The following is a 130,889-nucleotide window of genomic DNA, read 5'->3' as shown; positions in this document are numbered from 1 at the left end:
TCATAATGAGTCAGTCACCAGAGACATTCATGCGTGCATACACCACTCACTCCTCACACCGCAGGGGACATGGCTTGAGATTCCCCGTGCAGTGATGGGAACTCGACGCCTAACACTGTAGTAACTCATTTTTTCAGTGTTGTCATTTTTGTGCCGTCTTTTGATGTCGATATTGATCATTTTTCATCCTCTGCAGCATTTTTCCCCCTCATCGCTGCCGTTTCCTGATTTATAACTGCAGTTATTGATGTTTTTAGAGAAACTCTTTGAAAATTCAGATTCTGTGCTTTTCTGCTGTTGTGGAGTCGTGAACTAACACTGCAGATCTCCTAACACCATTAGTGTCTGTATACAGAGCTCAGACACTGCGCTCACTGACTTTCTTCACAGGAATCATCTTCTGTGAGGTAATTTTACCTCATGGCATCCCTAAAACATATTCTACCTAACGCCATTTACAGCAAGGAGTGCTGTCTGCTGTCTTTCTTGGCTTTGCTGTGTAATGGCGTCACAGACAGGTTTACTGCCCTCTCTGAGTCCTCACTATATCGCAAATGTGGCCAAAATAGCGCCGTCGCCTTCACATCGCTCCTTTTATACTAACAGTGGACAGAGCGTCACCGCATAGATATTCAGCGACACCTTGTGGTGACAGGATGAATTGGAAGACATTTTTCTCCCTGTACTACAGGACCTTCCATGACGTCAAGTCCATGTGACCAGGGTAGAGGCTAACTCCAATCGGCTAAAGGTCCTCTGCTGACGTCATGCCCATGTGACCAGAAGGGACGGGGCCTCTTTCTCCGAGTCCATCCATAGAGCAGCGCAGACAGGAGCAAGCTGTGAGTGTCATGGCGGGAATTGGAGTGTTTGGGGTCACAGATCAGGTAAGTGGATGTTCATGCACGAGCTGGGAGTCTGCCTGGGGAGACGGGGTTGATGTTGGTTGCATGGGGCTGCATGTGCATGCTGGAGGGGTATCTGCCTGGGGAGAAGGGGGTGATGATGCTTGCATGGGGCTGCATGTGCGTGTTGGAAGGGGGGTTCTGCCTGGGCAGAAGGGGGTGATCGGGCTGCATGTGCATGCTGGAGGGGGGGTCTGCCTGGGGAGAAGGGGTGATGGGGCTGCATGTGCATGGTGGAGGGGAGATCTGCCTAGGGACAAGGGGGTTATGTTGCTTGCATGGGGCTGCATGTGCATGCTGGAGGGGGAGGTTCTACCTGGGGAGAAGGGGGTGATGCTTGCATGGGGCTGCATGTGCATGTTGGAGGGGGGGTCTGCCTGGGGACAAGGGGGTGATGTTGCTTGCATGGGGCTGCATGTGCCTGCTTGGGTCTGCCTAGGGACAAGGGGGTGATGTTGCTTGCATGGGGATGCATGTGCATGCTGGAGGGGGGGTCTGCCTGGGGACAAGGGGTGATGTTGCTTGCATGGGGCTGCATGTGCATGCTGGGGGGTCTGCCTGGGATCAAGGGGGTGATGCTTGCATCGGTCTATATGTGCCTGCTGGGGGGGTCTGCCTTGGGACAAGGGTGTGATGTTGCTTGCATGGTGCTGGATTCTGGATGGGGGGGTCTGCCTGGGGAGAAGGGGGTGATGTTGCTTGCATGGGGCTGCATGTACATGCTGGAGGGGGGGGGTCTGCCTGGGGAGAAGGAGGTGATGTTGCTTGCATGGGGCTGGATGCTGGAGTGCGGTCTGCCTAGGGAGAAGGGGTGATGTTGCTTACATGTGCCTGCTGGAGCGGGGGTCTGCCAGGGGAGAAGGGTGTGATGTTGCTTGCATGGGGCTGGATTCTGGAGGGGAGGTCTGCCTGGGGAGAAGGTTGATGTTGCTTGCATGGGGCTGCATGTGCATGCTGGAGGGGGGGTCTGCCTAGAGAGAAGCCGGTGATGTTGCTTGCATGGGGCTGCATGTGCATGGTGGAGGGGCGATCTGCCTGGGGAGAATGGGGTGATGTTGCTTGCATGGGGCTGCATGTGCATGCTGGAGGGGGGCTGCCTGGGGGAGAAGGGGGTGATGTTGCTTGCATGGGGCTGCATGTGCATGCAGGAGGGGGGATCTGCCTGGGGAGAAGGGGTGATGTTCCTTGCATGGGGCTGCATGTGCATGCTGGGGGGTCTGCCTGGGAACAAGGGGGTGATGCTTGCATCGGGCTATATGTGTCTGCTGGGGGGGGTCTGCCTTGGGACAAGGGTGTGATGTTGCTTGCATGTGGCTGCCTGTGCATGCAGGAGGGGGGTCTGCCTGGGGAGAAGGGGGTAATGGGGCTGCATGTGCATGCTGGAGGGGGGTCTGCCTGGGGTGAAGGGGGTAATGGGGCTGCATGTGCATGCTGGAGGGGGGTCTGCCTGGGGAGAAGAGGTGATGTTGCTTGCATTGGGCTGCATGCTGGGAGTCTGCCTGGGGAAAAGAGGGTGATGTTGCACACGTCGGCTTGCGTGCTGGGAGTCTGCATGGGAAAGTGGGTGTAGGATGCATGGGACTGCGTGGTAGGGGTCTGCCTAGAGAACGAAGTGCGCTGCCGGGTGCGCTGCCGCTCGCCCTGCCGGGTGCGCTGCCGCTGTAACCAAGGTCGCACCTTTAAAGGGATTCTGTAATGCTGTACATAAGCCCCCGATGTATCCTGAAAGATAAGAAAACCAAGTTAGATTATACTCACCAGGGGGTGCGGTGGGTGTCGCAGTCCGGTCCGGGTCCACCCATCTTCATGCGATGACGTCCCCTTTCTTACTTCTGCTGCGGCTCCTGCGCAGGCGTACTGCTCTGCCCTGTTGAGGGCAGAGTAAAATACTGCAGGGCGCTGGGTAAGGTCAGAGAGGTCCGGCGCCTGCGCACTGCAGTACTTTACTCTGCCCTCAACAGGACTGATCAGTACGCCTGCGCAGGAGCCACAGCAGAAGTAAGAAGGGGGACGTCATCGCATGAAGATGGGAGGACCCGGACCGCACCACCCATCAGACCGGACTGAATCCGGGGTGAGTATAATCTGACTCGTTTTTCTTATCTTTCAGGTAACATCGGGGGCTTATCTACAGCATTACAGAATGCTGTAGATAAGCCCCTGATGGCAGTGGCCACAGCTTATAGGCCAAAAATGGGATGACAGATTCCCTTTAAGGCTAGGGACCCCCTGTTTTGGTCAATGTGACGTGGTAGTGGGCTTCATACAGTCTGGTCAGAATGTAAAGTACCATATTTTCTGGCGTATAAGACGACTTTTTAACCCCTGAAAATCTGCTTAAAAGTCGGGGGTCGTCTTATACGCCGGGTGTCGTCTTATACGACGAGTGCATATGGGGGGAGTGGTCCCGATGAACATGGGAGGGTATAAATGGTGTTATCATCCCCCTTTTACCTCATTGGTGGCAGCGGTGCGGCGGCTCCTCCTTCAGCAGTGTGGTGGCTCTGCTGGGGGTCAGCGGCGGCTCCTCTTTGTTCAGCATGGGGGCGCTGTGCTGGGGGGCGGCTGCGGCGGCTCTCTGTCCATCGTCGGGGCTCCTCCGGCATTTCCCCAAAGCCCGGAGGCCCAGGCAGCTCCATTGCTGCGATGTGGTGGCCTCCGGGAAAATGGCCGCCGGAGCCCACGCATGCTCAGATTCAGATCTCGTCCCTAGAAGAGATCTGAATCTGAGCTCGCACGGGCTCCGGCGGCCATTTTCAGGGAGGCCACCGCATCGCAGCAATGGAGCTGCCTGGGCCTCCAGGCTTTGGGGAAATGTCGGAGGAGCCCCGACGCTGGACAGAGAGCCTCCGCAGCCGCCCCCAGCACAGCGCCCCCACGCTGGACAAAGAGGAGCCGCCAATCCCCAGGACAGAGCCGCCACAGTGCAGATGGAGTCGCCGCCGATTCCCAGCACAGAGACCCGCAGATAGCACTGCTGCCACCAATGAGGTAAAAGGGAGATAACTCCACGTACACCCTCCCTTTGTCATCGGGACCACTCCCCCCGCATCCGGCATATAAGATGGCACATGGCATATAAGAAGAACCCCGACAATTATCTCTTCATGTTACAGAAAGAGAAGAAATTTGAAGTGCACCTGAAGAAACAGAGGAATGGAGACATGTGACCCAGAGAAGCAGGAGGATCAGGAGGCAGTCAGCACCCATACTGCTCAGAAACCAGTACCAGGCTCTCACGCAGGAAAACAATGAAGAAATACATCAGGATAAGACTTTGCCAACAAACAGCAACCTTGTACGCCTTCAGAGTCCTCCTGGATGGAGAAAGAAAAATGTTGTGAAGAAGAAACGGAGAGTGGTGGTCATGGGGGATTCCCTGTTGAGAGGAACAGAGGCCGCTATCTGCAGACCGGATATAACTTCAAGAGAAATGTGCTGTCTTCCAGGTGCAAAAATTAAAGATGTGTCTGACAGGATATCAGGACTCTTCAGACCTACAGATGACTTCCCATTCCTGCTACTACATGTGGGGACAAATGACACCGCAAGAAACGACCTGGAAACCATCTGCAGAGACTTTGAAGACTTAGGCAAGAAAGTGAAAGAACTGGGAGCGCAGGTGGTCTTCTCTTCCATCCTCCCAGTGGATGGCCATGGAACAAGGAGGTGGAATAAGATTCTGCAAGTGAACAACTGGCTACGTCGATGGTGCCGTCAGCAACGATTTGGATTTCTGGATCACGGAGTGAACTACTTATACGATGGACTACTTGCTAGAGATGGGGTGCACCTTACGAAGACTGGAAAGCATGTATTTGGAAGTCGCCTTGCTACACTTGTAAGGAGAGCTTTAAACTAGAACAACATGGGAAGGGAAGCAAAAGACCAGAAAAAGCCATACACCTGACAAATGCTATTGAGAACTCTGCTATTAGAAGTGGAAAGGAAGAACAAAGACGAAAGAATCTAATTAATAAAAATATTGGAGAAAGAGAAACCAATCACAAACTAAAATGTTTCTATACTAATGCACAAAGCATGGGCAACAAACAAGGAGAATTGGAACTACTAACACAGGAAAAGAAATATGATGTCATTGGAATCACTGAAACTTGGTGGGACAATACACATGATTGGAATACAAGACTAGAAGGATACAACTTATTTGCAAGAAACAGACTTGATAAACAAGGAGGGGGTGTTGCATTGTATGTTAGAAACGCGTATATCTGCACAGAGATTGAAGCTTCAGAGACTGGGAGTTCTGTGGAAACTGTTTGGGTAAGAATACAAGGACAGAACAATGGAAAGGACACCATTGTAGGCATTTACTACAGGCCGCCTGTGCAAGCTGAAGATATGGATGAACTCTTTATGCATCAAATGGCCAAGTTCTCCAAAAAATATGACATAGTTGTCATGGGAGATTTCAACTATCCAGACATTTGTTGGGAATCTCTCTCAGGCAAAACTAACAGGTCAAGGAAATTCTTATCCTCTCTTGCTGACAACTTTATCTTCCAAAAGGTAGGGGAGAAAACAAGGGGAACTGCTACCTTGGATCTAATCCTTATAAACAGGGAGGAAATGGTTGAGGAGGTAAAAGTGGCTGGAACCCTAGGAAGGAGCGACCATGCTATTTTAGAATTTTGGATAACTAGAGGAGGAAGACCTGTGAAGACTCAGACGTCAAGGTTAGATTTCAGAAAGGCAGATTTTAAGGGATTCAGAAAGATAATTGGAGGGATCCAATGGCTGGATATCCTTAAAGACAAAAATGTCCAGGAAGGATGGGAAATCTTGAAAAATGAAATTCTCAAAGCACAGTTGTTAACAATTCCGAAAAGAGGGAAAAATAGGAAGCATTTAAGGAAACCAGGATGGGTGAACACAGAACTTAAGCACATGCTAAAAAGGAAGAAAAAAATGTTTATAAAATGGAAAGAGGGAGGCATATCTAAAGAAGAATATAATGCTGTCTGCAGAACCTGCAGGGCACAAATCAGATTATCTAAAGCTGACAATGAATTGAGGCTTGCAAGAGATGTCAAAAGCAATAATAAAGGATTTTGGGGATATGTCAAAAGTAAAAGAAAAGTCAAAGATGCTATAGGATTTTTACAGGATGAAAATGATGAAATGGTAAGACAGGATGTTGAGAAGGCTGAACTTTTAAATTCCTATTTTGCATCTGTTTTCTCTCAGAAAGGAAATGTAACACCAACTGTTATTCACTGTCCTATTAAGGGAATAGAAGAATCCAGGATATCTATAAACAGAAAGATAGTGAGGAAACACTTAGCTAACCTAAATGAATTCAAGTCTCCAGGTCCAGATGAATTACACCCCAGAGTACTGAAGGAGATAGCAGAAGAAATTTTTGAACCCCTCTCCATAATCTTTGAAAATTCTTGGAGAACAGGAGAAGTGCCAGAAGACTGGAGAAGAGCAAATGTTGTTCCTATCTTCAAAAAGGGGAAGAAGGTGAACCCAGGCAACTATAGGCCAGTGAGTCTGACTTCTATACCAGGAAAGATCTTTGAACAAATTATTAAACAACATGTATGTCAATACCTGGATAAGAATGAAGTGATTAAACAGAGTCAGCATGGGTTTGTAACTAATAAGTCATGTCAGACTAACTTAATTTCCTTCTATGACGGTATCACTGATTGGGTGGATCAAGGAAATGCTGTAGATATAGTATATCTTGACTTCAGCAAAGCATTTGACAAAGTCTCTCATACAATCCTTATTGAAAAAATGACTAAGTATGGAATGGACAAGGCAACTGTTAGGTGGATTCATAACTGGCTTAGTGATCGGACCCAAAGAGTGGTCGTAAATGGCTGCACATCCAGTTGGAAGAATGTCTCAAGTGGGGTACCACAGGGCTCTGTCCTGGGCCCTGTATTGTTCAACATCTTTATCAACGATTTAGATGAAGGAATTGAGGGTAAACTGATTAAATTTGCTGATGACACAAAGCTAGGAGGGATAGCTAATACTAGAGAAGAGAGAGAGAGGATTCAAAAAGATTTAAATAAACTGGAGAAGTGGGCAGCAACTAACAGAATGGTTTTTAACAGGGAGAAATGCAAAGTACTACATCTGGGCAATAAAAATGAAAAAAACATATATAGAATGGGAGGAATAGGGCTAAGTGACAGCACATGTGAAAAAGACTTGGGTATACTAATAGATCACAGACTGAATATGAGTCAACAGTGTGATGCAGCAGCAAAAAAGGCAAATGCAATTCTAGGATGTATTAACAGAAGCATACAGTCTAGATCACGTGAAGTCATTATTTCCCTCTACTCCTCTTTGGTCAGACCTCATCTGGAATATTGTGTCCAGTTTTGGGCACCACATTTTAAAAAAGACATCAACAAACTGGAGCAAGTTCAGAAAAGAGCGACCAGAATGGTGACCGGTCTGCAAACCCTGTCTTATGAGGAAAGGTTGCAGGATTTGGGAATGTTTAGTTTGCAAAAGAGAAGACTGAGAGGAGACTTAATAGCTGTCTACAAATATCTAAAGGGCTGTCACATTGTAGAAGGATCAACTTTATTCTCATTTGCACAAGGAAAGACTAGAAGCAATGGGATGAAACTGAATGGGAGGAGACACAGATTAGATATTAGAAAAAACTTTTTGACAGTTAGAGTGATCAATGAGTGGAACAGGCTGCCACGAGAAGTTGTGAGTTCTCCTTCAATGGAAGTCTTCAAACAGAGGCTGGACAGACATCTGACTGGGATGATTTAGCGAATCCTGCTTTGAGCAGGGGGTTGGACCAGATGGCCCAGGAGGTCCCTTCCAACTCTACAATTCTATGATTCTATGACTTTTAAGAAAATTTTCTATTTTAGCTGGAAAAGTTGGGGGGTCGTCTTATACGCCGGAAAATACGGTAATAACCTTATGTTCAGTTTGTACATTTTTGCTGATGGGCATTAGATCACGGTGTGAATATTGGGAGGTGTGGCCATGGCTTTTTGGACAACTTAGGCAGGATTTTTCTTAAATAAATGTCTTTGTTTTCTTTTAGGTGTTGTGGATTTCCTCCATCTTCTTTCACTGTGCCCTCCACAGTAGTGACCTCTTTGGATGCCAATTCATCATGTACCCTCTCTCCACCAAGTGGAGTGCTGGTGCCTCCACCATCTGTGTTCTGCCAAAATAGGTGTGACCCAGCGCACCTCCGATGTCTGATGGATGAGTCTAAGATCTGATATTCCCCTGCCCTCTTTCCACTTCTCATGGCTTGCTAGGGTTGGTCCTGTGGGGGTCTGCCACCTTTTCATTTCCTTTGTCCAATATTTATTTCTCACCTTTACCATGTTTGCCTTAGATCCTCACTGTACTGTCATGCTTCTCTGGCTTTTTTTCGGGGCTTTGTTTTTTTTTTTTGGGTCATCCTAGGACGTGTTATCTATGGCACAGGGCCCACCTAGGTCCCCTTCCCTTTACCCACGCTCATGTCCTATAGTGGATTCAATGAGAGGAATTTTGTGTTAAGTACCGCAATACAATCTTTGCAGCTAAAGAACAGGAGACTTTGGTACAAAATTGTTTTGTGTTTTTTTTTTTGTCATTAATCTCTAATGTGCCTTAACCCCTTTCCTACATTAGACGTACTATTCCGTCCATGTGACCTGGGACCTAAGTCCCAAGGACGGAATAGTACATCTAACGCGATCAGCGGCGCTCACGGGGGGAGCGCCGCTGATCGCGGCCGGGTGTCAGCTGATTATCACAGCTGACACCCGGCACTATGTGTCAGGGTCGGTCACGGACCGCCCCCGGCACATTAACCCCTGGCACACTGCGATCAAACATGATCGCAGTGTACCGGGGGCATAGGAGAGAAGTGTGCATGAAGAGGGCTCCCTCCATGCTTCCCTGAGACCCCCGGAGCGACGCGATGTGCTGAGTCGCTCCGAGGGTCCTCCTCCCTGCAGGCCCACGGATCAAATAAAGCCGAGGGGGCCTTCGGAGTCCTGCAGGGAGACAGCTTCCTCAGTGTCTGCAGAGTGCAGGCACGGAGGAAGCCTGCAGAAGTGCTGTGCAACTTGTCAGATCAGCAATCTGACACATGACAGTGATGTCCCCCCTGGGACAATGTAATAAAGTTAAAAAAAAAAGTGTAAAAATAATTTATAAAAAAAATTTCCCTAATAAATTCATTTCTCAGAAATAAAAAAAAAAAAACAATAAAAGTACACATATTTAGTATCGCGGCATCCGTAACGACCCGCCCTATAAAACTGACCCACTAGTTAACCCTTTTAGTAAACCCCTTAAAAAAAAAAACAATGCTTTATCATCATACCGCCGAACAAAAAGTGCAATAATGCGCGATAAAAACGGATATGAATAAATATGGTACCGCTGAAAACGTCATCTTGTCCCGCAAAAAACGAGCCGCCACACAGCGTCATCAGCGAAAAAATAAAAAAGCTCGCAGAATAAAGCGATGCAAAAATAATTATTTTTTATATAAAATTTGTTTTATTACATAAAAGCGCCAAAACATTAAAAGACATAAATGAGGTATCACTGTAACCGTACTGACCCGAAGAATAAAACCGCTTTATCAATTTTACCGCACGAGGAATGGTGTAATCGCACCCCCCCCAAAGAAATTCATGAAATGCTGTTTTTTATCATTCTGCGTCCCAAAAATCGGAATAAAAAGCGATCAAAAAATGTCACGTGCCCGAAAACGGTACCAATAAAAGCGTCAACTCTTCCCGCAAGAACTAAGACCTCACATGACTCGGTGGGTCAAAATATGGAAAAATTATAGCTCTCAAAATGTGGTGATGCAAAAACTATTTTTACAATAAAAAGCGTCTTTAGCGTGTGACAGCTGCCAAAAATAAAAACCCGCCATAAATAGTAAATTAAACCCCCCCCCTTTATCACACCCCGATAAAGTGCTCACCACACATATAGATAAGTTCCTTAGGGGGTCTAGTTTCCAAAATGGTTTCATTTGTGGGGGTTTTCCACTGTTTAGGCACAAAAGAGGCTCTCCAAATGGAACATGGCGTCCAATCTCAATGCCAGCCAAAAAACGTCAAATGGCGCTGCTTCCATTCTGAGCTCTGCCATGCACCCAAATAGTGGTTTACACATGTGGGGTATCAGCATACTCAGGGCAAATTGCACAATAACTTTTGGGGTCCTGTTTCCCTTGGGAAAATAAAAATTGGGGGGTGAAAAGATAATTTTTATGGAAAAAATATGATTTTTTTTTTTTTTCATTTTACGGCTGTACATTATAAACTTATGTGAAGCCCATGGGGGTTCAAAGTTCTCACCACACACATAGATACGTTCCTTGGGGGGTCTAGTTTCCAAAATGGGGTCACTTGTGGGGGGTTTCCACTGTTTAGGTACATCAGGGGCTCTCCAAATGTGACATGGTGCCCGATCTCAATTCCAGCCAATTTTTGAAAAAGTCAAACGGCGCTCCTTCCCTTCTGAGCTCTGCCATGCGCCGAAATAGTGGTTCCCCCCCACATATCAGGTATCAGTGTACTCAGGACAAATTGCACAATAACTTTTGCAGTTCCATTTCTCCTGTTACCCTTGGTAAAATAAAAAAATTGGACCTGAACTAATTTTTTTTGTGGAAAAAAGTTAAATGTTCATTTTTTTTTTTTTTTTTTTTTTTTAAACATTCAAAAAATTCCTGTGAAGCACCTGAAGGGTTAATAAACCTCTTGAATGTGGTTTTAAGCACCTTGAGGGGTGCAATTTTTAGAATGGTGTCACTTTTGGGTATTTTCTATCATAAAGACCCCACAAAGTGACTTCAAATGTGATGTGGTCCGTAAAAATAAAATGGTGTTGTAAAAATAAGAAATCGCTGGTCAACTTTTAACCCTTATAACTTCCTAACAAAAAAAACTTGGTTCCAAAATTGTGCTGATGTAAAGTAAACATGTGGGAAATGTTACTTATTAAGTTTTTTGTGTGCCATATCTCTGTGATTTAAGGGCATAAAAATTCAAAGTTGGAAAATTGCAAAATTTTCAAAATTTTCGCCAAATTTCTGTTTTTTTCACAAATAAACACAAGTTATATGAATGAAATTTTACCACTAACATGAAGTACAATATGTCACGAGAAAACATTGTCAGAATCACCGGGATCCATGGAAGCGTTCCAGAGTTATTACCTCTTAAAGGGACAGTGGTCAGAATTGTAAAAATTGGCCCGGGCATTAACGTGCAAACCACCCTTGGGGGTAAAGTGGTTAATTCATTGTTTTGATTTCTAAAACTCATTATCATTCATTTGTATGTATGCATATATTTATATATTTTAGTTCTAACTATTTGACTTATCTTTCAAACTATTTTATTACAAGTTGAATTTTCATTTCTAGAATGATAAAGTTTGGTTTGACATTAGTGGAGTACTGTATTTTTCGCTTTGTAAGACGCACTTTTTTTCCCCCAAATTTGGGGGGAAAATGGGGGTGCATCTTACAAAGCGTACATGCCTTACCGATACTGTGGGTATAGGCTGCAGGCAGGGATGAGAGGGGGTGTCCGGGTGACTGGCGGTTGCTGGCTGCTGCTGCGGGTGTCTCCGGTGCCTAGCTGTGCTGCGTGGGTGTCCAGCGCTGCCCGAGGCTCTGCCGACATTTTGCGACATGCCAGAGCCCCAGTACTTCCATGGTTCCGTGTGCATGTGCTGTGGACTCCGGGAATATGGCCGGCGGCGGCGCATGCGCAGACGGTGATCTCGGGACCAAGATTTCGAGAGATGAGATCTCAGCGCTGAAATCTCATCTCTCGAGATATTGGTTCTGAGATCATCGTCTGTGCATGCGCCGCCACTGCGGCGGACAGATTATGTGAGTCCACTGCACACGCACAGGGAAACGTGGAAGTATCGGGGCTCTGGCATGTCGTAAACTGTCGGCAGAGCTCCGGGCAGCGCCGGACACCCACGCAACACCACTGGGTACTGGAGACACCCGCAGCAGCGGCCAGCAACCACCGGAGACCCCCGCACCAGCGGCGACGTACATCGGAGCACCCCCTCATCCCTGCCTGCGACCTGCAGAATCACCCCACTCCTGCCTCCAGCAGCAACCCTGGGACACCGCTTCACCGCAGCCACCAAACCCGGTAAGCAATAAGACGCATGGATTATAAGAAGCACCACCATTTTATTACATTTTTTTTTTTCTTATTTTTTCTCAAAATTTGGGGTACGTCTTATAATCCGATAAATACGGTAACTGCAATTGGATCTGTATCGAGCTGTGTCCACACATTGCGGTTTATTGGGGGAACTATCTGCAGGGAAGTCCTCACCAGTAGACCTGACCCGCACTTCCATGGAGCCCGTACAGCTGGACTAGCTGTATGGGGGGTTTTTTGTCCATAATTGTTTTATCTTAAAATTACATAAGCTGCGTTTCTCTGAGGGTTGACTGCTGCTGTCACCACTGATGGGACAGGCTATGGCATATTTTCCACAGGAAAAATATCTTTGTAATGGTAGGCAATATTCACATTTTATTTTTTGGATACCAATGGTTTACAAAATTCTGATGACCTGTGACAGAGCTGGAATGAATGTGTCGCATGGATTTATGTCTTGCTACATCAATGAAGGAATGTGATCCTCAGACCTCCTGGAGACCACAACCCTGGATCAGACCTAAAATCACATAGTCCATGAGCCGGGCCAGATATCGGTACCACCCGGAGTGACTAATTCTCTTTGGTGTTTTTAGGTAGATGCATGTCTGTAGTTTATGTTTTGATATGATAGTCCTTGCACATCAGTAGCTTAACCCCTTCAGGCCTATTTGTACCCAAATGCCTAGGCCATTTTTTGTAAATCTGACCTGTCACTTCATGCGGTAATAACTTTGGGACGCTATCACCTACCCACGCCATTCTGAGATTGTTTTCTCGTGACATATTGTACTTCATGGTAGTGCTAATTGTGAGTCAATAGATTTTACCTTTCTGCATAAAAAATTACAAAATACACGAAAATTTGTGAAAAATTCGCTATTTTTGAACTTTGAAATTCTCTACTTTTTACAAAAATGCTGATACCCCCCATAACAGTTATTAGTTTACATTCTCCACATGTCTACTTCACATTGGCATCATTTTGGAAATGAAATTTTATATTTTTCGGATGTGATAAGGCTCATAGTTTTATACGCAATTTTTAAAGTTTACGACTAAATTTCCAAAACCCATTTTTCCAAGGACCAAGTCACTTCGGACATCACTTTATGGGTCTTGTATAACAGAAGCCACCCATACATTACCCCATTTTGCAAACTACACCCCTCAAGGTGTCCAAAACGGATTTTCAAAACTTTGTTAACCCCTTAGGTGTTGCACAGGAATTCAAGCAAAATGACAGTGAAATATCAAAATTTCAATTTTTTGGCAGATAGTCCATTGTAATCCAATTTTACCTGCAACCCAGCAAGAGTTAACAGCAAACCCAAACCCAAAATTGGTTACCCCAATTCCGCAGTTTATAGAAACACCCCACATGTACACGTAACTAAATTATGGGCGCGCAAGAGGGCTCAGCACAGAAGGAGAGCTAGGCTGTTTTTGGGATAATAGATTACACTGGAAGAAATCCAGTGGGCCATGTCGTATTGGAGAGACCCTGAAGTACCCCCAGAGTGGAAACCCCCAAAAGGTTACCGCATTTTGGAAAGTACACCCTCTAAGGAATGTTTTAGGGGGTATAGTAACCACTTTGACCCAACAAGCGCTCCATTGGAGTTTCATGCACTTGGTTGAGGAAATTGAAAAGTACGTTTTTTACCGAAAAATGTCGCTTTAGGCCCACATTTTTCATTTTGAAAAGGGGGACCAGGAAAAAGTACACCCCACTTTTTATTCCCCATTGTCTCCCGAACACGGCAATACCACAAGTGTTGTCTAAAACCACAGTATTGGCGCACGCCAGGCTTCGTAAGCGAAGCTGCGGCAAAATTCACTGTAAGAAATCTATGGGGCCATGTCACATTTGGAGACACCCTGAGGTCCCGCACAGTGGAAACCCCAAAAAAGTGACCCCATTTTTGAAGCTACACCCCCTAAGGAATGTTTTAGGAGGTACAGTAACCACTTTGCACCGGGAACTGGCTCCCGACCCGCGGCGATCGCCCGGCATATGATCCGGGTACGATTCGCCGTACCGCTACGGCGGCCGGCGCGAAGGGGTTAATGGTATTTTTCACCTTTTGAATAGATCCTACCTATATTTCCAAAAAATAATGATTAAAGGTCGATTTAGGGGAAATGCCAAAATGTCAATACAATGCATGTAGTATTTGTAACAAAATGTAATCCAATTTATGTAAATACACACTGAACATGTCATGGGCTTGTCCATACTAATGTGTGTATGTATGTATGTGTGTGTGTGTGTATATGTATGTATATATATATATATATATATATATATATATATATATATATATATTATATTGTGTGTGTATGTATAATTATATAACGTTACTCCATAATATCTTCAACATCAGACTCTGAATCTGACTGTTGTTCTACTGGCTCGTCTTCAATACCCTTGTTCTGGCATGTCTGTAACCTGCACATGTCCGTGCACTTCAGGCCATTGCTGAGGCAAGTACACTGAGGACGTTCGCATGACCGCACACACTTGCAGGACAGTAGCTGGATAATAGCTTCTGTTGCTGGTGCCCCTCGCATCCACTTGACAACAAGCTTTCCGTCATTATCTATCATCCAACCGCAGTCCGTTGGGTTTGCAACAAATGGCTGGCTCTGCAGACTTCTCCTCCAGATCGCAGCCTGGTAGTTTGCACGCAGTGCATGCATGAAAAGGCAGTCTTGGCAAGGAGGGAGTTGACTTGACTCTACCACTCCACGTTTGGCACAGAACAGCTGATACCGGAGCCTGTTTACCTCAGTTGTTTGGGTAGTTGGCAGGTACATGTGGCAGGTGATTTCCTGTAACTTCTCAAAGAGTTCGGGAGACACTTCCCATGAACGACCAACTTCCTGAAAGGCATCCTGGTATGTCTTGTTCATCTTCAACTGCTTGAGTGTTATCATCTTCCCACGGCCAGCGAATGCACTGACTGTGTCACAGCCTGTAAATGCATGCATACCAATCAATGAATCACACACGCTGCCTCCCAATGTTCTGCTCAGAGTGGTGATATCCAGGAATCTTGTCCGGTTCTGTGTACCGCATTTCTGGAACAGGTGGGATGGGATTTTGTGGCACATGCCTAGACACAGGACCATGACATCAGTATCCTCTGAAGTGATGATGACAGACTTGTAACCAGATTCTGCTGCATGAAGAGCATGGAGAAAGAGGCGTGTGTCTGCTTCTTCTTGACTTGACTTGAGGTCAGCAGCCTCTTCCCACTGTTCTTTGGTGATCTTAAAGCAGAGCTGCTCACATGTGACATACATCTCCTTCTCAATCTTCTCCCTGTGGTGTTTCGCCTTCCATTCTTCTACCAGAAACTTTGAGACTTGCCTTGGAGGAATTACTTAGTAGCTTTCTCCACTGCTGGATGTTGTGCCCATGTTGAATGTTCTTGAAATGGATCCCTGTGCCTTCATATCTGTTGACTCTTTCTGTATCTTTGATGGATGTCTCCTTGTAGACGTCAAAGACAATATCAATGCGCTTGCTCTTAGCACCCTGATGGATAGCGTGACTCATTGCTGTGCCTGCTAGCTGGGCAAATGTTGCATCGTTTCCCTTCAGTTTCTGAACCAGGCTCATCCCATCAATGATGGTTGCAGAGGGCTCAGGGATCACCTCTGCAGGAGGAGCATTCCTCTCCAACTCCCTTGCTAGGGCAGCCTTGTTGGTCTTGCGGATAGACCCATCACCGTTGGCAAGTGCCCATGGCAATGGCCCCAGGGGATGAGTCAAGACATCACTCGTTTGTAGCTTTCTGTTCTCAGCTACAAGTATCATCTGGCCAAATAGGTTCCTGTCAGCCTTCAAAATTACCTCCTTGCCAAGGCCTTGTCTGTGTGTCTTCATTCTGATGTTAGAGAACGTTTTAAGATTGTTCTTCGTCATCTTGTCATGAAACAGTGTAGTTGGCGTATCTGTACCCAAACGCTCATCCTTGAATGTGTGATATGCATTCTCTCCTATACTGTATGCCCCTAGAAGGTCTTTGGCTACATCTGGTGGTGCTGCAGTCGCTGTTGATAAACTGATAAGTTCACCATTATGCTCTTTGTTGAAGGGGTTCAACCAACCAGTCTCCAGCAGTTCAACAAAAGATCGGACATCGGCTTAATCTCTTCTAATCCTGGACACCTTTAGGTCTGAATGACTGAAGTCAGTATATTGTTGGCCTACTAGGGCCCTCAGCTGCCTCAAGTACATGCTGCAGTACTCCGATGTCAGGTAGAATCTGGCGACAGCTCCAACTTTGAAGCTGAAGCCTTTTGTGCCCCCTGGTGTCTGGGTGTCTTTGTTGATTGTTTCTTCGATGGTCTGGTCCACAGGAATCCGTCCAAAAGGATTCTTGCTACCGATCTGGACCGAAAAGCCACCTTTCATGAAGTATTCATGGACCTCTGGGTGGTCTATGGGCAGCCGAGACATCGTAGCATAGTAATAGGTTAGGTATCGGGCATAGTTGACCTTGTCATAGGCAAAACACCACGGTATCATCTGTCGGATTGCTCCTAGGTGAAGCATCCAATTGCCTTCTCTTGAAGCTCGAACCAGGGCCAGCATGGTCTCGACCATGTCCAAGTATGACATCCAGAATGCTGAGAGTTGTTCATTTCTGAAGGTCTCAAGATAAACTTGAAAGAGCTTCAGGGTAAGTGTGCAAGATTCATTATCCAAGAACTTTTCGAAGGATCCCTGCGACACACTGATGCGAAAGTTTGTGATGTTCTTCAGTGTTTCATCCAGATGGTGAAGGTCCCTTGCATGGTTTTCTTCTAGCCATGGAAGGAAGTTTTTCCATGCAAGCCTCATAAGTGCTTCATAGACCAGCTTGTGTAGTCTCACTGCTCTGTTGTACCTCCGGCCGTCCATCACTCCAGACACTGATCCTTCAGCGATGACACTGGATTCAACACACAGATCTCTAAGGCCTGCATCCTGAAATCTCTTACCAATGATGGAGAGGAGATTACAGATTGTGTGGAAGACACCCATTCTAATTATAATGTTCTTGAACTTCTCCTGTTTCCAGATAACCTCGGCAGCTTTGGCATAGAGTGCTTGATCAAACACGCACACAATTCTGTTAAGCTTCAGGGTCTGCATGATGGCATGTGTTTGCTCCAAGACTTCATTCACAGTGGACATGGCTGTTGCAGGAGCATTGATAGTGGGCAGGTAGCTTACAGTGTCCTGGGCCACTACAATGTCGCTGCTGATTTGGATGTTGAACCCAGTCCAACTGCTAATGGTCTGATCCTCATTGTCTGACATTCTAGCCAGAAGCCAGATATGGTTCTTGGTTTTTGAATCCTGGACCTCCTCGGTAGTGTTAACATTCGCAGTCTCAATCCTGGGTGGCCCTCCCCGCCGCCCAACATTGTATATTGGTAGCATTAATTCTGTCGGAATTATGCTTCTTTTCTTCGACTTGGTTACATCTGGCAGGACTTTTGTCACAGAGCATGCAACATTGGACTGAACAGCGATGCCATTGACTCTGAGATGTACCTGCTCCACTTAGTGTCTCCTCAAGTCTGTCAATGTTATCCCAGGCCAAGGTTGTGAACACACCAGGGTAGATATTTGCTGGCATTGGGATGTAATCCATTGAACATTCCAACTTCTGGATAGAAAGGGCTGTATCGATCTCCTCAGCCGTTGAATATGACACACAGTGGCCAAGACGATTCAGAGTTCGAACCAGTTCTGTATTGCCGGTCAAAGACTTAATTGCAAAGGACAGCAGTACGTGCTTGGGTGGCTTTGTCTTTCCATTGGTAACAGCAAAAACCAAGTCACTGCCGAAGGATGTGGCAAGACGTTGAGCTCTTTCAGAAGGAGTTTGGCACTCACAATCTCCTGTAAGCAGGGTTTGCAGGAATTGAGTGACTAATGCAGGAACAACATTCTGATCTGTATCGGGAGGCCATGGCTGACTCACATCTTGCTTCTTGATCTCATTCCTCACCTGCATTGCTGCTTTGGTTACGACATCTCCAGAGATGCCCCATGTTATATTCTGTGCCAGCAATGGATGCCCCATGTTATAGTCTGTGCCAGCAGTGGATGCCCCATGTTATGGCCTGTGCCAGCAGTGGATGCCCCATGTTATAGCCTGTGCCAGCAATGGATGCCCCATGTTATAGGCTGTGCCAGCAATGGATGCCCCATGTTATAGCCTGCCAGTCTTAGATTACCCATGTTACAGCCTGTGCCAAATACTTGATATTTCAGTGATAGCCAGAAGTCTCCAGGACCAAAATCTCCATCGCTACCCCTTCAGTCACGGGCGCTTTATATAAAGCCGGTGTTCCTCAATTTCTCAATCTGCGGCTCCTCCGTCACGTATCCCCGGCACATGGCAAGTTCTTGAGATAGGACAGGAATGTGTATAAGTGGTTCCGGATACAAGAGAGAAGACGAACGTTGTGACCTTCAGACATTGGAACAGGTAGACGCCAAGAACAGGGACAAGACGGGGTTAATACTCGCAACCCGATTACGCCCAGGTATATATAGAAGAGAGGGCACTGCCGGACCCCCTGATTGACGTCTGCCCCCGATCTCACCCCATTCGCATACATGTGATGACTCTAATGGATACGATGTAATCCCAGTACTAACAGCAATGTTCTTCATTACAGATTATGGAGTCGGATTTTATCAAGATGGCAGCACGACCTCCGCTGATGTCAACGCCAATAAAGGGGAAATGTACGTGTCCTGGTGACGGGGTAAAGCGATGACTTGTCTGATAAACTGTACTACTTTCTCCTTATATGCACATGTGAAGGGGTTAATTCTAATTTATACCCCGTACGCTGGTGGGCGCCCTGTGCAGTCATCTCTATACATATAGGATGGTGCCAAATAACACGTCACTGTGCCGTACAGTGCCACCGCCATTATTATAGCATACTGTACCTATGTTGCTGCACCATACAGTGCTTAAAGGGGTTGTTCAGAACTGAGATATTAGGACTGATAATCAATATCAGATTCCTGGGGGTCCAATACCTGACACCCCCCCAATGATCAGCTGAATACCTGGCCTGAAAGGTACACAGAGCTCAGAGCCAGAAGAGCACAGCTCCATACACCGCATAGTGGACGTTGTCTGGTACTGCAGCTCACTTCATTAGTAGCTGAGTTGCCGTACCCAAGAATGGCCACTATAGCGCATACGGAGCACATATATTTACGCCAAATTTTACATGTAATGGGTCTAAACGCGAGCGCATTGTCCTGCAGAGAACGGCCTCTGTCTGATAAGATGGAGAAACAGTACATGAGCAGCACAAACATTTACAACGCAAACTCAAAATTGACTGTTTCCCTTTAAGAGTTTTAATATTCTACAGTATTATGACATCATGGCTGCAGTGACAAGTGCATCACACAGCCTTGGAATGGAGAGCTGCCCGACCATCGGAGTGACGCAGATCCCAGTATAAATCCAGTGTGGTGGTCCGATGTGGAGACTATGGAAGTGACCGGGTTATATAATGTATCACAGGCGGTGAGGGCTACAAGACTGGGGTCCGGGACAGCAGAGAAATGTGCATTGTTACTGTGATTAGCTCACATTGCTTTGCCTGCACTGATACACTGTAACAGACGCTCAGCTCCATGTAGGAAGTCATGTTCAAGGGGTATATGCACATTTTTGTTTTTTTTTTATCTCATTGATATGCTATAAATTTAAAGTTTTACAGCTACCATCAATCACACCCAGTCCTAGATTTCAGGACCCCTTTAAGATTAAGAACTGTCGGTCGGTGGTGGGTAATCCTTCCCATCTTGTTAAGCCTTGCCCGCTTTTTTGCATTTATTTTCTTTTATTGTGTAGGAATATGTGCACACAATGTTTTGTTTTTCTCCGGGGGAATTTTTCTCCGAAACCCACATTACTTAAAAAAAAAAACGCCAGCAGTCAAAAAAATGGAAAAAGCACCAAGTAAGAAAAGAACACAACTCTTAAAAAGAACTTCTACTCCTGAATTATTACAGATACCAGTGATTGTCTTTCCGCCATCTCTAACATCATGTCCTCCCTCCATCGGAAACTGAATCTTTCTAAATCTGAACTCCTTGTGTTTCCTCCCTCTACTAACCGACCTATGCCCGACATTGCCATTTCCATGTGTGATTCTACCATTACTACCCAGGAGCACGCTCGTTGTCTTGAGGTTATATTTATCTCAGATCTTTCCTTCACCCCCACATCCAATCACTCGCCCATGTCACCTGCACCTCAAAAATATCTTGACAATTTGCCCTTTTCTTAACTTCTGCTCTTCAAAAACTTACTGTCGCTCTTATTCTTTCTTGTCTGGGGTACTGTAACTCTCTACTAATCAGTCTCCTCTTGCTAAACTTTTCCCCTCTCCAATCCATCCTGAATGCTGCAGCCAGGATCATATTTCTATCCAGCAGCTACACCAATGCCTACACCCTGTGCTAGTCATTGCACTGGTTGCCAATCCTCTGCAGAATGCACCCACAAAGCTCTTTTTTTACTCAACCCTTGCTCTCCGTTCTCCTAATGACCCAAGACAAACATCCTCAATAATCTGACTCCTCCCCCCCCCCCCCCACACTTTTGCTTCCAAAACTTCTCTCATGCTGCACGAGTTTTCTGGACTGAACTACTCCGGAAAATCCAGTTAATTTCCAGTATCCACAGACATATCGCCTCACCTTATTAATACAATTATACCCTCTTTTCCCTTTCTAACTTTTTCTAAGAATCTGCTCGTTTATTTCCACGCCCTCCACACACTCAGTAGCCCTATCTATCTGTACATGTACAAATACTGGTTGTGCAGCTTTATTTGAATACCCCTGCACTTTTAAGGCCCCTTTACATTTAGCGATGCACCAGCGATCCCGACCACGATACGACCCGGTCAGGATCACTGGTGCATCGCTAAATGGTCGCTAGAGAGCTGCCACACAGGCAGATCTCACCAGCGATGTAGCGATGCTTGGCGGTCGTACTTACCTGTCAGATGAAGCGATGACCGCCGTCTTCCGCTCGTGTCCATAGCTCGCTCATCGGCGCCAGCAGGAAGCCGACGACGAGCAATGGACGTGGACGATCTCGCGCGATCAGCGATAGCCGGCGGGGGAGCCGGTCGGAGGTAAGTATCACAGGTAGCGATATTGCAAGCAATATCGCTGCTGCGTCACAAAATCGGTGACGCTTTAGCGATATCGCTATGTGTAAAGCCCCCATTAGTTTTACCTTTTGTCTCCCCCCTATTTCCTCACAGATTGTCAGCTCTTGTGCTCAGGACCCTCGCTCCTCTTGGAATTTGTTGAATTATAAGTTACTCTGTCTTTATTGTCTGTACATCTCCCCTGTGAATTGTAAAGTGTGGAAAATGTTTGGTGCTACAGAAATAAAATTATTATTATGCACCAGATTCGGCACTGGTGCGATCGTTTATTAAGTTCTCTTAAAATATATAAGAAAGGTGAAGAACATTTGCTAAATTTCCCGAGGACCCAATGATACTATGGAGGAGTATACGGATCCTGGCAGAATTATATGTGTTCTCTTGGTGTAATTGTTAATTAATCTGATCTTTCTCTTTCAGATTCGTCCCTCTTCCAGGAGATTGCGCTTCTGCCATACAAGCTCTTTGGACGTTGCCCGCGGTAAATACGGTATTCGCTCTGCAGGGGTCACAGGACTTTGTGGTATACACCTCAACAGTTCTGAAAAGTATAAAGAGAGAGAGGTGTTACTTATATCCGTCATAAAATAACTCGTGCAATTGATGTAGGTGCAGACAGAATTTGTAGAAAGGAAATGTGTCTAATATACCCAGCACCATTAGAAATAGTTTTTATTTTTTTATATATACGGTGACTTGCGAGAGTATTCGGCCCCCTGGAACTTTTCAACCTATGCCACATATCAGGCTTCAAACATGAAGATACCAAATGTAAATTTTTGGTGAAGAATCAGCAACAAGTGGGACACAATTGTGAAGTTGAACGAAATGTATTGGTTATTTTATATTTTTGTGGAAATTCAAAAACTGAAAAGTGGGGCGTGCAATATTATTCGGCCACTTTAACTTAATACTTTGTTGCGCCACCTTTTGCTGCGATTACAGCTGCAGTCGCTTGGGGTATGTCTCTATCAGTTTTGTACATCGAGAGACTGAAATTCTCGCCCATTCTTCCTTGGCAAACAGCTCGAGCTCAGTGAGGTTGGATGGAGATCGTTTGTGAACAGCAGTTTTCAGCTCTTTCCACAGATTCTCGATTGGATTCAGGTCTGGACTGTGACTTGGCCATTCTAACACCTGGATACGTTTATTTGTGAACCATTCCATTGTAGATTTTGCTTTATGTTTGGGATCATTGTCTTGTTGGAAGACAAATCTCCGTCCCAGTCTCAGGTCTTCTGCAGACTCCAACAGGTTTTCTTCAAGAATGGTCCTGTATTTGACTCCATCCATCTTCCCATCAATTTTATCCATCTTCCCTGTCCCTGCTGAAGAAAAGCAGGCCCAAACCATGATACTGCCACCACCATGTTTGACAGTGGGGATGGTGTGTTCAGGGCGATGAGCTGTGTTGCCTCTACGCCAAACATATCGTTTGGCATTGTTGCCAAAAAGTTCGATTTTGGTTTCATCTGACCAGAGCACCTTCTTCCACATGTTTGGTGTGTCTCCCAGGTGGCTTGTTGCAAACTTTAAGCAACACTTTTTATGGATATCTTTGAGAAATGGCTTTCTTCTTGCCATTCTTCCATAAAGGCCAGATTTGTGCAGTGTACGACTGATTGTTGTCCTATGGACAGACTGTCCCACCTCAGCTGTAGATCTCTGCAGTTCATCCAGAGTGATCATGGGCCTCTTGGCTGCATCTCTGATCAGTCTTCTCCTTGTTTGAGATGAAAGTTTAGAGGGACGTCTGGGTCTTGGTAGATTTGTAGTGGTATGATACTCCTTCCATTTCAATATGATCGCTTGCACAGTGCTCCTTGAGATGTCTAAAGTTTTGGAAATCATTTTGTATCCAAATCCAGCTTTAAACTTCTCCACAACAGTATCACGGACCTGCCTGTTGTGTTCCTTGGTCTTCATGATGCTCTCTGTGCATCAAACAGAACCCTGAGACTATCACAGAGCAGGTGCATTTTCAGGGGGAAAATTTTGTTTCTGACCAAATACTTATTTTCCACCATAATATGCAAATAAAATGAAAAAAAAAACAGACAATGTGATTTTCTGGATTTTTTTTTTCTCAGTTTGTCTCCCATAGTTGAGGTCTACCTATGATGTAAATTACAGACGCCTCTCATCTTTTTAAGTGGTGGAGCTTGCACTATTGCTGACTGACTAAATACTTTTTTGCCCCACTGTATATATCGTTCAGGATGTAAAAACTGCATTGACGGGGATGTCTATGGCGAAAGCCCTACATAGTGCCACAGTGAACCTGCAGGGGTATATAACTAGCATATGACCCACGTACATTTCTGCATTGTGTGAATTGAGGCTTTAAAATGAGAATTATGTTTAGAGTTCATTTTTCAGTCTACGTCAGTGAGGGTCATCTGGAAGTTAGATAGCAGAGACCCCCATAACAGAAGCGGATGGTGGTGATGACTCTATACGTATAGAATACAACATTCACCTTCTTTTTCTTACAGAGAGAATTCTGTGCTGCTGAAGATGGACTCCCCCAAGAGCGCCTCCTCAATCCCACCCGGCATTAATACGAGTCCTTGCCGCCACAGCCTCCGCCTTCTCTCCAATGGCTACTACATATGTGATGAAGACAGTTTCTGTTGGGATGATCTGGGCAACGTATTGTTCAGTCCAACACAATGTACCATGTCTTACAAGGAGAACATGGTCAGGCGAGCTTAGTCCTAAGGGTGCCGCACATCGCTGGAATCAGGGTCTCTGCCCCTACATCATGTTTAGTAAAAACCTGTTGACAAAGATATTTGCTCCCGTTTTCTGCCGGAAAAAAAGTAACACATTTTGTTAGAAACACTTTTTGCTAATTTTTTTGTACTTTTATTCCACTTTTTTGGAATAAAAAATAGAATTAATGTATTTTTGATATGGAGACTCCACCTTCCCACCGTTCCTTATTATTGTGCATAGGGAGAAAGCTGTCCGTCATCAGTACGAGCACACTGGACCCCTGCGCTCACGGAGGGCTCCTTGTACAGTTACGTCATTTATCAGCTCCATGTTTTTGAACCGGGCTCAGAAGCTGAATCTGCATCTTTGCCAGCAGGTGATGGCTGAGTCATTCAGCCATCATGTGCCTCTAGCAGCCATTGGGTTGCCATAATGACCATGGGTCTGGTGGAGTCATGACAGTACTCCAACTTCTGGATGGGGTTCATAAGAGACTGTGATGTTTCCTATATACAGTATTATTACGGTATCGTAGTATCTAGTGATCAGTGACCAGATGATTGCAGGTTCAAGTCCCCAGGGGACTAATAAAGAGTGACAAGTCACAAAAATAAAGGTTTGTAGATATATAAAATAAATAGTAAATATATTAAAAAAATACATAAAAGTTTGAATCCCACCTCTTTTTTCATTAAAAAATGAAGAAATGAAAAAATACACACATACAGTATCTCCGCATACGTCAAAGCGCGATATATCAAAATATAAAATGAATGAACAGTATAATGACAAAAAAAAAAATGATTACCCCAGAATTGCTTTTTTTTTTTTTTACAGCCGGCACTACGCAACAATAAAAATGCAATAAAAGGCGATCAAAACATATCTACTCAAACTGGTATCAATAGAAATATCATCTCAGGGCACAAAAAACAAGTCATCACCCGACCCCAGACCCTGAAAACGGAAACTTACAAATCTCAGAAAATAGAAACACACGCAAAAAATATTTTTCTCCAAATTTCCCAATTTTTTTTTTACAGCCATGACCAATCGTTGGTGGAGCTGCGCCCATGATGATTAACCTGTTAAATGCCGCTGTCAAACTCTTAACAGCGACGTATAACACGCGCCGTTATGGGGGAGCGTTATTCAGCCGTGATCGCGGGTCGTCGATGGGTTGCTATAAAAGCTGGAGGTCTACTGAAGACCCCCCCGTGCTTGTCATTACCGAAATCTTCAAAACCCGTCCAGTGGCCTGGCTTTACATTTTTACTATATTACTATATTATATGAGACAAGTGATCAGATGATCGCAGCTGTAAGTCCCCTAAGGGGACTTGCAAGTACAGTCAAAAGTAAAAAAAAAAAAATGTTTAAAAAAATATTTAAAATACTTTAAAAATCAAGATATTAAATAAATCCGCCTAAATGGTATCTCTGTGTTAGGAAAAGTCCAATCTATTAAAATATGTAAACAATTAACCTAATCGGTTAAAAAAAAATCAAGAATGCAAAAATTAGGATTATATTTGTCTCTTCAATTTCACAAAAAATGATGTAACAAGCAACTAAAAGGTCACAGCCATCCCAAGGTGGTATCAATAAAGACAGTGTCTTGTCCCTCAAAAAAGTAACCTATCACACAGCTCCATCAACTAAAAAATAAAAACGTTCCGGGTCTTGTAAAATGGCGACACAACCCAAATAATTTATTTATTTTTTTTAAACTTTTAATTTTTTTTTTAATCATTAAAATAATTAAGGAAAAAAAAAACCTGGACATCTTAGGTATCTCCGTAATCGCACTGATAAGCAGATTCATACTACAAGATCATTTTTACCATAAAATGTTCACCGCAAAAGCAATTCCCAAAAAACAATTTTGTGCACAAGCTGTGGAAAAATCTACACGGAAAGGCAGCGGTTTATTTTCCGCAGCATGTCAATTTTCTGTGAGGAATCTGCATCTTTTGGCAGAATCCGCAGGTCAAAATCTGTGCGTTTTTTGTGCGGATTTGGCCTGCGATTTTATACCTGTGGATTCCCATAATGGAATGGGTGTAAAAATGCTGCAGAATCTGCACAAACAATTGACATGCTGCGGAAAATAAACCGCTGCCTTTCCGTGTAGATTTTTCCACAGCTTGTGCACAGAGGTTTTTTTTCTCCATAGAATAACATTGTACTGTAAATCACTTGCGGATCCGTAGCAAATCCGCAACGTGTGCACATACCCTAAAACCTCACACTCCTTAGCTATGAACTGCCCCAATATTCATGGCCACAGCTGTTTCCCCCCTCCCATTTTGATAGTTCTGCTTCACTTGTCTAATTTACTTCCTGTTCTGTATAAGGCCGGTTTCACATTTGCGCTTTATAGCGCAGAGACGGCCTGCGCACGGCCGCCGCTAAGCCCCGCCCCATCCGGTCATCGCCGCCTACTAGCGCACATGGGTGCTTGCGATCTGCGCACCCTATCTTTAGCATAGGGTGCGCAGATCATGCGCTAGCAGGATTTTGCCATGCGCTGCGCACTTTTGAAGGTGCGCCCGTGTGCGCCGAACGCAGCATGTTGCATTCCGGCGTGCACGGCGCACCTTCAAAAGTGTGCAGCGCACGGCAAAATCCTGCCCGGCATTGACAAATTACCGCAGGAGCCCACACATTTATTAACAACGAATCAACCCCTTAAATTAACACCTACACCTCCCAAATTTTACACATCAGCCCTCATCTAATTACTAATGAAAGACATACAAAAAAATGAAATGGTTTACTGTATGTAAACCATGTGGCATTTCATGTCTGGTTGGGGAATGATTTGACAAAAGCCGGCAATTGAATTAGCGGCTATTCTGCTATGAAGAACTCTGTGAAATATAAATATATATATGTGTCTCAATGACGTGTGTGTGTGTGTGTATATATATATATATATATATATATATATATATAATGTATTCTATGTGTCTATATCTATTCTTTCATTTGTGTTATAAAACCTGTCATTGGGCTCCATTATATGTCCATTTTGCAAGCCGGCGAGAAAATCTCAGCATACGGATTACATACGGATGCTTACATGTGCAAAATACGCAACCACACCTTGCTTATGGATGACATACGGAGCACTGTTTAGGGGTCATTCATCCGTATTACGCCTGTAAACTACGGACTGTATTTTGCGTCGGTTAGTGTGACCCCGGCCTTACCCCTAAATACACCCATTTTATAGCACGAAAGTTCAAGACCACGTTGACCTCTAATGGCTGTGATCTGGTCTCATTATGCTGGGAATGGCCCAATAAGCATTAACCTTTTCAGCCTTTCAATCAGTCAACAGCTGTCTGCTTTTTATTTGCTGGTTATTAAAAAATGAATGGGCTCACTCCCCAAAAACATTAATTAGGGTCCCCTCCATTTTTAATAAACAACTAAGGCAAAACAGACAGCTACGGGCTGATAGTAAAATGCTGTGACGGGCTATGGATATTGGCCCCTTCCCATACTAATAAAACTAGTCCTCAGCTGCACAATCAATGGATCATCTATTAGATGTGCTGATTCTTGCGCTTTACCTCAGCTCTTTCTGATAGCTTTTGTGCAGTGGCAATTGGGGTAATCTAAAAGTATAATTCCAGCTTTTATTTGTAAAAAATCATGGCGATTTGGTGGGCGGGGCCCCTCAGGGTCCGATTTGGTGGGCGGGGCCCCTCAGGGTCCGATTTGGTGGGCGGGGCCACTCTGGGTCTGATTTGGTGGGCGGGGCCACTCTGGGTCCGATTTGGTGGGCGGGGCCACTCTGGGTCCGATTTGGTGGGCGGGGCCACTCTGGGTCCGATTTGGTGGGCGGGGCCACTCTGGGTCCGATTTGGTGGGCGGGGCCACTCTGGGTCCGATTTGGTGGGCGGGGCCACTCTGGGTCTGATTTGGTGGGCGGAGCCCCTCTGGGTCCGATTTGGAGGCCAGGGTGGCTCAGCCTCCGATTTGGAGACTGGGGTGGCTCAGCCTCCAATTTGGAGCGTGGGGTCACTCAGCTTTCAATTTGGTGCGCCGGCCCTTTAAGATTCACTTTGGCGCGTCGGCCCTTTAAGAGCCAGTTTGGCTCACTGGGCTTCTAAATCCACTTTGGCGCACATTCTCAGGGGCATGCGTCATGTGATGAAGCTAGATTTGCATTTGTGCTGTGGGTTTTGCTTTAAGAGCTGATATTATCTACCAGAAACTCTGTCCTGGAGAGGTCATGTATAGTTCGTAGGCGTTGGCATAGTAACTGGGTGTGCCTGCGCATATCAATGAGCTTAACTGCCATTTGAATCGCCTCAGGGCATATTTTCCCATTGAAATGCATTGAGGAAAATGTTTTTTCAAACGCAAATTGCGCAAAAACTACAAATCCGATCGACACGAAAAATACTTAGCACACCACTCGTGGACGCTGGCTTTGAAACGACACCTCAACGGGGTTTGTGCGTGTAGCAGTTCGGGCCGCAATAATTGCGGAAAATCAACTGAATAATAAGAAGCAGAAAACTAGATGTGTATTTCCTGAAGGAAGTACAGATAGTGCTTTGAAATGGTGCCCGGGCTTCCCCTTTAAGAGACTTGCCTGCTGCCCCTGCAAAACTTTCAACTCAGGATCCGTTTCAAGTGTGGGTGCCTCTCAGGGGCCACTTTGGCCTCAGGGTCTGATTTGGTGGGTGGGGCCCCTCAGGATCCGATTCGGTGGCCTGGGCTCCTCAGATCTTGAATTAGTGGCTGGGATCCCTCAGGGTCCAATTTTGTGGGTGTGGCCCCTCAGGGTCCGATTTTGTGGGTGCGGCCCCTCATGGTCCGATTTTGTGGGTGGGGCCCATCACGATTTGATTTTGTGGGTGGGGCCCATCAGGATTTGATTTTGTGGGTGGGGCTTCTCAAGATCTGATTTTGTGGCAGGGGCCCCTCAGGGTCTGATTTTGTGGGTGGGGCCATTCAGGGTCCGATTTTGTGGGTGGGGTCCCTCGGTCCGATTTTGTGGTTGGGTCCCCTCAGGGTTTGATTTTGTGGGCGGAGCCCCTCTGGGTCCGATTTTGTGGCCGGGCCACTCTGGGTCTGATTTGGTGGGCGAGGCCCCTCAGGGTCCGATTTGGTGTCCGGGTCCCCTCAGGGTCCAATTTGGTGGGCGGGTCCCCTCAGGGTCCAATTTGGTGGGCGGGTCCCCTCAGGGTCCGATTCGGTGGGTGGGTCCCCTCAGGGTCCGATTTGGTGGGCGAGGCCCCTCAGGGTCCGATTTGGTGTCCGGGTCCCCTCAGGGTCCGATTTGGTGTCCGGGTCCCCTCAGGGTCCAATTTGGTGGGCGGGTCCCCTCAGGGTCCGATTCGGTGGGTGGGTCCCCTCAGGGTCCGATTTGGTGGGTGGGGCCCCCTCAGGGTCTGATTTGGTGGGCGGGGTCCCTCAGGGTCTGATTTGGTGGGCGGGGTCCCTCAGGGTCTGATTTGGTGGGCAGGGTCCCTCAGGGTCTGTTTTGGTGGGCGGGGCCCCTCTGGGTCCGATTTGGTGGGCGGGGTCCCTCTGGGTCTGATTTGGTGGGCGGGGCCACTCTGGGTCCAATTTGGTGGGCGGGGCCACTCTGGGTCCGATTTGGTGGCCGGGGCCACTCTGGGTCCGATTTGGTGGACGGGGCCCTTCAGGGTCCCATTTGGTGGGTGGGGCCACTCTGGGTCTGATTTGGTGGGCGGGGCCACTCTGGGTCCGATTTGTAAGCCAGGGTCGATCAGCCTCCGATTTGGAGCCTGGGGTCACTCAGCTTTCAATTTGGCGCGCCGGCCCTTTAAGACTCACTTTGGTGCGCCGGCCCTTTAAGAATCACTTAGGCGCGGCGGCCCTTTAAGAGCTAGTGTGGCTCACTGGGCTTCTAAATCCACTTTGGCGCACATTCTCTCTCAGGGGCATGCGTCATGTGATGAAGCTAGATTTGCATTTGTGCTGTGGGTTTCGCTTTAAGAGCTGATATTATCTGCCAAAAACTGTGTCCTGGGGGCGTCATGTGACGTTCGTAGGCGTTGGCATAGTAACTGGGTCTGCCTGCGCATATCAATGAGCTTAACTGCCATTTGAATCGCCTCAGGGCATGTTTTACCTTCCCATTGAAAAGAATTGAGACAGTACATTCCAATGACGGGAAAAAAAAATTTCAAACGCAAATTGCACAAAAACTACAAATCCGATTGACACGAAAAATACTTAGCACACCACTCGTGGACGCTGGCTTCGAAACGACACCTCAACAGAGTCTGCATGTAGCAGTTCTGGCCGCATTAATTGCGGAAATCAACTGAATAACTAGATGTGTATTTCCTGAAGGAAGTACAGATAGTGGTTTGAAATGGTACCTGGCTGCCCATTTAAGAGAGACTTGCCTGATGCCCCTGCAAGACTTTCAACTCAGGATCCATTTTAACTGTGGGTGCCTCTCAGGGGCCACTTTGGCCTCAGGGTCTGATTTGGTGGGTGGGGCTCCTCAGGATCTGATTCCTTGGCCTGGGCTCCTCAGGGCTTGAATTGTTGGCCGGGATCCCTCAGGCTCCTATTTTGTGGGTGTGGCCCCTCAGGGTCAGATTTTGTGGGTGTGGCCCCTCAGGGTCCGATTTTGTGGTTGGGGCCCCTCAGGGTCCGATTTTGTGGTTGGGGCCCCTCAGGGTCCGATTTTATGGTTGGGGCCCCTCAGGGTCCGATTTTGTGGGTTGGGCCCCTCAGGGTCCGATTTTGTGGCCGGGGCCCCACAGGGTCCTTTTTTGTGTCCGGGGCCCCTCAGAGTCCGATTTTGTGGTTGGGACCTCTCAGGGTCTGATTTTGTGGTTGGGGCCCCTCAAGGTCCGATTTTGTGGCCGGGGCGCCTCAGGGTCCGATTTTGTGGTTCGGGCCCCTCAGGGTCTGATTTTGTGAGTGGGGCCACTCTGGGTCCGATTTGGTGGGCAGGTCCCCTCAGGGTCCGATTTGGTGGGCGGGGCCCCTCAGGGTCCGATTTGGTGGGCGGGGCCTCTCAGGGTCCAATTTGGTGGGCGGGCCCCTCAGGGTCCGATTTTCTAGCCGGGGCCCCTCAGTGTCCGATTTTCTGGCCGGGGCCCCTCAGGGTCCGATTTTGTGGGTTGGGCCCCTCAGGGTCCGATTTTCTGGCCGGGGCCCCTCAGGGTCCGATTTGGTGGGCGGGGCCCCTCAGGGTCCGATTTTCTGGCCGGGGCCCCTCGGTCCCGATTTTGTGGGTTGGGCCCCTCAGGGTCCGATTTTGTGTCCGGGGCCCCTCAGGGTCTGATTTTGTGGCAGGGGTCAATCAGCCTTCGATTTGGAGGCCGGGATCGATCAGCCTTCGATTTGGAGGCCGGGGTCGATCAGCCTTCGATTTGGAGGCCGTGGTCGATCAGCCTTCGATTTGGAGGCCGGGGTCGATCAGCCTCCGATTCTGGAGGCCGGGGTGGCTCAGCCTCCGATTCTGGAGGCCGGGGTGGCTCAGCCTCCGATTCTGGAGGCCGGGGTGGCTCAGCCTCCGATTCTGGAGGCCGGGGTGGCTCAGCCTCCGATTCTGGAGGCCGGGGTGGCTCAGCCTCCGATTCTGGAGGCCGGGGTGGCTCAGCCTCCGATTCTGGAGGCCGGGGTGGCTCAGCCTCCGATTCTGGAGGCCGGGGTGGCTCAGCCTCCGATTCTGGAGGCCGGGGTGGCTCAGCCTCCGATTCTGGAGGCCGGGGTGGCTCAGCCTCCGATTCTGGAGGCCGGGGTGGCTCAGCCTCCGATTCTGAAGGCCGGGGTGGCTCAGCCTCCGATTCTGGAGGCCGGGGTGGCTCAGCCTCCGATTCTGGAGGCCGGGGTGGCTCAGCCTCCGATTCTGGAGGCCGGGGCGGCTCAGCCTCCGATTTTGGAGGCCGGGGCGGCTCAGCCTCCGATTTTGGAGGCCGGGGCGGCTCAGCCTCCGATTTTGGAGGCCGGGGCGGCTCAGCCTCCGATTTTGGAGGCCGGGGCGGCTCAGCCTCCGATTTTGGAGGCCGGGGCGGCTCAGCCTCCGATTTTGGAGGCCGGGGCGGCTCAGCCTCCGATTTTGGAGGCCGGGGCGGCTCAGCCTCCGATTTTGGAGGCCGGGGCGGCTCAGCCTCCGATTTTGGCGCGTCGGCCCTTTAACAATCACTTTGGCGCGTCGGCCCTTTAACAATCACTTTGGCGCGTCGGCCCTTTAACAATCACTTTGGCGCGTCGGCCCTTTAAGAGCTAGTTTGGCTCACTGGGCTTCTTCTAAATCAACTTTTGCGGACATTCTCTCTCAGGGGCATGTGTCATGTGATGAAGCTAGATTTGCATTAGTGCTGTGGGTTTCGCTTAAAGAGCTGATATTATGTGGCAGAAGTTCTGTCCTTGGGGCATCATGTGATGTTCCTAGGCGTTGGCATAGTAACTGGGTCTGCCTTCGCATATCAATGAGCTCAACTGCCATTTCAATCGCCTCAGGGCACGTTTTGCCATTTCCCATTGAAAAGCATTGGAGACAGTGCATTCCAATGACGGGAAAAAAAAATTTCAAACGCAAATTGCGCAAAAACTACAAATCCGATCGACACGAAAAATACTTAGCACACCTCTCGTGGACGCTGGCTTCGAAACGACACCTCAACGGAGTCTGTGCGTGTAGCGGTTCGTGCTGTATTAATTGCGGAAATCAACTTAAGAAGAAGAAGAAGTTAGCAGCGTTCGGATTACAATATAGTGGTTTTATCAAACCACTATAATAATAAAATATAAGAAATCGGATTACAATATGTTGCTTGAATCTAGAGGTTCAAGCACCATAAAAAAAAAGTAAATACACCCCACTTTTATCACCCCCATAGGCAGGCACAAATAATAAAATAAAAAAAAAAAATATTTTTCCATTAGGGTTAGGGTTGTAATTAGGATTAGAGATAGGGTGAGGGTTGGAATTAGGGTTAAGGTTGGAATTAGGGTTAGGGGTGGGTTGGGGTTGGGATTAGGGTTAGGCATGGGGTTAGGGGTGTGTTGGGGTTAGGGTTATGATTAGGGTTGGGATTAGGGTTAGGGGGTGTGTTGGGGCTATAGTTGGAGTTAGAATTGAGGGGTTTACACTGTTTAGACACATCACGGGGTCTCCAAACTCGACATTGTGCCACCATTTATTCCAGCCAATTTTGCGTTCAAAAAGTCAAACAGCGCTCCCTCCATTCCAAGCCCCGACGTGTGCCCAAACAGTGGTTTACCCCCACATATGGGGTATCAGCGTACTCAGGAAAAATTGCACAACAACTTTGGGGGTCTAATTTCTCCTGTTACCCTTGAGAAAATAAAAAAAATATTTATGTGGAAAAAAAATGATTTTTAATTTTCACGGGTCTGAGTTGTAAACTTCTCTGAAGCACTTGGGGGTTCAAAGTGCTCACCACTAGCTAAGTTCCTTGGGGGGTCTAGTTTCCAAAATGGGGTCACTTGGGGGGGGTTTCCACTGTTTAGGCACATCAGGGGCTCTGCAAACTTAACACGACGCTCGCAGACCATTCCCTTAAGTCGGTATTTCAAAACGTCAGTACTTCCCTTCCGAGCCCCGACGTGTGCCCAAACAGTGGTCCCCCCCCACACATGGGGTACCAGCGTATTCAGGACAAACTGGACAACAACTTTTGGGGTCCAATTTATCCTGTTAACCTTGTGAAAATAAAAAAATTGTGGGCTAAAAATCATTTTTGAGGAAAAAAAAATGATTTTTTATTTTCATGGCTCTGCGTTTATAAACTTCTGTGAAGTACTTGGGGGTTCAAAGTGCTCACTACACATCTAGATAAGTTCCTTGGGGGGTCTAGTTTTCAAAATGGGGTCACTTGGGGGGGAGCTCCAATGTTTAGGTACACGGGCTCTCCAACCGCGACATGGTGTTCGCTAACGATTGGAGCTAATTTTCCATTCAAAAAGTCAAATCGTGCTCCTTCCCTTCCGGGCCCTGCCATGCGTCCAAACCAGGGCTGTGGAGTCGGAGTCGTGGAGTTTGAGTCGGTACTCATTTTGGTGGAGTTGGAGTCGGTATAAAATGGACCGACTCCGACTCCTAAAATGTATAATAAATTGGGTACAGTAGTTCAATGCAGAATGTGCTGAATATTTTTTCATAGGAGTTTGGGAAAGTTATGAAATGTCCTATAAATGGCTGTTCTATTCCTGATCTAAGGCTACATTCACACACAGCGTTTTTCCTGTGTTTTTTGAGGATACGTTTTTCAGCTGCAAAAGCAGATCAGATTTTTAAAAAACCGCATCACCTGAAAGGTTTTTGAGCTCATAGATAATGTTTTCAATATCAAAAGCAGATTAGAAATCTGCTCTATCTATCCATTTATCCTTATCTGTCTATCCATATCTTATCTGTACCAAAAAGAATGAAAGCCGGGTAGTACACAGACTAAAGGGCATGTCACACTAAGAGATATCGCTAGCAATATCGCTATAACTAGTGACGTTATAGCGATATTGCTAGCGATATCTCTGTGTCTGATACTTACCAGCGACCCGCTCCCCCGCTGGTTATCGCTGATCGCGCGAGAACGTCCAGGACTGTTTCTCGTCGTCAGCTTCCTGTGGCGCTTCCTGCTGTGAGGACGAGCGACGCGTGGAGCCGGACGGGAGGACGCAGGATCGCCTGGTGTGACAGGTAAGTAGCGATCCCCGTCCCCAGCGATGTCGCTGGTGAGATCTGCCTGTGTGGCAGCTCACTAGCGACCACTTAGCGATGTACCAGCGATCCTGATCGCGTCATATCACTGGTCGGGATCGCTGGTACATCGCTAAGTGTGACAGTACCTTAACACTTCCTGCCAGGCAAAGGAGGAGGAAAGAGCGTCTCAAACATCATTAACAAGATATTTTGTAAGTGACAAAGTTACTGTAACAATGACAGCAGATATGTCTAACAGCTTATACAGCTTGTTGTGAAGGACGGTGTACCATTATCATTATTTGCACGACCAGCTGTTACAGCTCTTAATGGAGAAATGGCCCCCAAACTTGGTGTTTCTCTGGAAAGAGAAAGTATTAGAAAATTAGTGATTGAAGAAGCCCTTAAACAAAAGGAAGATCTTAAAAAGACTCTCAAAAGACGCTTCATGTTTCTTAAAATGGACGCCTGCACACGTCACAGAGTGAACTATTTTGCCATCAACGTTCGATATGTTTGTGACAACAAAAATTGTTACCAACACGCTGGCAGTAAAAGATACTAAAGCTCATCACAGCAGCCAGTTTCTCCAGGCCTTAGTGGAAAAAGTTCTGCAAGATTACGAACTCAAAAAAGAACAGGTTCTTGCTGTTGTAACGGACAATGCTTCAAATATAAGTACAATTACACTGATGAATGAGAGTAATGAACAACAGCTAGAGGAACATTTAGGATTCAGTATGTTTGAGATGGAAGGCCACAGTGCTGTTCATGTAACTGAGGGACAAACATATATTACTACAGAAGAACATCAAAATTATACTGTAGAAATAGATGATCTTGTTGAAGCTGCTTCAAAACACTTTCCTATTCATCACATGCGCTGTGTTGTGCACACGCTGCAGTTGGCAATAAGAGAGAGTCTGCAAGAGGGACATGCTGGAAATCTGATTAGCAACGTGAGGAAATTGGTTATTGCCACCAGAACCCCTAAAATTGATTCCATCTTGAAGAGATGTGCTGGAAAAGGGCAATTGTTGATTAAGCCACTTGGTGGGGCAGCACTTACTTAACCCCTTCATGACCCAGCCTATTTTGACCTTAATGACCTGGCCATTTTTTTGCAATTCTGACCAGTGTCCCTTTATGAGGTAATAACTCTGGAACGCTTCAACGCATCCTAGCGATTCTGAGATTGTTTTTTCGTGACATATTGGGCTTCATGTTAGTGGTAAATTTAGGTTAATAATTTTTGCGTTTATTTGTGAAAAAATCAGAAATTTGGCGAAAATTTTGAAAACTTTGCAATTTTCAAATTTTGAATTTTTATTCTGTTAAACTAGAGAGTTATGTGACACAAAATAGTTACTAAATAACATTTCCCACATGTCTACTTTACATCAGCACAATTTTGGAAGCAAAATATTTTTTTGTTAGGAAGTTATAAGGGTTAAAAGTTGACCAGTGATTTCTCATTTTTACAACAAAATTTACATTCACATTTGAAGTCACTTTGAGGGGTCTATATGGCAGAAAATACCCAAAAGTGACACCATTCTAAAAACTACACCCCTCAAGCTACTCAAAACCACATTCAAGAAGATTATTAACCCTTCAGGTGTTTCACAGCAGCTAAAGCAATGTGGAAGGAAAAAATGGACATTTTAATTTTTCTAACACAAATTTTATTTCAGCATCAATTTTTTCATTTTCACATGGGCAACAGGATAAAATGGATCCAAAAATTTGTTGGGCAATTTCCCCTGAGTACACCGATACCTCATATGTGGTCATAAACCACTGTTTGGGCGCACGGCAGGGCTCAGAAGGGAAGGAGCGCCATTTGACTTTTTGAATGGAAAATATGCTGGAATATTTAGCGCTTGCCACGTCGCGTTTGGAGAGTCGCTGTGTGCCTAAACACTGGAGCTCCCCCACAATTGACCCCATTTTGGAAACTAGACCCCCCAAGGAACTTATCTAGATGCATAGTGATCACTTTGAACCCCCAGGTGCTTCTCAAATTGATTCGTAAAAAAAAAAAGTACTTTTTTTTCACAAAAATTATCTTTTAGCCTCAGTTTTTTCATTTTCACATGGGCAACAGGATAAAATGGATCCTAAAATTTGTTGGGCAATTTCTCCTGAGTACACCGATACCTCATATGTGGTCATAAACCACTGTTTAGGTGCACGGCAGGGCCCGGAAGGGAAGGAGCGCCATTTAACTTTTTGAATGGAAAATTAGCTCCAATCGTTATCGGACACCATGTTGTGTTTGGAGAGCCACTGTGTGCCTTTGGAGCTCCCCCACAAGCGACACCATTTTGGAAACTAGACCCCTTAAGGAACTTATCTAGATGTGTGGTGAGCACTTTGAACCCCCAAGTGCTTCACAAAAGTTTATAACATAGAGCAGTGAAAATAAAAAATCATTTGTTTTTCCTCAAAAATGATTTTTTAGCATGCTATTTTTTATTTTCACAAGGGTAACAGGATAAATTGGACCACAAATGTTGTTGTCCAGATTGTCCTGAGTACGCTGGTACCTCATATGTGGGGGGGGCCACTGTTTGGGTGCACGGCAGGGCGCAGAAGGGAATGAGCGCCATTTGACTTTTTGAAATGAAAATTAGCTCCAATCGTTAGCGGACACCATGTCATGTTTGGAGAGCCCCTGTGTGCTTAAACTTTGGAGCTCCCCCACAAATGACCCCATTTTGGAAACTAGACCCCCTAGGAACTTATCTAGATGCATAGTGAGCACTTTGAACCCCCAGGTGATTCACAGAAGTTTATAATGCAGAGCAGTGAAAATAAAAAATCTTTTTTTTTCCTAAAAAAAAATTTTTTTAGTTGGCAATTTTTTATTTTCACAAGGGTACCAGGATAAATTGGACCCCATAAGTTGTTGTCCAGTTTGTCCTGAGTACGCTGGTACCCCATATGTGGGGGGGAACCACTGTTTGGGCACACGTTGGGGCTCAGCAGGGAAGTAGTGACATTTTGAAATGCTGACTTTGATGGAATGGTCTGCGGGCGTCATGTTACATTTGCTGAGCCCCTGTGTGCCTAAACAGTAGAAACCCCCCACAAGTGACCCCATTTTGGAAACTAGACCCCCCATGGAACTTATCTAGATGTGAGATGTGCACCTTGAACCCCCAAGTCCTTCACAGAAGTTTATAACGCAGAGCCGTGAAAATAAAAAATCATTTTTTTCCCTCAAAAAAAATTATTTTTAGCACGCAATTTTTTTTTTCACAAGGGTAACGGGATAAATTGGACCCCAAAAGTTGTTGCCCAGTTTGTCCTGAGTACGCTGATACCCCATATGTGGGGGATGACCACTGTATGGGCACACGTCAGGGCTCGGAAGGGAAGTAGCAACGTTTTGGTATGCAGACTTTGATGGAATGGTCTGCGGGCATCATGTTACATTTGCAGAGCCCTTGATGTACCTAAACTGTGGAAACCCCCCACAAGTGACCCTATTTTGGAAACTAGACTACATAAGGAACTTGCCTAGATGTGTGGTGAGCACCTTGAACCCCGAAGTGCTTCACAGAAGATTGTAATGCAGAGCCATGAAAATGAAAAATCTTTTTTTTTTCCTCAAAAAATGAATTTTTAGCTCGCAATTTTTTCACAAGGGTAACAGGAGAAATTGGACCCCAAAAGTTGTTGTCCAGTTTGTCCTGAGTACGCTGATACCCCATATGTGGGGAGGAACCACTGTTTGGGCACACGTCGGGGCTCGGAAGGGAAGTAGTGACGTTTTGAAATACCGACTTGATCGAATGGTCTGCGGGCATCATGTTACATTTGCAGAGCCTCTGATGTGCCTAAACAGTGGAAACCCCCCACAAGTGACCCCATTTTGGAAACTAGACCACCCAAGAAACTTATCTAGATGTGTGGTGTGCACTTTGAACCCCCAAGTGCTTCACAGAAGTTTATAACGCAGAACCGTGAAAATAAAAATTCTTTTTTTTCCTCAAAAAATGATTTTTTAGCCCGCAATTTTTTATTTTCACAATGGTAACAGGAGAAATTGGACCCCAAAAGTTGTTGTCCATCTTGTCCTGAGTACGCTGGTACCCAATATGTGGGGAGGGATCACTGTTTGTGCACACGTCAGGGCTCGGAATGGAAGTAGTGACGTTTTGAAATGCAGACTTTGATGGAAAAGTCTGCGGTCGTCATTACGTTTGCAGAGCCCCTGATGTGCCTAAACAGTGGAAACCCCCACAAATGACCCCATTTTGGAAACTAGACCTTCCAAGGAACTTATGTAGATGTGTGGTGAGCACTTTCAACCCCCAAGTGCTTCACAGAAGTTTATAATGCAGAGACGTGAAAATGAAAAAAACATTTTTTTCCACAAAAATAATTTTTTAGCCCCCAATTTTTTTTTTTCCCAAGGGTAACAGGAGAAATTAGTCCCCAAAAGTTGTTGTGCAATTTTTCCTGAGTACGCTGATACCCCATATGTGGGGGTAAACCACTGTTTGGGCACACGTCGGGGCTTGGAAGGGAGGGAGCACCATTTGACTTTTTGAACGCAAAATTGGCTGGAATCAATGGTTGCACCATATCGCGTTTGGAGACCACCTGATGTGCCTAAACAGTGGAAACCCCTCAATTCTAACTCCAACCCTAACCCCAACACATCCCTAACCCTAATCCCAACCCTATCCATAACCCTAACCCCAACAGACCCCTAACCCCAACACTAACCATAACACTAACCACAAGCCTAACCCTAACCCTAATTCCAACCCTAACCCTAATTCCACTCTAACCCTAATTCCAACCCTAACCCTCTTTCCAACCCTAACCCTCTTTCCAACCCTAACCCTCTTTCCAACCCTAACCCTAATGGAAAAATAAAAATATTTTCTTTATTTTATTAGTTATGCCTACCTATGGGGGTGATAATCGTGGGGTTTATTTACTTTTTATTTCATTTTGATCACTGTGAGAGTGATCAAAATGAAATAATGGAATCTGCAGTCGGCAGATTCGGGCGGGCGCACTGCGCATGTGCCCGCCATTTTCTAAGATGGTGGCGCCCATGAACCGGACCCGCCGGACACCGGGAGCGACGGGGGGACTTAGAAGGTGCCGGGGGCGGTGAGAGTGGGTGAGGGGGGGATCGGAAGCTGGCGGGGAGCGGAGGGAATGGGAGGGGGGGCAGTTGATGACAGCGGCGGCAGATCGCCGCTGTCATTCAGTGGCGGGGGGGCGATCGCAGGTGGGGGGGTCGAATCGGTGTCTCCAGCCATGTCCGATGCTACTGCAGCATCGGCCATGGCTGGATTGTAATATTTCATCAATTTTCATTGATGAAATATTACTATCGCTCTGATTGGCTGTTAAAAGTGAAACAGCCAATCAGAGCGATCGTAGCCACGTGGGGGCGAAGCCACGCCCCCTGTGGTGAATTACAAAGCCCCCTGTATCTGCGGGTCAGGTGACCTTTCAGTGACCCCGGTCACCCGACCCGCAGGGGGGCTTTGAATTCATGACACAGGGTATGCGTCATAGGTCAGATTGGCACCGACTTTCATGACGCATACGCTGTGTCACAGGTCGGGAACCGGTTAATGATTGAGCGATTGCTTGAACTAAAACCGTTTCTTATAGATATGGCGAACCCTCAGGTAACCCTAAATGAAGGTCAATGGACACAGGTGGCTGAATTGAAGGAATTGCTTAATCACCCATTTACCGTGGCTAAAAAATTACAAGCTAAGGATTAAACTCCTGGCATTTTCATGAGGGAGTGGAAGAACTTGCTATTTTGCTGTTAAATCGCAGATGGCATTTCTGCTTCAATGAAACGGAGAGAGACACAGCTATTGGAAAATAAAATTTTTCTGGCAGCTGTTTATGTGGACCCGAGTCATCTTATACTGCTTAAAAATCAACAGCTTACTAAAGGAAAAGAAGCTCTGACTGAGGTAGCAGTTAGGTAAAGTGGCCTACAGGAGGACAGCCAGGCGCAAGAGGACTCGGGTCCTGACAGTGCTACTGCTGCCATATCTTCAGCCTCATCAGATGAGGAGTTTGACTTTGACAAGTATTTGGATGACATGGAACAGGCAAAGCGTTGCTGCAAGGAAAAAGATTTCACTCCGTCTCCTATAGCAGCAGATTGACCATATTTCAGCAAAATGTTTCACTTGCTCTCAAAGAAATTAGAAAAATTCAACGGTTCATCAAAACTGACTGTGCATGAGGCAATTCCTTTATACCCAGAAATTGTTAGAGATGTTCCCATGTGGTTACGTAAGGCTTTGCCTCCAACCCAAGTTACTGTAGAGAGGTTGTTCTCTAGCCTTAAAATTATTAGGTCAGATTTAAGGTCATCTATAAAGGAGGATCTGATGGAGGCAATTCTATTTCTTAGAACAAATTCATAGACTGCACAAATGATATTTAGTATGTTTTTGTTGAAAACTGTTTTTTGCCACTTATAGTTTATTACATAGTGATATATATATATATATATATATATATATATATATATATATATATATATTAGTGTGTGTGTGTATATATGTATATATATATGTGTATATATATATATATATATCTGTGTGATCGATATTACATAGTGTATTACACATTTACAATTTATTACAGTTTTTTGTGTTCTAAAGTTGTATTCAAATAAATATTATGTTCTATCTAAATATCTTGATTATTGTATCATAAAAATGATTTAATGTCTGATGTTCACATTGTACTACAATAAATTTTTCACTTAAATATAAACAATATATGTGGGAGTCGGAGTTTGAGTCGGAGTCGGAGTAAGGGAAATTGAGGAATCGGAGTCGCAGGTTTGGCTTACCAACTCCATAGCCCTGGTCCAAACAGTTATTTATAACCACATATGAGGTATCTGTGCACTCAGGAGAAATTGCCCAACAAATTTTAGGATCCATTTTATCCTGTTGCCCATGTTAAAATGAAAAAACTGAGGCTAAAAGAAAATTTTTGTGAAAAAAAAGTCCTTTTTTTTTTTTACGGATCAATTTGTGAAGCACCTGGGGGTTCAAAGTGATCACTATGCATCTAGATAAGTTCCTCAGGGGGTCTAGTTTCCAAAATGGGGTCACTTGTGGGGAAGCTCCAATGTTTAGGCACACAGGGGCTCTCCAAACGCGACATAACAACCGCTAAATATTCAAACATTTTCCATTCCTGTCAAGGCCAGTTTTAGATTTTATGCCACTTTATTTTTTTTTTTTACCATTGTGCATCAGTGTTAGGGCTGGCGGAATGCACCAAATAATAAGGTAGTAGTAATAAGGTGCGTTTGCAGCCCGAGGTCCACCATGCAGAGATGGTACCTGTTGCCTGGTAATGGCAGACGCTATATGGCAGTATAATAGATGAACACACGCGGGTTAACGTCACCCGGTGTGTACAGAGGTGCGGACTCTGTTGCTTCACAGAACCACACTAGCAAGGAATATAAATGCCGTAGCCTGTTAAAGCTCACAGAGCTCGGAAAAGTGAACGCTAGTGTACAGCCACAGAACTCTGCCCCAAAGACACAGGGCTAGAGTCCCTCTAGACCCACTAAGTGCGCGGCGTTGCACCTGCGAACACCACTAATAGACGCTGGTTACTGTGAAGTGCAGACCAAGTGCGCAGTGGCGTACAGGCAAAGCCACTACTTGGCGCTGAAGCTAGGCCCTGACTCTGCCTAGGCTCTAACTGGCAAGGCTGAACAACACATGCGTACCAAGGGTAGGGGTTTCATAATGAGTCAGTCACCAGAGACATTCATACGTGCATACAACACTCCATATGGTCTATACTAGTGCACGGTCGTGTGGCTATGCGATCCTTTTATAACCGCAGCCTTCCAGGACCTTGCAGATGGCCCAATCCGAGCTGCTTGAGGACCTGAGCATGTGACCTCCGACCACCAATGAGAGGTCATCTCATGGGCATGCTCAGATGGAGAAAAGCAGGACTTGGGCCCCAGGAGCGTTTGCTCACCGCTGACTAATGCTGGTTGCTATAATTGAACCTGGGGCGGCAACAGCAACCAGACGTATAGCAATAGCCTGAGAAAGATGCTGGGACCGACATCTCTGCTGAGCAGGAACCTCTGTGGCTGAAGAAGAATGGAAGACCACAGAGGACATGGCTTGAGATTGCCCCTGTGCAGTGGTGGGAACTCGACGCCTAACATTACCCCCCCTCCTTGGGCCTCGCTACATTCAAAAGCTGCAATGAGATGTGGAGCACGAATGTGCTCAATAGGTTCCCAGGTCCTGTCCTAGTACGTTTTGCCATGTTACGACTCTGCATCCCACAATACCATTCACCTCACAATCGTCAGTAGATGAACCCGATGTCCCGGGAGATGACTCAGAAAACCGGGACATGTGAATGGGTTTTAGGAGGGACACATGAAAGGTGTCGGTGATACCTAGGCATGTGGGAAGGGCCAGACGATAAACCACAGGGTTGACCTGTTCCAGGACCTTGAAGGGACCTACAGTTGTGGCCAAAAGTATTAACACCCCTGCAATTCTGTCAGATAATACTCAGTTTCTTCCTGAAAATGATTGCAAACACAAATTCTTTGGTATTATTATCTTCATTTAATTTGTCTTAAATGAAAAAACACAAAAAGAATTGTCCTAAAGTCAAATTGGATATACTGTAATTCCTCACCAAACATAAAAAGCAGGGTGGACAAAAGTATTGGCACGGTTCGAAAAATCATGTGATGCTTTCTCTAATTTGTCTAATTAACAGCACCTGTAACTTACCTGTGGCAATAACTAAATCACACTTGCAGCCAGTTGACATGGCTTAAAGTTGACTCAACCTCTGTCCTTGTGTGTACCACATTGAGCATGGAGAAAAGAAAGAAGACCAATGAACTGTCTGAGGACTTGAGAAACCAAATTGTGAGGAAGCATGAGCAATCTCAAGGCTACAAGTCCATCTCCAAAGACCTGAATGTTCCTGTGTCTACCGTGCGCAGTGTCATCAAGAAGTTTAAAGCCCATGTTTTGGAAGAATGTTCTCTGGTCAGATGAGACAAAAGTAGAGCTTTTTGGGCAAAGGCATCAACATAGAGTTTACAGGAGAAAAAAGAGGCATTCAAAGAAAAAAACACGGTCCCTACAATCAAACATGGTGGAGGTTCCCTGATGTTTTGGGGTTGCTTTGCTGCCTCTGGCACTGGACTGCTTGACCGTGTGCATGGCATTATGAAGTCTGAAGACTACCAACAAATTTTGCAGCATAATATAGGGCCCAGTGTGAGAAAGCTGGGTCTCCCTCAGAGGTCATGGGTCTTCCAGCAGGACAATGACCCAAAACACACTTCAAAAAGCACTAGAAAATGGTTTGAGAGAAAGCACTGGAGACTTCTAAGGTGGCCAGCAATGAGTCCAGACCAGAATCCCATAGAACACCTGTGGAGAGAGCTAAAAATGGCAGATTGGAGAAGGCACCCTTCTAATATCAGGGACCTGGAGCAGTTTGCCAAAGAAGAATGGTCTAAAATTCCAGCAGAGCATTGTAAGAAAGTCATTGATGGTTACCGGAAGCGGTTGGTCGCAGTTATTTTGGCTAAAGGTTGTGCAACCAAGTATTAGGCTGAGGGTGCCAATAATTTTGTCTGGCCCTTTTTTGGAGTTTTGTGTGAAATGATCAATGTTTTGCTTTTTGCTTCATTCTCTTTTGTGTTTTTTCATTTAAGACAAATTAAATGAAGATAATAATACCAAAGAATTTGTGATTGCAATCATTTTCAGGAAGAAACTGAGTATTATCTGACAGAATTGCAGGGGTGTCAATACTTTTGGCCACAACTGTATGTAGTGAGGCGCAAATTTAGTGGACTCAACTCGCAGCCTGATGTTACGGGTGGAGAGCCACACTATGTCGCCAGGAGAAAAAGTCGGAGCAGGGCACCGCTGTGCATCAGCGGAAACCCTCATTCTCTCCTTGAAGGCCCGGTTAGCATCCTGTGTGCAGTCCCAAATGTCACGTGCCTCCACCTCCCAATCTGCCACATTAGAGTCAGTGGACAGTATGGGCACAGGGACACGCGGATGCTGGCCGTAGTTGAGGAGGAATGGGGTCTGTCCAGTAGAGTCGGCTACGGGGTTGTTCAGCGCAAATTCCGCCCACGGTAGCAAGAATTCCCAGTCAACCTGCCTGGCCGAAACAAAATGTAGCAGTTATGTGACCTGGGTCTGGTTGGCCCTCTCTACCAACCCGTTCGTCTCGAGATGATAAGCTGAAGAAAATTTCCGCTCACTGCTGATTAGGCGAAAAAGCTCTCCAGAACCGAGACGCGAAGTGAGGACCCCGGTCGCTAACAATTTTGTCAGGCATACAGTGTAGGCAAAAAACGTGCTTAATGAACAAGACCCGTGCAGAAGGTACCCGCGGAAGGAACACCAGGTGCACCATTTTAGAAAAATGGTCGGTGACTTCCCAGATGACTGCAACTGTACAGCTACGGGACTTGGGTAAACCCACCACAAAGTCCATCCTGGCCATTTCCCAGGGCCTGTCCGCCACTGGCAGGGGTCAAAGTAGCCCAGCAGGCCGTTGCCGAGAATACCTATTCTTGGCGCAGAAGACACCCGCCCGAATATAGTCTCCGACGTCACGGGCCATATGCGGCCACCAGTACGTCCTCACCAGAAGCTCAGATGTCCTCTTGGTCCCAAAATGTCCACCTAACCTGGACGAGTGAGCCCAAGAGAGAACATCCGGTCGCAAATTAGGTGGCACAAAAGTCTTGCACTGGGAGCACAGACTCAAGCGAAACCAGGGCCATGGTCCTCAGGCTCTCAGAAGGGACAATTAACCGAGGCTCCTCCTCCTCTGATGACACTATGGAGCAGGAAAGCGCATCGGCATGAATGTTCTCTCCGGAGAGAAAATGGAGGGTAAAATGGAACCGGGAGAAGAACAGGGACCATCTAACCTGGCGAGAATTTAGCCGCTGGGCGGTTTGTAGGTACACCAAATTCTTGTGGTCGGTGTAAACTTGGAAGGGAAAACGAGCCCCCTCCAGGAGGTGTCTCCACTCCGAGAAGGCCAACTTCATAGCTAGCAACTCCATGTCCCCGATGGAATAATTTCTCTCCGCTGGTGTGAAGGTCTTGGAGAAAAAGGAGCAAAGATGCTTCCGCCCTTGATCATCCTTTTGGAAGAGGACTGCTCCAGCACCGACGGATGAGGCATCCACCTCCATTGTAAATGGTTTATCTACATCAGGGCGACGTAAAATGGGAGCGCTAGCAAAGTCGGACTTAATAGAGAGGAATAAATATAACGACTTGGCACACACAATTTGTGATTTCCAGTGAATAGTTTTTAATGTACAGTACATACAGTATAGACGTTTCGGTCACATTGACCTTCATCACAGTACTGCAAGGAAAATAGAATAGTCAAAGAAAAAAACTAAAGTATATACATAGCAAACGCGATATAGTATCTGGGATATAAACATGGTGTCTAACCGCAACTGATGTCTATGACATACCAGACATTAGGGCACATACACGAATATATTTTTAATGGAAAGAAATCAATAAGACCAAGACAATAATGGAATGAATCATTCATTAAAATGCAGAAATAACATACCTATGTATTGTACTGTTTACATAATACTCTTAAGGGCCCTTTACACATAGCGATATCGCTAAAGCGTCACCGATTTTGTGACGCAGCAGAGATATCACTAGCGATATCGCTACATGTGATACTTACCTCCGACCGGCTCCCCGGCTGGCTATCGCTGATCGCGCAAGATCGGCCTGGTCCATTTCTCGTCTTCGGCTTCCTGCTGACGCTGACGAGCGAGCCATGGACGCGGGCGGAAGAAGACATCATCGCTGCATCTGACGGTAAGTAACGACCGCCAACCGCTGCTGCATCGCTAGTGAGATCTGCCTGTTTGGCAGCTCACTAGCGACCATTTAGCGATGCACCAGTGATCCTGGTGTGGTTGGGATTGCTGGTGCATCGCTAAATGTAAAGGGGCCTTAACAAAGAGCCAAGAACTGTGGTGTCCTGTGAGGTGAGAGATAAATATCTCTTGTTGAGAAAAGTGGACTGAATCAATAGTGAAAGGTGATAGAAAGAGTTCATGAATACATACCCCCCAGGAATAGGGACATAAAGCACAATTGTTCAAGGTCTGTTGAGAAATGGGAGATAACCGCTGTTATAAGTCATTACAGCCGGGCAAAAATGTCTTAAAACGATAGTGGAGGAGCAAAGTGCTTACCAGTCCGGTGAGTGTACAGCGTGTGGGGCAATGACACGGCATCCACCGCGGGTCAGTAGCGCTGTAAAGCAACGTCTGCTGCATCTATAAATAGAGGCCAAGATGGCGGCCGGAGAGGAAGTGCAAAACCGGATGTGACGTCTGTCTGCTCCAGTGTGGCCTGATGCGGTCCACAGGCAGGAAGATAGAGTGGGAAGTCCCAAGAGTGACGTCACTACGTTCCAGCGGCGCCATAAGCGTGTCACCGGCAGGAAGTGTCCTTTGTAATAGAATGAGGATCCTCCGCTGTTATATTCTTGTAGGAGGAGGAGTAAAGTAATCCTAGGGATACATACAGTGCTCCTAATAAAGGCTGTGCATGGCAGGGCGGCAGTGAATAATCCAGATGGCTCTATATTATTCTTTAGGGATATGGTGATTCAGAGGAGGGCAAGTATGGATATCTCCGTGAGGGAAATACATGCTTAGTGCTGTAGGTTCTGAAAAAAGGATAACAAGTATTAAGAAGAGGAAAATACAGCATCACATTATATAGTTCCAATAAATCAAGAAAGAAATGATTGGATATCATAATCTCTGTTTAACTCTTTAGGGGCTAATGTCTGGAGCTCATGAATCCAAAACGCCTCACGTTTTTTCAATATATTTATGCGATTCCCACCTCTACGTGGTACGTTGACCTGCTCAATCACTTGATATTTTAACTGGGCTATGGTGTGGCCCACTGTAATAAAGTGATATGGTACTGGAAGCAGTGGCGGATCTTAATAGGGGCGGATGGGGCGGTCGCCCCGGGCCCAAGGTTTTTTGGGGGCCCAGCCTGTTAGTGAGAGGCAGGGCCGCCATCAGGGCATTACTGCCCTTACTGCTGTATGGGGCCTGGTGAACAGCAGTACAGAAGGGGGCCCGCAGGTCAGGGGCCCCGCTCCTGTGCTCCTAGCCATCGGGCCCCAAGTGCTGTGCGCTGCGGCCGAAGCGTTGAAGGACCTGTGGTGACGTCATCGCCATGTGATCAGGGGGCGGAGCTAATCACAGGCCTTTACCATTGATCAGCTCTGCCCCCTGATCACATGACGATGACATCACCACCGGTCCTTCAGCTTAGATCACACTGCAGCTGTATCTTCGCCGCAGGAGCGCGGCCAGGTAAGAAGAAAGTTTTTTTATTTAATTATTTAAAGCGGACAATATGTTTCCCCGGCAGACTGGAGACATGGGTGAGGCAAGATGGAGATGGGCAGGATTGGAAACATTGGGGTCAGGATGGAGATGGAGCAGCATGGAGATGGGGCAGGATGGAGAATGGGGCAGGATTGGAGACAGGCAGGATGGAGATGGAGGCAGGATTGGAGACGGGGGCAGGATTGGAGATGTGGGCAGGATTGGAGACGGGGGGCAGGATGGAGATGGAGGCAGGTTGGAGACAGGGGCAGGATTGGAGATGGGGGCAGGATTGGAGACGTGGGCAGGATGGAGACGGAGGCAGGATTGGAGACGGGGGCAGGATTGGAGATGGGGGCAGGATTGGAGATGTGGGCAGGATTGGAGACGGGGGGCAGGATGGAGATGGAGGCAGGTTGGAGATGGGCAGGATTGGAGATGGGGGCAGGATTGGAGACGGGGGCAGGATGGAGATGGAGGCAGGATTGGAGACGGGGGCAGGATTGGAGACGGGGGCAGGATTGGAGATGTGGGCAGGATTGGAGACGGGGGCAGGATGGAGACGGGGGCAGGATTGGAGACGGGGGCAGGATGGAGACGGGGCAGGATTGGAGACGGGGGCAGGATTGGAGACGGGGCAGGATTGGAGACGGGGGCAGGATGGAGATGGAGGCAGGTTGGAGATAGGGGCAGAATTGGAGACGGGGCAGGATTGGGGACGGGGGCAGGATGGAGACAGGGCAGGATGGAGATGGAGGCAGGATTGGAGATGGGGCAGGATTGGGGACGGGGGCAGGATTGGGGACGGGGGCAGGATGGAGACGGGGCAGGATTGGAGACGGAGGCAGGATTGGAGACGGGGCAGGATTGGGGATGGGGGCAGGATTGGAGACGGGGCAGGATTGTCCACAAGTAAAAGTGTGGCCCCCACATGCCAGTGTGAGTGGGGCCCCGGAGGACAAGCTTCACTCTGGTGCCACAAACTGTGTTGAACCTGCTGCCAGCTTTGTAGTAGTGCCAGGAGCGTGTGATGCCCTGGGCAGTGCCAGTGCAGAGTGGGGGGCACAGAGGAGCATTGTGATGTGGTGCTGCTCGCCCCCTGTCCTGTGGAACCCTCTGCCCCTATAGGACCCCCTGTCTCCTGCCCCATGGGGCCACCTGCCCTTGTGATACCCCTGTCCCCTGTCCTGTGGGACCCCCTGTCCCTCTGATTCCCCTGCTCCCTGTCCTGTGGCACCCCCTTCCCCTGTGATGCCCCTGCTCCCTGTCCTGTGGGACCCCCTGCCCCTGTGATGCCCCTGCTCCCTGTTCTGTGGGACCCCCTGCCCCTGTGATGCCCCTGCTCCCTGTCCTGTGGGGCCACATGCCCCTGTCATGTATGTTACCAGGAACTGATCTCCCAGGAGCACAATGGTCTCTGTTTCTGGAGGAGATCCCCAGATCTATAGATCCATGCACATCGCTCATCCCCAGTACAAGTTGTGATGGCTTCTGGGGTGATGGGTTGATGGACCAGCTGTATTCTCCATGTGGTTAGCAGATCTCGTCTGTGGCCACTGACTGTGACACTGCTCACAGAGTTCCAGGCTTCAGTCATTGATTTGTCTGCTGGGGGAGTGAAATGCCTCTTTGGTGTGGGGATTCCCTCTCCCATTGTCTTCTCCCAGCGATATTAATGACCTGTTGATGCAGCAGCCGCCTGGCAGAAGCTCTGCATTTTTCGGATTAGATGTCCATTTCTTCTGTGGCTATTGTTTGCCCGCGGCTTGTCCTCATTATGTAAGCCATCTCTGGGCACTGACCTCCATGACCCCGTCACATGACCCTGTCACATGATTGGGGGGCCCACAGAGTCTGAACAGCCCGGGGCCCTGGCTACCCTTAATCCACCCCTGACTGGAAGTAGTAGATTCTTACACCTAATTGTGGACTTGTGTTTTGAGATACGGTCCTTAATAGGCTGAGTAGTTTTACCCACGTAAATCAAACCACAAGGGCACTTAATCAAGTATACAACATATGGAGTGTTACATGTAAAGTAACCCTTTATATCGTACTTTTTACCAGTTTGTGGGTGAAAAAAAGAACTACCTTTCAAAACGTTGTTGCATTGGGTGCATTGTAAGCACGGAAATGTACCACACTTTGGGTTCTGTAAGAAACGCTGATTTAATGGTGGACAAGATGGTCCGACGTCAGCTTTAACAAGAATATCCCTAAAGTCACGTGGTCTTCTAAAACAGGGAAGGAACGGTTCTTTAAACTCATTAACATTAGGATGAGCTGTGCTGAGAATATGCCAATGGCGGCGTATATTCCTATGGATCCGGTAAGGTAGAGGATGGTAATCATGGACAAAAGGGATACGATCCCTTGTTCTGGTATTAGGAGAATTTGATGTGACTGAGTAGTCCAATACAGGTTGAGGATAGCCCCTCTCTACAAATTTTGATTGCATTTCTTGCATACGTTTATCTTTTGTAATCTGGTTGGATACAATTCTATTGACTCTCATAAATTGTGTTTTGGGTATGGAGTCCTTCATTTTTGTTGGATGAAAGCTGCTGTAATGTAGTAGGCTATTACGATCGGTGGGTTTCACATATAGATCTGTTGATAAATTGCCCATGTCATCTTTGATCACAAGGGTGTCCAAAAAAGTCATTCTATCAGAACTATGTGACATTGTAAAGTCTAAACCCGGCCATGATGTTCTGAGGTGATCATAGAAGATATTGGAGAAATGCAACAGATTGTTTCTATCCGTGACCTTGACAAACAAATCCGTCTGTAAGGTCCCCTCCTCCTTGTAAATAAGATTATCCAAGAATTGCATTCTCTCCTGTGAACACTCCATGGTGAACCATAATTCAGGAAAATGTTATTTAGATGTTGGTGGAACAACTCTGGGATCATATTGAAGCATTGGTCTTTGCTTGGGAGGGGACATGCGAATGTTGATGAGTTCCAATTGTCACCACTTTTTTCCTACAGGAGGAATAAGAATCTTAAGATGAACTGGTGATCTCCGATATAGGCAGCTCTAAAAAAGATTTACAAACAACTTTAAGCCGTCCAAGCCTTGGTAATTTTCCTTGCCTTGGATGTGCTTGCTGCAACAATTTGGTGAAAGGGGCCCAGTTTTTTCATCCCCAAACAGGGAAGAAGTACGAGATTTGGAAACGATATACCTGTAACAGTAGTTTTGTTATTTATGTCCTGAGTTGTCCATGTGGTCTCTTCTATGTGGGGGAGACCACTATGGAGGTAAAAGCAAGAATTAGTAAACATAAGAGCACGATCAGGACCGGTACGATAGAACTTCCTGTACCAAGGCATTGTCGCGATATGGTTCATTCTGTCAATCAGTTACGGTACAGGGTGATTGATGATGTGCCTGTACTTAGATAAGGTGGGGATCGGATTACCCTTCTGAAAAAGAAGGAACTTATGTGGATTTTTGAACTGGATACCCTGCAACCTACCTAAAGGCATGAATATTGAGTACAACCAAAGCCGTCTCTTATAGGGGAACGTGGGTTTGTTGGCTATTTTGTTTTTTAATGGTGTCTCATCGGTATATTGTTTTTAACCATGTTTATATACTGAGTATAATTTTTATCTGAGTATTGTGGGGCTATGGTTAATATGGGGTGGTTGGTTAGGAGCGTTCTATTTGTTTGTAACTCTTTTATGCAATACAGTTCACTTGGACTGATTCTTATGTGTTTATCTGATTATATAGGGTGGATTAGGGCATCCTGGGTACTTTTGTATCCTTTGTTTGACAACTTTATGGTTATTGTGGATTTATTCCACCTTAGTACCCGGGTTACATTGTAGCCCGAATTCAATGGTATTATGTTGCAAATGAGCCCCTATTATGTCTGTCCTATATCGCTTGTTCTATGATAGATTTATATCTAATTGGATGTGTATCTAACTATATTTACATAATGTGGAGCAAGCAGCCATTCTAAGCTGACTGTATGCTCTCGTCAGATCGCAACAGCTAAGCAGCTTGAGGCTGGGCCAGTATCGGCATGGGAGACCGTCTGGGAATCCCTGGTCTAATTTTTCTTGGTATGGGTATTTGTGGGTTATTTGGGATCGTTTATAAGGTTTTATGCTTGTTTGAACCATACCCTAAGTGAAATGTATTTAATGATGAAATTATTTGCTTCTTTTTAATGTTATACCTGGGCTTTATATTTCCATAGGTATTCCTGCCGATTGATGTGATATTTCTGATGTACTGGAATTTCTTCCCATACTATGGGTTTTTTGTTACTTTGTGTCGGCCTAATACATATAGGGGCGTTTATTACTGTGATGGACATCTTCAGTTAACCAATCGCCTGGGAGTCGACTAGACAAAAATACTGTGACATGCGCAGTGGAATTTAATGCAAGAACATGAGAGCTGCTAATTTAGATGTCCGGACATGCTTGTTGTTAAATCTGTAAAAACAGGAGAAGAAAAAATTGCCGAATAAGAAACCAACTTCAGCCTCGTGCAAGCGCGGCATATTCATCAGCGTGAGCGGATTGGGTTTGTGCCACGCTAAGGACTGCTGGGTTATGTGCAGTACTATGCACTGTGAAGACGCCGTGACATGCGCCGTTGTATTCTTTTGTGATTGGCTATAGTGTTGTTTACTATGATGACGCTGTGACATGTGCGGTTGTGTTTTTCTGTGATTGGTTCTGGGGATTTGTGACCGCCTTTTGGGGGAGAGGCTGTCACTATGACAATGGGAATGCTCTTCAATGATTGGTGGGATACCTTCTTTGTTTATATGTGGTCTCTGGGAGTTAGTTACAGGTTTTTGCATCTTTATGTATAACAGCGATCAGAACTAGCGATTTTGATGTCAACGTAACCATTAGTAGAACAGATACTCAGTAGGATTGCTTTTAATTATGTGTTGTGATTTGTATCTTTATGTAACTGTGTATTTTCTATTGGTGATCTGTTAATTAGCGGGTGGTTCTTGTTGTATATAAGGGTGGTTTGAACACTTCTGTACTGTGCTTGAAAAAGGTCTCTTGACCGAAACGTCGCCACAGGAGGCAGATTAAATGTAAGACTTATTTCTTCACCACGGTCTGGGGCGCGGTCTTCTTTTTTTATTGTCATGGAATTTTTCCAGGTTGGATTCCCTGGTATTTGACGTGCGCCTCAGGAACTTTGTCTATAAGATTTTGACATTTAAGAGGTGCGGTTTAACCCTTTTGTTCTAATAATGGAAAATGTCAGTCTGCATCCAACAAACTCAATCTGTGACTTTTTTCAAAACTCTTTTTTTTTTATCACAACAACACTACTCTGCTTCGTCAGTCTTGATGTGGTCAGCATCACATATGAGCAAAAGCCGTGGCAGATGAAAATAAATCTAACCGTCAGGACGCAATCTGAGATGTCTTATAATGTAATGTGAAATCCTATATGAGCACCGACCTCACGATAATGTATTCGCAGAGCTGATAACACCTGAGAAACATGAAAGCCTATTGCTTCCGAGAGGTTTCCAGTTATGCACAGCAACACCATACAGTTGTGGCCAAAAGTATTGACACCCCTGCAATTTTGTCAGATAATACTCAGTTTCTTCCTGAAAATGATTGCAAACACAAATTCTTTGGTATTATTATCTTCATTTAATTTGTCTTAAATGAAAAAACACAAAAGAGAATGAAGCAAAAAGCAAAACATTGATCATTTCACACAAAACTCCAAAAATGGGCCAGACAAAAGTATTGGCACCCTCAGCCTAATATTTGGTTGCACAACCTTTAGCCAAAATAACTGCGACCAACCGCTTCTGGTAACCATCAGTGAGTTTCTTACAATGCTCTGCTGGAATTTTAGACCATTCTTCTTTGGCAAACTGCTCCAGGTCCCTGATATTTGAAGGGTGCCTTCTCCAAACTGCCATTTTTAGATCTCTCCACAGGTGTTCTATGGGATTCAGGTCTGGACTCATTGCTGGCCACCTTAGAAGTCTCCAGTGCTTTCTCTCAAACCATTTTCTAGTGCTTTTTGAAGTGTGTTTTGGGTCATTGTCCTGCTGCAAAACCCATGATCTCTGAGGGAGACCCAGCTTTCTCACACTGGACCCTACATTATGCTGCAAAATTTGTTGGTAGTCTTCAGACTTCATAATGCCATGCACACGGTCAAGCAGTCCAGTGCCAGAGGCAGCAAAGTAACCCCAAAAGATCAGGAAACCTCTGCCATGTTTGACTGTAGGGACTGTGTTTTTTTCTTTGAATGCCTCTTTTTTTCTCCTGTAAACTCTATGTTGGTGCCTTTGCCCAAAAAGCTCTCCTTTTGTCTCATCTGACCAGAGAACATTCTTCCAAAACGTTTTAGTCTTTTTCAGGTAAGTTTTGGCAAACTCCAGCCTGGCTTTTTTATGTCTCGGGGTAAGAAGTGGGGTCTTCCTTGGTCTCCTACCATACAGTCCCTTTTCATTCAGACGCCGATGGATAGTACGGGTTGACACTGTTGTACCCTCAGACTGCAGGGCAGCTTGAACTTGTTTGGATGTTAGTTGAGGTTCTTTATCCAACATCCGCACAATCTTGCATTGAAATCTCTTGTCAATTTTTCTTTTCTGTCCACATCTAGGGAGGTTAGCTACAGTGCCATGGGCTTTAAACTTCTTGATGACACTGCGCACGGTAGACACAGGAACATTCAGGTCTTTGGAGATGGACTTGTAGTCTTGAGATTGCGCATGCTTCCTCACAATTTGGTTTCTCAAGTTCTCAAACAGTTCTTTGGTCTTCTTTCTTTTCTCCATGCTCAATGTGGTGGACACAAGGACACAGGACAGAGGTTGAGTCAACTTTAATCCATGTCAACTGGCTGCAAGTGTGATTTAGTTATTGCCCACAACTGTTAGGTGCCACAGGTAAGTTACAGGTGCTGTTAATTACACAAATTAGAGAAGCAGTGTCAATACTTTTGTCCACCCTCTTTTTTATGTTTGGTATGGAATTATATCCAATTTGGCTTTAGGACAATTCTTTTTGTGTTTTTTCATTTAAGACAAATTAAATGAAGATAATAATACCAAAGAATTTGTGTTTGCAATCATTTTCAGGAAGAAACTGAGTATTATCTGACATAATTGCAGGGGTGTCAATACTTTTGGCCACAACTGTATAAAGAAGGGAAAGAGACCACCAATGTGCAGCAAAATCTTGAAAGAAAACATAGAAGTCAACCAATATAAAGTCTAAGCTGGACCAATAGAATACTATGGGTTTCTTGGAGATCTGTGGTGGCTTGCTTTTGGGACATTGTGGCTCTAATGTGTGCTTTGTAGATTTATGACTATTATTTAGATATGGTGGCTAGCATAAAGGGCGTGAGGACATTGTGGATTGAGACTGTCATTGAACATACTGCCCAAGGTGGGTATAGGTGGCTGTCATGGTGCAAAGTAGATGGCATAAATACGTGAAAGAAAATTGTAGCAGGCAATGGGGTGTGGTGGTTGTCAAGCTACAGTAAATCATTCCTAAGGACAGTGTCCTCACTACCCACAATGCAGCCTCCAACATGGGTATCAATACACTATATGCTCAAACAGGTCCCCAGAAAGTTGGAAACATACAAGTCTCTGAAATATCTTGGTATGCTGAAACATTAAGATTTCACTTCACTTGAACTTTGGGGCCAGCCCTTGAGCATTACCCCCTCCTCCAGTCTTTACTTTAAAGTTCCTCTGGTATTCTCCAAACCCAGGTTTTCCATGAGAATGCCAGATAGAGAAGTGTGATTCATCACACCACAAATGGTTCTACCACCCTTGTGTCCAGTGATGACCTGTTTTATACCACTCCTTTCAACACTTGGCATTGTTTGGTGGTATAAGGCTTGAATGCTGATGCTTGACTTTTCGAGCACAGCGTTTGCGCTGATGTTAATACCAGAGGAGATCTGGACTCTGCAGTTATGGAGTCAGCAAAGTGTTGTTGACTTTTCTGCCCTCTGCTCCTAAGCAATCGGCCCCCTGATGTGTAACATTACAGGGTCTGCACTTCATAGCTGAGTTGCTGTGGTTCCTTCCACTTCTCAATAATATCACTCACAGGTGATGGGTGAATATTCAGGAGGAAGAAATGTCATGAACGGACTTGTTACCCTGGTGGCTCCTATTACAGGACCGCGCTGGTATCAGGGAGCTCTGCACCACCGGCCGTTCTGTCACAGGTTAGTAAAGGTAGACAGCCGAGAATGAAGCTAAAGGCTTATTGGTTTTTGGGGTGACAGTCTGTTTTTTAAACTTTACCTTTTTTAAGAAAAAAGAAAAAAAGTAAAACTTCATTGATTTTCCAATTTTGCTTCTGATTGTTTTTGGCTATGATACTTGTCTTTTGAGTAATCTGAGTAAATTGCCAAAAATATCGCACAAATAATGCTTTTTAAGGGAACCTGTTGGTTGTCCCTATGTAATCTAAAGCCACTACCTTTATCTCCTCTTCTACTGCAGTCCAGCAATCTGTATATAAGCCCCAAACTCCCTTTGCATACCCAAAAAATTGCCGTATGCTAATTGACGAGGCCAGATGGGCGTTACAGATAATTGACCAGTGCCTCCTTTATCCCCCTTCTTACTTGATTAATGTGCATGACACCTCCTATGTCATCCTCAAAGCAATGTAAATCAAGCACTTGTGCAGTTAAAACAGAGGTCTATGCAGGCACACTAATACTGGCGTATGCGGATTACAGGAGCAAAGTGCACCTGCGCTTCAACCAAATGTGCAGGTGCAAGATTTGCACCACTGTGAGGATGATGAAGGATGCATCACCCACATCTATAAAGCCGCTGGAGGGGGGCATGCGCGAGAAGACAGACACGTGGATGACAATTGGGTTCAGCAGATTGATGAAAACTATCTCTGTTTTTTTCTTCCTGTGCCATTTAATTAAACAACTGATCACTACAGCTGGACCGAATCTTAGTCCAAAGCACCTGAGGAGCATTTGCCAGGCAGCTGCTTCCTAAAGATTCCTGTGTCTTTCCCCTGTATCATTAGAAATTATCAGTTGCTTAATTATTGATCATCATGGTCCCATGGTTTCTGCAAAACTGTGTAGCCATTAAAGTAGATCTGGTATCATTCACTATACAAACTGCATACATTGTCAAATAGATCCATTAGACTTGATGATGTTGATGTGCTTACTCTGAAAATCCATAGCAGAATAGCTGTACAATCCTTTTTGAGAGTTTCCAAGTTTCATATTAAAATGAGTAATGGAGTCTTAAAATGCTCATCTTGATATCAGCACTACACACCCCTTCTGACGCATATTTTCAAAGTCAATACACCTGCCTCAGCAGGTCTAAAAGATCTCTTTATTAATGTATACAGTTTGTGTTGCAAAACTCGATAGATCGGTTGTGATTAATACATTTTAATAACATTTTTAATACTAATATATGTAATAATTAATTTGTGGATCATTACCTGGGAGCCATATATTAATATATGTATCTTGCTACCAATTTTACTTTATAGCTAAGTTTATGCAAATATATTTTCGGTCCGAGTGTTGTCCCTGAGAAAAACCATCATAGCTAATCAAGAATTAGACCAACTGTGATGTCACCGCCATCGCTCCCCTGCAGAGCCCCTGTCCCGCCCCAGCTACGCCCAATTTGTTGGAGCAGGGAGAAACTGGCATAAAAATGTGAAAAGTTGAAGAAGTTTTGCACAAAAATTTACCGAATTTTCAAAGCAATTTTTTTATGCCAGAATTCTGGTGAAATTACTTTGGTGAATCGGAGACCATGAATGTGAACTGAAAGATGGAGACGAAGAGCATGTCATTAATGATGACTCTGGCAGTGAATAACATCAAACAGCAGTTGCTATTTTTTATTGTATAGCTTCATTTTACGTAAGCAAAAATACACTGTAATATCATTGGAATATATTTATAAGTGGAGTTTTATGGACAGTGAGTGAAAACATTTATTGGACTGGTCATTTCATCATTATACACTCAAATACAAAGGATTTATTTTTTTCACGACTGGTTTGTTTCTTCTGAGGACATTGGAGAAGTTAAATTATCAAGTACACCAGACTCTAAAAGAAAGTGAAAAAAAGTCAGATCAAGTGATATAGATTACTGGACATAGTGGTTTATACATTATTATTAGTGATGAATGAGTCGGGTGTTATCCGAGTATCTTGAGCATGCTCAGATAATATACTGCTCAAAAAAATAACGAGAACGCTATAACATAGGATGTGGTATTTTAGTGTTCCCTTTATTTTTTTGAGCAGTATATGTTCCAGTCCCCGCAGCTGCATGTCTCAGGGCTGTTAGACAGCTGCAAAACATGCAATTGCAGGGACTCGAACATTTTATTCGAGCGCTCCTAAGATGCTCAGATAACACCGGAGCATGCGCGGATAACACCTTATCCCACCACGTTCTCTCATCACTAATCATTGGTCATATAATTTAGTCATCAGGCATCAGACATCTTTAAAGTTTGCACATTACTGATGACCCTAGAATTATTATTTATTATTATAGCGCCATTTATTCCTTGGCGCTTTTCATGTGAGGAGCGGTGTACATAAATACAAGTACAGTAATCTTAAACAATACAAGTCACGACTGGTACAGGATGAGAGAGGACCCTGCCCGCGAGGGCTCACAATCTACAACGGGGTGGGTGAGGATACAGTAGGTGAGGGTAGAGCTGGTCGTGCAGCGGTTTGGTCGATCGGTGGTTACTGCAGGTTATAGGCTTGTCGGAAGAGGTCGGTCTTTAGGTTCTTTTTGAAGGTTTCCATGGTAGGTGAGAGTCTGATATGTTGTGGTAGAGAGTTCCAGAGTAGGGGGGATGTGCGGGAGAAATCTTGTATGCGATTGTGGGAAGAGGAGATAAGAGATCTACAGAAGGAGATCTTGTGAGGATCGGAGGTTTCGTGCAGGTAAGTACTGGGAGACGTCACAGATGTATGGAGGGCTCAGGTTGTGGATGGCTTTGTAAGTCATGGTTAGGGTTTAGAACTGGAGTCTGGGTAATGGGGAGCCAGTGCAGGGATTGACAGAGACGAGAGGCTGGGGAATAGCGGGGGGACAGGTGGATTAGTCGGGCAGTAGAGTTTAGAATAGATTGGAGGGGTGCGAGAGTGTTAGAGGGGACACCACAGAGCAGGAGGTTGCAGTAGTCAAGGCGGTAGATGATGAGGGCATGGACTAGGGTTTTTGCAGATTCTTGGTTGAGGAATGTACGGATCCGTGAAATATTTTTGAGTTGAAGTTGGCAGGAAGTAGAAGGGCTTGGATATGTGGTTTGAAAGAGAGATCAGTGTCAAGGATAACCCCGAGGCAGCGAGCTTGTGGGACTGGAGAGAGTGGTCAGCTGTTTACTTTAATGGATAGGTCCGTTGGGAGGGTCACGTGAGATGGGGGAAAGATGATAAATTCTGTTTTGTCCATATTAAGTTTTATAAATCTAGAGGAGAAGAAGGATGAAATAGCAGACAGACATTGAGGGATTCTGTTTAGTAGGGAGGTGATATCTGGTCCATAGAGGTAGATCTGTGTGTCATCAGCATAGAGGTGATACTGAAAGCCATGAGATTCTATGAGCTGTCCGAGGCCGAAGGTGTAAATGGAGAAGAGCAGGGGCCCTAGGACTGAACCTTGCGGGACTCCGACTGATAGGTGGCGCTGTGAGGAGGTGGTGTGCGAATGGGAGGCGCTGAATGTCCGGTCTGTTAGGTATGAATGTCGTTAGAATGTCGAATGGCATATTGAAATGGCAATTGTGAATTTGGATTTTGTGTGAGGGGCATCATACTGTGTGTGAGGGGCATCATACTGTATGTGAGGGGCATCATGCTGTGTGTGATTGGCATCATACTGTATGTGGGGCATCATACTGTGTGAGGGGCATCATGCTGTGTGTGAGGGGCATCATGCTGTGTGTGAGGGGAATCATACTGTGTGAGGGGCATCATACTGTGTGAGGGGCATCATGCCGTGTGTGAGGGGCATCATGCCGTGTGTGAGGGGCATCATGCCGTGTGTGAGGGGCATCACGCCGTGTGTGAGGGGCATCACGCCGTGTGTGAGGGGCATCACGCCGTGTGTGAGGGGCATCACGCCGTGTGTGAGGGGCATCATACTGGGTGAATGGAACACTTTGTAGCATGAGGGTGGTGTAGCTCAGCATAAAAAAATAATTGTCTCTTTTTCCCCATCTTTCAAAGATAGGAGGTATGGCTTTATGGTCTTGTCTAGACTGTTTTGTGGCTTTATTGTCTTGTCTATAATTGCTCTGTAAGTGATTACTTATTGCCTTGACACTCCCTCTCGTGTAGCTATAACTGTTGGTACCCCGATGGACTGGATGAACTAAGGTTAAGTGTACACCTCATCTATGCATCCCCCTTAAAATATACAATATGTCAGGAGCTGTTCCCAAAGTTCATTCACCAGGCGGAAGCCAAAATTTGGTTTGTATCGGCAGCCGCCTACATGCCATTTGTTTCACTGTGTAAGAAGACACAGCAGACTGCAATTTCCTGTACAGAGGACCACTCCGAAAAACATACCATGCAATATACATACTTTGAGAATGCTTCTTTATGGTGGATGAATTCCCCGGCATCATACTGACTGTGGCCACAGCTGGGTGTATACTTCCTAAGTTTATGCTCTCGACAATGGTCAAAACAATGCATCACTAGTAGTGATGAGCACGCGTGCTGGGATAAGGTGTTATCTGATCATGCTCGTGTCTTAAATGAGTATTTTTGGCGTGGTCGAATGCTATGTTCCAGTCCACGCGCCTGGATATCTCATGGCTGTTCGACAGCCGCAACACATGCAGGGATTGCATAGCAAACAGGTAATTCCTGCATGTGTTGTGGCTATCAAATAGCCATGAGATAAGTAGCTGCGGGAATTCAAACCTAGTTTTTGAGCATGCCGAAGACACTCTTAGCACTCGAGCATGCTCAGATAACACCTTATCCGTTCACGCTCTCTCATCACTTATCGCTAGCCTAAATCTTCTTATCATGCCATTACAATTGTGTGTGGCTCCTGAGAAATAATGTATCCATCAGTAGATCATTCGGCAGATCATATCCTTAGATAGGTGGTGTATAGGACCATTTAAGCTTTTTCATTAATTTGAGTTAGACAAAACATTGTACAGGGCCGTACTTACCTTTCAGGTGTAAATATGTTAAAAATTCAATCAGCGTACGCAGGACATTCTCGTCGGACATGGTTCTAAAAAAGTTTCCTGGAAAACATAAAAAAAATTAAAATACATGAGTTATATGTAAAGAAAGGCTTAGAGATGCGTCTGTGCTTTTTATGTTTTTTCCCTTAGGCTTCTCCATGCAGGGACCGCCCACTGGACTCTTTTCCTCGTGTCCAGACTATTCTCTCCAAGCTCGACTCATAATGCAAACAGCAGCAGCATTTTATCATAACCCATAGCTCTGTATAATGATGTACCCTTTTTTGTATTTCATGCTGCTCTTCATTGTCACCCCATTTTTTTTATTTCATCAGTTTTCACTTCTCATCACATGTAAGGAGGTGGCGGAGAACCTCATTGCTTCCCTTCTCTCCTAGGAGCTGATCCTGTGCACTTTATGCAGTACCCAAAAGGTGTACCTGTATGTTAATATATTTTTAGCCCGTTGTGTTTTACACTATCAAATGTGCTGTGTCTGCCATATATGACTGTTGTGCTGTGTATGTTATGCACATGCTAGAGGCAGGGACAGAAGGGGTTAATTTAGGGGGCTGAACCAACAGCCTCTAGGGAAGAGAAAGCTGAGGCTTCCTGTTCAGAGCCCAGGCAGTACTGCCTGAGGCAGGACATGTGTGGACAGAAAGGACCCCCTTCTAGGGAATATGTGTGTCCCCTCTGGGACGGAAGCAACCCCCCGACTGGGGAGTATATTGGCTGCCAGGACTGTCGGGCACCGGGACTGAATGTGTGTCTCACCAGAGACTTTTAGCTCCGGAGATCTTACTGGGAGTTTTGGTCTCTGCTGCTGCAGCCGTTACTGTGACTAGGGACAGAGCAGGAATTCTATGTCTCTTGTTTCTTTCTACATCTTCATTATTAACCCCTTCGCTCCCAAGCCTGTTTTTGCCTTCGTGACCGGGCCAATTTTTTCAATTCTGACCAGTGTCAATTTATGAGGTCATAACTTTAGAACGCTTCAACGGATCCAGCTGATTTTGACAAAGTTTTCTCGTGACATATTGTACTTCATGATGGTGGTAAAATTTCTTAGATATGATCTGCGCTTATTTGTTAAAAAAAAAATCGAAATTTGGCGAAAATGTAGAAAATTTTGCAATTTTCAAACTTTTAATTTTTATGCACTTAAATCAGAGAGTGATAGCGCACAAAATAGTTAATAAATAACATTTCCTACATGTCTACTTTACATCTGCACAATTTTGGAAACATAATTTATTTTTTTTAAGGAAGTTATAAGGGTTAAAAGTTGACCAGCGATTTCTCATTTTTACAACAAAATTTACACCATTTTTTTTAGGGACCACCTCACATTTGAAGTGAGTTTGGGAGGTCAATATGACAGAAAATACCCAAAAGTGACACCATTCTAAAAACTGCACCTCTTAATGTACTCAAAACCACATTCAAGAAGTTTATTAACCCTTCAGGTGCTTCACATGAATGAATGGAATGTGGAAGGAAAAAATAAACATTTAACTTTTTTTCACAAACATTTTACTTCAGAACCATTTTTTTTTATTTTCACAAGTGTAAAAAGAGAAAATGAAGCACAAAATTTTTTGTGCAATTTCTCCCGAATGAGCCGATACCCCGTATGTGGGGCTAAACCACTGTTTGAGCACACGGCAGAGCTCAGAACGGAAGGAGCGCCGTTTGACTTTTTCAATGCAGAATTGGCTGGAATTGAGATCGGATGCCATGTCGCATTTGGAGAGCCCCTGATGTGCCTAAACAGTGGAAACCCCCCCACAAGAAAGAACTTATCTAGATGTGTCGTGAACACTTTGAACCCCCAAGTGCTTCACAGAAGTTTATAACGTACAGCCATGAAAATAAAAAATCATTTTTTTTCCATAAAATGATCTTTTAGCCCCCAATTTTTATTTTCACAAGGGTAACAGGAGAAATTGGACCCTAAGAGTTGTTGTCCAATTTGTCCTGAGTACACTGGTACCCCATATCTGGGAGAAAACTACTGTTTGGGCACATGGTTGGGCTCGGAAGGGAAGTAGTGACGTTCTGAAATGCAGACTTTGATGGAATGGTCTGCGGGCTTCATGTTGCATTTACAGAGCCCCTGATTTACCTAAACAATGGAAACCCCCAATTCTAATTCCAACCCTAACCCCAACACACTCCTATCCCTAATCTCAGCCCTAACCCGCGTGCCTGCTTTTTTTTTTCTTTACTTTTTTTTTCTTTTTGTGACAAGATCGCTGCCCTGCGATCTGACTCATAGTAATGCCACTTCTCTGATCTCACACTGACAGATGATCAGAGGAGAAGCAGCGTTACTGTGTGACAAGATCGCTGCCTGGCACAGCTGTGCCAGGCAGCGATCTAGTCACACAGTAACGCTGCTTCACCTCTGATCATCTGTCTGTCTGTGAGATCAGAGGAGAAGTCGCGTTACAATGAGTCAGATCGCCGGGAAACAAGCAGCTTTCCCAGCGAGCACTCTCATTGGCTGCTGTGACGCTGACGTCATCAGGACCTGAACCAATCAGGTCTCGATGACGTCGGGGGTCCCAGCATGCATTGTGCACCGGGATACCCGCGTTATAAGGTATGTAGGGGTCCCGGGGGGCACAAAACCGCAGACAGTAGATAAACGTCGGCGCTGCACAAAGCCCAGCAAGCGCCAACGTTTATCTACTGTGGGCGGTCGGGAAGCGGTTAAAATGCAAGTTGAGCCCTATACAATGTGAAGTGTGGTTCATCCGGAGGATGCTGTCCCATCATGGAGAACAACCGCAGAACTGAGGTAACCCACTGTGACTTGGGGCTGGGACCAAAACTGTCATTTTATGTGCAAGGGGCTGCGGTGTGGACTGACTGTTGCAGAAGACTCGCCCACAACTACCACCCCGTGCTACCTTGTTACACACACACACGAGGCTCTCTTTGGTGGGACTAATGTCAAAACTGACTTAGGTTAGGTTCACAATTTTACTTTTGCTATATTTTATAAAACTCATGAAGAAATTGAAAAGAATTGAAAACAATCCCCTGTATTATGTAAAAAAAAATGCAAAAATGCCATTTTTGTCTATTTGTATGTTTTCTTGACAGTTGTGCGCTTGAAGGGGCATTTATCATCCCCATCACACCATCAAAAAGGGCAAAAATGTGATGCAAGTAGTATTTGAGGAACATTTTGAAGCACTTTTTAAAAAAATCAGCTAGACTTTTGCAAAAGGGAGCATACAGATTTAGTATAAAATGCGCCAGACATACATTGTAGCTGCCATAGAAGTAATTCTCCCGCGTATAGCAGTCTACTGGGTTAAACAAGTTGTCCATTACTTTAACATTGATGTCTTATCCTTAGGATAGGTCATCAATGTGTGATTGGTGGGAGTGCGAAACCAGGCACCTCCGCCAATCAGCTGCTCCTGGTGTCGGTGGTGGCAGGAATTGCTCAGTTACGGAGCTGCTCAGTACTGTCTACTATATAGTGACCGGGAACAGGTACTGCACAATCACTGGCTATTTGAATTAATAGGTGGAGGTTGTGCAGTACCCTATTCAATCGGAGCTGTGCAGCTCTGAAACTGAGCCGTTCCAGCAGAAACAGTTGATTGGCAGAGGTGTTGGTTACTCACCACTGATCAGGCATTGACCTATCTTAAGGATAGTCAATTAGTGGTAAAGTCTATGTTCTCCCCGTGTTTGCGTGGGTTTCCTCCGGGTTCTTCGGTTTCCTCCTACACTCCAAAGATATACAGATAGGGAGTTTAGATTGTGAGCCTCATCGGGGACAGTGATGATAATGTCTGTGCAGTGCTGCAGAATAAGATGACGCTATATAAGCAAAAGTGCATTAAACTGACTTAACTGGACAACCCTTTTAACCCCTTCACTACCAAGGGTGCTTTGCATGTTAACTCCCGGGCCAATTTTTACAATTCTGACCACTGTCCCTTTATGAGGTAATAACTCTGGAATGCTTCAACGGATCTAGGCGATTCTGACATTGTTTTCTCGTGACATATTGTACTTCATTTTAGTGATAAAATTTCTTCGCTATAACGTGCGTTTATTTATGAAAATAATGGAAATATGGCGAAAATTTAGAAAATTTTGCGATTTTCAAACTTTGAATTTTTATGCCCTTAAACCAGAGAGCTACGTAATACAAAATAGTTAATAAATAACATTTCCCACATGTCTACTTTACATCAGCATAATTTTGGAAACAAAATTTTTTTTGTTAGGAAGTTATAAGGGTTAAAAGTTGACCAGCGATTTCTCATTTTTACAACACCATTTTTTTAGGGACCACATCACATTTGAAGGCACTTTGAGGGGTCTATATGGCAGAAAATACCCAAAAGTGACACCATTCTAAAAACTGCACCCCTCAAGCTACTCAAAATAACATTCAAGAAGATTATTAACCATTCAGGCGCTTCACAGGAGCAGAAGCAACATGGAAGGAAAAAATTAAAATTTAACTTTTTAGTCACAAAAATGATATGTTAGCAACAATTTTTTAATTTTCCCAAGGGTAGCAGGAGAAATTGGACCCCAAAAGTTGTTGTCCAATTTGTCCTGAGTACGCTGATACCCTATATGTGGGGGGGGGACCTCTGTTTGGGCGCACGGCAGGGCTCGGAAGGGAAGCAGCGCCATTTGACTTTTTCAACCTAAAATTGACTGGAATTGAGATTGGACACCAGGTTGCATTTGACGAGCCCCCAATGTGCCCAAACAGTGGAAACCCCCCACAAGTGACCCCATTTTGGAAACTAGACCCCCTAAGGAACTTATCTATATGTGTGGTGAGCAGCTTGAACCCCCTAGGGTTCACAGGAGTTTATAACGTCCAGGCGTGAAAATAAAAAATCCTATTTTGTGCCCACAAAAATGATCGTTTAGTCCCCAATTTTTAATTTTCCCAAGGGTAACAGGAGAAATTGGACCCCAAAAGTTGTTGTCCAATTTGTTCTGAGTACGCTGGTACCCCATATGTGGGAGAAAACTATTGTTTGGGCACATGTAGGGGGCTCAGAAGGGAAGAAGTGACGCTTTGGAATGCAGACTTTGATGGAATGGTCTGCGGGCGTCATGTTCCGTTTGCAGAGCCCCTGATGTGGATAAACAGTAGAAACCCCCACAAGTGACCCCATTTTGGAAACTAGACCCCCTAAGGAACTTATCTAGATATGTGGTGAGAACTTTAAACCCCCAAGTGTTTCACTAAAGTTTATACTGCCCTGGCGTGAAAATAAAAAATCCTATTTTGTGCCCACAAAAATGATTGTTTAGTCCCCAATTTTTAATTTTCCCAAGGGTAACAGAAGAAATTGGGCCCCAAACGTTGTTGTCCAATTTGTCCTGAGTACACTGGTCCCCATATGTGGGAAAAAAACTGTTTAGGCACACGTCGGGGATCAGAAGGGAGTGACGTTTTGGAATGCAGACTTAGATGGAATGGTCTGCGGGCGTCATTTTCCATTTGCAGAGCCCTTGATGTGCCTAAACAGTAAAAAAAAAACCCACAAGTGACATTGTTTTGGAAACTAGACCCCCAAGGAACTTATCTAGATGTGCCCCAACTAATCTAATGTTTCCGGTAAAGTAATTTAGTAATGCATTGAGGTGTGGTACAATTTGAAGCAATCCTTCATACACAGGCCAGGTTTTTCGGGGCAGGCGTCACATGGATAAATGGTGTCCTTGCGTATTCCGTTTTTGTAACACACTCGGCACCTTTTTTGCGATTTACCTCTTTTTACAGTTTGCGGGACCTCCCCCGGGAAATGCAGACCTGGTACAATACGAGCACCTTCAGTTCCGGAAGTTCTGGGACCCGCTCCTTCCAGAGTGCCAAACATCAGGGCCTTAACCACTACCTCCTGGAACTCAAGGTACGACGTATCGGTGTGGTGTGCACATTGTAACAGCAGGAATGCGTTGAGCATTGCCAATTGGACAATGTGCACGACCAGCTTTTTGTACCACACCTTGGTCTTTCTCAAGCATTGTACGGTTGGAGGAGTTGATCGGAGCGATCAACGCCCCCCATGTTTTTATTGTAGCCCAGCACACATTCAGGTTTGCTGACCTGTGCAGTGGTACCCCGTACAGTGCTGAGGGCACTGCCATCACCATGTATGGTGGTCAAGAGAAAGACATCCCTCTTGTCCTTGTACTTGACCACCAGCAGGTGGTCACTACATTGGGCTCTGCTCTCACCTTTTCGGAGCATCTGCCCAAGTAGCGTCTTCGGGAGGCCTCTCTGATTTTTGCGGACAGTACCTCAAGCTGCGATACCTCGCGCAGAGAGGGATTTGTAGAGTGGGACACTGGTATAAAAGTTATCAGTGTAGAGGTGATAACCTTTATCCAGCAGTGGGTGCACCAAATCCCACACAATTTTCCCACTCACTCCCAGGTCAGGAGGACACTCAGAGGGTTTAATCCTTGTGTCCTTTCCTTTGTACACTCTAAACCTGTGGGTGTACCCTGAGGTACTCTCACACAGCTTATAGAGTTTGAGTCCGTACCTGGCCCTCTTACTGGGCAGGTATTGACGGAATCCGAGCCTTCCCTTGAAATGGACCAAGGACTCATCCACGCAGATATTCCTTTGGGGCACGTACACTTCAGCAAACTTTTTTCAATGACCGGCCAAACTCTGAAGAGACGGTCAAAGTTGGGGTCATCTCGTGCGGGACACTGTGCATTATCGTTATAATGCAGAAACTTGTGGATGGCCTGAAAACGCGTCCGGACCATGACTATTCGGAACACTGGAGTGTTGTATAAAATATCAACACTCCAATATTGCCGAATTTCAGGCTTCTTCAGGATACCCATGTGGAGGACCAGGCCCCAAAACTGCGTCATTTCAACTGCGTCCACAGGAAACCAGTTAGTATAGATGAACGCGGGTTTTGCTCCAAAAATTGCCGAGCGTACAAATTAGTTTGCTCCACCATGAGGTTAACAAAATCCTCAGAGAAAAAGACTTTGAAAAAGTCAATTTCTGTGAGGCCGGTGGTGTCAAATTTGATTCCTGATTCTGCCACAAAATTAGGAATCGGTGGCTCGTAATTTTAGGGGGGTGAGGTCCACACAGGGTCTGCTGAATCAGCTGCGGGCATGGTGGGCGCTGCCTCATCTTCTGTCCTGGAGCATCTGAGTGGCGGTTCCGCAGGACCCGAGGAGGAAGATGAGGAGGGGGAAGAGGAAGAGGATGAATCCGAAAAATAAAGAAAAGTCGGATCGTCATCCTCACTATCAGTGTCGGAGGCAAGTAAAGCATATGCCTCCTCCATTGAATAGCGCTGTTGGGAGGAACGTGATGGGCGGGACATCTTTTTGTGTAAATATGATGCTTGGGTGTACTTTATTTATATCTGTGTATGTGGTGGGGGGGCTAGTGATTGGTGCACACTATCCTGTAAGAAGAAGCTAAAAGGAAATGGGGAGAAAAATACCTGTGAAAAAAAGTCTAAAACAGCAGGTCCTAGATATGATAAGTGAATGGCGTCACTTATCAAAATGTAGTGGCTGCTGGATGTGTGCACAGGGGTGGCTCAAAGGGGGGGGCTGAAAAAGAAAAATGGAAAACAGCCGGCACGAACTTTGATAAGTGAATTACGTCACTTATCAAAATTCGGCGGCTGCTAAATGTGCACACGGAAACGGCGCAAAGGGGGGTAAAAATAGGGGGAAGGGGGAATGGGGTGGATGAAGAGAGATTGGGCAGGGATCAGTTAGGGTTGTAGTTAGGTGGCACAAAGGGGTTGAAAAAAATTAAAAACGGGATGTGTGTGCGGAGGTGGTGCAAAGGGGGCTAAGGAAAAAAAAGCGAGCACGAGTGTTGATCGGTGAACTGCGTCACCGATCAACGCTCGGCGGCTGCGCACGGAGGCGGCGCAAAAGGGGGGGTAGAGGGGGATGGGGTGATGAAGATAGATTGGGGGGGTGAAGATAGATTGGGCAGGGGATCAGGGATCAATTAACACTTACAGTTGTAGTTTTTTTTCTTCTTTCTTCTGCAGGGATTGTGATGCTACAAGCTGTGGCACCACAATACCCAGCACAGGAGCTCTTGCTACGTCCGACCTCTGCAGGAATCCTCAGCTAGAGTGAGGACCCCTGCAGACAAGTCAGACAGGTCAGGGGCAGGTCACAGAGCGGTCACATCGCTGCTGTGACCTGTCATTGGTGGGATCGAATGATTACATCGATCCCACCAATCCCTGCTCTGCCTGGTGACCATGGTAACTGCCTAGGATCGGAGCTCCCAGCTCCGATTCCTAGGCAGGTCATGGCCAGGTCATCAGCAGGGCACACAGCGGTCACAGCTTGACCACAGCTGTGCCCTGTGGCTGGCGCGATCGCCGATCTAATCGATCGCGCCAACCACTTCCTGCAGGCCCTGCTGAGCCTGTCCTAGGCTCCGGCCTAGGATCGGTGCTATTACAGCACCAATCCGGACCGGTACCGGCAGGGCACAGCGGCGATATTGCGCCGCTGTGCGCTGCGATTGGCGCGATCGATTAGATCGGCGATCGCGCCAATCTGGGGGCTTTTCTCCAAAGCCTGGCATTGCCAGGCATCGGTCCTAGGATCGAGTGCATCGGTACTCGATCCTAGCCTAGGATCCTGTTGTTTCAGCCAATCTGATTGGCTGAAACAAAGAGAAGCTCTGTGATTGGCTGTTCTGAATTGAACAGCCAATCACAGCTCACAGAGGGGCGGGCCAGGGTGGAGACTGCCCGGGATGAAGAGGCCATCTATCCAGAGGTAAGATGGCGTCGGCATTTTAATGCGATCACCGCGACTTAAGTCGCGATGTAGCATTAAAGGGCATGACGTACTATTCAGTCCATGGGACTTAGGTCCCAGGTCACAAGGACGGAATAGTACGTCCAATGTAGGAAAGGGGTTAAAGAGAAGTCAATAGCTTACTTTCTTGGCGATAACCCTTTAATAAATTTGGCACAACTTACTCCAAAGGGCTATAAGTTCAAGACTGGCATATGAAACGTCAGCCTTGATATATATTCTCCTTTGGTCTTTGCCAACATTCCTATTTCAGCTTTCACCTGATAAATCTGCAATCTTGCTCTCCTATGATTAATCATTACAAGTGAATACCAGCCACTGGTCTTTATTAAACATCATTAGTACCTTTAAGATGGCTTTTTTAGAGCTTGCCAATAACAAATGGATTAAAGGAGTTTTCTCACCCTTTAGCTACAGGAGTGAACTGTTCCCCTACCTCCCTGCTTACTGCTTGTCAGGTGGCACTGCGCTGACGATGAGTGACAGTTTGGACTAGCAACTTGGTTGCTCCCCTGGCCCAAACTGTGCTCTCTCTCTGATGCTGCAAGCAAAAGGCAGCTTTGCTTCTGCAGCATCGGAGAAGGGCAGGGACACTAAAGCATCGGAGAAGGGCAGGGACACTGGAGCATCGGAGAAGGGCAGGGACACTGGAGCATCGGAGAAGGGCAGGGACACTGGAGCATCAGAGAAGGGCAGGGACAGTGACACATCAGAGAAGGGCAGGGACACTGGAGCATCAGAGAAGGGCAGGGAGAGTGACGCATCAGAGGAGGACAGGGAGAGTGACGCATCAGAGAAGGGCAGGGAGAGTGACGCATCAGAGAAGGGCAGGGAGAGTGACGCATCAGAGAAGGGCAGGGAGAGTGGCGCATCAGAGAAGGGTAGAGAGAGTGACGCATCAGAGGAGGGCAGGGAGAGTGACGCATCAGAGGAGGGCAGGGAGAGTGACGCATCAGAGGAGGGCAGGGAGAGTGACGCATCAGAGGAGGGCAGGGAGAGTGACGCATCAGAGGAGGGCAGGGAGAGTGACGCATCGGAGAAGGGCAGGGAGAGTGAGGCATCAGAGAAGGGCAGGGACAGTGAGGCATCAGAGAAGGGCAGGGACAGTGAGGCATCAGAGAAGGGCAGGGACAGTGAGGCATCAGAGAAGGGCAGGGACACTGAAGCATTGGAGAAGCTCAAGGACAGTGATGCATTGGAGAAGAGCAGGGACATAAAAGCATCAGAGAAGTGCAGGGACACTGGAGCATCAGAGAAGCACAGAGACACTGAAGCATTGGAGAAGGACAGGGACACTGAAGTATCAGAGAAGGGCAGGGACACTGGAACATCGGAGAAGGGTAGGGACACTGAAGCATCGGAGAAGGGCAAGGAACACTGAAGCATTGGAGAAGCTGACTGAATTCTGCACTCTAGCAATCTGAATCAGTGCTTAAAAGCTCTATTAAAAGAGCTTGTATGCACTGCAAATGCTCGGCCACTACTGCTAGACTGCAGAGGTGGCAGGTAACCTAGACAATGAACAGTAATCCATGAAATTTAAAAAAATCCTTTCGTTTTCAAAAGAATTTTTTAATAACAAGTAGATAATTTTTACAAGCAATTTTAACCCTTTGTGATGTTGAGAACAACCCTTTATTTCTGTCCAAAGCATAATGTAATTGTTACTTGTGATCTATAACTATGAATACTGTTATTAATACCAATTCTTACTGCCACAATGGAAGCTACCGTTGACATCAACATATAATACAGTCATATGTTAAAGTTTGGGCACCCCTATTAATGTTAACCTTTTTTCTTTATAACAATTTTGGTTTTTGCAACAGCTATTTCAGTTTCATATATCTAATAACTGATGGACTCAGTTATATTTCTGGATTCAAATGAGGTTTATTGTACTAACAGAAAATGTGCAATCTGCATTTAAACAGAATTTGACCGTGCAAAAGTATGGGCACCCTTTTCATTTTCTTGATTTGAACACTCCTAACTACTTTTTACTGACTTCCTGAAGCACTAAATTGGTTTTGTAACCTCATTGAGCTTCGAACTTTATAGCCAGGTGTATCAAATCATGAGAAAAGGTATTTAAGGTGGCCACTTGCAAGTAGTTCTCCTATTTGATTCTCCTATGAAGAGTGGCATCATGGGCTCCTCAAAACAACTCTCAAATTATCTGAAAACAAAGATTACTCACCATAGCTTTTCAGGGGAAGGATACAAAAAGTTGTCTCAGAGATTTAACCTGTCAGTTTCCGCTGTGAGGAACATAGTAAGGAAATGGAAGAACACAGGTACAGTTCTTGTTAAGCCCAGAAGTGGCAGGCCAAGAAAAATATCAGAAAGGCAGAGAAGAAGAATGGTGAGAACAGTCAAGGACAATCCACAGACCACCTCCAAAGACCTGCAGCATCATCTTGCTGCAGATGGTGTCGCTGTGCATCGGTCAACAATACAGCGCACTTTGCACAAGGAGAAGCTGTATGGAAGAGTGATGTGAAAGAAGCCGTTTCTGCAAGCACGCCACAAACAGAGTCGCCTGAGGTATGCAAAAGCACATTTGGACAAGCCAGTTACATTTTGGAAGACGGTCCTGTGGACTGATGAAACAAAGATTGAGTTGTTTGGTCATACAAAAAGGCGTTATGCATGGAGGCTAAAAAACACCTAATTCCAAGAAGAACACTTGCTACCCACAGTAAAATTTGGTGGAGGTTCCATCATGCTTTGGGGCTGTGTGGCCAATGCTGGCACCGGGAATCTTGTTAAAGTTGAGGGTCGCATGGATTCAACTCAGTATCAGCAGATTCTTGACAATAATATGCAAGAATCAGAGACGAAGTTGAAGTTACGCAGGGGATGGATATTTCAGCAAGACAATGATCCAAAACACCGCTCCAAATCTACTCAGGCATTCATGCAGAGGAACAATTACAATGTTCTGGAATGGTCATCCCAGTCCCCAGACCTGAATATCATTGAACATCTGTGGGATGATTTGAAGCGGGCTGTCCATGCTCGGCGACCATCAAACTTAACTGAACTGGAATTGTTTTGTAAACAGGAATGGTCACAAATACCTTCATCCAGGATCCAGGAACTCATTAATAGCTACAGGAAGCGACTAGAGGCTGTTATTTTTGCAAAAGGAGGCTCTACGAAATATTAATGTCACTTTTATGTTGAGGTGCCCATACTTTTGCACCGGTCAAATTTTGTTAAAATGCAGATTGCACATTTTCTGTTAGTACAATAAACCTCATTTGAATCCAGAAATATAACTGAGTCCATCAGTTATTAGATATATGAAACTGAAATAGCTGTTGCAAAAACCAAAATTGTTATAAAGAAAAAAGGTTAACATTAATAGGGGTGCCCAAACTTTAACATATGACTGTATATATGCCTATACAGTATATAAATTAATGAACTAATGTATATGGTGTTTCAAAATCTACGAACACTCTAAATGCAATAACCTGACATGGAATAAAACAAATGGCATCTGGATCTTATTTCTTAATTGTAGACAAATAATCCAATTGTATTTCCCATCGGTGGGGTCACATTCAGGTTAAATATTGTACATACTCTCCAATTGTATTTCAACATTTTAATGATTCCGTCATGTTTAAATGGCAATAACCATTAACTTGGCTCCAACTTTCTTTAAGACTATGTATGCTGGGATGGGGCTTCATATTAGGGAGCACTGGTGTCATACTGGTGCCGGACGTAGAGTAATAATCTGATACTGCAGTAAAACAATAGGAAACGAGAGGGAATATGGATTATAATCGTCATAAAAATATATATATATACACTCACTGGCCACTTTATTAGGTACACCTGTCCAACTGTGTGTTAAGACTTAATTTCTAATCAGCCAATCACATGGCGGCAACTCAGTGCATTTAGGCATGTAGACATGGTCAAGACAATCTCCTGCAGTTCAAACCGAGCATCAGTATGGGGAAGAAAGGTGATTTGAGTGCCTTTGAACGTGGCATGATTGTTGGTGCCAGAAGGGCTGGTCTGAGAATTTCAGAAACTGCTGATCTACTGGGATTTTCACGCACAACCATCTCTAGGGTTTACAGAGAATGGTCCGAAAAAGAAAAAAAATCCAGTGAGCGGCAGTTCTGTGGCCGGAAATGCCTTGTTGATGCCAGAGGTCAGAGGAGAATGGGCAGACTGGTTCGAGCTGATAGAAAGGCAACAGTGACTCAAATTGCCACCCGTTACAACCAAGGTAGGCAGAAGAGCATCTCTGAACGCACAGTGCGTCGAACTTTGAGGCAGATGGGCTACAGCAGCAGAAGACCACACCGGGTACCACTCCTCTCAGCTAAGAACAGGAAACTGAGGCTACAATTTGCACAAGCTCATCGAAATTGGACAGTAGAAGATTGGAAAAACGTTGCCTGGTCTGATGAGTCTCGATTTCTGCTGCGACATTCGGATGGTAGGGTCAGAATTTGGCGTAAACAACATGAAAGCATGGATCCATCCTGCCTTGTATCAACGGTTCAGGCTGGTGGTGGTGGTGTCATGGTGTGGGGAATTTTTTCTTGGCACTCTTTGGGCCCCTTGGTACCAATTGAGCATCGTTGCAACGCCACAGCCTACCTGAGTATTGTTGCTGACCATGTCCATCCCTTTATGACCACAATGTACCCAACATCTGATGGCTACTTTCAGCAGGATAATGCGCCATGTCATAAAGCTCGAATCATCTCAGATTGGTTTCTTGAACATGACAATGAGTTCACTGTACTCAAATGGCCTCCTCAGTCACCAGATCTCAATCCAATAGAGCATCTTTGGGATGTGGTGGAACGGGAGATTCGCATCAGGGATGTGCAGCCGACAAATCTGCGCCAACTGTGTGATGCCATCATGTCAATATGGTCCAAAATCTCTGAGGAATGCTTCCAGCACCTTGTTGAATCTCTGCCACGAAGAATTGAGGCAGTTCTGAAGGCAAAAGGGGGTCCAACCCGTTACTAGCATGGTGTACCTAATAAAGTGGCCAGTGAGTGTATATATATATATATATATATATATATATATATATATATATATATATGTATATATAGAGAGATTAATGTCTCTCTATGTAGCCAAAGACTGAATATCCGCCTTTTAAAGGAATCTGTCAGCAGGTTTTTGCCAGCCTAATCTAAGAGCAGCATGATGTAGAGACAGAGACCCTGAGTCCACTGATGTTTCACTTACTGGGCTGCTTGCTGTAATTTTAAAATAATGATATTATCTCTAGAGGACAAGTAAATCTGTCATGTTGTCCCCCTGCTTGGTGTAATCCCGCCGTCCCACACTGATTGGCAGCTTTCTGACAATGCACAGTAAGCTGCCAATTAGAGGTGTGAGCGGGGTTACACAGACCTCAGCATTCCAAGCTCTGCTAGATCTATAGCAGAGAAAACAGGGATTGTATAAAAATGACAGCATGCAGACCAGTAAGAGAATGTTGGTAGAATCAGGGTCGAAGCCCCTACATCATGCTGCTCTCAGATTACATTTCAAATACTTGGTTCAGAGAACTGGTAGATCTGCAGCTGATAAATCAGGGATTTTATCAATACTGCAGCAAGCAGCCCAGTAAGTGACAATTTGCTGGAATCAGTGTCTCTGTCCCTACATAATGGTACTTGAGATGGGGTAGCAAGTAATTGGTAACAGATTCCCTTTAATAGATTTATAACGGTGATGTATTGCTGCCATTGGGGGGGGAGCATAGAAGCTTTGCATTATATTGTTGAGTTTCCCATAGAAATGTATGCAGTAGGTCTGTAAGCTCCCTCTATTGGTGACTGCTATAAGCCAGAAATATAGTATTAAAGGAGTTTCAGAAACTGGAAAACCCCTGTCCCCTGGCTACAGGTAGTTTAAGAAAAACAAACTCTAGTTCATTCATCCTCCCCAGGTCGTTTTTTTTTTAGGTCCGACATGCGCCTTTAGAAATGAGGGGCTTTATATTTACTGCACCCAATATGCTAATTGTTATGAGTCTTTATTGAGGGGGCATGGCTCACATGCTCCTCTGGGGAGGTGTCTGCATAATTGTCCTGTGAGTAACACCCCGTTGTCAAATGCCATACAAGTTATCATACTGAGGGCACACTAAATAAGAAGGCTGTTATTTCTGGGACCATATGGTGGATTTATGATAAAAAAAAAGAATACTTGGGAGCAGCTGGAATAGAAACTGGTCACTTTTGACCTGTGACAGGTCCTCCTTGAGGACTGGTGGGCAATTAAAGTGATCCTTCACTAATGCTGTCTCTTACAGAACAAAAAAATTGTCTTATATCATTCACATAGACAAAAATGTCATTATTATTGCTGGTTTATTGGGGCTCATACACAAAGCAATGCTGTATATTACTAAGCCGTAGACACTGTGCATTTATATGGTGTCTCTCTAAAGGTATTTTCCATAAAATGAAATTAATGAGTTTTCCATCAGTTTCAGTTTTTCTCAATATAGGTTTTTATAATAATTATTAGAATTATTATTATCTCATTATTAATAATTTTACTCATTTGTATAACGCCATTAATTCCACAGCGCTTTACAGACATTATTACATTATTAATGTTAATTTTCATTTGTTATCAATATTATTGTATTTCATAACAAGAAGTTTCAGGTTTTTCTCAATATACGGTAATTGTATTTTTTATTAATATTAGCATAAATACTTATGATTAGTACATTTGTATTATTATTAATATAAATTGTATTTTTATCAATATTATTATACTTAATAATTATTCTTAATATTATTTTTGTATCAATATTATTATACTTAATAATTATTCTTAATATTCTTTTTTTATCAATATTATTATACTTAATAATATGTTTCATGTTTTTCTCAATATAATTGTATTTTTATTAATATTAACATTATTAATATTAGGTTTTAGTTTTTCATTATTATTATTAATAATAATAATATTGGTTTCAGTTTTTCTCAGTGTATATATATGTACATATTTTTATTATTATTACTTTATATTATTTTTGTCCCAATATAATAAAATATATAATAAAATATTAACTAGTAATTATTATGTAGCATTTTCATTTTGATCATGCATTTATGAAATATTATATCATGGCTAAAATTTGGTGTAATCATTACAAGAAAAGTAAATTCAACATTATTATAATAATATACAACTAAATCCAGATTTTCTCCAAGGAAAATACACATTTACATTCCTTTTATTAATGCAGAATTGTGGGTGATGCAGTTTTATTGGCAGTCACTAGGTGGCAGTAATTAGTTATCGTGAACCAATCTGTGACCATATAATGACAGCGCACATTACCTGACTTTACATCCTCTTCTGGCTGGAGCTCTCGTTTCCCGGCTAATCCATGTTTGTCATTAAAAGATCTGTGATTATCTACGGCATCTGGCAAATAAATCAATAGTTGCTGTTACTTTGGACGGTTTCTTAATGGATTTGTCATGTCTTTTTATAAACATAAGATATAAATATAATGAATCATTTCTGCAATATAATAAATAGGACACAGGCTATAAAGATGCACAAGCAACTGATAGGAATTGCTTTATGAAACAAGATAATTGACAGTATACGGGTAAATGGTTGGAATGCACAATATTGCTACAAGAGAAGGCACAGATCTGTAAATGTAAAAAAAAGTATTATTTGTTAGGATAAGATGAATGTCCGCTCAAACACTGAATGTTTATGGAGGCTGCATAGACTGAAGCTCAGCTTTCTTCAGGTGAATGGGGCTGATCTGCAGTATCAGACACAAAATCCATAGATTTGGTAATTGTGGAGTTCCTCAGGGGTGGGACTTACACCAATCACACTTTCATTACCTGCCTTATAAATAGACTGTCATTGTATACTCTTGGGGAAAAAATAAGCTTCAAGGAAATCCTTTATACATGACCATACCTCCTAACCATCGTGGTCCCTGTACAACAGTCCCATATTTGAGGACCTGTCCCCGGAGGTAGGGGGGTTATGTCCCAAACATCAACTGCATCTGTGTGATCAGTACACAAATAAAGTGGAATATAATGCTGGAGCAAGGAGCCGACAGATCACTGCTTCACCATTCCTAGAAACTCAAGGTCGTACAAAAATATTCAGGTCACATGATCAGATTATGTCACATGACCTGAGGTTCTTGATAGGTCCTTCAGGCACACTACCTAAAATAGCAGCAGAGGCAAGTAACAGCAGGGATGTGATGCTTGTGTGGGGCCATCATACTGTATGGGGGAACTGTGAGGGGCATCATACTGTGCATACACAGAAGCAAGGTTAAAGGGGTGGTCCAAAGCTAATATTGATTTTTAATTCTAAATGTCGATCTATATAATGTAATAATCTAATCTCTTTGACAATATACTTTAATTAAAAAGTCTCTAGCGTTCTCTGTCTAATGGCTTTATATATATGATTTCACCTACCTCCCATTTTTATGGTGCTTTGTTTGAGAATCTCCTGTGCATGCCGGGATGCTCAAACGGGACTTCATCAGGGGGCAGTGACTGCGGTCACTGCCATAGCCTCTGTCCCCACCCTGAAACAAAACGTTATCAGTGACGTCCATTTCAGGGGCTGGGCTAGTCCCTTCTGTACTGAACATGCATCTGTTGTCAATTCCAATGTGTGCTCAGCACGAGCTTACTTGTCACTGTGCGATATTACCTTCAATGCACAGTGACAATGCGCTCCCTCACTGGCTCTAATGAGAAGTGATGAGCCTGTAAGAGAGTGTAATGTCAGTGTGCATTGTTGTAAGGAGAGAACTTAGTTACCAGGAAAAGCAGACACCAGCCCCACCCTAAAAACAGATATCATTTTTAGGGACATGGCTGATCTCTGTTCTTCTTACAATATGCACTGACAGTGCGCTCTTTTGCCGGTTCACTCTTCACTTCTCATTAGAGAAGTTTTTCTTTACTGTTGTTTTCTAGTTACTTTTTTCACTCCATTGAATAATGAATAAACCAGTAGAGATTTCTTAAGCAAAAACTATGGCAAAACACTGTAAAAAACATCCAGTCGTCTTCCTAGCCTCTTTTGAGCTTTCCCATTGACTTGTACTGTAAACTACAAAACATTCCGAGCGGAAAACACCATTGTCGTTTTTAGAAACCTGAAGTACTTATATAACATTCGAAAGCCCGAACATAAGAAGTGTGAGTTGTTTTTACATAGAAATACAAATGTTCATTCTTTCGAACATTTTTTCATGGGCTTTTCAGGGGGTATCCTCAGCAAAATCAGCCTGAGAAAGAAGTCATGTGCACACAGCCAATGAGTTCTTGGGGAAAATAAAAAATCCCACATACCCCAAAAACAATTATTGAGGATTTAGAAGTTTACTACCATAACGTCTGCATCTCTTAAAAAGAAAATAGCAAAATTGAAAATTAAAACCTACCCCCACTATACTCACCTCCCCTGGCGGGTTCAGACTGTTGGAGCACCAGGAAAAAGAGCCACAGAAACAGCAGAGGAGATTAGTACAGAATATTTCTTTTGTTTTATCCAAAGCATCAAATGAGTAGAAAATTCTGCACCAAAATCCACACAATTTCTGCAGATTTTATGCCTCTTTTTAATGTTTTTTTTTTGTTGTTATTTTTACTTTTTGAAAATTGCCCATTTTACAGTTACGGATTTAAGATACATTTTCTACATTTTATAAAAATGGAATAAAGATATACTTTTCCCCCTCTAATAGCCTTCTCATTGGGAATTATTAGAGGTAAAAGGGTCTTTCCAGGTTTGATGTAAAGTAAGTTTAAATATTTTATTATCTTCTATTCAGGTTTTGAATTTTATGGATTAGTCATTTCATAGGTACGCTCACATAAATATGGCCATGTCCTAACCGGCTTACATTCCCCGGGGAACACTTGTCTTCCCATTGCAATGGGAAATTTCTTAACCAGTAAAAGATGATCAATACGACCTGAAATAAAGGATGATGGCTATGAGCCAGTCTAACCGAGCTGGCATATGGCAGTAACAGACCCACATTACGCCACTTTCATCCCGATAATTAAAACGAGCGCAGAATCACTGCCGGAGATTCAATGTAGTGACATGAAACAGAGAAATAAAGTCCTAGGCCATTTATAAGGGACAATTCTGCAATTTTAACCCTGATTTTTGTTTTTTTTACGTCGTCCATATGTCACTATCTAAGTGCACAGCAGAATATACTGCATGGCATTTCCTATCATGTCCTGATTAGTGATGAGCAAACATGGTCAGATAAGGTGTTATCCATGCTCGGGTGCTAATGGAGTGTCTTCGGCATGCTCAAAATATATGTTCAAGTCCCCGCGGCTGAATGTCTCGCAGCTGTTTGACAGCCACAACACATGCGGGGATTGCTAGATGTGGCGCCCCCAGGAGTATGGCTGCCACAGTGGCTTTGCCTTCCTCCAGGGAGGGTAATGCAAGGCTTGGAAGCAGTGAAGGGTCTCTCTCGCAGTTAACCTATACATACAACACAGTTCCACTCCAGGCCAGCAGGGGGGACTCTGAACCGGAATTGAAGGGAGGAGTGCTCTCTGAGGGCCAAGAGGAAGGAGTGGTCAGTTAGTGTGAGGAGGTTGAAGTGTGCAGACGTGAGGGAGAAGCGCGGAGAGGAAAGGCTCATCTCCAGTGAGAACGCATGAACTGGAGCCTGGTCTCCACGGTTGTACAGATACTAATGGTCCTGCAACAGACACCAGAGGAGTAGGAGGCTGTAAATGCCCTACCCCCATCTAAGACTCGGAGGCACAACAGCACGGAGTGAGCCAAGAGGGGAATAGTGGCTACAGCTGTCTGCCATACGAGGAGTGCTAGTAGAAGAGAATTAGGAGGAACTTCAGTGTAACTCAGTACTAGGAGTACTTCACTCAAATAAGCGCTAAGAAGGAGACTGCACAGCCCATCTGCTGAGAGAGAATCCTGAGCTGCTTCCAGGCTAGCCTGCTCCGGTACCATCTGTAATTAGGACCCTGGACTGCATTTATCAAGTAAAGGTACAGCAATTGCACCCTGCTGTGTCTTTGTCTGCTTCCTACCCTTCCGGCACTGCTACATCCCCGTGTCAACCACATCTACACGGCCCTGGGACTACAGCTTCACCTGTGGGGAGCTTTTACATCTTTGCTGCACCATACCATCAGTCCCAGTGGATCTGCATGCAGCGTCGGCTTAACATCTCACTTGCCGAACACCACAGGTGACGTCACGAACTATTCATTTAATCAACACATTCCACCATACAATCTCCCCCATTACTTGGGCGCCCAGGGCCACGGACCGGGTCACCGCTGCTGTGACACATCCCTATGACACCGGCCCGGTACCGAGTACCCCACAGCCCTGGGAGGGCGACCCACTAGACAAACAGGAAAAATCCCTATATGTGTTGTGGTTGTCGAAGAGCTGCAAGACAAGCAGCAGTGGGGACTGGAACATAGTTTTCAAGCATGCCGAAGTCTCTCGCTTACCACCCGAGCATGCTCGGATAACAACTTATTCCAGCACGTTCGCTCATCACTAGTCCTGACATGCTACGTATATTAAAATGTTTCAGCACTTCCTATAGTAAAGGACAGCACACAGAGCCCAAAAGTCAGAGGGTTTGTTTTTTTTTAGCCAGTGTGGTAGTGAGAATTGATGGCTGGTCATTATTCATGCATATTTGGCAGTATTTAGGGACTCCATGGACAGGTGTGTCTGCAAGAGTCCATTACCCATACAGACCCATGCAGTATACTATATGAAGGACTATGGGGGGCACAGCACAGTATACTCTAACAATACTATGGGCTGTGCATTATACTATATGGAGGACTATGGGAGTGCTGTTGTGAGTTCATTCTCTGGTTCACCAGTTGCGAGTTCTCCTTCCAGACATCCTCTGGTGGTAACAGGAGGTAGTGAGGCTGATTTAATAAGTAGAGAACTGCCACCTGATAATGAGGATGACGATTGGACCTCAGGAATCTCAGACTGGATTTAAGACAGCTGACACCCTATTCAGTTGCTGGTGATTCCTTCTGGCTTGTCAGCTCTTGGTTTTCAGCGCTGTTCCAGTCATCTAAAGCTAAGTTTTTCTGCTAATGTTCACACTTGATTTTGTTGGTCTATTCAGTTTTTTGTGTGGTCAGTCAGCCCCGGCTGGGGCTACGCTGAATTTCCACTCTTATTTATCTGTATTTGCCAATTTGCTTTTTGTCCCTTACTAGTTTGGCCTCTTTTTGCTCTGTCTCAGAATATTTCAGAATGCTGATATAGTGGGAGAAGTCTAGTGACTTCAGGGTTAATTTTGCTATTAGAAGTGGTGGACATTATTTTCGTAGGGTTTTTTGCAGGTTGCAGACGGTGTCTTTCCTTTCCTTTCTAGTTAGTTTGGGCCCCATCGTTTGCTCAGCCTATTTTCCTGCCTTTGTGCTTTCATCTTGTTTCACCATCAATACATGTGTGGGGGCTGTCTTTCCTTTGGGGTCTGCTCTGGGGCAGTTAGTTTTCCCCTTTTCATGCTTCAGGCTTATTTAGTCCTCCGGCTGTGACGAAGCGTCTAGGAACATCGTAGGTACGCTCCACGGCTGCTGCTAGTTGTGTGGTAGGATCAGGAATCTGCATAGTTACCAACCTCTCTGGTTTTCTGTGACTTAGCTTGTTTTGCTTTTTTCTCCTCGGTGACCCATTCATAACAGAGTGCATTATACTATATGGAGGACTATGGGAGTGCATTATACTATATGAAGGACTGAGGGGGTGCATTATACTATATGGAGGACTATGGGAGTGCATTATACTATATGAAGGACTATGAGGTGGTGCATTATACTATATGGAGGACTATGGGGAGTGCATTAGACTTCTGTAATGGGGCCCCATGACTTCTATGTACTCCCGTGGTGAGTATAGTTGTTTATTTTTTTTTCTACACATTAAAAAACAGCAGCAGAGCTGGAGACATATACCAGGGATATATACAGTATACCAAGATGGGGCCCAGGAATGGGGGCATATATATAATAGAATGGGGCCCAAGATAAGGGGCATATACTAGAATAAGGAACATATATACCAGGATGGAGGATATATATATATAATCAGGATGGGGAAGCACAGTAAAAATCTTGCATTGGGGCCCATCAGACTCTAGCTACGCCACTGATTGGAAGGGCTGAAAAGGTGAGGGGTATAGTGAGTATAAAGAATTTTTATTTTTTCTAAGCTTTTAATGGCCCACTCTGGTGCAGAAAAATGGCGGCCAGTTGGCACCATTTTGCTGAATCCACACATAAATGAATCACAAAATAATCCACACTTTGGCAAATGTAGATTTTTGTAGCATTCAGTTCAACTCAGATTTGTTGGTTCATCCCTATTGGGCACTTTTTGCTATCATTGATAGAATTGTTCATAGTTATAGGTGCAAGCTGCATACGGTAATTCCGGCAAGATAGGGAAAAATGGAACTTGGATGGGGTGCCATGACATCAAGTCTTCAAAGCTTCTCTGCTTCATGTTTCTAAGAGCCACCCTCCCAAAATACTGAACAGGTTCATCTCTATTTCTTTATAACCTCTGCTGTCGTCATTACACATACAGTTCATATAATTGAGAAGAAAGGGTATTTTTGGAACCCCCAAAAAGATTAAACATAAGGATGGAGTGACTAGCTCTAGTTTTATGGGCTTCATGAGTCCTGGTATGACATGTCCCAATCTAAAGGATAAAATTGCATATTGTGATGCAGTGACCCCTGTGACAACTAGGGGGCGCTGTATGGGCTTCACAGGACATGCATGCAGGCGTTTCCTTTATTGTGATGGGGAAATGGTGAGCGGCAGGATTGTAAATGGCTGATATGTATCACAAGGGTGGGTGCCTTGTGATGGAAGCTGGAACGTGTATTGATCAGCAGAGGTGCTGCTGAGGGTTTGTTACTGTGTATTAGGGAAGCTTCCAGGTGACTTGGTGAGATGGGTGGGACCAGTCACCTACAAACCCACCCAGGGGCATGTGTCTGAACGCCCAATGTAAAGCCTGTATGTGTGTGGCTGTGTGTGGAATAGGACCTGTAGTGAGGTCATGACCATGTGATCCATACCTCACCTGTGGGTGTGGTTATGTACCATATAATGTGCCTGATGTCTGGTCACATGGAGAGAGAGTGTGTACCTGAATGTTTCAGGGTGCAAGGTCCTGGAGGGTCAGTGTTGGGAGATTCTGGGAGAAGGATCGGATCCCTGGAGCACGTGCTGCGACCTTGGACCTGGTGAGGCGTGAGTGTTGGACGGTCTCAGGAGGGGGCCAATGTCCTGAATAGCACCTTGCTGAGGCCCTGGACCTGTTGGCCGGTGTGTTGGGAGACCCTGGGAGGAGGGTTGGATCCCTGAATAGCACCCGATGAGGCCTGTGTGTTGGATGGTTCCAAAGTGGGGACGGACGTCCTGAATAGCAAACAGACAGGCCACATGTGTTTGCAGAGTCAGTGACGGCACTGCATTGGAGGAGCTACTGTCCATCTGTGGATCTGGACTGTCAGGTGGCCTGGTGAGCAAGGCATTGTCCGGGATGGTGATTCCAGTTCGACAGCTTCCCTGAGAGAGAGGACTACCAAAGAGTCGGCATCTGGAGCAGGAGCTCCTGCGAGGTAACCCCGGACAGGGGGAAATAACTGTTGGTGCTTGTGAGGTCCTATAAACGTTAATGGTGTAAAGTATAGCGTGGCACTACTACAAGGTGCACAAGTAGGTTACCCAGACCCAAGTGAATAATAAAGTAACTTGGCACTCAACTGAATGATCCTTTTTGAAAATAAGTTTTTATTGTGGCAGTCACAAAGGATGTTTCGGCCTACAATTGGCCTTCGTCAGTCCGACTGCTGCAGATGATGAAGTTAAAAGTGGAGAATTATATAAGATCCTATTACAAGGCAGTGATTTTGGAGGTTACTGCAATGACCAACTGTCTATAGCACGTGTAGTGCTCTGGTGAATCCGGAAGAAATTGGAACAGGCAATGGAGCTTAAGTCTCTAGGGGCTTTATGCCTGTAAGAGTTTATGCCTGGTGGGTATGGGTTACATGAACACGTGCAGGTGTAGTGCCTAGGCATATGGACCTGGACACAGTATCCGCTGCTAGTCCAGGGCTAGCAGCGGATACTGTGCCCAGGTCCATACGCCTAGGGACTACACCTACACGTGTTCATGTAACCTGATCTACTGATACAAGACTGTTAAAGCGTCTCAGGCATTAACCTCTTAGGATTATAAGAAATTTATTTTTCTCTAAGATTAATTGGTTCAAGTATCAAAAGATATTAACCCATACCCACCAGGCATAAACTCTTACAGGCATAAAGCCCCTAGAGACTTAAGCTCCATTGCCTGTTCCAATTTCTTCCGGATTCACCAGAGCACTGCACGTGCTATAGACAGTTGGTCATTGCAGTAACCTCCAAAATCACTGCCTTGTAATAGGATCTTACATAATTCTCCACTTTTAACTTCATCATCTGCAGCAGTCGGACTGACGAAGGCCAATTGTAGGCCGAAACGTCCTTTGTGACTGCCACAATAAAAACTTATTTTCAAAAAGGATCATTCAGTTGAGTGCCAAGTTACTTTACTATAAACGTTAATGAACTGTTTGACGTGTGGTTGCCCATGGTCACTGGACAGAGAGGTAGAGCGTATTTAAGGACAGCAAGGAAAAGCCATAACCTGTAAATGTCCTGGTCTATGTGTTAAGCCATTGAAGTGTAACATGGTCTACAGCAGGTTATGATGTTTGAATAAACCAAATTGGACTGTTATGTGAAAAAAACTGTGCCTAACCCTATTAGGTAATCTGCTGCCAAGTCAGTGTCACCCAACTCTAACAATAAGCGCTACCTTACAATATAAACCAAAACTTGATATAAAGCCAACTTCTAATATATTTCTAACTCTGATAAATGTCAATATATCTTAAGATAGCTGTAATGTCCCACAATTTGGGCATCACACAGTATTGAATTGTATTATTATTCCTTCTGGAATCTTCATACGGGAATCTACAGTCAAGATCAGCTATCTGATGAAATCTGTGTGAGTACTGGTACATAGCAACAGCCAGGAAATTGTGTCTTAAGAGCCCCATACTCATAGCCTAGTTATGGAGGCAGAAAAAATGGCCATACACACTTGATACCTGTTGGCCAAGCGACTGCAATCTCACCCAGTTCTCCCATACACAGGAACGCTCGACCGAGCATTTCTATGTTCTATATGAGCAGCTGATCTCTCCTTCGGATGTTCAGGATGAATTTCAAACACTTGATCCTTATGTCCCCCCCAAAATTACCTGTCAGGGGGACAGTCAGGAGACCCCTATTCACATTAGATAGACTGACTTTTATCTAGTGTGTACAGGGACCTTTAAAATTGGACATATCGGGGCTATACTGATCATGGAAGGCTACAATTTTGTGTCCAGCTTCTTTGCAGCTTAAAATGGAAAATGACATTCGACAGTGAAAAAAAGTAACAAGTACATATATGGTACATTTCAGTCCCAAAATAATGTATAAAATGTAAAATAATGGTACTACTTACGTGGTCCTAAAAGATAACCAGCGCTATTCAATGTCCAGCCACGTTTCTCTTTCCCCTGTGAAAACAAACAAATTATCTAATAAGCTTAATGAGATTTATAGATTGTTCAGTTTACCCTGATACCAAATAGCATCCAGTCTCATGCTCTTTGTGAGCACACTTAATAAAATGAGCCAATTGAGAAAGGTTTGGGCAACCTTCAGTATGGGTTACTTTGTTTATTGTTACATATACAGTGGGGCAAAAAAGTATTTAGTCAGTCAGCAATAGTGCAAGTTCCACCACTTAAAAAGATGAGAGGCGTCTGTAATTTACATCATAGGTAGACCTCAACTATGGGAGACAAACTGAGAAAAAAAAATCCAGAAAATCACATTGTCTGTTTTTTTTTCATTTGATTTGCATATTATGGTGGAAAATAAGTATTTGGTCAGAAACAAGCAAACAAGATTTCTGGCTCTCACAGACCTGTAACTTCTTCTTTAAGAGTCTCCTCTTTCCTCCACTCATTACCTGTAGTAATGGCACCTGTTTAAACTTGTTATCAGTATAAAAAGACACCTGTGCACACCCTCAAACAGTCTGACTCCAAACTCCATTATGGTGAAGACCAAAGAGCTGTCAAAGGACACCAGAAACAAAATTGTAGCCCTGCACCAGGCTGGGAAGACTGAATCTGCAATAGCCAACCAGCTTGGAGTGAAGAAATCAACTGTGGGAGCAATAATTAGAAAATGGAAGACATACAAGACCACTGATAATCTCCCTCGATCTGGTGCTCCACGCAAAATCCCACCCTGTGGGGTCAGAATGATCACAAGAACGGTGAGCAAAAATCCCAGAACCACGCGGGGGGACCTAGTGAATGAACTGCAGATAGCTGGGACCAATGTAACAAGGCCTACCATAAGTAACACACTACGCCACCATGGACTCAGATCCTGCAGTGCCAGACGTGTCCCACTGCTTAAGCCTGTACATGTCCGGGCCCATCTGAAGTTTGCTAGAGAGCATTTGGATGATCCAGAGGAGTTTTGGGAGAATGTCCTATGGTCTGATGAAACCAAACTGGAACTGTTTGGTAGAAACACAACTTGTCGTGTTTGGAGGAAAAAGAATACTGAGTTGCATCCATCAAACACCATACCTACTGTAAAGCATGGTGTTGGAAACATCATGCTTTGGGGCTGTTTCTCTGCAAAGGGGCCAGGACGACTGATCCGGGTACATGAAAGAATGAATGGGGCCATGTATCGTGAGATTTTGAGTGCAAACCTCCTTCCATCAGCAAGGGCATTGCAGATGAAACGTGGCTGGGTCTTTCAACATGACAATGATCCAAAGCACACCGCCAGGGCAACGAAGGAGTGGCTTCGTAAGAAGCATTTCAAGGTCCTGGAGTGGCCTAGCCAGTCTCCAGATCTCAACCCTATAGAAAACCATTGGAGGGAGTTGAAAGTCCGTGTTGCCAAGCGAAAAGCCAAAAACATCACTGCTCTAGAGGAGATCTGCATGGAGGAATGGGCCAACATACCAACAACAGTGTGTGGCAACCTTGTGAAGACTTACAGAAAACGTTTGACCTCTGTCATTGCCAAAGGATATATCACAAAGTATTGAGATGAAATTTTGTTTCTGACCAAATACTTATTTTCCACCATAATATGCAAATCAAATGAAAAAAAACCAGACAATGTGATTTTCTGGATTTTTTTTTCTCAGTTTGTCTCCCATAGTTGAGGTCTACCTATGATGTAAATTACAGACGCCTCTCATCTTTTTAAGTGGTGGAACTTGCACTATTGCTGACTGACTAAATACTTTTTTGCCCCACTGTATATATATACACTCACTGGCCACTTTATTAGGTACACCATGCTAGTAAGGGGTTGGACCCCCTTTTGCCTTCAGAACTGCCTCAATTCTTCGTGGCAGAGATTCAACAAGGTGCTGGAAGCATTCCTCAGAGATTTTGGACCATATTGACATGATGGCATCACACAGTTGGCGCAGATTTGTCGGCTGCACATCCCTGATGCGAATCTCCCGTTCCACCACATCCCAAAGATGCTCTATTGGATTGAGATCTGGTGACTGAGGAGGCCATTTGAGTACAGTGAACTCATTGTCATGTTCAAGAAACCAATCTGAGATGATTCGAGCTTTATGACATGGCGCATTATCCTGCTGAAAGTAGCCATCAGATGTTGGGTACATTGTGGTCATAAAGGGATGGACATGGTCAGCAACAATACTCAGGTAGGCTGTGGCGTTGCAACGATGCTCAATTGGTACCAAGGGGCCCAAAGAGTGCCCAGAAAAAATTCCCCACACCATGACACCACCACCACCAGCCTGAACCGTTGATACAAGGCAGGATGGATCCATGCTTTCATGTTGTTTACGCCAAATTCTGACCCTACCATCCGAATGTCGCAGCAGAAATCGAGACTCATCAGACCAGGCAACGTTTTTCCAATCTTCTACTGTCCAATTTCGATGAGCTTGTGCAAATTGTAGCCTCAGTTTCCTGTTCTTAGCTGAGAGGAGTGGTACCCAGTGTGGTCTTCTGCTGCTGTAGCCCATCTGCCTCAAAGTTCGACGCACTGTGCGTTCAGAGATGCTCTTCTGCCTACCTTGGTTGTAACGGGTGGCAATTTGAGTCAATGTTGCCTTTCTATCAGCTCGAACCAGTCTGCCCATTCTCCTCTGACCTCTGGCATCAACATGGCATTTCCGGCCACAGAACTGCCGCTCACTGGATTTTTTTTCTTTTTCGGACCATTCTCTGTAAACCCTAGAGATGGTTGTGCGTGAAAATCCCAGTAGATCAGCAGTTTCTGAAATTCTCAGACCAGCCCTTCTGGCACCAACAATCATGCCACGTTCAAAGGCACTCAAATCACCTTTCTTCCCCATACTGATGCTCGGTTTGAACTGCAGGAGATTGTCTTGACCATGTCTACATGCCTAAATGCACTGAGTTGCCGCCATGTGATTGGCTGATTAGAAATTAAGTCTTAACACACAGTTGGACAGGTGTACCTAATAAAGTGGCCAGTGAGTGTATATATACACATACATATACATATTTATATTCATACTAGATGGAGGCCCGAAGCTATCGCATTGGGAGGGCACAGTGCTCTGCATGCAGGATTTCCATTACAAACAGAGAGTTAGGGTATGTGCATACGGAGTTTTTTGGCGGTGCGGATTTTGTAGTAAAATCCACAGATAAATCCACAGGACTAATGTCCTGCGGTTTATCTGCGGATTTGCCTGCGGTTTTGCCCTGCGGTTTCACACCTCATAATGGATGATTGTAAATCACAGCAAAACCACGTGGAAAAATCCGCAGCATGTGCACAGCGTTTTCCAGTTTACCAAACTATGGTACTGTACAACGCACCTAAATCTGCTGCGGACTCGCAGCTGCAGAAACGCTGCGGATCCGCAGCAGAATCCACACCGTGTGCACATACCCATATACTCACCTTCCGACGGCCCCAGATTTCCTGTCCACACTTAAGGCATCTTCCGATCCCAGTAATGCTTAGCGCGAAGGACCGGAGATGACGTCACTCTCGCGAGAGAGCAACATCATCTGCGGTCTTTCGCATAAAGCATTACTGGGACCGGAAGTTGCCGGGCACGTGGTGAGAGTAGTGAAAGAGTCCGGGGGGCCGTCGGAAGGTGAGTATATCACTATTTTTTATTTTAATTCTATTTTTTACAGGTTTATGGTAACCAGGGCCTGGAGGAGAGTCTCCTCTCCTCCGAACCCTGGGTACCATCTGCACATTGAGCGCTGCGCCGGTCATCTCCCAGCTGCGTCGCCACTGACCTCCGTGTGGCAGGAGATGACCCGCAGCAACCGTCGGGAGATCAGCGACTAGCGCCGCAGGTCTCCCGACGGTAGCGGTGGCGTGCGTCAATCGAATGCGGCGCCAATTCGCGGCCGGACTGCGCCTGTCGCTGATTGGTCACGGCCGGCCGGGCGCGACTAATGAGCGATGCAAGATTTCCGTTACAGACAGAATTAGATGATTATATAGTAGATGTGACATACTAAAAAGACAATGTATGTGCTGCTCCATGCTGTTCCTCTGCAAACTATATTATCCTTACAAAGAAAGGTTTACCAAAGCCAGTTTTGTTTTACCTATAGAAGAAATGCCTAATATCTGCATTTCTCCACCATTAGAGGTGCTGTAATGTCCTTTCTTCTCTCCTCCCAGCATGCATGTTTACCTGCGCTGAACTGAAAACCCACCTGTCTGTTTTGCCTGTTTAGAGTTTGACAGATAGAAGAGCAGGAGCAGGGAGACAAAGAACCCACTTCCATTAGAGAGATAAAACCACGTCCTCACTTCCTGTAGAGAGAATGACACCCCCTTTGTCATGATCCAGGCGTGGATCTGTCAGATTAAATGGACAAAGTGAACGTTTTTTCCTTTGGCAAGGTGACGTGATTGCCCCCGGTGGCCATTGGAATTATCACATGTGTCATTCATTCTGAGTTGCCCCGGTGGTGGTTAGTGGTATCGCACAATAGTTTGGGTTTAATATGTACGTAATTATGAATCAGGTGTGGGGCTCTATAAATGAGTCTCAGGGTGTGCAATCACTGCTGGTGATATTCATTCATTGATTCTGAGTTTGTGAGAGCCTGGTGGAAGGATGGAGCTGAAGAGGAGTCCTGCGCAGTCAGCCAGAGGAGACGAGTGGCAGCTAATGGTGTCTGCAGGAATTGCTGGCATGGCGTGGAGGAGTCGCAGTTTATGGTGTCGGCGGGAAGTGCGTGCATGGCTTGGTGGAGTGGCGACTATGGAGAGAGTTGCACTCGGCATGCTCGACTTGGTTGCTGAGAGCTGGACTCAAGCATGCTTAGATTCTTGGCAGAGGCTGACTCATCCTTGGGACTCTGTGACTGGACTGCTGCAACTGGTGATGGACTCTGCTCCAAGGCTGCACTATGGTGAAGGATCCAGGATGGTGATGGATCCGGGTGGAGGAGAATACGCACGCAGGTGGTGGGGCTCTGTTGCAGGAGCATAAGTACAGAGCATAAAGCTAAGTGGTGTTTCCCCTGTATTGTCTTCTTTCCTTTTGTGTCTCTAGTGCAGTGGTGGGATTAGTCTCTGCACCGACCAATTTCCTAGTGAGGGTTTAGGGTCAGGGAGAGCAAGGGTTTAAGGTTCGCGTGTGGCGACAGGTGCGGAGCCTGTATAGGGAATGTGAGGAGTGCAGGGACACTGGCTCAGGGGAGTGCAGGAGGTCTCCATGTCCCAATTCCCTATCGCAGGGCCCACCATTATTAATGTTTCCCAGGTTCCCCCTTATTATTTAAATTCGCCACTGGAGGCGCTGTATCCAGGGTCACGTGTGTTATGGGTTCGCCTTGCGGTAACATCTGCGTCCAGACACACGTGACCATGACACCCTTCCTATATAACGATAAAGACCTGCCCCACTTCCTGAAGAGATAATGACACCCTCACTTCCTGTAGACATAATTACACCCCCTTCCTGTAGAGCAATAAAGATCTGCCCCCACTTACTGTAAACATAATGACACCCCCATTTCCTGTATAGTGATAAAGACCTGACCCCACTTCCTGTAGAGATAATGACACCCCCATTACTTGTAGAGGGAATGACACCCCCCCTTCCTGTATAACGATAATGACCTGCCCCACTTCCTGAAGAGATAATGACACCCTCACTTCCTGTAGACATAATTACACCCCCTTCCTGTAGAGCAATAAAGATCTGCCCCCACTTCCTGTAGAGATAATGACACCCCCACTTACTGTAAACATAATGACACCCCCATTTCCTGTATAGTGATAAAGACCTGACCCCACTTCCTGTAGAGATAATGACACCCCCACTACTTGTAGAGGGAATGACACCCCCCCTTCCTGTATAACGATAAAGACCTGCCCCCACTTCCTGTAGCGAGAATCACACCCCCCACTTCCTGTATAGCGATAAAGACCTGCCCCCACTTCCTGTAGAGGGAATCACACACCCCACTTCCTGTATAGCGATAAAGACCTGCCCCCACTTCCTGTAGAGGGAATCACACACCCCACTTCCTGTATAGCGATAAAGATCTGCCCCCACTTCCTGTAGAGTTAATGACACACCCACTTCCTGTAGACATAATGACACCCCCATTTCTTGTAGAGCAATAACGATCTGCCTCCACTTCCTGTAGAGATAATGACACACCCACTTCCTGTAGCATAATAAAAATCTGCCTCCACACCACACATTTCCTGTAAATTGTCTATTTGTCTCTGCTGCTAGAAAGAATTACTCTTGACAGCAGGAAGCAGACAAATTATATAAAAGGGTCAACAAATTAGACAGAAGGGACTAGTGTTCCACATTTTGGAATGATTTTTTGGGGGGTAAGAAAACATAATTTAGAAGTTAAATGATTAGCAGATTGTCTATTCAGCACGTTGTCCATCAAATGAAATCAAGTTACTGAAAACAACAACTACCATTTATATTATTATATTTTCTGATGATGTGCCGACACAGTAAATACACCCTTATGTTGAGCAGGAAACCAAAAATGCAGCTGCGGAAACCCTGCATGATGCTGATAGCTCAAGATCAGGGCACCATTGGTAATCCAAGTATATTAGCTCAATAAATTTATATGATGAACATATTTATAATAATAATAATAAATTTTATTTTTATAGCGCCGACATATTCCGCAGCACTTTACATTTCAGAGGGGATTTGTACAGACAATAGACATTACAGCATAACAATAATCACATACAGTAGATTATAACAAATAACAAGAGGAGTGAGGGCCCTGCTCGCAAGCTTACAGTCTATGAGGAAAGAGGTAGACACGAAAGGTGGGTGGTAACAGTTGCTCTGATTGTATGGACCAGCCATAATGTTAAGTGTGTAACAGTACAGACACAGAGGGCTAATGGATGCATAAAGCATGTGGGAACATGATGCTGGGAACCTGGTTATGGTAAAACTTTTGGCTGTGCCACACAGGGATAGATTAGGTTAATGTGTTGAGGCGATAGGCCAGTCTGAATAAATGCGTTTTCAGGACACGCTTAAAATTGTGGGGATTGGGGACTAATCGTATTGACCTGGGAAGTGCATTCCAAAGAATTGGCGCGGCACGTGTAAAGTCTTGGAGACGGGAGTGGGAGGTTCTGACTATTGAGGATACTAACCTCAATTTTACAGATTTTACCCCTATTTACAGATATTCTTAAGATGTGGACAACCCACTTTACTAAAAGTTCTTGCGTTTAACATATAAACGTCAGAGAGTTTGGGACAATTATTTTGCACAATGTAAATTGCACGCGGTGTATGAACTATTTTCTTCATTCCATGAGGGTAGTGCAGAAAAAGACTAAGCTGATCCATGAGTTTTCTAGACACTGTGAAAATTGAAAAAATCCTTACTATTCATTGTCAATGTCATATCCATTTTTTGTCACATATTGAATATTTTGAGTTGAAAAAGATTGTCAAAAGTTAATTATAATGTTGTACAAAATGTTTTGTCAAAGAAAAACTGGCGATGGATGGTGTGGTATAAAAGAAACTGAAACCCATACCACGACTAAGAATGTAAGAGCAGCACAGAAGCAACCCTATTACCACTAGTAACAGCTGTCTGGGCAGTAGTACTACCAAATTCATACAAGAAATGTCCTTTGCCCTTGGCAAGGATATTAGGGAGAAGCAGAGGGCATTATTGAATATATGGAGCATCACTCATCTTAGTTACAGCAGGATAATGTTACCTCTGACAGTGACACAGTCAGTATGAGGCAGTATTTTTCACAGAATGGTCAGCCTGATCACAAATGACTAAGAGAGATAACTTTTGGACTTTTATTTTAATTTACAAAACATGAAAAGTCTGTCAGTGAGTTGTTTTGTAAAATTGGCTATTGGTTACTACTAGGTTAGCCTCACTGTCTATGGTGAGGTCACATTAACATTACTAAAGCTACTTTACATTAAAGAGCTTGAAAATGGTTAGATTCCGCCACAAGAGATCTCAGATTGTTGCACAAGTCTTTTCAGGGCAAGTCAAGGCTTTGCAATATTGCAATTTATGGTAAATCAATTTGCTTCAAATCAAATTTTTTTTCTTTTATTTTATCAAACTTGGCAGATTTTGATTTCAAAATATTTGATCATCTCTATTAATTATTACTGTCTTCCAGGAATCATGACAGTAATTTGGCACAATGTCTGCATACTCGGGAGAGGCTTGGTCAGTTGATGTTTGCTATTGTCTACCGCTACTTTTAGTGTGGCCCAAGTAGTGCCGTAATCTCTAATCTTATCTGAAAAATGTCCGGTCAAAATTTGAAGGTGATACTCCACATCCTTAGCTTTGATATCATAGGGGAAAGTTCATTCATTTAAAGGGGTTGTCAACGACTGAGATATTGATGATCTATCCTTACGAAGCGTCATCAAAGTCGATTATAAGATCAATGGTGGACCAAAATCCAACACCCCCACAACCATCTGTAAACAGTTTACAGAGCTGGAACAGCACAGCGCCGTACTCTCCAATTCACGCTCTAATTTATTTCAATAGGAAATGTACAGAGCTGTGATGTTACGTTTTGCACACTGCTAACAGCCGTATGGTTGTGATAACGTATTGGATTTTGGACGCCCACCGATCTGATATTGATGGCTTATACTAAGCATGGGTCATCAATATTCAAATAGTGGACAACCCCTTTAAATGAACGATCTTTCTTCTATAATACCAATGCTAAACATATAGGGTTAATTGGTAATGGTATATCTTTCTTATAGTAACTGGAGAGTTGTCATCTAATATAGCCACACATAAGTAAAAAGCTGCGTCAATTAAGAAAGACCTTTCTACAACGCACATTCCTGACCCTAGCCATACATAAAAAATCTATGTCATCGCAAATAACAATATGCTTTACCCTAATAATGCCCTGCCCTCAAGCATTTAATTGGCACTTCCTTTGGGTCAGGAGAAGAATTATTATTTGGTTTGTGAATAATATATTAGAAAATATACTTACAGTTAAGACTAGTCCAAATGTCTGTGAGATAGTGGCACACAATATTAAAGATACGAACAGGAGACCTGTGCACTTTTCCATCTTGATGAACATGGTAAAAGGAAACAAAAAAGTCTAAGTAACAAAGGAAAAGGACACAATACTCAAAAAAGTAAAAATCTCACTGCAAATGTTGGTTCAAATAGTGATTGGATTTATTATATTACCCTTTAACAAGAAAGCAAAAGAAAAATTAAATAGAGATGTAAACAGAAATGTACCTAGACTTGTCTTAACTTGGGCAAAGATTCAACTTGGTGCCCTTACAACTTTACAAGTCTCCATCTTGGTTCCCAGAACCTAAGGCACACGTTCCCCCAGCCTCCTTATTACCCCTGGCTCATGTACACTACTTTCTAAAATTACATTTGACAGTATCTATTTTTTTATATAAGACGCTCAAGTTTATATGTTAAAATTAAGTCAAGGGGTTGGTCAGAAATCTTTAGTTCACGTCAAACTCTTGCACCCTTGTTGAATGTGCTTGACCTAAAATGTCACTGCTGTCGAACATCTAGTATCTTCAAGGATCACAGGACAAGGCATGTTTTCCAATATTTCATATAAAATAAATCAGCAATGTGAAAATCTTGTAAAAATAGTAATATTTAATATAATTGTAGTTTTTAGTGGGTATAGCAAAGGGAATGTCATTTTCTGAAGAAAATGAACAATTAAAATATTGTTTTAGAAAAGTGAGTTATAACTGTATTAAACATCTTGAAAACATAGAAAGAATGAGAGAAAAGGAAAGAGAGAAAGAAGAGAGAAAGATATAATGGGAAAAAAGATGAGAGAGAAAGAAAGAAAGAAAGAAAGAAAGAAAGATAACAGGCAAAAAAGACTAACAAATAAATTACAAATATTGTTCCATAAAAGTAAGCTATAACTGTGTAATACATCTTGAATAAACATAGAAAGAAATAGAGAACGGACGAGAGAAATAAAGAAAGAAAAACACAGGGAAAAAACAAAGAGGTAAAAATAACAATTAAATTGCAATTATTGTTCTGAACATACATAGAAAGAGAAGAGAGAGCAAAAAAAGAAATAAAAGAGAAAAAAGAAGAGTAAGAATGAGAGAGAGAAAAAAGGAAGGAAGAAAGAGAAGGGAAAAAAGCAAAGAATAATAAAAATTATATTTCAAATATTGTTCTATAAAAATAGGTTATAACTGTAGCTAACTTTTGGATTATACATAGACAAAGAAAGAAAGAAAAGATAAAGAAAAAGTGAAAGAATGAGAGAAAGAATGAGAGAAAGAATGAAAGGAAGAGAGATAAAGAAAAACATAAGAAAGCAAAGGAAGAAAGACAGACAAAAAAGCAAAAAAGAATAAAAAAAATACAAATATTGTTCTATTAAATTAATCTATAACTGTATTACTCATCTTGGATATAAAAAGAAAGAAAGAATGAGAGAAAGAACAGGAGAGCAAAGAAGGAGAAAGCAAAAGTAAGAAGGAAGAAAATAAAAAAAAAGAAGTAATAAAAAAAGAATGAGAAAGAAGAAAAAAGGAAAAAAAGAAGAATAGTAGAAAGAAAAGAGAACAAAAAAAGAAAAAGCTAAAAGAAGGAATCACTAAACTGGGAAATAAATAATCTGGAGCACACACAATATCAAATAAAAAGTAACAATGATATTGGAGGAGAACAGACAGACCTTGATGTGACTTGCGGCTCGGCGTCTGCAGTTTCTATGTCTGGTGTCTTGCAGTGGAGGGCTACAGGTGCTTCCAGCTGGCATACAGAATGAGTTGTGCTCTGCAGACTTCTCCAAGAAAATTCACAGCAGGAATGTCAGTGCATTGTAGGATAGGCAGGTCTCCCCTGGGCATTTGTTGTAGCTGCCGTGGGGATTGGCTATTTATGGTCAGCACCAGGTTCATATGGACCGGTCTCCCTCCCTGAGGGCGCATGTGATGGAGTCAGACGACGTCACTGGATCATTTCCACTCCACAAGTCACTGCATTAAGGGAGGGCAAAAATTACAGTAATTCAATTAAAGGTACTTTGAAGCAATATGAAGGCAAAAGACAGATAACAGCCCTGGCAATTACCTGTGATTATGGCATGGGTGGACAGTTTGTACCAGTCCAAGAAGCTTCGTCCTACTTGCCTCCTCTTCTTTGGCCACTTCCTTCTATACACACAAGATAATGAATGGGGACATTATATTATATTACTCTCCCTCTGGTTATAGAAATTTAAATATGTTTATGTCCGGCTAGAGGAATAAAAAGAACTGATCTATCTCTTAAGAATGATGAGAAGAGTAAGCTATGAATAAAAAAAGCATTATACGTAGCGCCTTCACTGCTTCTCCATAAGATCGTCATCACATTAGAGCGCGCTGAGAACGTTGTACCATAAAGATTTGTGACTTACAGAGGAGATGAGTAAATATTACTCCGACTCAACCGTCGATTCTTCCAGAAAATGTCATAAAGTCAAAACTAGAATATATAACCCAAATTATAACAATATAATAAATGCACACTATGTCCTGAAAGACTAAAGAGGATGGATGAAGCCATACTGTCGTCATGTTCTGGAATCGACTGTTATAATTATATTTTCTTGTATTTTTTTTGTTACCGTGGGATTTTTGCAGTTTATCAGTTTTGTATTTATTATTTAACTTAATCATCAAATACTTATGTGAAAAATGCTCATTTTACTTCCATCCAGTGGAGTTAACTGATGTTCTGGTCATCCTACAAATGGCATTTTGCTTATTAGAAGTGGTCAGTCTATTTCCTAGAAATGCAGGATGTGGGTGGCAGCCATTATCATTATGTACTTATACGAAATCACATGTTCCTTAAGTAGGAAACTAAAGAGTATGTAAACTATATATGAAGGTGGATGGGGTCCAGGAGTCATCAGGGTAACTGCATACTGACTGATAGACGATTAGGTAAAATACTACGATACATTTAGCATCATGAGGATCTTGACAGTTCTGTTAGGTCAAACTTGTGAAGCCAGGAAGTTTTGGGATTGAGTTTAGGTGAGGTTTTCCAGTTTGTCCTTGAATCTAATATAGTTTTTAGGCGTCAACCCTTTGAGGTTGCGTTTGATTTATCTGGAATGTTATTCAATTAGTGAAGGTTAACATCTCAGCTCAACCTTTATAAGATGCAAATCCCCCAAATCCCTGCACTTATGAAAAAAATGCTGAATATAGGCATGTACATGAGGTTCCGTTTCTGCCCGATGTCCGAACACAGGACCATGAGTCGCTTAGATTCAATTCTAGCTTTGTAATCCCTTAATTGATTAATTACTTAAATACAAGCTGTATATAGCAAGTTACACCATCATTTGGAGCCGATATGCTTGTTAATCAATCAATGTGGTTAAAGGGAATATCCGGGACTTTGAAGTTTTTTGGCTACAGTGTCAAGAACGTACTGGCAAGTAGTTGTTAATTCTTGTCTGTTCTGCACTTCTGTGACCTGTTCGGGCTCAGACGGTGATTCTCTGGCTTCATTTGACCTCAAACAATCACAGTTAGGGAACCAGATGTCAATAAGCAGGACATCGACAGAGCTGCCCCGTTCACAGAGCAGAAGAGAAGCAGCTGCTTTGTTGAAGTGATGAAGGAGAATCACCAGCAGGAGCGTGGTCCATGACCGCTCTGAGCCAGAACATATCGTTGCAAGGCACAACAAGCAACAACCAGCCGGTAAGTTCTTTTTTTCCTATATCTGCATGCAATAAGGCCAGGTTCACATTAGTTTTTGGCAACACACTTGCGAGGCCATCGATAAATGAGATTTTGATGAGCCGTAGACTTTTATTATCAAAAGGAGTCCAAGGTTGCCTGTTTTGGACTCTATCAAGGGCATGTTTGAATCCTGATTCTTTGGTTGTTTAGATGGATTCCTTGATAAGTTCATCGATGAGTGGCCAAAACATAATGCTCATGAAACTGTGTAGTCAGGTATTGTTTTTTTTTTTAGTGTTTTTCCTCTGAAATATTTTTTTTACTCTTTAGTAAAAATGTCTAAATAATAAAGTGACCAACATCCTTACACAAGGCTTTTAAGCATTTTCCAAGAGACAACTTTTTGTTTGATGTAAAGTCTCCAAACAGTTTAATTTATGGAATCACAGGACAATTCAAAAACATGTAATTAAATATGGATTGTCCTATAAAAGGATTGTGAATAAAAGAATTTTCATGATATATCTGGATCTAAGTTGCGTGCCAAGCACACTAAGTATACAAGAGGCATATTTTTTCAGGGTTTTTTAAGCATTTTGCTGGCCTAAATATGAGCCATAAATAGTTGTTAATTGATTAGTGGGCACTGTAAGGCTGGTTTCTCATAGTGTTAATGCGCTGCGCTTAACGCATCCGTTACACAGCGGCATTAACGCTATGTAACGGATGCGTTAACGCTGCCATACACTGCTATAGACGAACGCATCGCTAACGCATGCCATAATCAGCATGCGTAAGCAATGTGCCGTCATTCTGTGATGGACCCTCAGACGCAATCTGCAGCGTCCGAGGGTCCGTCACTGCTAGCGCAGATGAAGCATCTGCGCTAGCGGGATCGCATAACGGGATAATTAACACCTTTCCTACATTGGACGTAATATTCCGTCCATGTGACCTGGGCCCTAATTCCCATGGACGGAATATTACGTCATAGCGATCAGCGGCGCCCACGTGGTGAGCGCCGCTGATCGCGGCCGGGTTTCAGCTGATTATCACAGCTGACACCCGGCACAATGTGTCAGGGGCGGTCACGGACCACCTCCGACATGTTGACCCCTTGCACACCGCGATCAAACACGATCGCGGTGTACCGGGGTTAAAGGGAAGCATCGGCAGGGAGGGGCTCCCTCCGTGCTTCCCTGAGCCCCCCACAGCAGCACAATGTGCAGCGCTGCTGCGGGGGGCTCCCTCCCTGCAGGTCCCCGGATCCAAGATGGCAACAGGGACCTTCGGGGGCCTGCAGGGAGCTGACTTCCTCAGTGCCTGCAAAGCGCAGGCATGAGGAAGTCTGCGTCTATGCCTGTGACAGATCACTGATCTGTCACAGTGATCTGTGATGTGACAGATCAGCGATCTGTCACAGGACAGTCATGTCCCCCCTGGGACAATGTAATAAAGTTAAAAAAAGTGTAAAAATTATTTAAAAAAAAAAAAAAAAAAAAAAAAAAAAAAAAAAAAATCGCTAAATAAATGTAAAAAAAAAAAAATATTCCCTAATAAATTCATTTTTTGGAAATAATAAAAAAAACAATAAAAGTACACATATTTGGTATCGCCACGTCCGTAACAGCCCGCCCTATAAAACTGTCCCATTAGTTAACCCCTTTAGAGAACCCCTTAAAAAATAAAAATAAAAAAATAATGATTTATTATCATGCCACCGAACAAAAAGTGAAATAACGCGCGATCAAAAAGATGCATATAAATATCCATGGTACCGCTGAAAATGTCAGCTTGTCCCGCAAAAAACGAGCCGCCATACAGTGTCATCAGCAAAAAAATAAAAAAGTTATAGCTCGCAGAATAAAGCGATACAAAAATAATTATTTTTTATATAAAATTGTTTTCATTGCATAAAACCGCCAAAACATAAAAAAACGACCTAAATGAGGCATCACTGTAGCCATACTGACCCGAAGAATAAAACCGCCTTATCAATTTTACCACACGTGGAACGGTGTAAGCGCACCCCCCAAAAGAAATTCATGAAACGCTGGTTTTTGTTCATTCTGCGTCACAAAAATTGGAATAAAAAGCGGTCAAAAGATGTCACGTGCCCGACAATGGTACCAATAAAAACGTCAACTCGTCCCGCAAAAAATAAGACCTCAATTGACTCAGTGTGTCAAAATATAGAAAAATGATAGCTCTCAATATGTGGTGATGTAAAAACTATTTTTACAATAAAAAGCGTCTTTTAGCGTGTGACAGCTGCCAAAAATAAAAACCGCCATAAATAGTAAATCAAACCCCCCCCTTATCACCCCCTTAGTTAGGGAAAAATAATAAAATTAAAAGAAAATGTATTTATTTCCATTTTCCCATTAGGGCTAGGGTTAGGGTTAGGGCTAGAGTTAGGGCTGAGATTAGGGTTAGGGGTGTGTTGGGGTTAGGGTTGGAGTTATAATTGGGGGTTTCCACTGTTTGGGCACATCAGGTGCTCTCCAAATGCAACATGGCGTCTGATCTCAATTCCAGCCAATTCTGCGTTGAAAAAGTAAAATGTTGCTCCTTCCCTTCCAAGCTCTGCCATGCGCCCAAACAGTGTTTTACTCCCACATATAGGGTATCAGCCTGCTCAGGACAAATTGCAAAACAACTTTTAGGGTCCAATTTCTCCTGTTACCCTTAGGAAAATAAAAAATTGGGGGCAAAAATATCATTTTTGTGGAAAAAAATGATTTTTTTTATTTTCACGCCCGGGCGTTATAAACTTCTGTGAAGCACTTGGGGGTTCAAAGTGCTCACCACACATCTAGATAAGTTCTGTGGGGGGTCTAGTTTCCAAAATGGGGTCACTTGTGGGGAGTTTCAATAGTTTAGGTACATCAGGGGCTCTCCAAACGCACATAACACACGCAGACCATTCCATCAAAGTCTGCATTCCAAAACATCACTACTTCCCTTCTGAGCCCCGACGTGTGCCCATACAGTAGTTTTCTCCCACATATGGGGTATCAGCGTACTCAAGACAAATTGGACAACAACTTTTGGGACAAAAAAAGAGAGAAGCCAGCGCTGCTTGTGGTTAGAACGCATAACATGAGGTGCATATACACATATTGACATCTAACTGTATTCAAAATGAGACATTTGGCAAAATATTGATCAATAAATTGAGCCACCCTGCCGCGCCAAGGCAATCTCATGTCGGGGGTCCTACTCTACATTTTTATTATTCACTGTGCCATTATGGCCTCCTAGATATTTTAAAAGCAAGACCATATCAAATGCATATCACTGCCCAACCAGCAAACACAGATGAAGGGCGATGCAGGCTCAGACACAGGTGCACAAATAAAACCACAAGCAGCGCTGGCTTCTTTCTTTTTTTTTTGCATATTGGTTTGTGGTTGACCACCACTGTTGCCGTGCGTGCTGGGTTATGTTCGCCATTTTTGCTGTGTTCATTGTGATGGATCTAGGCTGCTGTGCACACACACAGCAGCCCCGCCCTGCCCCAGGCTTTATTTAATTTGTGCACCTGTGTCTGAGCCTGCATCGCCCTTCATCTGTGTTTGCTGGTCGGGCAGTGTGTGGAGGTTTAACCTGAGATGTCTCTGTTCAGACCTGGTTGGCCTTTATCTGCACTTGTTTCATCTGGCTGCACGGGAGCGATTCAGACATGTTTCAGGTACATTTGCAATAGATATGGTCTTGCTTTTAAAATATTTAGGAGGCCGTAATGGCACAGTGAATAATAAAAATGTAGAGTAGGACCCCCCACATGAGATTGCCTTGGCGCGGCGGGGTGGCTCAATTTATTGATCAATATTTTGCCAAATGTCTCATATTGAATACAGTTAGATGTTAATATGTGCATTGCACTTCATGTTATGCGTTCTGACCACCGGCAGCGCTGGCTTCTCTCTTTTTATATTAACAACTTTTGGGGTCCAATTTCTCCTGTTACCCTTGGGAAAATAAAAAAAATGGGGACTAAAAGATCATGTTTGTTGAAAAAATATGATTTTTTTTATTTTCACACCCGGTCTTTATAAACTTCTGTGAAGCCCTTTGGGGTTCAAAGTGCTCACCACACATCTAGATAAGTTCCTTAGTGGGTCTAGTTTCTAAAATTGGGTCATTTGTGGGGGGTTTCCACTTTTTAGGTACATCAGGGGCCAGGGCCGGACTGGGACTAAAATTCAGCCCTGGCATTTGAAGTTACACAGGGCCATTAGTCACATGGTGACTATATAATATTTTTGTACAGTTGTAGGTTACAAGCAGTGAGAGGAGATTAACACGACTATATAACATGTAGTCACAGCTGTGCCCAGTATTTCAGCTCAGTCATATTTATTGCTTTTAGGTACAGTACTCCTCCCAAAGCTCTGTCCCCTTTTGTACACACGGTGACAGAATTCCTGGCAGAACTGCTATCCATTGGGCAACCAGACCCCCTGGTCATAGCTGCCCCTATCATACCTCCCAACTTTTGAGGAAGGGAAAGAGGGCTACGCCGCTGCAAATTTTAGGCCACGCCCGGCCACACCCATTCCGCAACTAGTCACACCCATGTCCACGCCTAATCGCACCCATTTAGCACTGCTGATCACACTGACTTGTACTGAGGGCACAGTGGCTGGCATTATGGGCACACTGACTGGCACTAAGGAAGAGAGAAAACAGAGAGAGAGAGAAGAAAGAAAGAGGGGAAAAATGAAAGAAAGAACAGAGAGAGACAGTGAGAGAACAGAGAGAGAAAGAAAGAGGGGAAAGAAAGAACAGAGAGAGACAGAGAAAGAATAGAGAAAGAAAGAGGGGAAAGAAAGAACAGAGAGAGACAGAGAAAGAATAGAGAGAGAAAAAAGTAAAGTAAAGAAAAGAAAGAAAGAACAGAAAGAAAGAGAGGAAAGAAAAAGAAAGAAAGAGGGGAAAGAAAGAACAGAGAGAGAAAGAAAAAAAAGATTAGAGAGAGAAAGAAAGAACAGAGAGAGAGAGAAAGAAAATGAGGGAAAGACAGAACAGAGAATGAGAAAGAACAGAGAAAGAGAGAAAGAAATAAAGAAAGATTCTATAAAGATACTATAGCAGCCCAGCTCCCATTGTAGTGCCCACCTGAGCCTCCTGGTGCAGGACATATCATGATCCACTCACTTGGCCGGCATCCCCGATTTCAAGGCGATCCTGCTGTCTGCGCTGTCGGAGGAGGACACGGTGATGGATCTGAAGTATTCCTGGTTCCGTCACAATCTCCTCAAGAAATTATCTCATTTCCGGTCAGCTTCAAGCACATCACTTCAGGTGGAACATCACGTGTGTGTTTTAAAATGCTCCTCGGGGCTCCGCCGTGTACTCTTGTGTCCGTGGGAAAAGCTCGCTTTGTATGCTTCGTACACACTTGGCTCCGCTCCGTACACATATGGCTCCACTCCGTATACCCCAAACACACGCGGCTCCGCTCCGTACACCAAGTACACACGCGGCTCTGTTCCGTACACCTCATACACACACGGCTCCTCTCCATACACTTCGTACACACGCGGCTCTGTTCCGTACACCTTGTACACGCGGCTCTGTTCCGTACACCTCATACGCACACGGCTCAGCTCCGTACACCTCGTACACGCGGCTCCGCTCTGTACACCTCGTACACGCGGCTCCGCTCTGTACACCTCGTACACACACGGCTCCGCTCTGTACACCTCGTACACGCGGCTCCGCTCTGTACACCTCGTATACGCGGCTCCGCTCTGTACACCTCGTACACGCGGCTCCGCTCTGTACACCTCGTACACACACGGCTCCGCTCCGTACACCTCGCACACACACGGCTCCGCTCCGTACACCTCGTACACACACGGCTCCGCTCAGTACACCCCATACACATACAGCCCTGCTACATCTACCCTGTAAACCCTTCCTGACCCCACACATACTTATCTCATTCAGCACCATGACAACAGCACAGCAGAGTCTTGCAGACACCAAGAGGCAAGGCTGTGCGCACAGGACCTGTGATGAGGTCACAGGAGGGGCGGAGTCAGGGGTCACATGATCAGGGGTCTGGACAAAGGCTCCTGATCATGTGACCCCCCTGACTCCTCCCCTCCTGTGACCTCATCACAGGTCCTGCGAACAGAGAAGGCAAGCGACACTGTGAGTGGCTGCGGGGGCGGGGGCGTCTCATGCTACGGCGAGGATGGGGTGCGTGGGGGGAGGCGTGGTGGCTTATCTCCCTGCAGTGCGGGAGGAACTTGGAAACTATCACCGCCGTGCCCACAGAGGGCCGGCGGCAGGAGCCACAGTGGCCGCAGCCACTGGCAAGCGGCCAGATGATCGGGCGCTGCCACCCGCGGCCCACATGACAGCGGCCCAGCGGGAAAATGCCCGGTTGGTTATATTGCCAATCCGGGCCTGTCAGGGGCTCTCCAAAGGCAACATGACACCCGCAGACCATTCCATCAAAGTCTGCATTCCAAAACGTCACTACTTCCCTTCCGAGCCCCGACGTGTGCCCATACAGTAGTTTTCTCCCACATATGGGGTATCAGCGTACTCAGGACAAATTGGACAACAACTTTTGGGGTCCAATTTCTTCTGGTACCCTTGGGAAAATAAAAAAAATTGGTGACGAAAAGATCATGTTTGTGGAAAAAATACGATTTTTTTAATTTTCACGCCCGGGCGTTATAAACTTCTGTGAAGCACTGGGGAGTTCAAAGTGCTCACCACACATCTAGATAAGTTCATTGGGGGGTCTAGTTTCCAAAATGGTGTCATTTGTGGGGGGTTTCCACTGTTTTGGTACATCAGGGGTTTTCCAATTGCGACATGGTGTCCGATCTCATTTCCAGCCAAAAAAGTCAAATGGCGATGCTTCCCTTCTGAGCTCTGCCATGCGCCCAAATAGTCGTTTACACCCACATATGGGTTATCAGCGTACTCAGGACAAATTGCACAATAACTTTTAGGGTCCTGTTACCCTTGGGAAAATAAAAATTGGGGGTGAAGAGATCATTTTTGTGGAAAAAATATGATTTTTTAATTGTACCGCTGTACGTTATAAACTTCTGTGAAGCCCTTGTGGGTTCAAAGTTCTCATCACATATCTAGATAAGTTCCCTGGGGGGTCTAGTTTCCAAAATGGGGTCACTTGTGGGGGGTTTCCACTGTTTAGGTACATCAGGGGCTCTCCAAACGTGACATGGCGTCCGATCTGAATTCCAGCCAATTTTGCATTGAAAAGGTCAAACGACGCTCCTTCCATTCTGAGCTCTGCCATGCGCCGAAACAGTGGTTCCCCCCCACATATCAGGTATCTGCGTACTCAGGACAAATTGCACAATAACTTTTCCAGTCCAATTTCTCCTGTTACCCTTGATAAAATAAAAAAATTGAACCTGAAGTATTTTTTTTTTGTGAAAAAAAGTTGATTGTTCATTTTTTTTTAAAAATTCAAAAAAATTCCTGTGACGCACCTGAAGGGTTAATAAACTTCTTGAATGTGATTTTGAGCACCTTATGGGGTGCAGTTTTTAAAATGGTGTCACTTTTTGGTATTTTCTATCATATAAACCCCTCAGAGAGGCTTCAAATGTGATGTGGTCCGTAAAAATAAAATGGTGTTGCAAAAATGAGAAATCGCTGGTCAACTTTTAACCCTTATAACTTCCTAACAAGAAAAAACTTTGGTTCCAAAATTGTGCTGATGTAAAGTAAACATGTGGGAAATGTTATTTATTAAGTTTTTTGTGTGCCATATCTCTGTGATTTAAGGGCATAAAAATTCAAAGTTGGAAAATTGCAAAATTTTAAAAATTTTCGCTAAATTTCCGTTTTTTTCACAAATAAACGCATGTTATTTGAATGAAATTTTACCACTAACATGAAGTACAATATGTCACGAGAAAACAATGTCAGAATCACCAGGATCCATGGAAGCGTTTCAGAGTTATTACCACATAAATGGACAGTGGTCAGAATTGTAAAAATTGGCCCGGTCATGAACGTGCAAACCACCATTGGTAGTGAAGGGGTTAAAGGCAGTAGCATTAACGCAGCCGTTGAATGGACTGCATTAACGCTATGTGAACCTAGCCTTAGCTACATGTCGAAGGAAGAGCATAGGAACGGTAAAACTGAGAGTGAACCTTTCTCTAGTGTCAATGACTAAATGTTTAATTGTAATCTTCAAATACTAAAAATAATCTGTAGTATTTAGGAAGTGTTATCTTGTACATTGTTGTTTGGTGTTTAAAGTGGTTGACTAGCTTTTCAATCCTTTCCCATATTCCTTATTACACCACATGGTCATCAAAGAAGGTAAAGAACAGTTGTTCAAAATCACCCAGACTCCTCCATGCACAACAAGGACAGACTATTGACTTGGTCTTGCAAGTGGGACAACTCCACATGGCTCTTGTAAAATGGATAGTAGTAATCCGAACTGCTCTCCATGTAATTCATCGAAGAAGGATAGGCCACCTATTTAAAGGTCAAAATTACAACATCTAGAAAAAGGTTATCACCCAGTAGCATCACCCTACTACTTGCATAGGGACCCTATATCTTCACATGTTACATGTCACTAGTCACTTAACTAAATTAACCACTCTCTTTTTTCTAGTACATTTGGATACTCTTTTAATGAAGATGTCATAACCCAACTACAGGAATACATTAGAATTGACCATTGTTTGCAGCCAACAACTGCACCTAGTATGGTCTACTTTATCAGCTACGTACAGTGGGGAAAAAAAGTATTTAGTCAGTCAACAATAGTGCAAGTTCCACCACTTAAAAAGATGAGAGGCGTCTGTAATTTACATCATAGGTAGACCTCAACTATGGGAGACAAACTGAGACAAAAAAATCCAGAAAATCACATTGTCTGTTTTTTTTTCATTTTATTTGCATATTATGGTGGAAAATAAGTATTTGGTCAGAAACAAGCAATCAAGATTTCTGGCTCTCACAGACCTGTAACTTCTTCTTTAAGAGTCTCCTCTTTCCTCCACTCATTACCTGTAGTAATGGCACCTGTTTAAACTTGTTATCAGTATAAAAAGACACCTGTGCACACCCTCAAACAGTTTGACTCCAAACTCCACTATGGTGAAGACCAAAGAGCTGTCAAAGGACACCAGAAACAAAATTGTAGCCCTGCACCAGGCTGGGAAGACTGAATCTGCAATAGCCAACCAGCTTGGAGTAAAGAAATCAACTGTGGGAGCAATAATTAGAAAATGGAAGACATACAAGACCACTGATAATCTCCCTCGATCTGGTGCTCCACACAAAATTCCACCCCGTGGGGTCAGAATGATCACAAGAACGGTGAGCAAAAATCCCAGAACCACGCGGGGGGACCTAGTGAATGAACTGCAGAGAGCTGGGACCAATGTAACAAGGCCTACCATAAGTAACACACTACGCCACCATGGACTCAGATCCTGCAGTGCCAGATGTGTCCCACTGCTTAAGCCTGTACATGTCCGGGCCCGTCTGAAGTTTGCTAGAGAGCATTTGGATGATCCAGAGGAGTTTTGGGAGAATGTCCTATGGTCTGATGAAACCAAACTGGAACTGTTTGGTAGAAACACAACTTGTCGTGTTTGGAGGAAAAAGAATACTGAGTTGCATCCATCAAACACCATACCTACTGTAAAGCATGGTGGTGGAAACATCATGCTTTGGGGCTGTTTCTCTGCAAAGGGGCCAGGACGACTGATCCGGGTACATGAAAAAATGAATGGGGCCATGTATCGTGAGATTTTGAGTGCAAACCTCCTTCCATCAGCAAGGGCATTGAAGATGAAACGTGGCTGGGTCTTTCAACATGACAATGATCCAAAGCACACCGCCAGGGCAACGAAGGAGTGGCTTCGTAAGAAGCATTTCAAGGTCCTGGAGTGGCCTAGCCAGTCTCCAGATCTCAACCCTATAGAAAACCTTTGGAGGGAGTTGAAAGTCCGTGTTGCCAAGCGAAAAGCCAAAAACATCACTGCTCTAGAGGAGATCTGCATGGAGGAATGGGCCAACATACCAACAACAGTGTGTGGCAACCTTGTGAAGACTTACAGAAAACGTTTGACCTCTGTCATTGCCAACAAAGGATATATCACAAAGTATTGAGATGAAATTTTGTTTCTGACCAAATACTTATTTTCCACCATAATATGCAAATAAAATGAAAAAAAAAAACAGACAATGTGATTTTCTGGATTTTTTTGTCTCAGTTTGTCTCCCATAGTTGAGGTCTACCTATGATGTAAATTACAGACGCCTCTCATCTTTTTAAGTGGTGGAACTTGCACTATTGCTGACTGACTAAATACTTTTTTTCCCCACTGTATCTGTGTACCAAGTCTCTTCTGAACCCCTTACAGTCTAGCTTCAGCCCCTACATTTCACACAGTCAGTTAACTAAAGTCTCAAATGATCTCCTGATTGTCTTTGATCTCCTGATCTGTCTTTGGAAAACATCAAGTAGACCACCAACGTCTACTTGATGATTTCCACTTTTATTTTTCTTCTTGGCTTTCTGATGGTTTGTTCATTAAATATTTTTGTAGATTCAGTGTTTACTCTTAATCTATGGGTTTCTCAAGATTCAGTCTTAGGTCCCCTTTTTCTAAGATGGTTCTCCCCCTTTTGTATCTAACCAGCCCCTTTTGGACAACTCCATCAGCAAAATTGGTTTTCAGTACAATTTCCATGTTTATGATCAGCGTCGGACTGGAACACCTTGGGCCCACCAGAGAAAATCATTCTTGGGGCCCATTATGTAGCTACATAGAAATAAATACAAGACCACCAATTGTGTGGTAAAACACGCTAATATCAGGATATAATATAAGGTTGTACACGTCTTAATTATGTAGCAGGGGTTGGAGTAGCCACCTCATAGAATATAATGTAGCCCGTCATAGAATTAATGTAGTCCCCTCATAGAATATAATGTAGCCCCCAACATAGAATATAATGCAGTCCACCTCATTGAATATAGTGCAGCACCCCACAAAATATAATGCAACCCCCTCATAAGGTATAATGCAGTCCCCACCATAGAATATAATGTAGCACCCTCATAGGGTATAATGCAGCACCTCTCATATAGTATAATGCAGTACCACAGAATATAATGCAGCCCCCCATAGAGTATAATGTAGCCCCCTCATATGGCATAATGCTGCTCCCCTCATATAGTATGATGTAGTTCCCTGAGAGAATGCAGCCACACCACAGAATATAATGTATCCCCCCATAGATTATACTGTAGCCCCCATCCTATAATATGATGTAGCCCCCCCAGAATATAATGTAGTCCCCTGAGAGAATAATGCAGTCCCCCCACAGAGTATAATGCAGCTCCATCATTGTTCTCCCCTCCACCCCATCATTGTCCTCATTGCCACCATCATTGCCTTCTCCTCCACCACCACTGTTATTCTCCCCCACCACCCCTATCATTGTCCTTTACACCACCGTTATTGCTTTCTCCCCCACCATCCCCATTTCAACACCTTCATCATTGCCTCCCCCCACCACCATCATTGTCCTTTCCACCACAACCATCATTGCCTTTTTCCCCACAACCCCATCATTTCCCATTTCACCCCTCCTTCATTGCCTCTTTGCCCACCAATCCCATCATCCTTCCCCACCACCCTATCACTGCCAATCTCCAATACACACACAGCACCGCACCACTCTCTCACACACAAAGCACCGCACCACATATATGCATGCAGACAGACACACAGCACCCCTCACCTCTCACAGAATATCCCGGCAGCCTCTTGTCTGAAACAGTCGTGCTGTCTCAGATAGGGAAGCGCCGGGCAAGAAGCAGTACGTCGGGATGTGCTGTGAGAGGTGAGGGTGCTGTGTGTCTGTGTGCATACGTGCATGTGGTGCGGTGCTTTGTGTGTGTGAGTGATAGAGAGTGGTGGTGGGGCTTTACATGCGGGCAGTGCTAGCTGCAGCTTGTGTCTAACGCTGCCCGCTATTAAAGTGAAATGGTATGGTATTCACTCCTCTCAACGCCCATGGGGGACAGGCGTGGCTTCCTGTCACTCGTTGCTTTTCCACTGGCACAGGGAGGGCCCCCTTGACTCAGGGGCCCTAGGCAGCTGCTGGCCAGTATGCCAGCAGGTGTCAGTGCCTCCTGGGCCCACCGGAGAATCCTGTTTATGATATCCAGTTATACTCATCTTCTTCAGACATTACCCACTACAAAACTCAAGTGATCGCCTGTCTAACATCATGTCCCCTTTCTATCTATAACCTATTCTTTCATAACTGAACTCATATTTCCACAACCTACTAACTTACCTAAATCTGATGTTTTCATTTAATCGTGTGGTGCCACCATAGCTCCTTGTCAGGTCGCCTGATGTCAGAGGGTTAGATTTGTCTCAGATTTTACTTTCTAGCTCTATTTTCAATTTCTTGGGGGATGACATGTTGCGGTACTCACCCGTGTGTGTGTGTGTGTGTGTATGTATATATATATATATTTTTTTTTTTATACTATCTGGTCCTTAGAAGGTCTTCAAAAAGGGTACATAGAACCTCAGATGAACAACAGATGGCGAATTACATCTTGTCATTATTTACAAAAACTAGTCCAAAATGCAGAAGCAGTTTGTGAAAAATATAATACACCCCAGGAATCAATAGTTTGTAGATCCAACAATAACTCAAAGTAATTGTTTTGTGTGTGACTCCATAAGTCTCTCACAACATTCTGGAGAAATGTTCTCTTTTTTTTTTTTTTTTTACAAAATTTAAGTTCCTTGGGGTTTTTGAGCATTTGTTCACTCACAGATTTTAAGGTCCAACAACATCATTTCTATTGGATTGAGGTCTGGACTTTGGCTGGGCCATTGCAACACCTTGATTGAGTTCTTTTTTTTTTTTTCCAGCCATTCTGATGTTCATTAACTGGTGTGTTTGTGATCACTGTCCAACTCTGGCCATGTCCTCACCTTTGATTTAGAAGTATTTGGTATATAGATGTGTTCACTGACTACAAGGAGCCAAGATAAGAGTAGCGTAAGATGCCCAACACTGCAATCGAGTTCCTAAGTTACCTTGCAAACTCTAATTTTCCTTGACACAAATGTTGACAGATGCCTTTTAATACGTATTATCGAGGTGATGCTGCCAAAGTCCGTCCTGGAGTCCTTTCTAGGTTCCTATGCTCACTTCACATGGAGGCCCAGTCCCCGATGTTAACTAGACCCAAATAAAGAACGGAAACCATGATCAAAAGCTGAGCACTCCTTTCTGAGCAGCACAGGAAACATTTCCAACACTTACCCTAAAGCATCATAAAACACGGCGCTCTAATGTAGGTCCTTTAAAGGAAACTACGGTCAAAAAATAACATATTGTTTAAATCCAATTTTTGGGCTAAAGGTAGTTTTAAAAATGTTTTGGCAATGTGGTTTTGTTTGGCCATTGGGGCTTTTTTTTGGCTCAATCTTCCTGTAGTTTCAGGAAATAACACACGAACATTATCCACAATGAACAGAGTTTCATAATATCTTATGTATTGAAGCATCTAATGAGCGTGTGCATGGGTGATTAGGGAGAGAGGAGGAGCAGGATCAGCTGTGACATTACATAGCGGCATTGTGATATAGCTTTCCTTTAATAGCCAATGTAAAAAATAAATATTGGTGGTCATTAAAAGGGGTATAGGTTTTTTAGTCCACGAAAGAAGGACACTGAGCTACATCTTCCCTGCACATCAGCTCCATTTCTGTGTTTTTTGGTCTTCTGAAAAGCCGGACATTCTTCATCTTTTTTTGAAGCCCCGGTGTATACATAATACTAATGACCCATGACACCAGTAGTGGGATGGAAACTGAAAAGTTTGGGTTTTTTGGCTTTCACATGCACTTGTCCTTTTACGAACCTGGTTGTTAACTGAGTCATCCGGTGAATGAATGAAAGTCAATACATAGAATGTCATTTCTCTACATTTTTAGATTTACAATTATATTCTTGAGAGGTACGCTGCTTTCCTTCCATATGGTGGAGCCATTCTAATGAGCATCACTGCTGCCAGTTCCCAATTACCAATGGTATAATTCATTTTTGAAAAAGAAATTGTCTTTAAAATATGTCACAATGTAAATTTGATCAGACATCTTAACACTGACAAACGACAGCTTCCATATTTGCAAAAGGGAACGAGTCACTTGCCGGGTCAGACAGTGGCTGTGAGGTTTGGGGGGATAGAGGCTGATATGAGAGATGATTTATTTAATTTTTTTATATGTGGCTCAAAGTTTCAACTGAACAAAAATGATAGATTTTTTTGTATTGTACTTTATATTGCATGCTCAATAATTGACCTTTGCAATCTTTACAGCTCATACTTTATATGTAAGTCAGTCCCTATCCACTGAAAACAAAACTAAAAAAAAAACAAATTAAAAATTCCGAACTAAAATAAAAATCGACTTAAAAAAGTATTTAGTACTTAATATCGACTTACAAAGTAAAATTACAGTAAAACATTTCCACAATCCCCTTTGGTGCTGTACTCAACTATCTTCGACAGTCCCATCAATCAATCTCTGCAAAAAAAAGAAAAACTGGAGGCAGAACACCAAATAAGTGTACAAAAGTTGATTCTTTATTTGTAAACCTTTTGTGGTGACGTTTCGGTTCCAGTTTGCAAACATTTTTCAAGCTTTATCTGGATAGTTAATATAGGGAAGATTTTACCCATCGTTTCTTCAAGGTGCTTCTCTATGTTTCCAAATATATTATCTATATCTCTACGCAAATAACTACAATGCAAAGCAGTAAGATGGGTTAGGGTATGTTTCCACAGGCCGGATTACATCAGGAATTGCTGCGGATTGGACGCTGTGTACAGCCGTAGCGTCCATTCCGCAGCGTCCAGATGTTACTGCATAGTGGAGGGGATTTTATGAAATTCTGTCTCCACTATGCATGCAGGGCCGCATCCTGATAGTATAAAGCCATCAGGTTGCTGGTCTTCCTTTTCACCTTGTTCCTTCTATTCTTCCAACCATGGTGTCCTTCTCCAGTGATCGCTCTCTCTGTAGTGTCATAAATTGATGATCCTTGCTTCCAGTGACATGTCTGGCTTTATTTGAACCAAAATTGATTTATTTGTTCTTCTTGCCCATCTATCAAATTGAGAACATCCTTCTCCAGCGCCACATTTCTATGGCAACAATTCTTCTTCAGTCTTGGATCTTTATCATCCAGGTTTCACATCCATATATTACCACAGAAAAGATCACAGTATGTACGAGCAGTGCATTTGTCACCAGTGAAACATTAGTCCATTTGAAGACCTTTTCCGGTGGCTTAATTGTTGATTTGCCCATAACTATTGACTTCCGGTGTTGTCGCTGCATCTTGAGTTCTCATCGATTTAAGTAGGTTGAAGTCCTGTACAACTTCCAGTTTATCGCCGTCCATATCAAATGAGTCCCTATCATACTTGGCAGTAGTCAATATCCTTGTCTTCTTTGTATTGAGTAGCAGTCCCATGTTCCAACTTGAGGTTCCGTAGTAAATCCTTCAATCCATCTACGCTTGTTGCTATCAATATTATATTGTATGCATATTTGAGATTGATGATTCGTCCAACAATTTTGATTCTTGTTTCTCCTAAAAATAGCTTCTGCATATAAACTGAATAAAAATGGTAACAGGAAGAGGCCTTGTCTGATGTCTCGCTCTACTTTGAACCATGCCATATTGCCATGTTTCTTTCAAACTGTTGATCCTTGGTCGATGTTAAAGTTCCTAATGAGGCTGGTCAGATGGATCGATGAAGCAAAAATATATCTCCTTGTTGTATTCTTTGGCCTTTTCAATTATCCATCTAATGTTAGCAAACACATCTCTTGTTGAGTGACACATAAAGCTGTTGAAATATACTTTGAACATGACACCAATTTTCTAAATATATATATTTCTAAATGTGCTAATTGACATGAAATTCACAAATAAAGTCCATAAATTAAATTATGTGTACCGTAATAATGATAAATGACACAGGGAAAAAGTATTGAACACTCTTACTGAAATGTATTTAATACTTCGTACAAAAGCCTTTGTTGGTGATGACAGCTTCAGGATGCCTCCTGTATGGAGAAACTAGTCGCAGGCATTGCTCAGGTGTGATTTTGGCCCATTCTTCCACACAAACACTCTTCACATCCTGAAGATCCCGTGGGCTCCTTCTATGAACTCTGAGCTTTAGTTCCTTCCATGCATTTTCAATTAGATTCAGGTCAGGTGATTGGTTCGGCCATTCTAGCAGATTTAGTTTCTTTCTCGGAAACCAATTGAGAGTTTCCTTGGCTGTGTGTCTGAGATCATTGACTTGCTGAAATGTCCAATCTCATTTCATCTTCATGATCCTGGTAGATTGCAGCAGATTTTTCATCAATAATGTCTCAGTACATTTGTCCATTAATCCTTACTTCAATTATAAGAAGTTTACCAGTGCCATATGCTGAAAAACATGCCAACACCATGATGTTCCCACCTCCAAACTGTTGGCATGGTGTTTTGGGGGTGATATGCAGTGTCTTTTGGCCTCCAAACATGGTGTGTATTATGACTTCCAAAGAGTTCAATTCTGGTCTCACCTGACCAGACTGTATTCTCCCAGTATGTCACAGACTTGTCTAAATGTTGTTGAGCAAACATTAGGCTATTGGCAAATGTGCAAAATTGCAGCGGAAATTTCCGCGGCAATTCCACAACTCCCTGCAACAAGAAATTTGCGGGAAATCCACATGCAGAATTCCTGCGAAAAATAGCATTTTGCAAGCGTAATTAGCTTGCACAATGCTAGCGTTTTCCAAGCGATCTGTAGCATCGCTTGGAAAACTGATTGACAGGTTGGTCACACTCATCAAACATAGTGTTTGACAAGTGTGACCAACTTTTTACTATGAGGCTGCCTATGCAGCATCAATAGTAAAAGATATAAAAAAAAATAAAAAATCCTGATACTCTCACCTTCCGGCATCCCATGCAGCGTTCCCAGGCCTCAGCGATGCTCCTGGCAAGTCCCGTTCCCAGCGATCCCAGATGATGTAGCACCTTGCAAAAACCGCTACGTCATCACAGGTCATTCGCGCAAGGCATCACTGGGACCAGGAAGATGCCGGGAGCGTGGCTGACAGGCGGGAACGCTGCGGGGGCCGCTGGAAGGTGAGAAGATCCCGATTTTTTTTTTTTATTTTAATTCAATATGGTACCCAGAGCCTGGAGGAGAATCTGCTCTCCTCCAGACTGTGGGTACCATCCATGCGCAAAATAAGCGGAACAATGCATTCCTATGTGTGCGGAATCCCCGCAATTCCGCAAAAACAATGAGCATGCTGCTTATTTTTCCGCGATGCGATTCCGCCGCCGAAAAATACGCAGCATTAGCACAGCATGCCCGGAATGCTATTGACTACAATGGGTTGCGAATTTTTTGCGTTTGCACAGCGTTTTTGCCACGAAAAAATGCAGCAAAAACACTAAAAATTCGCAACGTGTGCACACAGCCTAAACATGCTTGAACAAACTTTTGTTCAGCAGTGGAGTCTTGCGTGGTGAGTGTGCATACATATTATGGAGGTTGAGTGCATTACTTATTGTTTTCTTTGAAAAAATTGTAAATGCTGATTCCAGGTCTTTTTGTATATCTCCTCTAGTTGTCCTTGGCTCTTGGTCAACTCTTCTTATAATTCTTTTCTCTTCTCTGTCTCAAATCTTGCAGAGTGCACCTGGGCATGGCCGTTTTATGATGAAATTATGTTCTTTCCACTTCCGGATTATAGCCCCAACAGTGCTCACTGAAAACTTCAGTAGTTTAGAAATTCTACTGTAACCAATGCAATCAGCATGTTTTGCAACAATAAGGTTGCAAAGGTCTTAAGAATGCTCACTGATTTTACTCATCATGAGATGTTTCTTGTGTAGCATCTTGGTAATGATACATCTTTTTAACAGTTGAACCAACTGATATTATTTTTCACTAAGTGGCAGGATTGCCTTTTAATTCCTCATAGATTTCAGCTGATGGCATGACTTTCATGGGTGTTTTCACCTCTCTTTCTTCATGTGTTCAATACTTTTTCCCTGTCATTTCTCATTATTACCCATAATTTATGGACATCTATGGTTTGATTTCTGTGTGGATTGGATGGGATGTTACCCACATTTGTGAGAATTTCATATCAATAGCACCTTTAGAAATATATTTACTTAGAAAATTGGTGACGTGTTCAATATTTATTTCATGAAATAACACATCCATCGTTTCAGGCTCCTTAAATCTCCAGTTAGGTTCACTTTTAAAACTTAGAATAATTACATTTTTACTTCTTCCCAGTACTTCTTATGAGTGCAGGTATGGTGGATAGAAGTGGCATGGTATACAAATATCCAATATTCTGCTAATAGAAGGTAGACGGCAGTGGTGATTAAGACTCGTATTAATGGTACTCGTCTTCCTTATTAAGACTTTGTAATAAGTCTTGACAAACACATAAATCATCTATCCCAGGGAATGATTATCATTATATATACGCTTTAATAGCGATCTGTGAAAATTACAAAATGCATAACAGCTATGAATAGGATGAGAAAATAAGAATATTCTATTAAAGAAAAAAAAGACAGAAAATGTTACAAACAGGAGCAATATAATGCGACCAAACTGAAAAGGACTGCCCGGTTGTGTTATAATTGTGATAACGGTCCAAGTCATTTAGAATATTAATTCCTAATTCAGTAATGACCCTGTATGATAGATTATAATGTCTGCTACAAGAACATGCAACGTGGTCCATTACGCAGCGACATAAGCGATCATCTTCTACGTGCATCATTAAAAACACATTTTTAATAGTGCATTAGTACAAATACACAATATATATGACCCAGTTAGAATCTGACGTCCATTTAATGAATTCTAAAGACATGAGTGGACACTGCACTAAATATAGTAATATTGACATCAAAACACGATGCACTGGGTTTTTTTCAATGGCCAAATAATGGACCATTATTCTCTCATACAAGAGCATTATTAGCTATTTTTGGACCTCGCTCTTTTGGAACCATCAGAAGGTTTTTTTGTATTTTTTTTAAAAGCTGCTAATTCACAATGTCAGAGGTTGTAGGATATTAACAAGACCTCAACAATAGAAACTGTTTATTGTCTTTAAGAAAGTAGATAAAGGGGGCTATAATCTCACCGGAGACAAAAAAAAAAATGACTAATACACATTTGTGCTAAAAAAAAAAAAAAAAAAAAAAAAAAAAAAAAGACCCAACAACTTGTTTTCTTCTTCGTTTGCATCACTGACTAATAGGTTTAACAAGTTTGTCAAAGCTGAAAAGTAATGCGATGTAGTTCTTATTATTTTGATAGATTTTTTATTACTAAAAATGTAATTATTTCTAGATTTCATATTGATTTTATTCTATATGAACCCATTTAACTTGAATACCCTTAAAGGGAATCTGTCAACAGGTTTTAGTACGTCCCAAAGTTATCCAATCTGCCTTAGGTTCCTGTAAGGCTACGTTCCCACACTGGATTTTTAGTAAGCTTTTTACACTGAGAATTTAAAAAAAAAAATGAAACTAACCTATTTTACTTAAAGGGGATATCTGTGACTTTAAAAAAAAGCATGTAGTTGCTATCAGAGACAACTGTCTGTCTGTTGTAACCGGCGCCCATCATTGATCACTCCTGCCAGACATTCAGCTGCTTTCTGTCAACAGAGCAGCGATTTGTATTCTTGTTGACAGGGCAGGACTACTGACGTCATGCTGTTTGACAGCTGACTTCCCCAATTGGTCATTGACTGTTCCTGCCAGAGATTCAGCTGCTTCCTGTCAACAGAGCAGTGGTTTGTCTTTCTCTTGACAGGGCGGGACTACTGATGTCATGCTGATTGACAGACAACTTCCCCAATTAGTCATTGACCACTCCTGCCAGAGATTCAGCTACTTCTTGTCAACAGAGCAGTGGTTTGTCTTCCTCTTGACAGGGCGGGACTACTGATGTCATGCTGATTGACAGTGTAGGGAGGTTGACCTGACGGACAGATCTGCCTTTAGTGAGAGGCAGAGGGGTAGCACAGTGTAGGTACAAAAAGCGCTGAGATAAAGAGAAAAGGGTGCTGTGCGGTAGTTTGACCATTAGAGGGCAATGGGGAGTGTAGGAGTGTGATTGTGTAACTGCCATTGGTCAAAGAAACTGTCAGGTGATAGTGGGCGGAGCTACCAGGGCTGGGAGTATAAAGGCTGAGGGAAGGTTCTGGAATTCCAGTCAGCCAGGGGAGCTCACTAGTAAGGAGGTCCTCCTGTAGAGAGAGAGACAGTAGAAAGGCTCCAAAGAGGACTGACAGTTGAGGCGGTCATGGGGGGTGGCCAAGAGGAAAGCAGGAGCAGACGAAGAGAGTCTGGGGGTAACAAACGGACGGTGTACTTAGATTGGTGGAGCGCTGTGGTGGATGTGCCTAGGGCAGCCACAGTGAGAAGAGCCACAAAGGACGCCACGGCGATAATAATAAAGAAGTGAAGGTATCCGGGTCAGTACAAAAGAAGTGTGAGATTCCTGTGGTGAATTGCGGTGGTCGTCAGAGAGGCAGCCAATAAAAACGGACCTGTTGATTACAACCTCTGTCTCAGTCTCGCGTCTGTCGGCGGCAAGAAGCGGGTCACACCCCCATACCTGTTGGTCCCTCTCTCATCTCTCCTCTGCCCACTCCTACAACAGCCAACTTCCCCAATTAATCATTGACCACTCCTGCAGAGATTCAGCTGCTTCTTGTCAACAGAGCAGCAGTTTGTCTTTCTGTTGATAGGGCGGGACTACTGATGTCATGCTGATTGACATCCGGCTTCCCCAATTAGTCATTGACCGTTCCTTCCAGAGATTCAGCAGCTTCCTGATAACAGAGCAGTGATTTGTCTTCCTATTGATAGGGCGGGAATACTAGCGTCATGCTGATTGACAGCTGACCTCCCCAATTAGGCAACAGAGAGACAGCTGTCAATGAACATGACTGCAGTAGTCCTGCCTTGTCAACAGGAAGACAAACTGTTGCTCTGTTGACGTGACATCAGAGGAAGTCTGTACTGGTGGAGAACTGTGTTGGGCACAACAGGAAGGTAGGTAGTAACTACCTGCCTGATAGTCCTTAGGCACATTTATTTTAATTTTTTTTAAGTCCTGGATATCCTCTTTAATGGGTGCAGAAAATCTGCAAAATCAAAAAGCTCATCGTGGGAATGTATCCTAATGCAGGGTTTTTTCAATACTTTATTCCATTATCGAGTAATATCTTTTACAATTTTATGTAAATGAGTCACAAGTGCAGAGGGCATGGTCTTGCACTTAAAGCCCTCCAGACTCCTATCTTTCATTCCTCACCCACCACCGGAAGCCATTTTTTATGAAAAGTGTGACTTTTTGCGCTAAAGGGTCACAAAAAATGATAAAAGACAGTAAAAAAATGACAATTTTTGATTTTGCGAAAAATTCATGAATCACGTGCGCTATTCTGATGAATTTGGCACAAGAGACATCAGAGAATACTACAAGACAAAAAAGAGACAATAATAAAAATGGAACTGATAAATCAGGCTCTGTGTGTCCAGGTAGAGTTAATGAAAAAGACTCACAGGACCCTGCTCCTACGGCCACGACGATAGTCTTTGGCTGTGGAACTAGGGCTCTGTGTATTTTCTCCTAGCTGTCAGCATCCCAGGCGCTTCTTCTGATTATAAGGCAGGATGTGACGCAACGATGATGTGACTTCAGCTTACTAACCAGAAGAGGCGCAGGTAGTAGGCGATCCACAGCACTCTAGTTCAGCAGCGACAGACAACCGATGTGACCCAGTGTCCTGTGAATATTTTTTCCAGGTATTCACTGGTGTAAAAGTTTGAAAACAGTGTAAGGCTATGTTCAGACGTTGCGTTTTTGGCGCGTTTTTTTTCCGAAGACAAACCTGCTCTCTTGGCAGTCAGAAACAGTCAAGTTTTGCTTTAGTTTTTGCCGCGCATATTTACTGCATTTTTGTCAGGGTACATTTGTCTCTTGTGCATGCTGATAAAGTTTAGTGCATAAAAAAAACTGATTCTACTTCATCTGGTTTGGGCACCAAAAACACTGAAAATACTGACACCTGTGTTTTTTCAGCGTTTTTTGCACCACCCATTGCTTGCAAAGAGTGAAAAAAATAGTAAAAAATGTGAAATGCTGCATTTGGCAAAAACCAAGCTATTGCTCAAGATACTGAGGACAAAAAAAAAAAAGATGTGTGAATGAGATTTCTGAAATCTCATAGACTTTGGTGATACTGTAGGGTACCGTTACACTTAGCGATGCACCAGCGATCCCGACCAGCGATATGACGCGGTCAGGATCGCTGGTACATCGCTAAGTGGTCGCTAGTGAGCTGCCACACAGGCAGATCTCACTAGTGACATCGCTGGGGACGGGGATCGCTACTTACCTGTCAGACGCGGCGATCCAGCGTCCTCCCGTCCGGCTCCACGCGTCGCTCGTCTCCACAGCAGGAAGCGCCGCAGGAAGTGACCGATGAGAAATGATCCAGGAGCTTCTCACGTGACCAACGATGAGCAGCGGGGGAGCCGGTCGGAGGTAAGTATCACATGCAGCGATATCGCTAGCAATATCGCTGCTACGTCACAAAATCGGTGACTTTACAGCGATATCGCAGTGTGTAACGGGGGCTTTACTCAGGAATTTAAGGATGTGTTCACATTGAGCTTTTTATAGCAGATACTCTGAAAAGTCCTCCTCAACAACTGCCTCAAAACCTCTTGGAGTATTCTTCCTATATATTTCTATGTGAAGTCTCCTTTCCTGTCCATGTGAAGAGTTTTTTTAAGCTTTTGAAAAACATCTGGTTGAAAAAAAAAGTGCCTATTACTTCTTCGAACAAGATTCTAGTGGAAATCTCTCCGAATTAGGATCTGTTCAATCAAAAGACTGTAAGGGTGTGTGCACACGTTGCGGATTTGGCTGCGGATCCGCAGCAGTTTTCCATGCGGCATACAGTACCATGTAACCCTATGGAAAACCAAATCCGCTGTGGACATGCTGCGGAAAATTCAGCGCAGATTTGCTGTGGTTTATTTCCCGCGCCTGTCAATTTTTTGTGCGGAATCAGCAGCGTTTTTACACCTCTTCCATTATAGAAATCCGCAGGTGTAAAAACGCAGGGGAATTCTGCACTAAATCCACAGGTAAAACGCAGATCATTTTACCTGCGGATTCAGCCAAATCCAAGCGGAAAAATCCGCAGCCAAATCCGCAACGTGTGCACATACCGTAAAGAACACTTTAGGGAAAAAACCACTGCTCTAATATATGTGCAGATCATGGGGGTGAGTCATTATGGCCGGCGTGCGTGGAGCTCGCAGGGCTTGCTGGACTACACTGACCTGACTCATTAAGCGGCCGGTGCGCCTGATATTCAACATGCTCTGTCAACAGACGTGTACAGTGGGGAGGAGTTTTGGGAGAATGTCCTATGGTCTGATGAAACCAAACTGCAACTGTTTGGTAGAAACACAACTTGTCGTGTTTGGAGGAAAAAGAATACTGAGTTGCATCCATCAAACACCATACCTACTGTATAGCATGGTGGTGGAAACATCATGCTTTGGGGCTGTTTCTCTGCAAAGGGGCCAGGACAACTGATCCGGGTACATGAAAGAATGAATGGGGCCATGTATCGTGAGATTTTGAGTGAAAACCTCCTTCCATCAGCAAGGGCATTGAAGATGAAACGTGGCTGGGTCTTTCAACATGACAATGATCCAAAGCACACCGCCAGGGCAACGAAGGAGTGGCTTCGTAAGAAGCATTTCAAGGTCCTGGAGTGGCCTAGCCAGTCTCCAGATCTCAACCCTATAGAAAACCTTTGGAGGGAGTTGAAAGTCCGTGTTGCCAAGCGAAAAGCCAAAAACATCACTGCTCTAGAGGAGATCTGCATGGAGGAATGGGCCAACATACCAACAACAGTGTGTGGCAACCTTGTGAAGACTTACAGAAAACGTTTGACCTCTGTCATTGCCAACAAAGGATATATCACAAAGTATTGAGATGAAATTTTGTTTCTGACCAAATACTTATTTTCCACCATAATATGCAAATAAAATGAAAAAAAAACAGACAATGTGATTTTCTGGATTTTTTTTTCTCAGTTTGTCTCCCATAGTTGAGGTCTACCTATGATGTAAATTACAGACGCCTCTCATCTTTTTAAGTGGTGGAACTTGCACTATTGCTGACTGACTAAATACTTTTTTCCCCCACTGTACGCCAAGCACTGGTACAAGTGACGCCACTTTAATGGTCTAACATCATGAATTTGACAGGTGGGTGTGACCAGGCCCCATCCGCTAATGCTATGGCATATTGGTACGGCTGGTCAGGACTGGAGACACCAAAAGTCTCAATATTTTTGTGTGACTGCCGAATAGCACAAATATATTGTGACATATGATTTCAGGAATAAACAACTTAATGAATCGACCCCCACCCCCATGTCTTTTAGGCCTTCATCACATGTCCATGTTTGCAGTACTTGTGGAATCCATTTTTTTTAACGGATTCCTCACGTATCATTTATAATCTATGTTTGCTGTTCACATATCCGTTTTTTTACCGGCACTACTGATGACAAGTCTATGGGTCCAGTACTGATGATGACACCGGTACGTTTTTTTTCGGGCACCACTGGTGACAAGGGCCAATACCAGTCTATGGGTCCAGTACTGATGATGACACCGGTACGGTTTTTTTCGGGCACCACTGGTGACAAGGGACAATACCAGTCTATGGGTCCAGTACTGATGATGACACCGGTACGGTTTTTTTTCGGGCACCACTGGTGACAAGGGCCAATACCAGTCTATGGGTCCAGTACTGATGATGACACCAGTACGGTTTTTTTTCGGGCACCACTGGTGACAAGGGCCAATACCAGTCTATGGGTCCAGTACTGATGACACCGGTACTGTTTTTATTCAGACTTGTAGAGGTGGCGTTAGATTCAGGTGAATTGCGAAGTTTTTCAAGCAGAAGACCCCTCAGGAAACTGTGTGGAGTTTGTTTTTTTTAGGATTCTCCCTTGGCTTTTGTGATTTTTTTTTTTATTGTCGTATTCCAGTCGTTTTTTCACTCTGTAGAATAATAAGGCTATGTGCACACGTTGCGGATTCTGCTGCGGATCCGCAGTGGATTTGGCCCTGCGGATCCGCAGCAGTTCTGCTGACATGGTACAGTACCATGATAGCCTATGGATTTTAAACTCCGCTGTGCCCACGCTGCGGTTTTTGCCGCGGATTACAATCCGTAGCAAGTCAATTGTTTGTGCGGAATCCGCAGCGGTTTCACACCTTTAACATTGTAGAGGTGTGAAACCGCAGGCTAATCCGCAGATAAACCGCAGGTCTTTTGACCTACGGATTTTGCCAAATCCGCGCGGAAAAATCCGCAGCACAATATGCAACGTGTGCACATACCCTAAAATAACTGCTTGCATTTTTTTAAGCAAAGATGATAGAAAAATACTCCACAAGACATCCGGGCATCTTTTGAGCTTTCGCATTGACTCATATTGTACAGCACAGAGCGTCTTCCAAGCTGAAAACGCCAGAAGCATGGACATGTCGCTTCTTTTAACTGCTTGGTGTTTTTAGCAACCTGAAGTGGTAAAAAAAACTTATGCTCAGCAAGTCATTTTTACATAGAAATGCACATGTTTGTACCTTAACCCCTTTCCGACATCGGGCGTACATTTACGTCAATGTCGGACTCCCTCCCTTTGATGTGGGCTCCGGCGGTGATCCCACATCTTTCCTAGCACATGTCAGCTGTTTTGAACAGCTGACATGTGCCCGGAACAGCCGTGAGTGGAATCGCGATCCACCCGCAGCTATTAACCTGTTAAATGCTGTCGTCAAACTCTGACAGTGGCATTTAACGCGCTCCATCGGACCAGAAATCCGCCCATCGGTGACCCTGTCACGTGATCGCGAGTCACCAATAGGTTGGCATGACAACCAGAGGTCTCCTGGAGACCTCTATGGTTGTCACTGCCGGATTGCTATGAGTGCCTCCCTGTGGTCAGCTCATATCAAGTAAGCAAATCTGCTACATACAGGTGATCTGATCATCGCCTGTATGTAGCAGAGTTGATCGGGCTATGGTAGCTTCCAGTTTCCCATGGAGACAATTGAAGCATGCCAAAAATAAAAAAAATGTTTTTAAAAGTATTAAAAAAATTAAACAAATATAAAAGTTCAAATCACCCCCCCTTTCGCCCCATTCAAAATAAAACAAAACAAAAAAATCAAACAAACATATTTGGTATCGCCGCGTTCAGAATCGCCCGATCTATCAATAAAAAAGAAGGATTAACCCGATCGCTAAATGGCGTAGCGAGAAAAAAAGTCAAAACACCAGAATTATTTTTTGGTCGCCGTGACATTGCATTAAAATGCAATTATGGGCGATCAAACGATCGTATCTGCACAAAAGTGGTATCATTAAAAACGTCAGCTCGGCACGCAAAAAATAAGCCCTCACCCAACCCCAGATCACGAATTATGAATACGCTATGGGTCTCGGAAAATGGCACATTTTGTTTTATATAACGAAGTCTGGAATTTTTTTTTACCACTTAGATAAAAAAGAACCTAGACATGTTTGGTGTCTATGAACTCGTAGTGACCTGGAGAATCATAATGGCCAGGCAGTTTTAGCATTTAGTCAACATAGTGAAGAAAAAAAATTAAAAAAAAAAAACAGGTGTGGCATTGCACTTTTTTTGCAATTTCACTGCACTTGGAATTTTTTTCCCATTTGCAAGTACACAACATGGTAAAATCAATGGTGTCGTTCAAAAGTACAACTCATCCTGCAAAAACAAGCCTTGAGATGGCCATTTTGACCAAGAAATAAAAAAGTTATGGCTCTGGGAAGAAGGGGAGCAAAAAAGGCCACATTCACATGTTCAGTATTCGGTCAGTATTTTACATCAGTATTTGTAAGGCAAAACCAAGAGATGAACAATCAGCGGAAAAGTATAATAGAAACCCGTCACCACTTCTGTATTATCACCCACCCCTGATGTCGGCTTACAAACACTGATGTAAAATACTGACCAAATACTGAACGTGGCCTTAGGCCGGGGTCACACTGGCGAGGAATACGTCCGAGTGAGAGGCGCTAAAAGCACGCATTAGACACGGACCAATGATTCCCTATGGGGTCCCTCGCACCAGCCGTATATTTCTCATACGTATTCAACGCTCCGTGCCAACCGCAGCATGCTGCGATTGTCAGCGTACTACGGCCGTAATACGCCAATGCAAGTCTATGGGTGCGCCAAAAAATACGGATTACACACGGACCACACGTGTGACTTGCGAGAAATACGCACCAGGTGTCTTTTAGAAACCCTGTCATAGGGCTCCATTATATGTCCATTTTGCAAGCCGGCGAGAAAATCTCGGCATATGGATGCCATACGGATGCCATACGGATGCTGACATGCGCAAAATACGCGACCGCACCTTGATTACGGATGACATACGGAGCACTATTTAGGGGCCATTCATCCGTATTACGCATGTAAAATACTGACCGTATTTTGCGTCGGTTAGTGTGACCCCGGCCTTAGGTTCTATTCACACATTAGGTTTGTTGTCAGTGTTTCATCAGTATTTCTAAACCAAAATCAAGGTTTGGTTCTTGCAGAGAGAAAAAAGTGTAATTGGAAGATTCACACCTGTTTTGTGATTAGTCCCTAACATAGTCTGTTCTGTGAAACAGTACTGTAGGCGCTAGGATGAGACACAGCTTTGTCGTTGTGATATTAGTTTTGCAGCACTATAAAGCATCACACATGCGAGAAACACGTCTCACATGTTAATACCCGACACTGTTGCCGGAAATCTGCAGCATGTCAATTCTTTCTGCGGATTCCGCTGCGGTTTGACACCTATTCCATTGTCCAGGTGTCAAACAGCAGGGAAAACCACTGGCAAATCCGCAGGAAAACCACAGGTCACTTTACCTGTGGATCCGCACGGAAAAATGCACAGGTGAGTCCGCAGCGTGTGCACACAGCCTAAGGTTGTGTGCCCATGTAAGCTTTTTTTCACATTTTTTTAAGCGTTTTTACAGGCAAAAACACTTAAAAATCGCTCAAAAGAAGCATCCCATTCATTTTAATGCATTTTGCACTTTTTGTGCATATTGATGCGTTTTTTTCCGCAAAAAAACACTTCACAGTAAAAAAAGCGCAGCATGCTCTTTAATTTTGCGGAAAAATCTGCGTTTTTAGCTATTTTCTATGTGTCTGGGGACGTGGGGAAAAAAACGAATCAAAAACGCGCGTTTTCTGGGAAGGAGCCCGGTTTTGATGCAGAAATTTTCTGCATACGTGGGCACATAGCCTTATACTGATTTTTAATTTTTCTGTTATGTTTTTGCGCAGAAAACTATGTCCAAGCAAACTGTATTTTTTTCTCTATAAGATTCTGTAGAGAGTCTGTAAAAACCATATGAAAAAAAAATTAAAGTGTAGGATAAAAGCTGCACTAAAAATCCATCACATCTGCACTAAGACCGCATCAAATAAAATAAAAAGCACAGCATTATAGTCCATTATAGTGCAGAAAATAAACAGAAAAAAACATAGCATGTTTGTTAGGCAATCCCTGCCGCGAGACATGCAGCCGCGGGGACTAGAACATATTATTCGAGCACACTAAAGAGGACACTCGGTTAGCACCTGAGCATGCTCAGATAACACCTTATCCCAGCACGTTCACCCATCACTAATCCTAAACCATATAAACTACATTTATTACTTACGATCTGTCATGAATGTTTATGATCATCCAGAATTAGTAATGTAAATATTCTTACTATCTCAGTGTTGGCTTATTTGTTAGCAGTATCGAATCATTGCAATCCGCGTCGTGTGTTAGGATACCGGTGGGGAGGTGACTACTATGTGCTGGTGCTGAAGAAGGACTCCAACAACCCATTTAGCAATGCTCCACCTCTCATTTTATTTTTGCATGGACACTTGGAAGATTTCCATGTGCTGCAATGAGATCATGTGTGAATAGCGACCAATGGCATCTGATCAACCACAGGAGGACACATGGGGAGTTTATAATTGCACTTTGGCACAAGAAATCCCAGCAGTTTTGTGATATAGACCATTACTGTGACCAGCAGACCTGGGGTAAGTCTTCATCTGTCCACCTGCAGATGTCTAATATTCGGTGCGATATCAATATTTTAGTCAATTGTTGACATATGGCCTGATATCATGTTCACACGATAGGATTCATTATTTCATAACTAGATAAGGTCCAATTCGTTATTGCATTTACCCCACTCTCTTTTTTTTTTTCTTTTTGTCTAGTTTTTGGTGTTTTTCGCCTGTCATTCACGCTTTATTGTTATTTTAATTTTGCACCTTTTGTGAAGACTATTTTATGTGTTTTGCCTTTTTGTTTTTTTCTTAAGTGTTCACCATTGTGGTTAGAGAGAGTTTTTTTTTTTTTTCCAGTTTCTAAAAATTTTCAGCTGATTCATCAATTACAACTTTTTAAATGTCACAAATGTGCTCCCATTTCCCCACCACTTTATACATGCCGGATATCTCTGGTGCAATTTTTGCATCACAAAACAGGTAAAACATTAAAAAAAGACTCTGATCCCGATTCATCAAGACCGATGTTGTTCTATATAGTTCATGCAGCCCGTTGCATCATTCCAGTTCATTATGAATTAGACGATCTGTGGCAGCTCGCCTCTGTCTCACTCCTGCTCCATCCATTTTGGTGGAGACGAAACTGGAGAAAAAACGCCAAAAGTTGCAAAATTTTTGCACGACTCCACATTGGGTATAAATTTACCCACTTTTCAGACCAGTTTATGCTAAAATTCTGGCATGATCACTTTTATGAATCGGTGTCCTTTTGTAACTTTGCGCAAAATTCATGAACTCTGTATTCAGAGTCTTATTGGAGTGTGATTAGCCTAATCGGACCGATTTTCTCTGATGTGGAGAAAAGTTTTGTGATCCTGGCCTTGGAGGCAGTGATTTGAGCAATAGATATATGCCGTGAGACATGCGGGGACTCGAATAATAATGTTCGAGCACGCTATCTTTAGCATAGGGTGCGCAGATCGTGCGCTAGTAGGATTTTGGCGTGCGCTGCGCACTTTTGAAGGTGCGCGCCGAACGCAGCATGTTGCATTTCGGCGCGCACGGCGCACCTTCAAAAGTGCGCAGCGCACGCCAAAATCCTACTAGCGCACGGCCAGCGCACGATCTGCGCACCCTATGCTAAAGATAGGGTGCGCAGATCGCAAGCGTCCATGTGCGATAGTAGGCGGCGATGACCTGATGGGGTGGGCAGGGGGCGGGGCTTAGCGGCGCCATGCACTGCGTCGAATAAACGCTAGTGTGAAACTAGCCTTTCTTCTTCTTCCTCTTCTTCCTCTTCTTCCTCTTCTTCCTCTTCTTCCTCTTCTTCCTCTTCTTCCTCTTCTTCCTCTTCTTCCTCCTCTAAATTTCCTAATTTTAAAACCCTTTAAAGAACAAGATTTTTTTTTTTCTTACTTCCTGATTTAAAAAACCCCATAAAATTCTATGAAGCTGTACTTAATTTTTCTCATGACAGTATATTGAAAAGTACTACCGGAGATTCCATCCCCTGTTTTTCATGTCTTCCTCAAAGTGTTATAATTTTGGGTTCAATGACATAATTATAATTATACAACTTTAGAATATTAAAAAATCAACAGTAATTAGGTACGAAGTTAAAAGCAAACATTAACTTAAAATGTTTCAGGTACTAAATAAAAACATCAAGAAATAATTACTATAATTAAAATCACAATAAACAAGTCCATTACAAGTACAACATCAAGACCAAAGCCCATGGTTGGCCACATCCGAATACAGGATGAACCTTTTATATCAGCACTTGAAAACATCAAATCTTTATATTAAAATAAGACAAAAGTAAAACTTTTATGTACAGTATACGTGCTATTTCAGG

The 130,889-nt window shown here is 44.1% G+C and overlaps 2 protein-coding genes across 8 annotated transcripts; one reads left to right on the top strand and one right to left on the bottom strand.

The window, feature by feature from the left end:
• Positions 1-709: 709 nt before the first annotated feature.
• Positions 710-24,702, top strand: LOC141076018 (transmembrane protein 71-like). 5 transcript variants are annotated; one of them, XM_073563266.1, is made up of 5 exons: positions 710-887; positions 7,963-8,186; positions 18,773-18,842; positions 21,731-21,791; positions 23,806-24,702. In XM_073563266.1, the coding sequence occupies exons 2-5, from the start codon at positions 8,130-8,132 to the stop codon at positions 24,023-24,025; spliced, it is 408 nt and encodes a 135-aa protein (XP_073419367.1). In that variant the 5' UTR covers positions 710-887; positions 7,963-8,129; the 3' UTR covers positions 24,026-24,702. The 5 variants fall into 5 exon arrangements, with proteins under 5 accessions (XP_073419367.1, XP_073419369.1, XP_073419370.1 ...); XM_073563267.1 differs by having other exon boundaries at positions 717-842; XM_073563271.1 differs by having other exon boundaries at positions 721-887; positions 7,963-8,097.
• Positions 24,703-58,048: 33,346 nt separating this feature from the next.
• On the bottom strand, positions 58,049-128,886 carry GAL (galanin and GMAP prepropeptide). Of its 3 annotated transcripts, none has more exons than XM_073563205.1 (9): positions 128,734-128,886; positions 112,832-112,976; positions 98,113-98,195; positions 97,715-98,018; positions 96,014-96,094; positions 86,922-86,976; positions 77,631-77,717; positions 61,401-61,478; positions 58,049-58,287 (listed from the first exon to the last, which is right to left on the bottom strand). In XM_073563205.1, exons 4-9 carry the CDS (start codon positions 97,796-97,798, stop codon positions 58,226-58,228), a joined length of 447 nt encoding a protein of 148 aa, XP_073419306.1. In that variant the 5' UTR covers positions 97,799-98,018; positions 98,113-98,195; positions 112,832-112,976; positions 128,734-128,886; the 3' UTR covers positions 58,049-58,225. The 3 variants fall into 3 exon arrangements, with proteins under 3 accessions (XP_073419306.1, XP_073419307.1, XP_073419308.1); XM_073563206.1 differs by having other exon boundaries at positions 128,680-128,843; XM_073563207.1 differs by lacking the exon at positions 112,832-112,976 and having other exon boundaries at positions 128,734-128,885.
• Between the last annotated feature and the right edge of the window lie 2,003 nt (positions 128,887-130,889).

This window comes from Dendrobates tinctorius, unplaced genomic scaffold (genome assembly GCF_039654945.1).
Source record: "Dendrobates tinctorius isolate UK_male_01 unplaced genomic scaffold, ASM3965494v1 ptg000384l, whole genome shotgun sequence".
Taxonomy (NCBI): domain Eukaryota; kingdom Metazoa; phylum Chordata; class Amphibia; order Anura; family Dendrobatidae; genus Dendrobates; species Dendrobates tinctorius.
Note: the sequence above shows the minus strand (reverse complement) of the source record. Positions and strands in the feature narration are given on the sequence as shown.

What these genes read in the sequence shown, in the direction of transcription:
- GAL (XM_073563205.1), bottom strand. Translation starts at nt 97,798, where the DNA reads ATGCCAGCTGGAAGCACCTGTAGCCCTCCACTGCAAGACACCAGACAT. An exon ending in GAGCCGCAAGTCACATCAAG is followed by an intron (nt 96,095 to 97,714) that starts GTCTGTCTGTTC and finishes ATGTTCATCAAG; the next exon opens with ATGGAAAAGTGCACAGGTCT. An exon ending in AGAAGAGGATGTAAAGTCAG is followed by an intron (nt 61,479 to 77,630) that starts GTAATGTGCGCT and finishes TATGTTTTCCAG; the next exon opens with GAAACTTTTTTAGAACCATG.
- LOC141076018 (XM_073563266.1), top strand. Translation starts at nt 8,130, where the DNA reads ATGAGTCTAAGATCTGATATTCCCCTGCCCTCTTTCCACTTCTCATGG. An exon ending in ACTTCTCATGGCTTGCTAGG is followed by an intron (nt 8,187 to 18,772) that starts GTTGGTCCTGTG and finishes TCTTCATTACAG; the next exon opens with ATTATGGAGTCGGATTTTAT. An exon ending in AACGCCAATAAAGGGGAAAT is followed by an intron (nt 18,843 to 21,730) that starts GTACGTGTCCTG and finishes TTTCTCTTTCAG; the next exon opens with ATTCGTCCCTCTTCCAGGAG.